The sequence below is a fragment of the Aythya ferina genome (assembly GCF_964211825.1).
Source record: "Aythya ferina genome assembly, chromosome: 6".
Taxonomy (NCBI): Eukaryota; Metazoa; Chordata; class Aves; order Anseriformes; family Anatidae; genus Aythya; species Aythya ferina.
In genome coordinates, this window is record NC_140303.1 from 20,802,185 (window position 1) to 20,924,080 (window position 121,896).

General features: G+C 42.9%; 4 protein-coding genes across 7 annotated transcripts in view; 1 reads left to right on the plus strand and 3 right to left on the minus strand.

Moving 5' to 3' along the window:
* The window catches only part of ITGA6 (integrin subunit alpha 6), a 110,569-nt gene extending 73,163 nt beyond the window's left edge, over positions 1 to 37,406 (minus strand). Inside the window, exon 1 of the mRNA XM_084522851.1 lies at positions 37,351 to 37,406. The gene's annotated coding sequence lies outside the window, so the exon portion shown is untranslated. The remainder of the gene's footprint in view (positions 1 to 37,350) is intronic.
* Positions 37,407 to 58,216: 20,810 nt separating this feature from the next.
* DLX2 (distal-less homeobox 2) lies at positions 58,217 to 60,212 on the plus strand. Of its 2 annotated transcripts, none has more exons than XM_084524421.1 (3): positions 58,217 to 58,667; positions 58,852 to 59,039; positions 59,291 to 60,212. In XM_084524421.1, exons 1-3 carry the CDS (start codon positions 58,328 to 58,330, stop codon positions 59,594 to 59,596), a joined length of 834 nt encoding a protein of 277 aa, XP_084380547.1. In that variant the 5' UTR covers positions 58,217 to 58,327; the 3' UTR covers positions 59,597 to 60,212. The 2 variants fall into 2 exon arrangements, with proteins under 2 accessions (XP_084380547.1, XP_084380548.1); XM_084524422.1 differs by having other exon boundaries at positions 58,855 to 59,039.
* A 4,729-nt stretch (positions 60,213 to 64,941) lies between these two features.
* DLX1 (distal-less homeobox 1) lies at positions 64,942 to 68,392 on the minus strand. The gene is made up of 3 exons (XM_084524454.1): positions 67,773 to 68,392; positions 67,057 to 67,256; positions 64,942 to 66,652 (listed from the first exon to the last, which is right to left on the minus strand). The coding sequence occupies exons 1-3, from the start codon at positions 68,083 to 68,085 to the stop codon at positions 66,398 to 66,400; spliced, it is 768 nt and encodes a 255-aa protein (XP_084380580.1). The 5' UTR covers positions 68,086 to 68,392; the 3' UTR covers positions 64,942 to 66,397.
* A 2,985-nt stretch (positions 68,393 to 71,377) lies between these two features.
* Positions 71,378 to 119,629, minus strand: METAP1D (methionyl aminopeptidase type 1D, mitochondrial). 3 transcript variants are annotated; one of them, XM_084524452.1, is made up of 10 exons: positions 119,550 to 119,629; positions 91,743 to 91,909; positions 89,017 to 89,166; positions 85,457 to 85,605; positions 84,703 to 84,745; positions 80,979 to 81,142; positions 72,851 to 72,948; positions 72,659 to 72,706; positions 71,795 to 71,873; positions 71,378 to 71,671 (listed from the first exon to the last, which is right to left on the minus strand). In XM_084524452.1, exons 4-10 carry the CDS (start codon positions 85,597 to 85,599, stop codon positions 71,593 to 71,595), a joined length of 654 nt encoding a protein of 217 aa, XP_084380578.1. In that variant the 5' UTR covers positions 85,600 to 85,605; positions 89,017 to 89,166; positions 91,743 to 91,909; positions 119,550 to 119,629; the 3' UTR covers positions 71,378 to 71,592. The 3 variants fall into 3 exon arrangements, with proteins under 3 accessions (XP_084380578.1, XP_084380577.1, XP_084380579.1); XM_084524451.1 differs by lacking the exon at positions 119,550 to 119,629 and adding an exon at positions 118,301 to 118,388; XM_084524453.1 differs by lacking the exon at positions 119,550 to 119,629 and adding an exon at positions 107,837 to 107,891.
* Positions 119,630 to 121,896: the final 2,267 nt, after the last annotated feature.

Genomic DNA, 121,896 nt, shown 5'->3' on the forward strand with positions numbered 1-121,896 from the left:
AAGCGAAGATATCTTTAGTAAGGGCAGTGTCCTGAAATAGCTGAGGTACAAACAGCAAGATGCCAAACACAGCTGGTTTTCAATACAGTACAAAACTATTGAAGTGTGCATAAAGCCGCAAAAGATGGATGGATTTCTGGAGAAGCAGCAGAAGCGAAAGAAAAAAAAAATTTCTATTGAGCTGTTTAAAATTAAAGGTGTTGCACATTTGTCTAAGCTGTCTGACTCCACAGGACTTGGTGGTATCAAACCCACTGAAAATCCATCCTGTTGAGTTAGGATACTGATTTTCTATTCTGTATGTCAGCACATGCCATCAGCAAGGATTCATATCTACACAGACCAGATTTTACTGCAACAAACCAAGACCAAGGCTTTGTTGCAATAAAGCTGCATTGCTGTGAGGAACAAGAAGAGTTTAAATTGGTTGCAGATCTTCCATGACATGCGTGCAAGATTGTAATATCAGAAAATGGGAAGAAACTCAGACAAGCACTGGTCATTCCTTGGGGATGTTCTCAAACAAGAGCTAAACTAATAAGCTAAATCTTAATCCCCCTGATAGTCAGTGTTAGAAACATTGCCTGACATTAAGGATTTGGGACCTTGATTTCTTACAACTAGTAGCATCTTGTGTCCAGTAAAATAAAAGCACACACACACTTGATCTTTATTATATAAAGAGCTGTTTTACGGCACTCCAACAGTGTATTCTTCATGTTCATTTACAACATCACAACCTTGAAATAGTGCCCAGACAGAAAAAGCTAGGCCCAACAGTATATGTTTTTACAGTGCATTTTGACAGAGGGGAAAAAACGAAACTCTGCTACTCTCCTCGATTAGATTTCAACTATGCATCTTTCAGAGTCTGCGCTCATTTCTTTGCATGTTAATAATCTTCTCATTTTCAGCTAGCTATGACTTTTCTTTCCCACAGCTATGAACCAGCTGTCTCAACAGTAACAGCCAGCCTTGGATCATCATCAGTCCATTGAAATAAAATTGTTAATTGCATATGCAAATGAAATCTAATGCTAGTAAACATACACCAGACAGACTGAGAAGCCCAACCTGAGCGTACTACATACATCAATACTTCAGCAGCATTGCTCCTGTGCATTTATGTTTTCATTCATTTGCTGAGTTTGTTTTAAAGCTACCAAACTTTTTTTGTACAATACCCACCTTCCCTGATGCACTGAGACCAGTGGAAGAAATACCTTGCAAGGTGGCTTGTAGAAGAAAAGCAAAGCAGGTAACATTCAGCTTAAGAAGGGCACCACATACAGCCCAATACCTTAACTAGCCTAAAACTGCGGGAGTGTCTGGATGCCCATCTGAGTTTTGTGACAGTTCATTTGTCTGAGCACTCACATAATAAAAACAAACAGCAACAACAGTATAAGAAGTCCTCTGAAGTTTGATTGAGTTAATGACATTTTTTCAAGACTGTGCTGCTTTGCCTCTGACAATCATTGGATGGAGGAAGAAAAAAAGAGGGGTGGGGAACAGTTTGAAAAGAACTTGAGTTCCAATTTCACTTCAAAGATGTAGGTCACTGTTTTATCACTTTATCAACTACTCTTTGATTTAACATGCTTAAATATTATTTAATAAGGCCGCTTACCATTTGTCTTTACTGAAGAGCAGGAGTAACTTGTTTCAGTTTGTGCAACAGGCTGTGCTGTGAGCATCCCTGCTATTTTTCTCAAGGTAAGGCTAAACTTCATCACCAAAAACGCTGATCAGCCCATGTTTAGCTGTATATTATTTTCCAGTGTGGTACTGAAAGTTTACTGACAGCAAAGTTTAATGGAGAAGGGCAGAGAAGACAGACAACAAAAAACACTCCACCAGCCAATGAAATCTGGAAAATCATTTGCCTCTCCCCACCTATGCCTTTATTTCTTCAATTGAAGTGTAGAGCAGATAGGGGAAGGGTGAGAAAATATGTTATCTTCCCCCTTGGCTTGGTTTCCAGCTTCAGCTATGAAAAAATACAAGCTCTTTGATATTTATGTAAACATTAAAATATAACTCTAACTCTGAATGAGATTTCAAGTGACAAAATATATGCAAAATGCAATTCTAGAGAAACTTCACAAGTTTGCATCTAAAGCAAGTCTGGGGCCTGCTAAGCCAACAAACGGCTGCTAAAGAGATTTAGGGGCAGAGTCATATAGGAAACAAAGACTGGTTATCAGCCATGCTGGAAGATGACTCAGCTGAGCAGTCAGACATCTAAACAGGAAAAAGAGAAAGCTAAAGCACAGATAAAGTGCTGAGAGTTTTTGCTCTTCTTTGAAAACCCTGGTAATTTGCTGAGCATGTTCGTAAATACTCTTGAAGCAAATACCTTCAAAGTTTTTGTTTACTGAAGGTAGTTCTTACCAATCAAAGGAAAACAAACAAGCAAAAGAGCACCCAAGAACAAAAACCCTCAGACATAATAAGTTCCAGGAAAGAAAGTGGAGTAACACAGAAGTACAGTCTTTAGGAAGACTGTTAACATTGTTCTTAATATTTATTTCTCCTATGGGTTTATTTCTAACCTCATTTTTAAGAGTGCATTTATATCCAATAACATCACATATGGCATTAATAACTTAACTTCCTCCAGCTGGTATAGGATAGCACTGGGTACATCACTGGGATGCAGCATTACTGTCAGGCAATTCTGTCTCCTATCCCAGTTTGTCACAATGTGCCTAATACGCTGAACAGTGCACACTGCATGTAGACAGCCCAGCCTCCCTCTCCAGTGTGAATTCCAGAGAAGAGGTAGCCAGGCAGCATCCTGATGAAGTATCTCAGCCATTTAATAAGCATGCTGGGCACTTAGTTATCACATGAAGGATGTTTCATAGTCAACTCATAGGCTAGGTTAGAGGAAGCCTAAGGAAGAAAGTCAATAAGGTTCAAAGACTTGCTTCACTACTCAGATTACAACCATAGAGGGAAAAAAAGGGAAGGGGGGGGAAAGAATGTGGGAAGCGGGAAGAAAAATCATGGAATTGTTTGGATTGGAAGGGAACTTAAGGATTACCATATTCCAACCCCCATGCCACAGGCAGGGACACCTCCCACTAGACCAAGTGGCTCCAAGCCCCATCCAACCTGGCATTGAACATTTCCAGGGATAGGACATCCACAGCTTCTCCAGGCAACCTGTGACAGTGCCTCACTGCCTTCTCAGTGAAGAATTTCTTCCTGGTATCTAATCTAGATCTACCCTCTTTTAGTTTAAAGCCATTCTCCCTTGTCCTATCACCACACTCCCTGACAAAGTGTCCCTCCTCAGCTTTCCTGCAGCACCCCTTTAGGACTGCAAGGCCGCTGTGAGGTCTTCCCCGAGCCTTCTCTTTTCCAGGCTGAACAACCCCAACTCCCTCAGCCTGTCTTGTAGGAGAGATGCTACTGCTCCTTGATCATCTTTGTGGCCCTCCTCTGGACTTATTAGAACAAGTCCATGTCCTTCTTGTGCTGTGGGCACCAGAGCTGAATGCAGCACTCCAGGTGGGGTCTCACGAGATCAGAGTAGAAGGGGAGGATCCCCTCCCTCACCCTGCTGGTCACACTGCTTTAGATGCAGCCCAGGATACGGTCGGCTTTCTGGGTTGCAGGCACACATTGCCAGCTCACGTTGAGCTTCTTGTCAACCAACACCCCCAGCTGTCAACCAACCCTCAAGGCTGCTCTCAATCCATTCTCTGCCCAGACTGTATTTGTGCTTGGCATTTCACTGGCCCAGATGCTGGACCTGGAAGGACCCAAGTCACAGAAGCAGACTGTTCTTAGCCCTGAGAGAAAGCTTGAGTGCCAAGGAATGTAAAATAGAAAACTGCATAAGAGTGATTTTGTCTAGCATGGTTTCTTGTAAAAAAAAAAAAAAAAATATATATATATATATATATATATATATATATTGCAAATGTTTCAGGCTCCATGCTAAGTACTTCAGCCAACATGTGTCCCCAGAGGGCTGAACAGGAAGACAGGACTTCTGTGAGGTGAAGGGTGCAAGGATACACAGAACTCCAAGGAAAGAGCCAAGGGGGAAGTTGTTTGGGCAACCTCGTAGCTTGCAGCTGGACCACTAGATCTGGTCCTGTAAGCAGTGATTCAGAAAAAACCCTTGAAAGGATGCTCCTCAAACAGAGGAAAAGAAGAGCAGCCCTGAGAAGTCTAGCAGCTTAAAAGAGAGCCCGCAATACACCAACCTGGTATACATCTCTCAAGCAATACTTCATGAGGGCTGTGACCAAAGAGTGCCTCTTAAAACACACAGGTTTTTAAGCCAGCCTTGTGATCTGAAAGCCTGATTCATATATGCTGAGTGCAAGGAATTGGCAATGTTTCATGTATAGGCAACTGAACAAACATGCAAGTTTTGCTGGACTTCTCTACTTTCCTGATGCAAATGATATAAGCATCTAGAAAAAATGAAAAGGACTTGAACTAGAGTCTGATTTTCACAAGCATATAGGAAAACAATAATGAAATACTGTGTTTAATGTTACTTACTGTACAATTTCCTTATACAACACTGATTCATCTTTATGTCCATTTTTAAAAAAATACAGATCAAAGGAAAAAAGAAACTGCAGTCTTACTGTAAAAAAAAAAAAAAAAAAAAAAAAGCTTCTGCTTGCAGAGATCTATTGCTAAGCCCCAATATACAGAAAAAAAAAATATTTTGATCTTATTTTTTATTGCTCCTTTAATGTAAAGAGCAGAATAAGAGATTACTCCTCATTTATTTATTTAAGCTAATGTGGAGCATACAACATATTTCAAAGATAGAAGAGTGTCCTTTTTCTTTCTTTGGGCATATAGATACAAAATTGTGAGGGGGAGAAATGTTCCCTATTGTTATCTATAGAAAGAACTGTGAAAAGGGATTAATAGTTAACAAGGATAAAATTGGAAAAGCAACACCTGCTCAAGAAGAGTCCCTTGAAAAAAAACCTTACTCCTTAAGAAATGTACGATGAGAATAAGTTAAGACAGACAACAGCTAGTCTTGGGATGCATGAAAAAACTGATAGATTACACCTTGTCCCAAACCATTACTTTTCATTACTGACATAAATTGAGGCAAGAAGGCAGTTCAGTAAGTCTTTAAAGACAATAAAAACACCATTGAAAAAAATGGCAGTTAGAGTTAGCATGGAATGTTGTGTCCAGAAATACCAGATGTCTTTATAAAAATAAGGTATGTTTTGCTAAGCAGTGTCTGAAAGTGATTTGCAGCCAAATGAAGCTTGATCTTTATTCAACAGTTGAGCAACAGAGGTCCTTATTATTTAATTAAACACTCATTCCAATCCACATTTATTTAAAAAGTCGAGAACTAAGTGATTTTGCTGCGAGGCAAGTACATGAAATGGAAAGGGTTTATTCATATAAGGCTAGGAGTCATAAATGAAGCAATGATTTTACCATAAAAAGCATTTTCTGCAAAACAAGGAGTTACTGTGGAACATGAAGTCCACACTAGCTAGTTTAACAAAATGGCCTTTTGATTGGAAAACCATTTATGCGCCACACTTACGGACAGACATTTCACTCTTATTTTGATTTGTGGTCATTTGTCCTCATCCCCATGAGCATGGCATCCCTCTATCAGGCATGGCACATCCACCAGTAATTCTTCGGCAACAGATGAAAAACCTAACTTGATTTGCCAAGGCAGCCTTGTGCTTTTCAATTATTCCTTTATTTGCCATCTCTCTCTAAAGTATCCCAGCCTGGCTCTTTCCAACCAGTCACGTACTCTCCAGATAAACACAGAAAAAGTTTTGCAGATAACATGACTAAGAAGCTGCCTTTGAAGCCAACTAGTACGTTTCCTCAAGCATGAACACAATGCCAAGCCAAGCCTCCAACTAAGTGCCTGATTTTACTGAAATCCCTCATGTTGCAGCTAAGCCCATCAGTCTTCTTTACCTCTGTCCCAGAGAGAGATGTACCTACCTTTTGGGCATTCCTTCCCCACATGGAAGCAGAGCCCCACACGACTACAGGTGTGCAGAAACTGGCACAATTTTGGTTTGGGTACAAATCAAACAGAAGCTCCGTGGATCCATACAGAAAAAAATACCAGAAAAAGACATGGTGTTCATTTTGGAGTCTCTAATGAGCATAATATCATTAAGTATGCAAGACCTAATAATCACAAAAAGGAAATAACCAGGCACTGCCACAACAGGAAACATGCCGGAATCCTGCTTAAACTGGAGCTGGCTGGGAAGTACGCTATTGTCACAGCACTGAAAATACTCTGATAGTGCTAGCTACCTTGAGCAAGCTGGTGTACTGGACTGGATGAAAAAAAAAAAAAAAAAAAAACAACAAAAAACACCACAGACTGGTTTGCTTATTTCAAGGGAAGCAGCTTGGAAACAGTCTAAACCCTGAACATGCACATTCTACAATACACTGTTGTTCCACTGAAGCAGACAGAAGTAGTAACAAGTCAAATAAAGCACAGGTTCATTTGCAAATACATATAAATATACAAACACTCCTCTAGATATGCCTGCTTTAAATCTTGCTGGGGGTATACATACCTTGCTGAAGGTGTTGTTAACATAATTCACACAGGCTACATCCTTACCTTCATTTTCACATCTTTTACAGCTTTCTGTTCAACTACTATGTTGCAAAATTAGCAAAAATTTGCTTTCATACTTGTGGGGAATTTTTAAAGGGTGGAGAATGGAACTGGGGATCATTTTACTGTCAGTTTGTATGCTCAGCTACAGTATATAAACCGTACTAACTTGGGCTGGTCCTATCTACAGGTCAATTTAAACTGACTTCTTGTTCATAACTTTCCTTTCCAAATGACGTTAACAATCATCTACATTGGACATGCTCTGTACTAGAAAAGCATTTACCAAAACAGTTCGGCAGTTCCACTCCTGCTAATGTAGGTTTGGTTCCCTGATCCCAGCTGTCCTGCAAACCCATGTGTGTTGAAGCACACAGCTCTATCTGGCTTTGTGCTGAGATCTGTGGGCACCCTGCCCACACCAGTTCCTCCTCCCTCTAGCTCCATGGGAATTGACCCATTCAGTAGGCATGACATGGCCTGGGAAGCCACGAAACTCCCAACTGCAACAAATCTGAGGCCTCCCCTACAGGAAAGGCAGCAAAACATGTTTCTACGCCAAAACACAGGTAGCATAGCACTAATTAGATACTACTAAACATCCCCTATAATTTATCTTGTTATACTGTCTCACAGCTTACTTTTCCTGTTCCGTCTATTCCTCTTTATGCTAGTGAAATATGTTGTTTTATAGTTTGTGCACCATACAAGTAAAAAATTAAATACTAATGCATGCAAATATCTGAGCAATTAAAAAAAAACAGAATCACCAGGATTTCCAAGTATGTGTCACTGTGAATGTAGGAATTTTTTATAGCAATAAAGCAGCAAAACTGAGAGCTGGTGCTGCTCACTGGTAGTCAACAAAAAGGACGTTTTTACCATTTAGAGATCATGCCGGTTCCATCATTTGGCCCTGAAAACTTACTGTGCAGACTATTGGACGTGCAGAGAAATCCAGATGTAGATACTTATTTCCGTCATCTTCCCAGTGTGAAATAGCAAGGCTTGGTGTATTGGAGCTGCATACACAAAGCTCATTAAATAAGTGACAGCTATAATAATAAACTGAATAGAATGATAATATAATTCAAGAAATCTAATTGCTACTATGTAGGAAATTCATTTTCTAACAATACACAGAGAAAGCTGTCTCAGTCACTAAACAAAAATCCACCCCCTTATAATTTTCTTTCATTTCCAATTTCACAAAAACAGCCTCAACTCCTCCTGTAGACATCAGCACTTAACCAGTCAGTCAATCACCAGAATCAATCACCACACCTGCTGTCTCCATTGTTATTCCTTAAACAAAAACATAAGCACAGGAAAACATGTACTGACTAGAATCCACCAGGAGCACATTAAAAAATAAACCAAAAAAAAAAAATGTATTCTTGTGACTAAAATGAAATACCTATTGAAAACTGTCAAGAAAAATGAATCTTTTTCTCTTAAAATAAAAATTCCCAAATTACAAATAAAACGTTAATTCAGTGACAAAAAGCATTTGAATGTGGTATTTATCTGAAAATAAAAACCCACGTCTTAACAGTTCTTTCCATTAATTATACTTATAACACCATGCCCAAGAAAATCGCTGTCATTTTTTTCACTTGAGAAATGCCAAAACCAAACAGATCCCAGTGTCAGAAATCCACAGATCAGTAGAAAAGCTGGGAAAACAACTCAAACCTCTGTCATTCCAATGCAGAGTTTTGATTTTAGGCCTGTTGGAACAACAGAAAACAGATCAAAGACCAATTTCTAAGTATTCTGTAACAAGGACAAAATAATAAACTTGGGAATATAAAGGTTTAAGCATTCTCATCCCTCAAAAGTCAGACAAACAGAAAAAAAAAAAAAAAAAAGACAAGGAAATGAACTACAGGAAGTATAAACACCTTTTCTACCACTGTATGAGTTGTGCACTTTCTGGTTTCCGACCACAAATGAGAAGAATCGTGACAAAACAGCATTTAGCATCTTCCTCTCTCCTGTATGTTTATCACTTCCGTATAGGTCTGTTGCCAAGGAGCAGATTTGACTGAGAAATTAAAGAATTGACATACAAACCCCCCTGACAACATACAGTGGTTCTCTATTTCTTTATGGCAGCACAGACAGTTTTTTTTTTCTGTGCAGATGTACCATTAATTTTCCCAGTGCTTCTGAGTTAAGAACCTACATGCCACAGCAGCTTATCTCCAGATGACTTAAACAGAACTTAGAATATAATGAGGAGGTGCCCTCCAGTATAGATGGAATGAAAGCTAACAGAGGGAAGGTGGCTTCACCTTATTTTGGTTTTGTAGTACAGGTTTGCCAGACAATATCCATCCAGTGCCTTGTTTTAGAGCTCACTGTGCGACCTAACCATGTTAACTAGTTTTTCAGACAGGTATCATTTAGCAGCACAATGATATGTCCAGCCCTGTAACAGAGTGCCAGCCACAGCACCCAGGGCATGAGCATCCCACGCTGCAATGCATGAGCATCACAGGCTCCTGCAGAGACTGTCCTGCAGGTCCCCCAGCAGCTGGGGTTGATGCAGTTGTTACCGGGTGGCACGCAAGTGAGAGCAGCATTTGGCATTTTAACCTCAGTGGGCTGCACAGCACCTGACCTCTGTTTCATGGTCACAGCAGAAGACTGTACATAGAAACAACATACACAGCACTTTCAGTCAATGGCACCTCAGTTCATTAGTCAACGCATGAGTCAACAGGCTCTTCTACAACCTCTTAATTTTGCTTTTCCAAAAAGGAAATCCTTATTGTATAACTCCATAAGGAATCATCTTTTCAAAGTGTACCATGTATTTTTTCCACATCCTGGCAATGAAAAGGGTATTTCCAATTAAATATCCTAACTTCCGTGTTATAAAATTACGAATGCTTTACTGCAAGGCATAGTTACTGGGATGGCAAAAAAAGGGACAACTCCTTCACCACAAGAAAACAAAAACAAAAACATCTGAAAATACCAGAAAACAGCTAGCATCAGCCTCCTAATAGCAATGCATATTGCAAATGAATTTTGGTTCTCTGTACATTTCAATACAATGCAGAAAATTGAGATACACGTAGAAGATTTAAACCTTCCTCATATTTACCTTTAGGACTGAGGGTGGGCCAAAATATCCCAAAAAATCAGTATTTGTGGTGATTTGATACAACTTATGCAGCAAATCTTTTTTAGCCAGTTGTGGAAATCTTAATAAACTAATTTGTATTTTGTCATAAACATCACAAAGACAACACTGCAGGTGCTATCTGGCAGCTGGTAACATGTATTTTGCTACACATGATCCCTTAGAAATAGCGTGCTGTAGCCAGACCCAGCACCAACTGCATTTTGCCACGACTCCTCCCATCACTCACAGTTAGACCCAAGGACTACACACACCAATCAATTAAAAAAGAACCACTTATGGGAATGCATCAGAGTCACCGGAAGATTCACAGAGGCAGTTGGATTTAGATATGTTTCTTTTCATGCTAGTGAAGGCTCTTACTCAAAAAAACAAATCCATGTATCACTTCCTGACAGGGCTGCTGGGCAGGGTATCCTGCTACAGGGTGGAGCATTAAATTGTTTAAGAAAAACACTGGCTGGCAGCCAGTGGAAATTTCATGTTTCATGGATCGGGCTGCTATTCTACCATGATTCATCAGCTTCAGCTCAACTGATGATGTGTATATGCAGCATGTGCCACAGGATGTATTTTCTGCTACAGTAAAATTTGCCAATTAAATATTTTGTCTTCTCTAATGTGTTTAGCCTAGGCTTAGCTAGAGAATACAGAAAGATCTACCAGCAGCATACATTTATCTGAAGAGCAGTTATGAAGACAACAGAGCAAAATTCTTCCCTTAGTAACAAATAGCGTAACATGAAGCAAATTCCAGATAGAAGTTGAGCCTTGTATGAGAGGTGTAGATATTCAGGGGGTGAGGAGGAAGGAAAATCCCCCAAGAAGAGGTTACCCTGGACAACCTGGAAGAGGTAAGCCTCAGACCAGTTACCCAAGGCAAGTGAGATCTCCATCCTTGGAGGTTTTCAGGATGCAGCTATATGGAACTACAGCTGACCCAATGGCAATTTTTCTGCCTCCAGAGGGGTTACTGGACTGCATATCCTTTCCAGCCAACATCTCTATGGCCCCACAATTTTACGTATCCTTAGTGTTTTTGATTAATCTGATTCTTCAGCCTTAATCAGAAAGTATTCCTTACTTGGACTGGGCCCAAAATCCAGGTACATTTAGATATCCGTGAATGCTTGAAAATACTGCAGCGGGCATCCTCAGATTACAATGCACTTGCCAATAAAATAGAAAAAGTCAGTCTCAAGTGTTAACATGCAAAGTTTCCAGAACCTCGAGCCAAATTAATCCAAGATAAATGAGACAATGAAATAAAGATGACACATAACACTTCATTCACCTGACATAATGGAAAAAGACACAGGCTTCTACAAGCATCAGCCTGAATCTGTGGAACGAATTTCCTTTGGAAATAGAAGCCACTCGTCACCTTTTGCTCCAGATTGCAAGGTGGACACTTCTCACCTTCCCTAATAAATATATGCACTTAAAGTGGAGAAATCACCCTCAAAAATGAAACCTTTGTAAATATCCCACTGATAAAGAAGCACAAAAACAGAAAAAGTGTCACTAGTACACAGAAGATACTTGGATATTATAACAACAAATATAATACTAGCATTGGTTTAACACAGGTTCTTATTTTTCTTTACATTTAAAATTTAGATAATCTCCTCTTCTATCATGCATTTGTTCATTCTCTCGGGCTGGATGAGGAGATGAGGTAGGAATCCCAACTAAAATACATGCAGTTCTGCATTTATGCACATATGCAACTTTACGTTCTTTTAATCCCTGTAATCTTTATAACTATGTGCCACTGAACATGCTTTCCCTTGTTGAAAGGAATTTCTTCAAATACAAGAAGACAGGCAGGCACTATGCTGTTCTCACTGAAGTCAACAGGAGTTGCCAATCGATTTAATTTGAAGCCGGATTAGGATTTCCATGAAAAGCTTACATTTAGAGAACCACGTACTGTAAAAACATAATCCTTTATGGAAAAAAAAAAGTCATTTATAAAAATCTGTTTGTGAATAAAGAAAATGAGTGCTATTGACTTGAGTAATCATTTAACAATCCTGACAGCTGAAAGTAAATAATTCTTGTGCAAAGTTTCTAGGATGAAAGGCTTGACCTGCACTTGGATCTAGGAACTGCAAACTGATTGACCTTACCATACCGTGGTTTCATTTCAGGAGTTGCCTTTTTTTTCCCCACCCCCAAGCTTTTTTCTGAATTGCATGAATATTTCATGACTAGCTGTGCATACCATGGCAGACAAAGAGCTAATAGATTAGTAATTTGACCTGCTATTTATTTGAGGTGCCCCAAACATGCAATGAAAGAGACTCTGATTTTTCTTTAGAACAATCAGGAAACTAAATATGGTTGATTCTGGAAACTTTATCTTTCCTTTAGCTGAGCTAATTGCAGCGGGTGGAAGAGGCAAAGGGTATGATAAGAATTCACATCTGGGAGTGAAAGTAAATCAGTGAGCAGTACAGTCAGACATCACAGAGCACTCCATCTTAACCACTGCAATAAAACAGATCTTACGTGCATTACCTAGAAACCCTGCATACACTGCTTCTCCTAAACTTCAGCAATGGATTTAAAAGCAGAAGATAAAAAAAAAAAAAAGTGTGCTGAAACAGTGAATCACATGTCACTTCTATACTGTAAAAATGTAAGAATTATATGACCTTCTTTCCCAGACTACAAATGCTGTTTAAGATTGATTGGGAAATGCTTTAAAGCCAACTTTTAAGTGTTGTTTAAAGTGGTTCTTAGAAATCATCACTAAAGATCAAGTTAGTATTGAAAAGCATTAAGCTGTAAGACTAAGCAAAGTGGTTTTGGTTGACTGGCTGAGGACAAAACAGAGACTTCATTCATCCTTTTCTCTCCTGCCCACAAAACAAGAACCACTAAGAAAGACAAGCATAATAGTAGATTGGCACAGAGGGAAAACATTTTAACTATGAAGCCATTTTTGTGCATTAAGGAGGTACACAAACTCGTTCTCTTCTGTTTCAGAGTGTACATTTAACTGAGCCAAAATTAAAATAAATAAAATAAATCAATGTATTACCCCACTGTGTAGTTTTCATCCAAGTGTAAAAATTCATGAACAAGTTCAGCAGACTAGAAACTGCCATAAGGAGTGGCTGGAAAATGCTACACTGCAACAACTAGAGACCCACTCGTGCATCAGCACAGCTCCAGGATTGATTAGGCACTTTATTGCTTAAGGTACCTATTTTCTGATCAGAGTGACAGGGTATAGGTTATGATAGCTGCACTCCAGACTGTTAGCCTTCTTAACAGCTGGCATGCCCTGATTTATATTACTTCATTTGACATAGGGATGTCAGGAACCCCACATCCAAAATTTACACAGCTGTGGAACAAGTGTATATACAAATTGAAGTTCTGAATTCAACTAATCTAGTCCATACCTATTTTGAGAGAATCTATACAGTTAGTTTTCCAGACATCCAGGAAAGATAAGTACTATTTGTCACCTTCAAATAACCTTTCCACAACACCAGCCATCATTTCACAGTCTGGAAGCAGTCTGTAGTCCACCAGGACAAGTAAGTTGAAGGCTTGTTCCTCCTCCTTCTTCCCTCCTGCTTCTGTCCACATTGAATTTCTTTTGCAAAGGGAATCTAGGATCTTTTTATATTTTCTAAATACACTTTCAGTAACAAAAGTGCTTTTGTTGCACATATCTTCTAGTGCTATGGAAGTAATTGAATTAATTTCTCTGAAGTCCCTTTAAGATTAAAACAGAAGCATAGCTTCCCAGATACTACTATTGAGGAGGTGAACAGGTTAAGAGTAGGAACAAAATCTCCCAGGAAAAGAAGCTGCATCACTAGGCTTTGTTCTCAGGCATCTCTATAAATCTGCACAAGAAAGCAGCCAAGGATATTCAGAAGCAGTCACTGTAAGTGACAATTCTGACACAGTTCAGCTGTTACTTCATCTGTTGCTAAAAAAAAAAAAAAAAAAAAAAAAAAAAAAAAGCAGTTAACTAAAAGGATCTGGGAATCTCAAACTACTCACATCACTATAGGAAAAAACTGAGATCATACACTGCTGAAGGAAGCACCCAGTCTTGAAATTTCCTTCAAAGGTTTACGGCAAAGAAACAGTAAGCAGCAGTGAAGAGCTGTATGAGCAGTGAATGTGCTGACTCTACTGTGCATACTGGGGATTAAGGAGTTTGTTTTTCATCTCTTGCCTGACCTATTTTCTAAACTTCACTTCTTCTCTTTTCCTTCTGTAAAACCAGTATGATGGTACTATCTCTTGTGTATGCCAAAGGTATGGCAGAGTGAAAGCTTAAGGAAAGGAAGCCAAAGAAAGAAAAGTCAGACTGACCCACTCAGCCGTTTTGTAGGATGGGGGAATGTAAAGCCATCTATTCGTCTGCCAGACTGGTGTGATCCTGTGGCTGCAACAGGAGGCAGCCAGCTCACAGGCATTAACATGCTAGGCACCTCACCAAACCCACCTGAAGTGACAACACTGCGGTGATTAGTGAACATCTTCAAACACCATACTAAATAGCTGGGGTTAATAATAAAAAAAAATAATAAAGATTTAGTACCACCCCCACCTCCCAACCCCCCCATTCCCAAACTATCACAAAGACCAAAAAAAGTCTTACTACAAAATACATCTCAGATGAGAAGAGGGGTTGCTTCTCTCTCTTTAGGCATTTGACTCCTTAGTCAAAACAATGCAAGATCTCTTCTACAGCAAACTCCCACCCTGGACAGAGCAAGATCACAGCATTATGAGTCATATTTCGAAAACCCAGAAAGCATCTGTTTCAAAACCATACAAAACACTCCTTTCCCTGGTTAAGGCTACCAGCACAAGACCTCAGCAACTCTTGGTGCACAGCATGTTGTGGGTGGCTCCCATAAATCAAGCAGCTGTTCAGCTTTCATCAGTGCCATTTCACCTTTGCACATCAATCCTTTCCTTCTCGCAAAAGCAACTAACTTCCACAGTTTCAGTAAGGAAACGTCTGAGTAAACAGAAAGTTCCTTCTTAGCCCCAAGGTCTCTCTGAGCCTCTTTTTAGAGTTGGAACGGTTGGCACTTGATCTCAAACACTCTTGCTAACATCTGTTCTGTACCTGCTAGTCTGGTCTTGACTATAGGAACACACCATTAAACTAGACTTATTTTAGCTCTGTTTTGGAAGTGTCCAAGCACATGTATATCCAAACAGAGGACAGTGCTCCTCAAAAACAAAACAGATCAGCTACTCAGATTTAGAGGTCATCACTCCACTAAGTCATCCTCACAAAAATCCATCACAGCAAAGGGCTTGCTCCACAGCAGTCACAAGGAAGTTTCTACATTGTGTCAATAAATCAGCACATTTAAGCAGAAACTCAAATCTCTGTTAACAATAAAAATAGTTAAATAAGTGAACCTACATCAGCTTCTAGCAGCAGTGATAGCAATAAGAGTAACACCATGACAAACAGTAATTAATGAGAACACTCCGGCAATCTCCTTCAGTTGTCAGCCTAAGTATTCCACGGATGAGGGCAAAGATCCCCTTTGCAGGGAGGAAAACTGAGGTGCTGCAGTGAAGCACCATTTCTTCAACAAGGTGCATTTGTAGGTCTTGGACATTTTGCTGTTATTCCCTTTCATATTTTCTCTAATGGGCCATCATACATGCTACAAACAATTTGGAAGTTTGATGGTGCTTCCAATTTTAGTAACTTCAAAGCTTCAAAGAGATTGGTCACATCCCAAAGGGGCATTCAGTAACTCAGACCTCAGGACAGGCTGAAGCACAACTCCTGATGAGAGGACTTTGAAGAGGTTTGTAGTATGTCAGCCATGTATCAAAAGACAGGTCCTACTCTGTGGTTCTCAGCTGCCAAGCAGAAAAATTAAAATGAATATATAATGGTCAAACACCTTGCTTGGGCATGCTTCCAACTCCTGCTCTAAAGAGCCTGGAAAACTGCTAAAAGCAGCTCAAGTAAACAGAGCTGTGTGTCAGAAATGATCCAGCAAAGCAACCCAGATATGTGCTTTCCTTTGATCCCTCTCACTGCCATTGTTCTGCAAATATGATTGCATCAACTTACCTTTTATCTTCTACTATTTAATCTGCACTAATGTGGCTGCAATGTAGCTAAAGCAAAAGTCACAGCCTGCATGTGGATTCTAGATTACCTTGAAACATTGTTCTTAAAGCATTAGGATTTCCAAAAGAACTTGATAGTACAGGCAGACAGCAAACAAACACAGGGGATATTTTCTAAGATCCTAATAACTTTTACAGCTCAGTTGCAGAGCGGAGACTTACTGAAAGGCAGAAATACCCTTAGTCTTTACCCCATTGTCCACCCTCACATCCAAGCACTGGTACTACTCATGCCATTAACTCTACATTTAAGTTGCTTTCTAGAAAAGAAAAGAAAAAAAAAAAAAAAGCTGTCCATGTCTGTGCGCCAGCAGAAGAGGAAGAGAAGGACAGTGCTATAAAGTGCACCAACCTCAAGCTGTCTCTTCTGTTGTATAGACTTGCTGAAAGTTCATCTTTGCTGTGTCTGCTCATTCTGCAGTAGCAAGTGAAGTGGCTAGTATCTGCCATGTGCTCTTCCTCTCTTCTCTTGAAATGAGACAAGTGCCTCAACAGGGGGTATGAGCAAACACTAAAACTTTTCCTGCAGTTGCAGCAGACAACCAGCAGTTCTTCTTTTACTGTATCTGTGCTTTGTGAAGTACACAAGTACTCACCTTCTTTTCCACTATGTGGCTCACATGAGGAAGGGAAAGGATGAGCTGGTAAGGACATATATTAGTGGTAAATTAATACATCCTCAGCAATTATATCAATCTGAAGGGAAGCCGAGCTGCAGTTTGACTAAGGCATGCAAAGAAAGAAGAACTAGTGAAGTTTTTCACCACTGAGATTTCTCTTTGGGGTTGTAGATCATTGTCAAAATAACCTCAGACTGGGCCACTAAGTAGTACCCGGCGTTGCTCCCAAGCTCAAGAACTCAACTGTTTTGCTCTTCTTTTAAAAGCAACAGGATGCAACAGGCTGAGCTGGGCACAAGATTATCTCAAGAATCAGATGGATTGTGAAATGTCACAAACCACACTATCTTTTTGGTCCTGACCTTTCAAAAAAAGGGCACAGCAACATTGTGCAAGAATGAATATATTCACAGTTTAAAAAAACACAACCAAACCAAAAAAAATTTCCTACACGTTTGTCTCATTTCAAGAGAAGAGAGGAAGGGCACATGGCAGACACTAGTCATTTCAATTCATTTACAGGATGAGCATTGCAGGATGAGCAGACACAGCAAGGATGAGCATTCAGCAAGTCTGCAACAGAAGAGACAGCTTGAGCAAGTTGGTGCATTTTATAGCATTCAGAACAGCAACCTCTTACACATGTAATGTTCAACTTTTTCAAGAGCTGATCTGAAATTGTAATAATATTAGAAGCATCATTTCCTTAAATACACATTTTCCCCATTCATTCCCAGAGTTGTGGTCTGAAAATACCAGCCTTTTAAGTAGCATGAGATTTTTTTATTATTATTATTAATACATAGAAAAAAAGGACAAAATTAGTTATATTTCCTGCACACTTACCGTATGGTTATGTATGGTTACAGTCACCTTGAAGAAATGCAGCCGTTAGCATTCAATAGAGGTACCTTAGCACCAAGGAAAAGCACACTCTGAGACGTGCCTTTGTAACTGTCACAACCCTGTTCTTTTAACCAGCAACAGCATCATTATTGACACCCTTTCAGAAGGGCATTCTCAACTCCCTCTGGTAATTTCCTTCATTACATTCAAAATGCGCATTTCCCCCCAAGGACAGTCTGATGGTGAGTTTGGAGGACACCATGGAGACACATTAGAGTTTGGATATTAGTACCTACGCTTGCATCAGCAATTCACACTTCCTTTTAGATGCATGCAATGCTAGTTAAAGCTCTTCACTCCTTTACATGAAAGGTGTACGTGAAATAGACACTTACACTGGAGAACAAAGCACCTCATTAGCTCTCTAAGCACAGTGCACTGCAGTTTGTCGTTATCCAATGCGTTCCTCGCAAGCCCCTGGGTGGAGATACAGCAATCCCTGAGGCTGCATCACGGAGAAATATTATTGACATCCAAGCAACACCAGAAACAGGGTATTGCCCAGAATTATTTGTCTTGGCCATCTCCTTTAATACTAGGGACAGAAGGCAAAAATAAAAAATGCTGAAGTGCAGGAATATTGCCTTTAAGTGCATTTATTAATAAAAGCCACTTATGAGATACCTGTCTCTGCCTCAACTAGGGCCACGACCTAGCAGTTAGTGTATCCTAGGATGTCACACCAACTAGCTGTGATGCAGATTTCTCACTTCTAATAGTAAGTTCAACAAAATAGTAATAGCAAGAGAAAAAATAAAAAAAATTACCATAGTTGTTTATAAAGCATTTTAATATGACTTTTGATCAACTGTGTCTGTTCCAAAATGTTAGCATTATACCTGCTCTAAAGCAGGGTTTTCTGAAATGAGGCACACAATCTTTGGATATAGCTGCAAAGAGCTGCTGATACTGCAGTACAAATCAGCACAGTCCTTGAGGCAATAAAATTTCTTGCAGATGAGCCAAGAGTGGATTTAGGAAATGGGCATTTATGGACTGAAGCTATTAGCCTGACTCCAGAGCTCTACTGCTGTGCATTGCAGACCAATTCTTCCTCTAGCCCTACCTGCTACTGTACCTGGACTGGAATTAAAACTCCCTGCAAGAATTATTCTAAATATGCTATGTCACCCATGGAAACCTGCGGAGCTATTCTTTTATATATCAACTGTTCAGGAGTCAAGCACACAGAAGAATTCACAAGCATTGCAATATGAGATTAATTCTTGCAATATAAGCACTGGAACTGAAGAGACGGACTTCTTGGGTAGCCCTGAACAAGCTTCAATCCCCTGTCCCTCAGCTGTCCATCCAGGGCAGCACATCCTTGACTTGCAGGAGTGCTGAGAGGCCTTAGCGTTCCCAACACTACAATACTGACAGCACCACACGGCTGAGATGGCAGCACAAATATCATGGCACCACCACAGAATGTTCAAGTCCTGTGTACACAGCACAGTACTTACTTGTGAACTACTGTACTTTCAAACACATTATAATTATTTAGCGATCCAGTCTCATTCCTGTCTATTTGTTCTGCCACTTCAGCTATGTTCCAGGGGCTTCTGCATATAATCAAGCTTTCCTTTATTTTTTTCTTTAATATTTGTTTCTTGACTAGCTTTAAACAAAGAAAAATCTCATATATCCACAGACATGGAAACACAAAGAAGCCAGCATTGGCTGTGTTGTTTTTTTTTGTTGTTGTTGTTTGTTTGTTTGTTTTTTAAAAAAAAAGACTGTTCAGTTATCAGATATCGGAAGTAAAATCATTGCAAAAATATACACAAACAGAGATAAGTATCACAAGGCACAGACAAGAAGAAATCATGCTCCTCTGCCACAGAAAACACCCACTTTGGAACAGAATTTTCTACCAACATTTTTCCCTCACACAGATTGTCTGTGAAATCCTCAGGCATCTCTGGAAGTTCTGAATGGTGAATGGGACAGGCAAGCAGGAGCAAGAGCAGTGACCCAGAGATTTGTAAGGCATTACACAGCGGGTCAGGCAGCAACAGCACGACCAAGCCTTGCTTCCCCAAGCAGCAGGAGCCTGGCACGGGGGCCAGCAGCCCAGTATTGGCAGTATGTGAGGCTGAATACAACTATCCCGGCACTGGATGCTACTGGGGTCACAGACCAACAGGCAAACTTGTTGGGACACAGTTCATTCTCCTAAAGCTTGAACTGTTCATGACAGAAGATAAAGTATGATTTCAGGACATTTTAAAGCATCCTACTGCTATTCTGGTTCTTTCTTCTCCATCTGTTTTTGGGCTAATGGAAGGTTACTTCCCCTCCTGGGCACTGAGAGGTAATAGAGTAACTGGTTTGTTGCTGGTTGAAGCTAATATTTTCACATCACCTGTGACTTCTAAATTCCCTCCACCCCTACTCACCCTTAAGGGGACAGGGAGAGGTTGTCTTAGTGGTGAGCCAGAAAACTAGTTACAAACTGAAGCTAAACAGCAAATCAAACTAGTCTCCTTTCTCCTGCCCATATTTTGCCTTTTAATCCTTCTTTAATTCTAATTAGTAAGCACAGCCAAAATAGAGCTTTTCCTTGTTTTAATTTGTTTATTTCTTTGCTTCTCATAGAAGAAATATGTCCTTCCTGCTGGAGGACCAACTCCACTCTGCTATAAATTAAATTCATTTATGTAGATTAGGAAATCTCTCAAAGGACTGTTCAAACAACTAATTTTAAAATTAAGATTGAGATTCGGAAGCAAAGCTTGTCTCAAAGATATTGAAGAGAAAATTGAATTTTTCAATAGAACATTCAGGGAATATGAAGCTACTACTTATTTTATGTGGAGCACAATAGTTGGCAAGCATAGAGCTAAACCTATCAGTAATCTACCAAAGCAAAGAAATTTGCTAAAGTGCACTGTGAGACACTTAGCTAAACATTGTTCTTTCCTAAATAAATGCTTGCATACAAGAATACGTCACCTATTGCTGCTCTGTGTAAGCAAGTTTCAATACTGAAGAGCCTGGTGACTTACAGATGCCTAGGTTACAATCAGAAAGAGCACAGCTGGCTCTTGTCAGCATCAGAATTGTTTGTCAGAAGACCTTAAAAGTCAGGGGAGCTGCTACAGATGAGCTGAATGTACTTTCATACATTTGCATTGTGAACTACAGTTAGGAAGTAGTCCAAATCCATTCACAATCTTCAATTTCACAGAAACATTTAGTACCTTACCATTTTAGTTGTACAGTTTTGTTTTTAAAATTTGGATTTGTATTTCACAGGGAGGGAAAACAAGAATTGTTAATTTACATGAATAACTGTACACTATAAGAGGTACCCTACACACATATCTACTCCTGCTTTTTATGAAGGATTTGATGTGTGGAACGTGACCACCCCAAACTCTGCTGAGAAAAAAAAAAAATATGAGAAGCTAGACAGTTGCAACTGTACATTATCAAAAAAAAAAAAAGAAAAAAGAAAAAAAACAAAACTGTCACATACACGGAATAGGTATTCATAGTGAAACAAAAAGAAAATGAATGTCCCTCAGTATATGGACTGATGATAGGTTTGACGTGATTGTTTTTTCCCCCTGGGAGATTATGTCTCTCAGGAGGTGACATCCACTTACGGGACAATGAACCACTATTTATATAAATGTCCATCAGGAAAACTCTAAACAATTGCAAATATTGACTGGCATACAACAGATTAATTTGGCTTCACTGTCATCAGGATATGTTGTAGACAGCTATTGTGGAATGGCAGATCTTTTACATTCATACTTGACACATCACAATTGAACATGGAATTTCCATCAACAGAAGTGTTTAATAGTCACTTTGCTTCCCTAACAGAGTAATATGCCTTCCTAATAACATAAAGACAAGCATTACTTTTTCTAGCAAATACTAACAGATTTTTTTGTCATAATACTGGAGATTACCTATGTAAATAGTACAATCCTATGTTAACAAAATACATCCCTGTTTTCTCTAGGAGTATCTCCAGTAGATCTGGAAACACAAATCTGTATTCTGCTACAATCATCTAAATGTGATGAAACATCAAGGTCTATAATGTGCAAAAGCATTTTCCTCAGTTATAAGAGCTACTTCTGTGTTTTGTTTGTTTGTTTGTTGTTGTGTTTTATTAGTAGTAGTAGTATTAACATGGCAAATCCTTGAACTCAACTGGAAAGCAATTAGAACTGTCACAAATAAAAGCGAATAAAGTATCCAATGTCAACTGAAACAGGGCAAGACAGGACTGAGAGGATCACATTGCAATACTGCTACTGCCTCGTGAGCTAACAATTGCTTGACCTGTACCTCCACACCTTTGTGGCTTTCCTTATAGAACTACAGCTTTATAATCCTGGGACAAAATTTGTCAGCCTCACTGCAAGACACAATGACTACAGTTCCCATGACACAGGCAGGCCTGTCACATTCCAAATAGGATGCAGCAGAATTAATACCTGGCTTTTGGAAATATTAAGTATCTACAACTTTCTTGACCTCCATATAGTTTTGGATGCTCAACACCTGAAAAATCAGACCATGAGTAGAAGTGAGAAAACAGATGACCACTTTGCCTTCCTCCTGCTTACTCACACCCTAGCAGTTTAGCATCATAGGCTTAATTGGCACCATAGTCATATTCCCATCTGAGACTTAAAGGAAGACCGTGTGTGTACACTAGCATTAAACAGGAGGATGTAGCCGCAGGAAACTGATAATCAAAACATTTTTTTTTTGTAACGCATTTTAGTTTGTCATCAAGACTTGATTTTGAACAAGCTTCAGAAATGTAAATTCTTGTTTTACTCTATTCACTTCACCCTTTCAGCCACTTCAGCAGGAGAGAAGGAAAGTTGTTGTGAAGGAGAACAATTAGGGATTTACTCTGTAATTGTTAAGAGCACGAGCACAAAGGCAAACTAAGGCAAGCTTCCTGAAGCTTTTTTGGCCGTGGGAAGTGGCGTTACCAAGGTAATCACTTTCAAACTGTCCTGCAAGACTGCTGGGGAACTGCACCAAGAGGTACATGTAAGCCAAAGTGCATTTCCTGAAAAAGAGAACACGGGCTTTTACCGACCATTTGTAGCATTTCCATCTTTTGTCTTAAATACGTATTTCTAGCACACTGCAAGTTGGAAAGCAGAGCTCGTTGTGAACGTTTAAGATCTTTCCCTACCACATCCTGAATCTCTCAGTTGATTTGAAAATCAGATGGGAGTAAAGGAAAGTAACTTGAGATTCACTGAGACACTATCCAAAGTAGGTAAAAAGACAGGTTGGGGACAGGCTATATATAATGCTCAGGGGCGAAAGTGCAAGTAACCACACTTTGCAGCACTCCAGTTTTCCCGCATCATCCCCTTGGAGCAGCCCCTTAGGTGCCAGTGCTATTGTGAGCACTGCAGGAACACAGCCATCAATCAGCCACACAGCCAGCCATATGAGGAGGATGCAAGCCTGACAGCCCCTACACTTAACTCTTGAGAACAGCACAGAGGTGGTGTTTTTCATTCTGGAGATCCACAGCAAAGCCTCCACTCCTCACCAAGACACTGTTACACTAATCCAATGCCTTGCTCCGCTGATTGCTGCATCAAGGAGTCACAGTAGAGCCAATCCCTGCCCCACAGGTCTTGCTCTCTAGCCAAGAGTTTATCCTGCTACAGCAAGTGGACAAAAACACAGACATCGTTTACAAATGGAGGGGGGGGATGTGCATGAAAGGAAGGGCAACAGCAACAAAGGGGCAGACGCAGGTTTCCAGAGGGGTGGCAGAAGAAGAGGATTGCAACAGCAGCTCTGTGCTGTAAACATGGCAGCACAGCCCAATTCCTGCCTGCTGGGGCAGGCATCGGGGACACTGAAAGGGGGTGACTGGAGCACAGGAATGGCTATGCTGTTCAGCACCCCAAAGCTGCTTCCTAGGAAGGCACAGCAAGGGTTTTCTGTATGCAGTGGTAATGTGCCCCCTCCTCTGTGTTTCCACTTTCAGATAACTATCATGCTCATTATCCCAGGTTATGAAAACAAACAAAAAACACACAGAGATGCAGTCTCATTTTTCAGATGTTTACATTTGTCCCTTTTACACAAACCAAGCCATGCCACAAAATGATATAGTAGCCACTTAAAAGGTTTTCAGTTCATTGATAGTCAGAGATCCCATTTGCACAGGGCCTATGGATACAGCCATGAAGAGGCAGAAGATTCTCCAACTCTTTTCCCTCCTAATGCCCTGTGTTCAAAGACAGAATTAACTATCTTTTTGAGCTGTACTTCTGCACTCTACAACATTTTTCACAGTACAAGTTTTCTCAAGACTACATATTATAGCCTCAAGTTATCTGTCAACCCTTTACCACACTGCTAGAAAGTATCTAGTGAGAAGCTTTGGGGAATTTTCTCATCATAACCAGACATGAACCCTATAAAAGGGAGGAAGCACATTTTAGAGCTGAGAAACATGTTAAGGACCTCAGCTGCCATAGCCCATCTCTTCCTAAATTTATACAACCATGAAACTGGCACCTCAATCTCAGCTGCCAGTATAGGGGCACTCCTGCACTTCCAGAATTTATTTTTCTTCAGTGCTTCAAAAGTTTATATTAAAAAAAAAATAAGAGATCACTAGAATGTAACCAAGTCCTAACATTACATTTATATATATATATATATTAAGGATTGGGTATTGAATACAGTTCTTTTTCATTCTTAAAGGATCTGACCCTATTAGATTTCAAGCATGTCAGAGACCAGGCAGACTGTAAAATTGTAAACAGTCTTCATTCCTTATTGACATCATTCTTGAAAAATGACAGTCCTTTAACCTTGGAACATTATTTCTCAGGGTGCTGATTAAATGAAAAGTCTGTTTTGGTCAATGATAATTATAGCAGCAGACCTCACTGTAACCTTTAGTTCATACAGTCTGCTGCACACAGTGTGCCAATTAAGTGGCTGAGTATCATTCCTTAGGTTCAGCTAAAATTACATTCTCCTGTAAGATAAAATAATGATGATACAATTTACAATATGAGCAGTGTCTCTTTAAATTCACTCAAATAAAGCTTATTTCTTCCAGGTTAAGAAAGGTTGAAAGAAAAAAAAAAAAAAAAAAGCACCTTACATTGCAAAATAGAAGAAATGAAAGTTTAAGATACAGAGGTTTGGGTTTTGCGTGTCCCCCCATCCCTCCTTCAAAGGTGGATTTTCGGTCTGGGGTTTTGGGTTTTTGTTTGTTTGCTTTTAGGAGTTTTTTGTTTGTTTCCTGTCATTTATCTTCCCTTCCTGTCCCCCCTGTGGAGCTAGCTCTTCCTCCACAGCTGTCATGTTAAGCTAAATCACTCTGAGGTTCAGAAGCATTGATCTTTCAAATACACATGATAAACAGTGTTCCAGCCCATATAGTGTCACTCTACTGTGTCAGCAGTGCTGTTAAGTATATTAATAAGGTTTTAGGAAAACCTAAGTTGCAAACTGAAGAACTCATCCATGCAAAAAAGCTGCTGAAGAGTAGCCCTGGACATCAGCTCATACAGCATCAACTGGCTGAACTCTGCCTTCAACACAGGAAAGCACAGAAAGTTTTTACCTGCTTGCTTTCTCCTTACTAGTTTTACGTCAGTGAAATAGTGGAGGTCAATAAAGCATTTCTATCAACTGTTTCTATTAAGAAACCAAAGTTAGGGCTAGTTTTTCCTCTTTCACTTGACAGTGGTTTGAGTACCAATTTGAGACTTCTCATTGAATGTGCTTGTTCTTTACTATTAAAAATCATGATTCTTCAAAGATGGCACAGATTTTAAGTAGTTTGCAGATAATTTTATTAGGCTCTGCTTCGCTGTTAAAAAAGTTAGTATCTTTAGTATTTCTACTCCATTCCCTACTATGCACAAAGAAATATAATGATTTACAAAAGACAAACCTGTAAGTTGAGACTGGAGTGAGAGCAAAGGGAGCACCACTTCAGAGCAGAACCCATCTCCTCATCACAATCAAGCATTTGCCAGTCTTGCATGGATTTTATGTTGCTCTCAGTTAAAACTTGTTCCTGCTGGCCTAGCTGATATAAAATCGTTTTACATCCCCCTCCAGCAATGCCCCTTGCTTAGATGTTTTTCTGTTATTGTTGCCAATTAGAATAATTACATAGCATGACTTTTGTCAGCTTGGGCCAGTTGCTGTTTAAAGTGTCCTTACCTCTGATCACGATTATGACCTTATGTTTCAAGCATTTTAAGACCTATGAAGTAGCATAAGGTCACATAGCTAATTTGGGGGATCATGACTCAGTAAGTGAGAAATTTATTAACGAAATTTATGGTTGTGGTCAATGACAGCATAAACCTCAAAAAGAAGATTAAAACAGCAGATACGTACGTTCTATATTACAGAATGAGAATAAAGGGCATTTGACTGTGCGATGCTGAATTAGACAAATGTGAGCACAATTGTGAACATGAAACCATTTTTCTATTGTTGAAAGAAGTACTACACCATCTTAAGATTTAACCACGAGAAACCATAACATCAAGCTTAACTTCACTTCCTCCTCCCCTTTCACCTTCTTCCCTCCCCCCCCCCCAAAAAAAAAATAATCTTCAATGCCTTGACACCTTGGCTTAGCTGTAAGACAGGAACCCAGTGCAGAGACAATCGCGTTAGACATACTCCATGCCTTTTGCTCACTTGTCTAGGGAAGGAGCAGACATTCCCTAACAGGGGATATAAGCCTACAATAGCTTATCACTGAATAATGGGAGTGCATTTTCTGTACACTTGTACTGTAGTACAATCCATCAATTCTCATTGATTTCATCTCTTTGCTAAATGAATTTGAAAATTACAATGTAAAGATTCTGCTAAACAAATCATTCTTGCTTTTGCAACATGCTGTTTGTTTTTGTTTTGTTTTGTTTTCCCCCAGTAAAATGTTGGGTAAGCATAGGCAAGCATAGCACTTGGAAATTCAGATTCTTGTTTTCCATCACATGGCATTTTTCAAACATTCTCCAAGCTCCAACTGAGAAAGGTACAGTTGTGTTTCTAGAATGCTATAGGTGTCAAAGATAAAGTCATTCCCCTGTAAAAATACTTGAGCCCCATCATTAACCAGGACATGATAATCCTACCAGTGCTAACCTCCTGCATAAGTTTATATTCTTAAGCTTAAAATCCTTTGTAGTTTGAAATATATCACTGATAGCACATGCATGCAAGCAAGCCATGTCTCACACAGGTTATGTTAATTGATAGTATGTTTAGTCCTCTTCCCACATGTATGAGTTTGTAATTAACATAAACTGTGCCTTCCAACTTCCTAGATAAGAAATTACCATAAAAGAAACTGCATTCATATTTCATGTAACACAAGTTATCTTTATATGGAATCATCAGGTATAAATCTGCAAGCCAGAGTAACCTCTCGATTATAATCACACTTGTTCTAAAGGTATTTGAGGGAACAATATCACATGTACTCGCACAGATACTCCCAAGTCCTTGGCAATAATCTCCTGACACTGCTGATAAAAGGCATCAATGCCATCATTTCACAGATCACACCACCACCAGTGAGACCACAGCAATAAGGATCACTGTCAGCAGCATGACTGTTACGCATCTCCATATGAGAGCAGACTAACAAGCACCATAGCATGGCCAGGAGCCACTGCAGCCTCTGCAGTAGCCACCAGGTTTGCTCCCTCTCTCCAGCAGAGCACAATTCCCAGTTCATCACATACAACAGGGACAGGAACATGCACTAGGCTGATTTTACTAACTGGCATCTTGACACAAATATGGGAACACTACAGGGTGAAAACGCATGCTATGTTAGAGCCCCTGAACCGCAACAGCAGCAGCAGAGGTCGTTTTAGTTATTTTTTCACTTCTGAAGTCTTCAGTTTGATTTCCTCTCAGTTCTCCAAAGAATTTATGGGTTTACTAGAGTTTTCTTTTCCCCTCCGTTCTCTTCATTTGAGACCATCACCAATATACCACCCAATAAAGGCACGTTTACCTGGGTAAATTGAACAAAGAATAAGTACTATGATGCCACGAAGAGTGGTCACACAGAAAAGTTACATCAAGATAATATGGAGCATGCATTTCCTTACAGATGCACATGCCAAATTTCTTACTAGTTTGTTATTTTTGCCAGGCAAGAGCCTCTGAGACTATCTTCAATTTGTGCAGCTGGGGCGTTCATTTTAAGAACAGATTGTTGTTTCATACTTATTCAGTTTACAGGTCTTTTTCACTACCCAACTCACAGATTTGTGAGTCTCTAAGTTATATGAGAAGAAATATATATTTTTTTTAAATTCACCACATCCTAAAATAAAACTGCAGTATCCTGAAAGCTAATGCTTGACACCACGTTAATTATCTCCTTGTTTTACCAGTCTCTGAGGGGGAGGAAGGGACAATGTGTCTAACATGTTTTCAACAGTTTTGCTGCCATGAGAAAGTTATGTATTACAGAGCTGGACAGCTGTGAACTGATTTAAAAGGAAGGAAAAACCAAACAGGGGAAAAAGTATTTATCATTCCAAAAATGACATGGAATGGATAAAGAACAAACTAATTAAGTCTTCCCAATGTTGAAATCCCAGAATATAATAATACATTAGCAAGTTCACATTTACCCACAGGACAAATACTGGCTCTCATTCTGGAGGTTTTTAATGTTGGCATCTATTCAGGCCTTAGGTAATGAGAGATAACATACTTCAGTTTTTCAATGCACAGTCACATCCTTTATTTTTAATTCACATTACTATGAATATCCCAAAGCTCTAACTCAGGGCTATAAAGAAGCATGAGCATTTGGCCAAGCAACCCTGAACATAAAATAAATGACAAAAGAGGAAGGGTCTTTTTTTTCCTCCCCAGATGTGATTATTTACTGAAATAAAAGTGAATCAGCATACATTTAAGTATTACGAAAATAAGATCTTAGAACCCACTAAGAGCATTTAAAAATACTCTCAAACAAACAAACAAACAAAAAAAAAAGTGCTAATGGCAACATTTGCTTCCTTTTTCTTCATTTCCCCATCCTTCCTATGGCAGTGTCTCCACAAAGAGATGGAGACGAATTGGAAGTATTTCATATCACTGCATATCTAGATAAATACCATTTTCTTTGATGAAAGTCAAACGCACATACATCACACATGAATTTGCTGACATCACTGCAATCACTAATCACTAGGACACAGTGACCACTCCTCCTTCAAATGAGAGCAGGAGCTCCAGTGGTACTTTCTAGCAACCTCTCCCATACCATCATGTGGGACCTGACCATGATGTTCTCAAAATGACATGTCCAGAAACCTTGTTTCCTACAGACACATCCTAGGCTTCTCAGCCCTCTTATCCCCTAGCACTTGCCCTACCCTGTTCAATCAGACAAGTGACATCTGGGCAACGATATATCTTCCATGGCTGACCAGCGGGTGTGAGACGTGAGTACTCGCTGACCAGCTGGCTGATGCCTGGCAGAGGTGACTGGTAGACAAGATGTAGTTGCCCTTTCTCAGTGGGAACACTAATCAGGCTGGTTTTCTTCTATTCAGTTGCAGGCTGTTGTTTTTTTTTTTCTACCCAGCTGCTGATTTCCATGAAATTTGTAGGAACTTAAATATATTTGAGACATCTTGCTTTGTGTTAAACTTTGCAGTCAATAGGGTAAAGAGTTACAGGGGACTAAAAGGAAGAAAAAGAAAGAATGATAGACACACAGAACAAGTGCATGCATTTCTTCGCTGCTCAAACCTGACTATATACATGTATATACCACTAGGGCTCACCATGCATCTCTAACTAGTTTTCAGTTTTTATACTTCTGTACTTTTTTCCTTAACTACTCTCTCACAAATGTTAGCCATCCTTACTAAATCCTGACCTACCACTTTTCCCTACCATTAAACCCTCTTCCTCAGTTACCAAAATATTTCTCCTTCCAGTTCAACCAAGCTTGTAAGTAGCAAGTAGGTAGCGGAAACTAATTAAAAACATACCATTAATGGAAATACAGTGATTTATCATAATAATATGTGTGTTTCAGGTAGAGAGAGGGACAAATACCTATTAATCATTGTTCAATTCACAAATTCTCCACCTAATTGCATGTTTGTTATCCTGCCATGTTGACCACTCATATCAATTTGGTATTACCTGCAATTGACAGCAGTAACTCACGAACAGCCTTACAACCAGAAGTCAAGGGTTTCAGGGAGTAGCTGTCAGCATTTCAAGCTCTAAATCTTCCTCAAGATGACAGTCCACCAGTACAGGAAGCTTCTTTTGAGCCTCCATTCTTCAAGGCACAGTTTACAAGTACGGTTAGAAATAAATACCTTAGAGCTTAAGCCCATCATACAAGCCTATAGGAAAAGCAACTCCAGGTTTATGCCTATCACTCAGCAGGTGCTCCCATAACATAAATGTTTCTAATATTCCCACTAGATGCAGTCAAGCATAAATTTCCAGGATTGTATGAATATGAGAGATTCTCTAGAGCTGGTGAAGCTGATCAGGCTCACATCCACTGGCTGAGACATGTAACAGTAGCTCCTTTTGTTATTCAAATATATAGCATAACAGAATGCAATTGCTAGATTGTGTCTAACAGCATGGACAAATACAATAAAAAGAAAAAATGCAGTTTCGTAAACAAAACAGTATGAAGATATATCTGAGATGTCATAGTGATGGCAGATTTGTATGGTATTGTTTTTATTGGAATACCTGAGCAAGTCACTTTGAAAAGACAGCAAAATATCCAGATGGTTGTTTTTAAATTACTAGGTCAACACTCCCTTCAAAATAGGTATGACTAATATCATTACTGTAGAAGAGATCATATTCTCTCACTTCACGAGTCAACTACTACTTCTCAAAAAAGCATGACCTAGGGTTATGATAGGTCCTTGAAAACATTATCTGAGTCCTTGGCTGCCACTAAAAATCAGTTGAGTTATTAAGAACAGAAACTAAATGATATTATTGTTTACTACTGAATGAATCCATGCTTCGTCCAGATCTTTCATGCTGTCCCCGTGTCTGAGCACATGAAGTGTTCAAACAAGACAGCAGGGGTGATCAGAGATGTGGGTCAGCCAGGCAGGTTATGATCCTTCAGCTTGGGAAAGTGACAGCTTCAAGAGAAAGTGGCAAAAAACATGGAAAGCAGGATGGATAGGGTGGAAAATAATGCTTATAGTCTCTTCTGATATTGCAGATAGGGTCCAGCAAATGAAGCCATCAGGAACCAATTCAGAACAAACATGCACAGCAGTTACTCACACAAACTGTTGAGATCTGAGCCAAAACATGCCCTGGAGATGTTTGAGCGTACTCAGGACAGTGTTAGTGAGCAAATGTATGTGGAAAGGAGCTTGCCAAGTACTGCTATACAGAAAATGTACATCAAGGTCACGAATCCCCTGGGCTGAAAACAGTTTGAAGAAGGAAGCTACTGGGGGAGAGCAGGAGAGGTATGAGGAGAAGGCAGTGATATCTATGTTCACCCCCTTGCCTGTAAGTTACAGCCACTGTTTGTCTAGAAAGTCTGCAATAGCTCTTATGGCTTCTCTATGCTCATACTCACAAGCTGGCTTACAGCTCAGGAATAAACTCCCTACCGATGTGTTGTAACTCAGGTCCAGACCTGTTGCTTTCTCTGAAGTTGTTAGAAATTACCATGAATAGAAAATGTTGCTCAAAAACAGTTACCAAGACCTACCCCTAGCAGTATTCTCAGTGCCCACAAAGAAGCATGGCTACAGAGCAAAAAGGTACCAAACAAATTACTGGAAGTCCTAAAAAAATAAAATACATTGTCCAGGCACCATGACAGACCAGTGTGCTGTCAGCTAAAATGACTACCTGCTTCCAAAAGAAAAAAAGTTACGGCAGTTCAAAAAGCACACAAAGCTACCACCAGTGCTAAAAAACTGAGTGCTTGAAGGAAAGACAGAAGCATAGAGAGCGAGCCCTTTCACCATTTCAGTTTTCAGGAAAATGTACCACCACCAGCTCACACTCAGACACCACCCACTAACCTATCAGGCCAGATTCACCACTCAAAGTCAGAGCAGCTCTGCTGTAGTCTTGGAAAGATTGATCATTTTCTATGATAAAGTTGTAGAGACTTTTTTTTAGGCAAAACTATGAAGCCACATTAAGAAAGTTGTCACTACCTTAAATGCAGTGCATAACTGTTCTATGTATATATATGAGATATACTTCCACTGCATCCATGATGCAAAGAAGTCACCAGACACAGCAGGCAAACTCGGAAAAAGCATAAGCCAACAAATCTGTGTTATAAAAACTCATAAACTGAAATTATTTAAGCCTTGACAACCTACAGAGTTCCTTGAGGGAAAGGTGGAGAACGCCAGGTGCTGTCAGTACTTGCAGGGGAGGGTTTTCTGTGCCACCATCTGGGCAAGGCCCACTTTTGCTCCACTTCATTCATTACTCACTGCATGATAGCTATCACAGCAGCTGTGATGTCTGTGCAATGTCCAGACCAGAGTGGGGGTGGGGGTGGGGAAAAACACTGCAATAAGCCATCAGAATGAAAATTTTACTGTCTTTAAAAGAATGTATGTGACTTTCAAAAATGTGTCAGCTGTTCCACTCAAATTCCTCCTACAAGTTACAATGCCAGCTATGCAGCTGACTTCTTTGGAACATACAATAAAATGTCACAATGAAACACTGCATACACAGTGGAAGCAAATTATTGCTGTGTCTTACAGGAATAATTTCAGCTGATAAAGCATGATAGTCTTCTTAGGAAATAAGATTCCGAGTTTGAAATTAGAAGCCAGTTGTGAACATTGACTGTTGAATACAGGAGGTTATTTGACTCAAGACTGATAAGGAAGTTATTTGTATGACAACACAATACAGCAAAATGTTGGATTTCAGACTCCACGGCAGATAAGTGCAAATTCAAAGTGTCTATGAGGGGAAAATAAATAAATAAAAAAATAAAAGCTTTGTGTTCTTCTCAGTATCTCCTAAATCCACAAAAAAAAAAAAAAAAAAAAAAAAAGGTGTTTATAATCCCTAAAGCACCACAAGTATTGCACTCTACCTGCAAGATAAGCACTTGCATTTCCCCTTGCCAGTATCATTTCATTTGGTTGGGCTGCACTATGAGCACCAGCCTTCATGACCTCTACAACTTGCTGCAGTCACATCCCATTTCATAGCCCTTCAAGACAGTGCACTACCTCCCTGCACACTCACAGGATGTTAGAGGACAACTTGTCCATTTGGTCTCGCAAACAAAGGAAGATACAGCCCAAGCCTGCAAAATCAATTTCCTGGCAACAGTCTACAGCTGTATGGTATAAGCTGCTATGTGTCAGGGAAATCAGTCACTCTAATTACCAGAACCCAACACTGATGCTTTTTATGTAGCCACTATTTCTTTTCCTTGCTTCTGCAGCACAAGCAACTACCATGTAAGGCTGACCAGCCTCAAACATTAGTCTGAGACCACAGAAGACAAGAGATATAGCTTGTGTTCAGAGCAACTGAAAAAGGATACAGGAACAAGCCAGTGCTTGTGGGAACACACTGCAAACACACACACAGTGAAAAACACCATACCCAAAAATTTTTGAATACATTTTCATGAAGCTCCACAAGGGACTTCCCCCATGTACACTAACAGCAATTGAAAGAGGAGTTCTGAGCCATTCTGGTAACAGCTCAGCACCCTGTGACAACCAACAGCCCTTACTGTTGGAAATCTGTTAGCCACCTGTCTGGGGATCGCTAAAGTTTAGGGCTAGCACAGATGTCCTAGATGTCTACAAGGCCATTAGCACTGTCTTCGCCACCTGTCAACACTGGAAGCATTCCTGAGTTAGCTGCAACATTCAAACAGAGGATTGCATACTCTATGGATGGTTATAACAGGATCTGTACACCACTCCTAGCCCTGCTGTTTCAAGTAGGTCACGACTTACAAGCAAGTTAAATCACCTCATGCTGGTCTCCCCCGCTGCATTTCACTATAAAAAGAGGTTGCTGGAGGGAGACCACAGAAGTGGCTTAAAACAATTATTCCAGACCCCTCAAGTATTCTCCTCAGTTATGTCTGACATCCAGAGCGACATTTTACCTACTGAAAATTGGGAGTCTGAATCCCCCCTCTTGCTCCACTCATAGGCTTTTAAATCTGTCTAATGGACTTCTGTTACTGGCAGTCATATAAGCTGCTCCCACTGATATTTCATACTACCTTCTGCTGAATCATATTTTCTTGATGGAGGTCTGACTTTGCTCATGGGCAATTTCTTCTACACAAGCAAGCACAACTACAGACCAATGCTAGCACTGCTTTTCCTTTATTCTCAATGAAAATAAACAAGTTTATAAACGAAGATCCAAAAATTCACATGGACTTAAAACCTCCAAGTTGACCCGAAGTCTGAACATTCTTACATCTCAATTCTCCTGTAAGAAGAGAACTTTCCAGGCTCGGAAAAGGGAGAGACAGCAGCAGCGAGGCTGCTACCACTACCACCCCTGGGGCACAGAGGCTTGGGCACCCCAGCCTGCTGCAGGCAAAGCTCTGCAGCCATGGCCTCCTCTGGCACCTGCTGCCTCCAGCTGGAGGCTGGTGAAGAGAAGTTGCAGAGATGTAATGGTTTAATCATTTCTGCTGTAAAGCAGTGGTACCTAGCTGGAAACACAGGATCTACATTCAGATCTTAGGCAGGTACAAGACACTTCTTTGTAACACGTTCATGCTAAGAGAAATCATACCATGACATTCATGAGTTCGAAGTTATTACCATTTTTATTGACATAACTTTAGCATAACAGTTGGAAAGAATGGGTGGTTTAAGTCAACAGATAAATGTAGCCTTTTAACTATAAATCAGTTTCATGTTCTGTTTTAGGCAGAGTAACACCAGAATACACAGGCTACTTTCATTATGGAAGCATAGTATGAAAGTCAGTACAGGACAGCTTACTAGCAATTACGTATTAAACCAACAACATTAAAACTTGCCGGCATGTATTATAAGGAGGAGAGAAATCAATAATATTTCACTGTATCCAGGTAATTGTTTCAAGTTCATATACCAGCAAGGGTTGATTGTATTGCATAGTACAAAGTAACAATGAAAGTTGTTTCTTGTTCATACTTCTATAGCATGCTAAAAAGTAAAAGCAGAGAATAATCATCTATGTTCACTTAGGTTTATTACAACTAATAAAATGACTCATCAACAAGAGTTGGTCAGACTGCAGTTAGGACACACCCAAAGAAAAGCTGTGGGCACAGCCTCACAGGACTCTTTACATACTCATTAGGCTGTAAGTCTCTAATTAAACTGCTGGAACATTGTTACCTCGGTAAATACCGAACACTCAAATACTAAATGAAGAAGCAGTATTATTTTTACCCTTTATATCAAGCATGTGGCTGATGCCTCTATCAATCTCTTCATCCAAAATACTGGACACAGGTTATACAGGGAAATTTAACTCTGCTATTTCCTGAATTTCATCCTTCATTCTACATTTAACATACGTTCTGCTAACTTCTTCACGCATTATTTCCTAATGCAAAAAAAAAAGTTCTAAATTCTAGTACACAAAATTAATTTGAACCATATTCAGAAAAAAAAAAAAAGTTTTCCTAAAATTTACAGACATATTCTCACTCTCAGCATATATCAAACAGAAAATACCAGTCCAAAACACTAAAAATTTGGCAAAGTTAAAAGCACCTGAAGTTATTCTTTACAGAGAAGTGCCAGACAACTTTCAATTCAAGCAATATAATCACCTCTGTCTACAATTAACATTCAAGCAAATCCATTGCATAAAGCACGCCTGTATTTTATACATTTTGAGGACTAATACTGCAGTTCTCATGCCTCACCTTTGAAAAGGTGAACAAAAATAAATGCCCAAAATCAAAGCACATGAAGTAGTCAACACTGGTAAACATGTACCTCTACCATATTTGTTGTTGGGAACAGCACACCTGCAAAATTCTTCAGACATCTTAAGTTCCCTTAATCTTGACCAGAAAGATAGGTATACTCTATTTTACTTTAAATATAATTTATTTAATTGTTATGAAATCATGTCTTATGTTAATCTGTACCCATTATAAAATAAGAATCTGCAAACAAAAACCTGTACCTAGTTCACATTTCACAAAAGGTCATCTACCCATGACCATTTTTCACAAATAGCTTTCATCCCATCTTTCATTCTTGTAATAATGACATTACCTCAGGCTACATGCTAGACATCACTGCAAAGAGAAAAAAAAAAATTCTCTGGGCCAGTGGGGAAAGAAAAAGACATGCCATTATCAATCTTTCAAACACGCTGAGGTTAGTTAAGTGCTAATTAAAATATTTTAAGAGTTGAGTCATCTTAAGATTAAGAAACCATCCAAAATACAAGTAGCTTTCCCAAACTAAACTCTCCCATTTCTTTCCCTCTTCACCCTGTTACATTCAAGCTGAACATGAAGCTTTAGAGAGTCTTATTCATATCCCAAGGTGCAGCTCTGCATGCAGCATTCTGATGCAATAACAAAGCTAGTACCAAGGTGGCTAGTAGTAACTTGTCACAAAGGGAAGACTAAAACACCCTGAGGTTCTGTAAAAGCAACCAAGCCCTCCTAGTCATACAATACATTGAACCAACAGCAAAATGTTGATTTTCTGAAACATTAATTTGCATAAACAGCAAAGCAATTCAGACATAGATTCATGATTTCAGTAACTGATGGAATGACACAAGAATGAGACGAGGAACGTGTTCTTACAGTGCACCACGCCCAAAGAACATTTCTTTCGCAGAACAGCCTCCACCAAGCCTAGGAAACCGTCTGGTAATGACACCAGTGAGTCAGGTGCTTGTTAAAGGCATCATGAGTCACTCCTGGACTCTGGATCCCCTTCAGTATGCACACACAGCACAGGAAAAGCATCGTTATGCCATGAGTAAAGTAAGCACCTTCAGCACGCAGTGAGCCTTACTTTTCATTTATGTCTTTTTTAAAAATAAAAATGTAAGAAAAAGAGAAGAAAGCAAGGCAAAATTGCAAACAAACTCAGCAATTCTGAATCCTCCTCAAAATAGTGCAAGTATGGTGACATCTCATTAAAAACAATGCAGTTGCTCTGCAAGCTGACTAGTCACTGAATGTCACTGTGCTGGCCCGGTGACCCCAGCCTCCAGCTAAGCAGTGCTACTTCATTAGTCTCTAGAAGGCACACTGAAACACTTTCCATTTCTATAGGATTCATTCAAATATGACAGCACAACAGGTGGCCAGGATGAAGGTAAAAGAAATATAAACTAATATCCTATTAATTAATCGTACTATTAAAGTACAAAGCTCCGAACCCTTTGTCAAGGGCTCATAAATTTGACAATAATCACATCCATAGAATTGATGCACCATTTCCATATATTGTACCCTTTCGTAAAGCCCATATTATATCCTTTCTTAAGGCTCACATTATCATATAGTTGTCACATAAAATAGTAATATATTTCAGCTTTGCTAACCAGCAGGGAACTACCTATTCTCCAGGTTTTGGATAATACAAATGCAGCAAACAGAACATTATCCTCATCAACAAATCAAGCTCCCGTTTCACCTCAGAGCATACTCAAACTATCCTGAATTTCTAACACGCCCATACAGCATGACAGCTTCTCACCCTTCACTGCTCCCTTATGCACACTGCTTTAGCCCGCATACCTAACTGCAGGACAAGATGGAGCTCCGACACACAAACCAAAGCACAGAAGCTGTAGACACAGACTTCCTAAACGTGCCACTGGCAGAAACGTAAAGGAAAAGCACAACTCTTACTCACATCAGTGCCAAACTGCAACCCAAACCAGCAAGGACCTGGTTTCTAGACTATTTTCTCCCTTACACCAAGGAAGTCAGTTTTGTATGGATATCCTTAACAGTCTCCTCAGGAACCACCCCAGGTGGTACAGGGCTTGGAGCTGTTAGCACAGCAGGTAGGAATCAGCTGTGTTTGGAAGGGTATGACAGACGGGCAGACTACTGCTGCACAGGCTGTAGCTGTGCCTGGCCACCTCCCTCCAGGGCAGCAGCAAGATGCAACGCTGGACAAGAGCTCCTGCAGAAGAGAGGAACTGGTGGGTGCAGTGCTGCTATTCTCAGAAGAGTGAAAAGGTTGTCATTTAAAAAGAAAAAGAAGAAGTCTGACTCAGAAACTAAATAAAACCAAAGGGAAGTTTGACTGTAGGCAAAGTGCAAATGGGAAGAAAAAGTAGTTTAAGGAAAGATTACTTAAACCAGTCTTGCCACTCGAAAGCTAAGTTTGGCAGTTGTGCTGCAACAACTATTTTGAGTTTGATAATGTTCTTTTCCTCCCTGTAGGATTATTTATAAAGCTGTATATTAATGCCAAATTATGCTATGCCAAGGGTATCAGATTTACTTACTGCATGCCTGCTCCTCCTTCAAGCCATTTGCACTTAGAGCTACCATCCCAGGAGACAGCAGCAGTAGTCCCTCTCTCTCCTCTGTAAAACTTGCCAAATGACTTTCCCTTTCCTAGAGAAGAAGATGCAACTGGCCCTTGTTAACTAATAGCTTTACTGACTAATTAAGGATGGGCTTCCTCCCATTTTTGTCAAGGTACAAGCCTGTCAAGTGTTCTGCATCCTAGCCTGCGGAGAGTAGGCATTGCCTGAGGTTGCCTTCTGAGAATAACCATCTGCTTAGCAAGTTGTGTGCCACTTTCTTCAAGCAAATTATATAATTGAGACTTTCTCTCAGAATATGACCACCACTTCCTTCTTCGGACCACAAAAGAAGTTCAAGTACAAAAGTCACTTAAGCTCAAACTTAAAAAAACAAACAAACAAACAAACAAAAAAACCTCTTATTAAATAAGGGTGCTTGCTCTTCTGGAACTGTGACTGGGAGCTCATGGTACCAAAGCTAAGCTTGCCGTTCTGTTTTTTCAGGAGTAGAAGCAGATGTCTCTGTATTTGAAACATTTTTGTAAATACAGTCCAAAGTATGTGGAAAAAGCCCTGTTCCCATACAACTAGGTACCTAAAGCAATATTCTGTTTCCATGAGTTTTATTAATGAAGGGACTTTAATGGTTAGGATGTAGGTACTGTGTGTCCTTAACAGTCTTCACCCTAACAGGGGACAAACTATGATTCTCCCAGTGGTCTATGGCTGTGAAACAGAAGTAGTGACAGCTGGTATTCTTATGGCTGAGAAAATGTAAGGCATCAGTAGTGCAGGGTATATCCTACACACAGGATGTGGTATCATCCCTAAATGCTTATGGCTCACCAATAAACAGCTGCTCCATGACTACTTTGTGTCAGCTGTCCCTTGATCCTGCATTTCTTGCATCAGAGGAATTTCTGAGCAAAGTCAAATTGATGGTATGCTCTGACAGTTACCTACTATTGCTATATTGTGCACAGAAAGCCAATTTTTGGATGGCATAAGGAGCTGAGGACTGCCTTTCATCAGTCTCTGCCATCACTGCCTGCAGCGTCAGGAGTAGCACTTGTCTCTCCTTTCAAAGATGACCAAGGGACATGATGGCAGTCCGTACAAGAAAAACTGTGTAGGAAATGACCATTTGGTCTCTCATATGATTCAGTTTCACTCACTGCTATCAATTCTGATGAGGTGGCAGACTTTAAACAAACAAAAATGCTTTTTCATGTAAAGAGTATTTACATTTGTAAGCTTTTAAGTTTCCATGGCATCCTGTGTCAACAGTATAAATGGTTTCAAAAAGTGATTAGGCACATTCTTAGAAAGCAAGTCAATCAGTGGCTAGTAAAACTTACAGACCATATGCCACATTTTACCCCGGGATTCCCTTCAGCTGCCTGTTGCTTCAGGCTGGAGAACACTCCAGCCTGTTTTTACCCTCCCTCCTAGAGCTCTGACATGGGTTGTTGCTGAAGGAGGTACCCACATAAGTCTTTTCACCCTGTGGCCATTCCCGTATTAGTGTTCAGCTTTCCTTTCAGCACCCACAGAAATTTATAGCTATTTCTGCCATGTGCTGGGAAAAGCACAGCACCTACACTCTCCAACCACAAAACACTTCACCAGAAACTGCACTGGCCACTTGAGCCATGGGTCAGTTAGGAATGATAAACCAGACTCCAGCCCAAGTAGTAGATGGAATTGACTGCTGGTGGCCTGGATACGCCACATCAGCTGGGGCCTCAAAGCAGGCACCACACTACAGCGCTCACAAGTGGCACCAGGCCACACGTTATAAACATCCAAGACAGAACAAACCAGGGAAAAAAAGGATCCCAAGATAGCATGTGTGGGAAGAGCTATCTTTAACCTCTATAAAGCAGGGTCACACTTACAGACAACAGACACAAGTGAGAGGACATAGAAAAAAAGGAGTGCCAATAAATATCAGTCTGGTGCTCTTCACAATACTGAGCTGACCAAGTAATGGAAACTCTAACACATACAGAAGGCCAGGAATTAAAGCTGAGCTGCCCCAGGAAATGAGAGTGAACGATGGCTTCCTTCAAGCTAGTTCCCATTGCTTTCCTCCAGTCATTATCCTTAACATATCTTCTAGATGGCATCAGATGTAACTGGCTGCAGAAGTCCATCTGTAGCATTGTGTAAGCTGTTTTTACATGACCTCAGGCTCATACTGAAATGGTTTCTTGTTCCCCCCATGAAGCCAAACGTTCTCAGTTGTGCTACAGACCAGGACGATACTCTGACTGATGCCAGACTGTAGCGCTCCCAGTCTGAATATACAAATGGCCAAGCATAAGAAAAAGGAAGCATACGCCACATTAATTTTGAGATTTGAAGCACAGAAAAAGGAATTGCCTTCATTCAGACGATACCAAATAGTTGTCTAACTCAGCTGCAAAATGGGCAATTACGGTTCATCTACACAGATCCCAGAATGGCCACAGAACCAGACTTCTTATATGATAGAGGTTTCTGCCAGTACTTGCGGTGGTTCAGTGGCATGAATCGTATGGTATCTCAACTGAATGTAGTTATACATTGTGCACTTTTTAGTTATTTAAAATAAAATAAAAATAAATTAATATATATATATAAAATCATTATAAATCAAAGGTCTTTCAGTTATGATTCAGAATCTGGATATTGAAAAACGCAATTCATGTAACACTGAAGGCCAGTCGAACACACGTGTTAGAGGCTTTATTTTTTAAGCAAGTGCAGGTAAGTAAGAATCCATTACCTTAAATGGATTCTGTTAGATACCATTGTAAATTGGTTTGAATAAGTTCATACCATATAGAGATTTAGGAAGTATTTTTCTTCCACTTTCCAAACCACTCTCTCCAAGAATATGCAAGCACAAAAGCCAGCTCTTACCCAGCTGGTGGTCTATTGCTATTATTCCTACACCAGTTTCCACCTTAACCCTGTACAGCAGTTTTCTTTTGGTCTCATACCCTGTTTTGTCACTGGTCAGCAATACTGTTCTTTTAATGATTAACTGAATGAATTAGCAAGAGAGTCACTGCTGAAAGCTGCGGAACAAGTCACTACCACAAAGGCTGTATTTTAAACTATGAGAGTAAATAGTTACTCACAGTTTACATGAACACTGTTTGAGATAAGAGTGCACATAGTCCTTTTCCTTAAAAAAATAATCAAAAAGCTTTAATCAGCTTTACCACTTAAAAATCAGTCTTCCAGGGAAGAGGCAGCAAGAGATTAAAGCATACTTAAAAACCCACATAACAACTCTAAGGACAATAATCTGCTAATATACACTCCTTCATCTTAAGGTAAGCTTATTGCTACCATGGAAAGAGGTCCTAAATGAGACCAGACTGCACCAAAAGATGTACCAAACAGCTGTTGAAAACATGATATAGATGGCTATTTAATATGAATACTCTGAAAAACTTTTGCAATAGAAAAAAAAAAAAAAAAAAAAAAAAAAAAAAAAAAAAAACAGTCTACATGGGCAGTGCAGCTTTGCAAATCTGTTAAAGTAACTGTATTCATCACTAATTATTTACTGACACCTCCTAGTGCCTTTCCAGCACCAACACAATGAGACTATAGTCCTTAATTGATTCCTAGGTGTCAGAATAATACTTATAATACTTTTTTTTTTTTTTTTAATAAATGCTTGGAAAGGGAAACAGACTTTTCTTGATAGAGATTTTGTATTTCTGTCTTCAAAACACACAAAATAAAGCCTTTCTGGAAATACCTGAATTTTACCTGCCAGTCACTCACAGACAACACAGTAGTTATCTGAGCCGCATTTGAGCTGCAGCTGCCATACTGCTGTGTTTCACGCCATTCTGCTCATTCTATTTCTCTAATCCAGATCAACATCAGAGTGTGGGTAAAAACTCTCAACTCTAGACAGGGCAAGATAGCCTTGTTCAGCTGGCTGTTGGTCTCACATGTCTGGAGTTGGTACATTTCTGTGCCACTAGCTTGCAGGCTGTTCTGTCTGGGGTATGATGAAGACATTGCTCAGCTGAAGAGCAATTTCTCTTCTTACATTTAAGCATGTCCAACTTGCACATCTTGTCTTTCGTTTCATATTGGTGCAGGGCTGGAAATTAATGTTCAAGCCAGAACTCCATCACTCATTTGAGCTCCAGACACACCTCAGGTGGCCTTCCACAGATGGGTCAGCACTTCAACCTTCCTCCAGCAGCCACCTCCTGACTTTGCGCACAGATGTTTCCCAGCATCAGGTGCTTCCCAGCCTCTCTGGGCTCCAGGCAGGCTGTGCTGGGAGTACACAGCCCTGCAGCCACACACAGCCCCAGTGAGACATTTCAGCAGCTGAAGACGCTAAATGCTAATTTAATACCCTTTTCTCTCCTCCTCATGAGTACTGCCAAGATGGGTCATTTTCTCTCCTTGCCAGTTCTCATGCTGCTGGAGCAAAAAGGTGGCAGCCTCTCTCTGGCTTGATTATCATTATCGCATTCCCAGCTCTACTGTTTGGTATGCTTCACATACCATCCTCAGATCTGGCAACAGTCCTGAGTACAAGACAATTTATACCTTCATTATAATGGCTGTTGTGTCTTTGGCTACTCTGGAATACATTACATGCAGCTGAAACAGAAGTCAAGCAAGCCACTGCCTGCCATCATCTTGTAAAAAGAACAAAAACAGGGGCAAGAAAGAGATCAGATAAATTGTAACATAGATGGTTTTGTTTCCAGGCCTTCCAGAGGCAATGGCAGTCTCCTTACTGGTAAGTACTTCTTTTCTGCATGTGACTGGAAGCAACCTAGGTGTGGGTACAAATATCAGGGACTCAAGAGATGCAGCAGCTCAGTAACAGAAAAAAAAAAAATAAAAAAAATAAAAAAATAAAAAAAAAATCTGTGTATTAAAATGTTTTCCCTCCTTCTAAAGAGCTTGTATGTGCCTTACCAAAAGAAAAATCCATTCAGTTTGTCACTCTAAAGCCACTGGTTCAAAGTGCATAAAGAGTGAGATTTAGCCTTGTGTTGAGATCCTCAGAAAAATACCTTGCAGCTGAAACCTGCATTCCCAAATCACACACACACACACACACAAGCCAATTCTCCCTTGATCCCTGCCTCCTCCTGAAAAATTTTGCAACACATTTCTCAAAGCTGAGTCCTGCGCCTGGGGCCACTTAATTGCCTCACTACTTCTTGGACACACCTTATGGTTTGCGTAAGGCCACATGTGCCAACTGCACAGAAAAATGCAGTCCTTAAGGGCAGCTAGCCTGTCTTTTCACCATATTAAGCCACACTAAGTGAAGGCTCAACTAAAACCAATGGTATGGCAGGAGGGAGAGCAGCGGGGTCCACGGCGCCACCTCTCTCAGCCACAGCACCAGCCTCTGCCCAGCTAAGGCAACCATTAAGCTGAGGTGTGAGTGTGCCAGGGCAAACCGTCCAGGAGAGGAGCAGAAAACAGCTGGATTGTCTAGCATTCTCCCATGATTTGACTTCCTTTAGGGATTTAATAAAGCTCTCCCAGCACACCCTGGAGCCAGTAGCACAGCCCGGGGCATGGGCCAAGGGCAAGCAGCAGCAGTGCTGGGAGGGTTACTGGTCACCCACATTACTCGCTGTGGACACCCATAACCAGGGTCCCCCTGCGTTCCACCACCTCACCTCACCCCACCCCACGCAGGAATGCCCCTGGTTCATTCCTGATTCAAATGATCAGGACGCATTCAGGGTTGCTTGGCCAGGTTTGCCCTTTGTAACACAAGAGCAGTACTGACTTCTGCAGGATCCCAGCCAGTTCTGGGGTATGGGAAAGTGTCTTTACCACTAAGCAGTGGAAAATAAAAAAGGAACAGAGAAACGCCACTCCACTGCTTCCATCCCTGCGACTCCCCACCCACACAGCAGACTAGCTGGGCTCAGTAACACAAGTTCCTCAGTTGTAAGAGCAATGGGCATGTTTCTTCCTGCAGAGGGAACATTTTGCCCACTCTTGGTTGTCAGTGTCCCACCCCACTTTACTTGTTCTGAATGGTACAGACAAGGTGTGCTGCAAGCAGTTTTTACATACTGAGCTCCAAAGAGGACTATGTATAGTACAAATGACTTTCAACAGTATGCAAATGCAAAACCATTTGTGACCAGTAAACAGATCAGATCTCTACCATTTCGGGCTGCACGTGCTTCCCCTGTTCCTGAACAAAACTGGCAATCACTGCAGCAGAGCAGCCAGCTCCTGCAAGAAGTTTGATCCTCCTGGGCTGGCCATTCCTTTCTGCAAACCTGCACAGACTAAACCCCGTGTAGCCAAGGAGAAGTGATAAGCAGCTGTACAGACATACTGCAGTGAGACAAGCCAAATTCATGGGGCCACTGGTTCTTTATGAAATAACCTCAACCTCTTAATGCCATGCTGTCAGGCATTGTTATGTGCCACTTAAGTCACAGTGCTTAAATAACAACTAGACATGAAACAAATAGTTTCACTTTTCAGACACAACACAGCAAAATACAGGATGTAAAATTGACAGCAGTAAGTTACTGATCCAGTTCTTCAAATCCCAAAGGAGGGCTACTATTAATTGAAATGGATTCACTATTACTAAACTCTATTAGAGGTCTATTATAGGTCTACTGCTATCAGGACTGTCAGAGACAACAGGCCCTAGGGTAGGGTATCTGCAATATTCCAGAAAGATTTTCAGTCATTTCCTGGTAGATACTCTGCCTGCTGACCATACAGGAAGATATCCAATCTCAACAGGAAGCCTAGCCATGTTGTCATGCTCCTATTTTAATAATGGAAAAGCACATCATTTCTAATTAGAGAAGTCTTTGGCAGTGATCTCAAAGGAGAAAAAAAAAGGTAAAAAAAAAAAGGAAAAAATATATTTTTTTAATGGCAGCATTTTAAAGTGTCCTCTCATTACAATGTGACTATTCTATTTAACATTCCTATTTCTATTAATGTTTACATTAGTGTCAGGATTCCTTGCAACTATAGTTTATTATCCATTTTGTCTGTTTGTTTTGCTAATTAAGTTATTAAGTGTCAGATAGTGACCAAGGAAGATGATCTAATGGTTCCCTTTGCTTTTTATCTTTAAAAAATAGGAAAAAAAAAAAGTAAGGTCACTGAACGGGCTGAAACTCATTTTGTGACACAGCCCTTCCAGCTTCTGAGACCTTCAAAAGATTTCAGTCTTTTGCTCCACCTTTGTTTACAGCACAGGTATCCTAAGACTACGTAACCCCATGCGAGTCCAGGCACTGGTATGTGGGACAAGACAGAGCCTGCCAGCGGTTAAGACTGAGAGGCAAGAGTGAGCTTGAACAAGTCTGTCTCGGAATCAGCCCCAGCACACTCCCAAACTCTGCCACTGCCGCACACACCATTTCTATCCCCGTGACTCAGTGCTTCCCTGCTGCCCCCGTGGGGCTCTCTGCACAACACAGTGGGGGTAGGGGCATCTGAACTACATACAGATGAGGAGGAGGGTGGGCAACAACTCTTTTCAGAGCACTGTGCACCTTAGTGAGCAAGGATGAAGGCTTCATCTAGCACAGCTCTCCCTGGGGATGCAGCACCAATGGGACATCAGCATTGCATCCAGAGATGGTAGGCACCAGCACAGCTAAATGGTAACCAAAGGCAAATAACTACTTTTGTAACAAGTCAGGCATTTCCATCTAACTAGGAAGGAGGTCACAAGTTAGCAAATACATAAGAGCACAGCCATGGGTATGTGCTCCCTGGCTGGCGCCACTCCACCAACCAGGACAACCCCAAAGACACTGGGTAAACTGCGTTATTGTCAACCTGTACACTGTGCTTCCAAATGCACAGTAATGCATTAAATGTAAATGTTGAGTGATACCACAACAGCCAATAATTTGGCCCATAAAATCAACAGGGAAATGAATCATACATGGCAATCACAAGAAAACACTAACGACACTCTATTACTCATCCAAATACCAAGGGAAAAAGGAATTGTTTCCCCAAAATTAAATAGGGGAACTCTTCTTAAGTAATACATCCAGCATCTCCTGGCCTGACACAGAGAACATACTTCTCTCAGAGATACGAGTAATTTCAAGTGAGTCAAGTCTCCCATTAATCCCTTGTGCAGAACACAACTCTAGTGTTTTTCCAGGCAGAACAGTACTGGGAGATGCAGCAAAGGTGTCCAAGTTTCATTACACTTGTAACAGATCAACCATGCATGCCCAGAGTTTTTGTACTCCCATGTTGCTGCTTCTCCCCAGAGGTTTGCTCTCCAACAACTCTGACTTGAAAAACCGTCCCCTCCTCTCTGCCTAATGTGTTGCAGGGGGGCTCAGATTATCCCTCCCTTATCTTGTCTTGAGGTGCATCTTCCTTTCTCAAAAAAAAAAAAAAAAAAGAAAGAAAGAAAAAAAAAAGCTGTTTAAGCAGAAACAATCAGGCCTTATTCACTTGATAAAGGCTGTTTTGATGAATATACATTGCACAATGCAGACTGTTGCATTCTTGCAACATAAGCCGCTTCTCTGAGTCTTCTACGCTTTATGCATATGTGGGATGCTTAGTACAATGGCATCATTGTATTCACACAACTTTGGGCTTGTGTTGGAAAAAAATGAAGAGAGCTTCCAGAATTGTAGAGAGATCAAAGGTTGAAGCCAGGCACTAATGACCTAATAGGCAAAGGTCTAAAAGTCAGCAAACCCCCTAGCCCTGGAGGAGAGCTCTTAGTATGCTTGCTGCTGGTTTTCGATTACTGCTGCATTTTTGTCTCTTCTCAGCTCTTACCCCACTTTTTTTTTTTTTGTTGTTGTAGCAGATTCACAGATTCTCTTATTTCCTTAAAGTGCAAAAAAACAAGATTGTAGAATTGTATTGCTTTTCTCTCGTTGCTCTTTTGCAGTCATGCAGTAATTTCATCTGAGGCTTGCAGGTTTCTGAAAAACACTGTGAAACTGTGGCATTTCAGCCAACAGCAGCCTGACACCACTACCAGCACCTCAGTAAGCCTTGGAATCAAGCCTGTCAACCACTGAGCACTGCTTGTAAGTGTGAACACCATCAGCAAGAAACAACACACAGCAAAGTCTTAGCGCAATAAATAAATAAATCAATGAATAAATAACGGTTCTCAAATACAGTTTTAACTTAAGAGCACTGGTATAACACAGAACGAAATATATATGCTACCACTATCTGTTTTTACGCTGTTCAGGAAATAGCGATCTACACATATTCTTTTCTGCTGCATAGCTTTTCTGTAATATTAAGGTGTTAATGCTTCTCTGCGTAATATAGAAGGTGTTAATGCTCACAGATAATAAGAACTGTGGGATGGAAGATAACGTTGTCATAGACTCTGCTTGTTCTCATGGTAGTACTGAAGCATTTGAATGACCTCACCTGTAAGCTTCCTGAATGCTGTACCCCATTTTGTAAAACAGACTCTTGGTTTTCCAGAAAAAAAAATGCTATAAGAAAGCATTCTGGAAAAAATACTGTTTAAGTTTTATAGCTGAAGTCATTATTTTATTGTTGACTTTAAGTCAAGCCACTTTTTTGCCTAGAAATACAAATGTGCTGGTTCTATTTTGTATTTGAAGTGAGCGTCACTGATATTCACAATAAAGGGGAAAATACTATAAATCCACATAATACAGAAGAAGCAATATAATTTTGTAAGAGGAACTTTTGGACATTAAAATATCTGTAAAAGCCATCACACTCAAAGCATGATCAAGCACATTTTGAACGTATAAATCCAGGTAATCTATGTGTACCCAATAGCTGGAAGCATCAGGTGAAAAGTATGAGACTTAAGGAATTTGGCAGATGTATCCCAGATAGCTAAGAAAGAACAAGTTTATAAATTTTCTGCTCCATGTTGTGATTGGGGCTTAGTCAAAATTGGCAGTAGCTAAATACAGCAAGTATTGGTGAAAGTACTCAGGCTCAACAGCTAACACAATATTACACCAGGGAAGACAAGGAAGAAGTCAAACAGGCAGACATCCACTCACACACACATCAATCTCAATCTCTTTGATGACTCAGCCAGTACTTAGCACTTCATCTATGATAAGCAGCGTATAATCTTGTTGCACAATGGTGTAGCCTGTTATTTCTATAAGTCTTCCCCTCTCAGAAGTTTTACACTACCATGAAGCAGTGTTGTGGAAAGCATGCTGGCAGCAATACAAAGATCTCACTGATGTGAAAGCCAAAGCCTTTTTTATAAGCCGGGTGGTAAGGCTGCCAAGTAATGCTGTTTGTTAATGCTCTGCATTACTAAACACTGTTCCTCTATGTGTGATGGTTAAAGCTAATACTGTGTTTGACAGAAATATGCAATATAATAGGTAATATCTGAATGAAGCAATCTGTATTTTTTTAACTATACTTTGCTAGCCTGAGAAGGGATTCCACTAAAACATAATTTCCAGTTTACATTCTGTAATTCTAGAGATAGAGAACAAACAGAAGTCTTTGCACCTACCAAATCAAATCAATTTTCAAGTCAGGTGGGGTCCAGATCTTTCCCTGCGAAGCCACCAGTTGGAATCATAGATCAGTGATGGCACATTGCTCTTAGTTTAAGTTTCCCACACCTCAGAGGATGCAGTAACCTTGTGAGGCTATAAAAGATCAACCACTTCCTAGATAATGCAACAGATTTTGCAGGAAACCACCAAGGGGGAAGAAGAGGACAGAAAGCAGGGAAAGCCTGCGCAACCTTTATAATGCAAGGAGGTTTCTTCACCTATGTTCACCCATCCTTTAACGCCCCCATTTGGTCTGCAGGAGTTGCACTGGCTTTCACCACTCATCGCCACAGGCTCAGTGCCCTGCCAGGCAGACACCGGGGTGCAGGGAGCACGATGCAGAGCTCTCTGCTGCTGCCCTTCAGACTCCTGCCCAGCTCATGCGTGCACCCAGGGCTGGCAACAGCACCGCAGGGTGAGCCCCAGCAGGATGGGTGCCAGTCCCCGTGACTGTACCCAGTGCTTACCCCCCTTATCCTAACTCCAGAGCTGGGTTAGAACCAACAAAAGCTTTTGCCCCAGAACTATGTGAAATGTGACACACAGACTGATCAATCAGAGCATTTAAAAACAAAATTTCTATACTCAACATGTTATATAAGAGCTAGTATCAGAAAATCAGGCAGAGGATGTAAGCTGTAGACCTTTATGCTATGTTCAAGAGGACTTTCCAAAGTTTCATTTTCACTAAAGGACTGTTGTCAAAAGTTTGGAAACAGACCAAGAAATTAAGTTTTTCAAGCTCAGATTAAGTACTACTTTAGGAAACAAGAAACAGGAGAGGAAGATTTTAAGGTAACATTTATAAATCTACAGTGCAGCCAAGTGGACACATTTAGAAAGCACTTATCCATTAATCAGATTGCCACAATAGCAGTGTTTGTGCAAGAGAAGTTGCTGTGCTCCAGTTGCAGACAGGAAAACAAACAAATAAACAAACAAAAAAAAAACACACCCATTTGGCAACAACCTCATTCCTCATTTTGAAGTTTCAGTTTCACCAGAAAGAAAACCCAGGCATTGCTCTCCTCTTTGTAAGATAAGAAGAGTTCATTGATGCAAATGGTGAGTTAGACAAGGATGTTTCTCTTCAGTAAATACTCATAAATGCTGAGTGCAGATGCCCAAACACTACCTTCCCTTCAGGCAACTCCTGAAGGGATCACACTATTCCCCCTGCAGGTCCTGGGGAGAAGTGGCTGACTTCTGATACCTGTGAGCACAGTTTAGAGCTGCCTGGCAAAACTGTTAAAATTATTTTTCTGACTTTTTTTGGTTTACAGTGACTCCAATTTCAGGCATCCATTTTCAATAGTTTAAATGAGAGAGAGTAAGAACAGGTGTATAACCAGTGCTGTGGCAAACAAGGTTTTCCTCCCAACTTTCATGAGTACACCGATTTACTTTCACCTTCAAACAAATGCCATCATCAGGGAGAAAATCTAGGTTTCCAGAACCCCCCGCTAAAGCTGTCAATGCAAACCCTACATTTGTGTATGTAAAGGAACTAAATATTGCTATATGTCATTGTGCAGTTAAGCAACAGACATGATTTATATTTGTTTTTAAAACATAATATTATATTTAACTGTTTCCTTAACAACTCCCATGAGTGTGTGGCTCACCCTTGCAGTAAAAGAAAATAACAACAGTAATGTCAAAAAAAAAAAAAAAAAGACAATAAAATGCCAGAGAGACAGCAAGAAAACAGAATACAGCCAGACACGTCACCTGAAAGATGGTCAGATATGTCACCTGAAGAGGAAAGGTCCGATGTATTTGACTTCTTATAGTATGCTTAAACAACTGCTGGGCAGCACATTAGGTAAGCAGGACATAAGTAGGCACAGTAGCTTATTTATTTACCTTCTGCTATCAGTTCATTAAGCAAATCAGCAACGCTAATGTATTTGTTGAAGCTTTGTATTTCTCTGAAGAACTGCTAATTACAACACAAGGTTATTATTAAGTCTCTGCAGTGCTCTAAGAAACTTAACAAGGTCACGCAAGCCATGGATCAACAAAAAAACATTTTCATATTAAAGACAGATACTCTTACAGACTGCTAAATGGTCTCTATGCATCTCTCCCCAGAACACCAAGGACACTTTTACAAAGTTAGCATTCAAAAATGTTTAGTACTTTCTTCACACAAAATAAAACCAAAAATGAAGTTCCATAACAGTAAAGCAAACTCTGGTTCAATTTTATGCTGTTTTTATATATTTATATATATTTTTTATAACTAAACTCAAATATCTGGACTGCAAAACACTTTGATTCCTGTCCCTCCCCACTGCCACTCGAGTGGTGACTGCATTCTCCTTCCCCCTTGCCTCCAGAACCAGACAAGGATCACACTTCACAGTACTCACCACCCACCCCTGAGCTCCCCAACCACCAATGTAAGAACAGAACTTAACATTTACACAAGTGCTAGGTGAGGACCTCCCAGCAGCTACAGTTAGTTACCAGCTGGAGTAATGCTTCCTGTTACACCTATTTTACCTTTCTGGAGTTTGTCCAGGAAAAGTCTGGCTTCATCACTGCATGCAGGAAAGATTGAGTTTTCTTCTTGACCAGGGGAAGCTGGTGCCTCCCTGCCAGCAAAGCTGTGCTGGCTTCCAGCAGGTGGAAGTGTGCCGTCTCATGGGAAGAAGCTTTTTGCTTGACAACACAGCTGTGAAGACACCTTTCTTTCTGTCCCTGCTCTGGGGCATCAAGACTAGACCAACTATCACAGGGGTCAACAACCAGGACAGGGCAATGCTCCCCACTGTGTTTTTCTTTCCTGAGTCAAGCTGGCTAATAACATGGCATACAACTCTTAGGGAGAGAGATGGCAACATCCAAATGCCTTCTCCTGCAGCAAGCTGCGAACTTCACAGCCACAGCAGTGCTGGGTTTCCATGCAATTCACATACATACACACACACACACACAGCCAAAAGAGCCATGACAGAGAAGCTGTGCTGTAGAGGGCCTGAGACCACTTTTCTTCTTGCTACTGAAATGTTTTCTGTCAAAAACATGTTTACATGGTCGGACATACAGAATGGTGTATAATGTAAGAGTTGAGAAACTAGATCTAGGTCTGCATTTGCAGTCTCTGGATGCTAAGAGTCCCATTGTTTTAAACCGTGCAAGCCCACCACCAGCTCCATCACACTACTGTTTCATGCAAAGCCACCTCTAACATCGATGAGCCAGCTGTCTAAGCAGGCAGTGGTGGCAGTGGTGTGAATCAGGTCCTGTGGGAATATTGCATACAGCACCGTGGGTGATAGCATACGCCTCCTTTACAAAAATCCTTTCGCATTGGTCATGAAAACCATAGACACAAAAAAGACAGTCTATAATTTCCACACAAGCCACCCAGAAGAAATAGCTTGTTGAAAAAGAGAAAACATTTGTCTCCCTCTGAGCCCTTTCAATAACAAACTATAAAGAATCACATAGATTTGGGCAGCATGTCCTCATGGACAAGAATAGACTTAGTCTGCATGCTGAGTGCTGTACCCACCCTGAACTTACTTGTAGAGTAGTTCTTCTTAAGAAAGTAAATTCACATTCACCAACTCCCAAGGAAACACCTCTAAATGAAATGCCAGTCATCTGTTGTTTGCAATACAATTATTGTAGTTATTCAGACAGGTTTGATCCACAGAGCTTTTTAAAATAGGATAGAAAATCCAGCTCTGGAAGCTGCCAGGTAAACAAGACTGCAGGTATTTCAGTGTTCAATTCAGTAAGAAAAGGCAAGTATGCCACAGATACAAAAACGTATTTCACAGCTCCTGTACTGCAGAAAAGATGATCAAAAGCATCAAATCTCTCAGGGAAGAAGCATTTCCTCTTCAGTCTTTCCCAGATGGTTGAACAGCCACATGAATGTATAAAAGTATGAATATGGATATATTCTGTGACATCTGATTGTTCAAAGCATACAGAGTCTCACTGCATAGATTTCCAGGCACAACAGGCCACCCAAAATGTTGTGCCTTACACCAAATACTACCTACCTTCAAAACACAGGCCATGATTTTCAGAGGTGCTGAAAAGCTAAAGCAACTGAATATATCTGCTGTAGCTATATAGAATTCCTAAGGAAAACCTGCATATAACAGTGTGGTCTTGGACTTGACAGTGTTTTCACTCACAGCCCCAGCCCTGATGATGAGTTCCTTACGCTGTGTACTGCTCCCTGCATATATCCTTGTGCCACATCAGCCACCATCTGCTCTGTCCCATATGGTGTATACAGCATTTTGGGACACATCTGTTAGTTAGAAGCCAGGGTTTACATTTTATCATTGTAGCTATTCTGTGCACCACCTCCCTGTGTGGACACAGTTTGCAGAATGCCTTCCTTCTGCTTAAATTAAACCACTTCCACAACAGGTTACTCTAACAGCCCCAAAACTTTACTTTTATATTCACACCTTAGTGTATTCCTTGCTACCTGCCTTGTCCAGCCAAGCCATTAGATAAGCGCACCCCTTCACTTTCTTAGTGAACATGTAAACCAACTGTAACAGCCTTCGTAAAAGCAAAAAATTACCCTTCTAAATATCTTTCTCTTTCTAACTGGAGTGACCAAATTGCATTCACACAGAATGAATACACGTTGCCTCAGAAAATCAAGTCTTTTCCATTCCTAGTCTTTGAGAGTTAAAAGAGAGCTCAGACAGAATGCAAGTGAGCCAACCAAAGCATTCTCCTTTTTCCCTTTTCCTATGTACCATATGTTAACTGGTTGGTCTGTCAATTAATAAGCACTGGGAATACAAAAATAAATGTTAAACGTCCAAAAAAGAAAGTATGCTTACCACTTAAGTGTACAGCTTTGTACTACAGGATAAATGTCCCATCAGATGCATTAGCACGGAACAGTGAGGACATCCTGTGGCCACTTATTTTATTTACACTTGAATGTTCCCATTATTAATATTTTCAATCGATTTGTTCAACCAGTTTTGCAAATTATATGCAAAGTCACTTAATAATGTAAGAAGGCCTGAAGACAATAGAGTTTTCTTAGCTAACTTCCCATCTACCACATCATGTAATTCCTTATTGGAAATTGCTGTGCCCTACCTCAGTATTCAATACTTTCCATTCTCTCTCTCATCCTGTGTTATACAGTTTCCCATTAAAATAAAAAAAAATAAATAAATTAGGGAGCTTGAGCTAGTCTAGGTGGCAACACTAACCCCTGACAGCCATGCATACATGTCAAAAGCAACATTGTAATTTCATTTATTTAGATTTATAGCAGTGTTCATAAAAGGCATGTAATTCTCAGATCTAGGCATTCTGCCAACAGAAAATACTATCCAATGAAGTACATGTGTAAAGCACCTGCCAATAGTGTAAGCTAAGAAACCACAAGAAAATGAAAGGCAGAAACACTTGCGAATCCAAACACAGCTCCTTTCATCCCCTTCCCTCCAAAGGAGAAGAATTTTAGGATAGATGTGTGTGCAGAACATGAGATTCAGAGTTTTTCATGGACAACTCACTGCCACAAACCTCCTCTGTTTTCATACTTCCAGCCATACAGCTTGAGGAAAGGTTCCCCCAGCCAGTTCATGGGACGGCTGTGGCTCTGTAAGTCCAGTTCGCCTTGACTTACTCACTGGTGACCATGTTGACTTGGCCACTTTTTAAAACAAAAAGGAAATGAATTTCAAGGACAGTTTTTTTTATTTGTTTTGTTTTGTTTTGTGGTAGTAGGTACATATTTCTCACTACAGGAAAGAAGAAAATTTTTCTTTTAGATTTATATCTTCAAGCAATTCACCAGCTCTACCTAAATGGCCTACAAAGGCTGGGCATAGCCACTGGCAAATCCCAGAACACATGCCCAAGTGTTCCCATAAAGAGCTCTAGAGTCTGCACCACCCACAATTTGGGTCCATTTAGTGTGTTATTCCAAATGGAAGCCTTCATCTAGTATTCATTTCAGGTGTGTTGCAGCTGTATAATCCACTCAGGAGGCATGGTTTTGAACATATCTTCCTTAAAGAACAATGAATATTCTGTTCTTCCAAGCAAGACGTTCGTGTTTTCCAGCAGGGACAGACCTTGCTATTTGCCCGTCAAAGGAGGCATCAGTTCAAGAAACAGGCTGCAGCAGAAACTGCACTCCACACCTCAAATACTCCGCTGGTACTACAAATCAGAATTCATCCGAGCACATTGAGGAGATACAGCATTTCTCAGCTCCAAATAGCATTGTCCACTAAATTGAACCTTAAAATAATCACACAAAGTAAAACCAAAGCAGTCCAGGTTATTTTCCATGTTGAACAGCTTGCTTAAACTGTATTAGACTATAGAGGTAAGGATTGTGCAGATGTTACAATGAAGGCAAAAAAATCTTTTCTCTGCTACCTGTGACAAATGGAGCTCATCATGACACAAATGATCAACTCAGACTAGATCTGTTCCCACAAAACACAGCTCTCTTCTCTCACATTTGTCATCTCCAGCAAAATTAGAAATGACTTAATGATTCATCCTGAGTGTTTTTCCTGCATGATCTTACTAAAGGTTTTTGCCATCTAAATATTCACACACAAAGCATTTTAAATAAAGATTTACTTGTGGATAAACCTGAATTTGCTCAAATCCACTAGGAGGTGGGCTCAGATCCATTTGCTCCAGTGTGTATACATGTCCGCAGACATGGCTACAAAGCCTGAGGCTGGTTACTATTGCTATATAACAGTATAAAAAGTATTTCCTAGCTGTTCTACCAACTCCCTGCTTGTTGAAAAAAATAATATAGCTTTTGTCAGTTCTGCTACTTTGGTACAGTTGGCTATGAAAAAAAATAATCTGGAAAAACAAGAGGTGGTCAGAGCAGCCAGAAAGGCCTCACTTCAGCACTGGGGGGTTAGCCTTAAGAGGCAAGAGCAACTGCCCAAGCATGCTCTGCTTTATTCCCCAAACGTGTGGAGGGCTGATGCTTTAACACCCTCTTGTTCTGCACACACACCTCCCATTCTACCCTCTCCCATCTGTAACAATAAGTAGACCCCTGAATATGCTGGTATTAGACACTCACCCCAATGCATCAGGCTATGCGTTTCCTCAATATAGTACAAGGAAACAAGGGAAGAACGCCTGTGATAAATAACACTGGACTAATCCACTATTAAAAATCCTGGATTGTGCTCCAGTCTGCAAAGGCTTCTACTGAAGAAAGGTGCTGAGCTGCCAGCAAATCTTCACTGAGAAAGAGAAGCTGAGGCCAAGACAGTTTAATAAACAACTCTGAAAGGATTTTACAGAGCCCATGTCTCCTATCACACTTGTGTAAGCTGTTTACATCAAGGAGCTAAGAACTGAAACCTTGGGGAGCCAAGCAAGGGGGCATATTCTTCCCAGAAGAGTTTGTGAGTTTTGGAATGAAGTAATCTGATGCACAGATGGATGAGACAATAAACAGTTTTTGGAGAGGCAAATGGTAACACTGGATTCTGAAACTAAGCACAGCAGGTAGCAAGCTTCCGGATGGGTGTTGAAAAGACTCATGCAGTTTCCTAAAAGCTGATACACTTAATCCCTCAGACATGGAAGACTTAACTGTTACCATTTATTAATACCAGACCCGTTGTACCATAGGTACAATGCTAGCATAAACCCTCCCCACAGCTTCATGTGACACAAGATTTAAATGACCCTTCTATTATGAAGACCAATGCTCAGGACCATGCCAGGCACAGTATCACTATGAATCCACTGGAAAGCACTTCAGAAAGCCATGAAAATAAACTTGTACTTGTTAATGTGCCACTGCAGCAGAGACTACTGTCTAATTAATTTTTTTTAACATTGTCAGAACAAATAGCAAGCCCATTTCCCAAGATTCATCAGATTCCCACTGAAATAAGTGAAATAAATTGTTCAGAGAGGTGTGGGATTATAACGGATAAAATAATAAACACAGCAACAGTGGCTTAAAAACTAATCTTTCTTAATGCTGAGTATGGTTCCCTTCAAGTCAAACTTGAGATAAAACATCATGAGACAACTTGCTGTGCTGATCCCTAAGTTAAATCTACACCAAATATCTAAAGACTGGGGACACCAGGCTTTAATTGTGTTCACATTTATCTCAGATGAGGTCTGTTTTAGGAGAAGAAACACAATAATAATAATTAATAATAATAATAATAAAACATACCAGGCAGGTGTTGCTGTAGACTTTTCTGAGTCGTATACAGTTGCCCTGTAAAAAAATAAAAATAAATAAATAAATAAATAAATACATGTGTACTGATCAGCTGGAGGGAGGGATGATGATTTTGAAGAGTGATGGTACTTTTCTGAGCCTGTACACAGTGTGTTCGGTATATTTGATAAAGAATGCCCACAGCCCTAGCAGCATGTGGATGCTTCTGAAACAGAAGTAAAACAAAGTGAAACACCAACAAAGCCGCTCACCTGTTCTGCAGCCCCCGGCAATGAGAGCTGCACAGTTACGTAAATAAACCTCACAGCCCGGTCTTTGAACACTGACCTCCTCTGCAGCGGAGGGCGAGCGCCCTTCTGCCGTGGGCAACCGAACGAGCAGCCTCCAGGAGGGACTCGGGCCACCCGCTCCCGTTTTCTCCCCTCACTCCCGACTAACACCGAGCAGGCTGCGCGCTGCGAGCACCCGGCGCAGTCCTTAATTGCTTCAAAACCGATTTTTTTGTGTGTTTTTCTTTTTTTTTTTTTCCCCGCAGCACCCAGACGCACACCCACAGCCGCTCCCCGCCGCCCCGGCCCGGCCCCGCTCACCTCAGCGCCCGCCGCCTCAGAAGCGCCCCGGGGGAGCCGCCCGACACCGCCGCCGCCTCACCGTGAGGCGCTGTGAGGGGCTGAGGCGGGCGCGAGCGGGACCGTTGAGGGGCCACGCGCCCTGCGCGAGGGGCGCGAACATGAGGGGGGCACGCGGGGAGCACGCGGGGGGCACGCGGGGAGCACGCGGGGAGCACGCGGGGGGCGCCTGCCCCGTGCAGAAGCAGCGCGGCCCCGGCGCCCCCGCCCCGCTGCGTGCCCCCTCCCACAGGGGGGCGCCACCCGCGGCCGGGGGCTGCCGGCGCCGCCCGGGCGTTGCTGCGGCCCGGCCCGCGCCGCTCCCCCCGCCAGAGGGCGGCCGAGGCCAGGGCCGCCGCCTCGCCCGCCCCGACGGAGCGGCGCCGCCGGCAGCGGGCAGGGGCGGCCGCTGCCGCCGCCGTGCCAGGCTGTGTGGCGGCGGGCACCGGCGGCGAAGGCTGCGCGAAACGCTCGGTGCGCCCCGTCGGGGCGGCCGGACCGCTCCTGGGCCGGCAGGGAGGGACCCCGGGCGGGGATGGGAGCGCCCCGTCGGGGCGCGGGGACCGGCACGGAGACGGGGAGCAGCGGGACGGGACGGGACGGGACGGGACGGGGCTGCCGCGCGTCCCCGCGCGGTGCGCGCCCCCGGTGCCGCACGTCCCCGCGCCCGCGGGGCCGGGGCGCGCGCGGGCGCCCCATTGGCCGTTGCTAGGTGACGTGCGGCGCGGCCACGTGACCGGTGTTAAATGCCGCCCCGGCGGCGCGCGGCGCCGCAGAGCCCGTCCCGCTGGCGGCGGCGGGAGCGCGGCTGCCCGCCCCGGCCCGCCCCGGCCCGGCCCCGCGGGCGCGCAGCGCGGCGCGGCGAGGCGAGGCGAGCATGGTGCCGCGGCCCTGACCTCCGCGCCCCGGTGGGGACGGCCGCGGGGCGGCGGCCCGTGCCCCGTGCCCCGGCGGGAGGGCGGCGGGCGGGCGGGGGCGCGGGATGACCGGCGTCCTGGAGAGCCTGGTGCCGGACATGCACGCCAGCCAGATCTCCGCCGGCGGCTACCAGCAGCAGCAGCAGCAGCAGCACGGCGGCCTGCACAAGCCGCAGGAGTCCCCCACGCTGCCCGTGTCCACCGCCACCGACAGCAGCTACTACACCAACCAGCAGCACGGGGCGGCGGGCGGGCCGCCCTACGGCCCGCTGGGCTCCTACCCCTACGCGGCCGGCGGCGCCGCCCCCTACTCGGCCAAGGCCGGCTACGACCTGGGCTACGCGGGCGCGTACGGCTCCTACGGGCCCTACGGCGCCAGGGCCTCCCCGGCCAGCAACGACCCCGGTACGTCCGAGCCCCGGGGGGGGCCCGCGGGAGCCCGGCGGGGCCGCGCTCGGGGCCCCGGGGAGGGAGCGGGGAGGGCGCTCGTGCCCGGCGGGGCCGCCCCGACGGGGCGGGCGGTGCCGGCGGGCAGGGCCCGGGGCGGCGGGGGCGCCCGTCCTCACCGGGACTGCCGCGTGTGCCGCAGCAGAGAAGGAGGACTGCGAGCCGGAGATCAGGATAGTGAACGGCAAGCCGAAGAAAGTGCGGAAGCCGCGGACCATCTACTCCAGCTTCCAGCTGGCGGCCCTGCAGCGGCGCTTCCAGAAAACCCAGTACCTCGCCCTGCCCGAGAGAGCGGAGCTGGCGGCCTCCCTCGGCCTCACCCAGACGCAGGTAGGGCCCTCCCGCCGCGGGGCCCCGGCACCTCCCGTCCCGACGGGGCCGGGGCGGGCGGGCGGGCGCCGTCGGGGCGCGGGAGGGGGCTCGGCCCGCGGCGCCTCGACGGCCCGGGGCGGGCCGGGGGCCGGGGGTCGGGGGTCGGGGGGTGGCTGTCTCGGGGCCGAGCCAGCGCCGGAGCCCGCGGAGCTGCGGAGCCCGCCCGGCCCCGGCGCGGTGGCGGCCAGCTGACGCGGCTCTCCCCCCAGGTGAAGATCTGGTTCCAGAACCGCCGCTCCAAGTTCAAGAAGATGTGGAAGAGCGGCGAGATCCCGGCGGAGCCCCCCCCGCGCCGCAGCGCCTCGCCGCCGCCCCCCGCCTCGCCCCCGGCCTGGGACTTCGCCGCACACCCGCGCACGCCGGGCGGCCCCGCCAGCCCCAGCCCCGCCGCCGCCTTCCTCGGCACCTACCCCTGGTACCCGACGGCGCCCGGTGGCCCCGCGCACCTGCCGGCGGCCGCCCCCCTCCCGCAGCCGCCGCAGCCCCCGCACCACCACGGCGGCGGCATCTTCTAGGCGCCGCAGAGACTCGAGCCCGCGGGGCCCCGACGTGCAGCACTGGTGCTTTGGAGCAGCCCCGTCCCGTCCCGTCCCGTCGCGGCACCGGACCGAGCTCCCCGAGCTCCCCCCAACGCCCCCCGCAGCCGAAGTGAGCAGTGCGGGACCGGCGCTCCTCTCCCCTCCTTCCTCCCCGTCTTTCTCGTCAAATCACCAGTGCAGAACTTTGCTTAATTTTATTTTTTATTTTTTTAAAGTTGATAGGTGCCTTTGCGGAAGACCTCATTTTGATGTTGGGGACTAAACAAAAAAATAATAATAAAACGATAAAAAAAAAAAGATAAATAATTTTTATATGTAGATTTAAAACGAGAGCCTCCCGTGTTTAAGTTATCCCTTGTAGCCGTGTAGGAAACAGCCCGGCGAGGGGGGTGTCCCGCCCGCACGGTGCTTTCGGGCGGGGGTCGGGCCCCGACGGGGCCCCCCCGGCAGCCCCCGGCCCTGCCCCGGCGCGGTTCGCCGTTCAGACCCGTGAAACGAAACGAAACGAAACGAAACAAAAAAGGGTATTTGGGGTTATTTATTATGGAAAACTTAAACACTCTTTAATGTTTCTTTTACGATAAGCAGAGATTATTTAAATAAATTATTGTTTCCATGGTGCCCGCGCTGAGTTTCTTTGGGGACGGGGGAGGTCGGGGACGGCGGTGCTCACCTGGGGGGAGCCGCCCCTCCTGCTCGCCACCGCGACGTTGCCGCAAGCCGGCAGCCTCCCCCCTTCTCCCCCCCGTCCTTTCCCGTCTACAATAAAGTCTCGCCCCTGCCAGTCTTCGCGGCGAGGCCATGAATCACTCAGCGCTGCCTCCGGCAGCCCAGACCCGGCCCTCCCCCCTGCCTGCTGGCGCCAGGGACATTTCGCCCGGGACTGGCTCCTGCCGTCTCACCGCCTCCCAGACGTGCCGGAGGGGTTTGGGGCACGGCCCCGGAGTAATTTCTCTCTTCTGCCTCCCCGTCGTTTGTACCCAGGCCGGAGGCACCCCCGGCTGTCCCCTTGCAGGGGCTGCCCCCTCCGAGCCGCCCCCCCGGGGGATGCCGAGTCCGCGGAGGTGCCGCTGGGAGCGGAGCGGGGCGAAAGGCGGCTGCTGCCGGCCCCCGTTGCCCCCCGTTGCCCCTCGTTGCCCCTCGTTGCCCCCCGCTCCCCGCCAGGCCGGGTGCTCGCCCGGGACCCTCCGGCAGAAGGGGGGACGGCAGGGGGGAGTCCGGGGGGCGGCTTGTGCCTGAGAGCCTCGGGGAGAGCACGGGGGAAGGGGTGGGGGCAGAAGGCGAAGGAGGAGTGCGGCAAGGAGAAGGAAGGGGGGGAAGGACGGGAGAGGAGGCTGCAGGGGAGGAGGGAGCGGCAGAGACAAAGGCGAAGCCGCCCCGGGGAGCGGCGGGGACACCGGCCCCGGGCGGCGGGGGGCGAAGCGGCGGGGGCCGGGCGCGGAGCGGAGCGGGGCCGGGAGGGGAGGCGGCGGGGGCCGCCTCCGGACACACGGACACGCGTGGCGGGGGGGGACGGGTGCCGGGACACCCCTCCGGCAGGTGACGGGTTTTGCTGACACCCCGCGTCCGAGCTGCGGGAGGAAAGCAGGAGCGCGGGGCAGAGCCGGGCGGGGACCCCCCGCCCCGTCGCTTTTCCAGGCGCTTCTGGTTACCGAAAGAAGTTCCCCGAGACCCCCCCCCCCCCATCCCCTCCCTGCCCCTGCCGACCCCCTCGCCCGGCTGCAGCCCGGTGCGGCGGCGCCGAGCCTGCCTCGGCCCCGTGGGGTCGGGCGCGGTGCCCGCAGCTGCGGGGGGTCCCTGCCCCGGGACTGCCCCTGGCCGGGGCAGAGCGCGGAGCCCTCCGCGCTTTGCTTCTCCTGCTCGGCGCGTTGCTTTTTGCTGATGATCCGGCGGCACTTGGCTGCGGCCCGCAGGGCTCCCCGGGCCGGCTGTGCGGGAGCCGTCGGGACAACCCGCGGCACCCCCGGGCACCCCTAGAGGACAAGGGGACGCCCAGGCGTGCCCACGGCCACCCGCGCCGCAGTGGCATCCCTCCGTCCATCGCACATACACGTCCACGCACACGTGCGGCGTGAGCTTTCTCCCGTGTGCCCGTGCTCCCGGCTGGGGCAGGCTGCACCGCAAACCGGCCGCCCCCCGACGAGGCGGCTACCGGGGGCGGGCAGGGGGGAGCCCGGGGCCGCCCCGCCGAGGAGGGCAGCCCAGGGGGCGAGGAGCGCCCCGGCCCCGGGGAGAGCCCGAGGGGGGGCTCGTCCCGTTCCTCCCCGGCCCCCAGCAGCGATCCCCCCCCGGTTGTCCCCCCCCCGTCGGGCCGGCCCGGGGGGCTCCGTCCGCTCGCCGCGCACGGGCGGGGCCGGCCGCGCTGTGCCGAGGGGAGGCAATTTGCTCGTTTGCCCCGGTGAAAAGAAAAAGCACGAGAAATTCAATTAAAGCGGCTCTGGCAAAAGGAGTTATTTGAGGCATGAATGTCTCCCCTAAAGCTGTAGCAATCATGTGGCATTAGACACTTCCGGAATCCTATAGCCAACTTGAAAAATCCCAGACCCCTTTTTTCCCTAATTTTTGCTCTGATCTGTAATTTTATCCACATTTGCACTAGTTTGAGCATTCTGGCTCTCCCATCTGAAAGCCTGCAATTACTATATAATTCTTCGCAATTTCACATGTCCTAATATGGACTGTAATTTTTGCGCAAGACAATTTCCTGCTATTTCAAGCATCAACATTGTCAAAGTTGTATGTACATAATAAATGGGAATATCAATGCATAGTTTTTAGCATAACATCTTGACTCCTCGATAATTATATCCGTTCGGAGCCTACGCAGAATTAGCCTGAATTGCATGGTAACTGCTGCTGCTTTAAAATTTTTAAAAATTACTCATAATTTTCCCAAAGATTACCAAGATCTCGAGTGCACAATGTCATCAGCGTAATGAAGAGTAAACATTTATGCTAATAATCTGCAATTTTTTTCATCAGCTATAAAGACAGAGGCTATATAGCAGAAAATTTCAGTCATATTCTGCAAGAGCAGAGCTGCAAAAAGGCTCCTGCGCTCAGAGGCATGTACATCTCTGGGGGATCTCAATCCACATTTGCACTCTCAGGATATTATTATTGTGCTTGGCTTCTTTTTTTTTTTTTTTTTCCCCCATTTTTTTTTCCCTCCCCAGCCCTCTCTCCCTGTTTCTCACACTCTCTCGCTCCTGTAACTTTCATAGCCAAAAAGCCGCCTTCGGTCCTTCGCTTTGCCGCACGGAGCCGTGCCCCGGGGCGGAAGGTAAGGGCGGCGGCGCCGGCTCCGCTCCCCCGGGGGTCGAGGTGAGTGCGCGGAGCGCGGCGCGGCCGGGAACCACCGGCGGGGCTCGGCCGATGCCTCTGCCCCGCGGACTCGTGCCCGGGGCCGGCCGGAGCGGGGCCGATGCCGGGCCGGGGGCTGCCGCCGGGCCGGGGGCCGCGGTGCCGCTGGGCTCCGCCGGCGGCCGCGCCGCGCCCGGGCGTGCTCGGAGCGGCGGAGGCCGGAGCGGTGCGAGCGGGAGCCCCACGGCCGGGCCGCCGCTCCGGGAGCCGGGGAGGCGGGGGGCGGGCGGGCCGGCGCGGGGGGGGACTGAACTTTTTCCGTGGCGTGCGAGTTGCGCCGGTGGCAGGAGCGGGGCCGGCGGAAGGCGGCGGGGCGAGCGCGGAGCGCGGCGGCGGGGTCGCTTTTTTTTTTTCCCTCTGTCAGGCGAAGGGAGCGAGCATCGAATGCAAACGGGTTTGGACTCTGATATTTGATTTTTTTTTTCTAGTTTCAGGGGCTGTTCTGTGCTCTGCAATTAGATTGACACATGTACAACATCCCCAGCCATTCAAGGGGGTTCGCAGGGACACTCCAAAGGGATTTTTTTTTTCTTTCTTTCTTTTTGGGTGGAAGATATTAAAGAGGTATCTGTTGTTTGGCAATTTTGCTAAGTCTGTCTTCATTACTTCAACATTGTGCATTTGCTAATTTGGAAGCCCCTTCCTATTGACAGCTCTGCTCCATACACCTGCAAGCAATTTGCAGAGCTCCAATATAGGAGAATTGCAGAGATGGCAGCTCGCACCTATTTTATTTTTTTTTTCTTCGCTTTTCTCAATGCACAGCAAATTTGGCTTTCAGTGCGTTATCTCTTTTGTTAATGCAAAAAGATTCCCTGGGCGAAAAAATTGCTCATAATTACCAGAGAGATGGGGAAACTGCATTAGAATAAATAAACCTGAAATTACTGTAATTATGTTGTGTTTGATGGGCTCGGCTTGTAATCAAGAAGAGAATACAGTGAAATGATGCTGACCCTCTTGGGTTTGCAGCTGTACGCGCACTTTGGGGTCTTTTTTTGCAGAAAAGAGTCATTTTGATCATCATTAAGCTGTGTGTAACCTATTTCAGAAGTGTTTGAAAATGAGGGGCACTTTTTTTTCCCAACAAGGGAAAAAATATATCCCAAAATTACATTTTGCCATTTACAGACTCATCCATAAGGTTGTGTTTGCGGGGTGACAATTGTTAAAGGTATAATATTCGAAATCAGGACTTAATCATTGTAATGAGGTATTGTTTCAATATAAGCACCTTTGGATTATTCATAGTTTAATTAATATCCTCATTATGAAAATCTTCGAATCAGATATTTGATGAACTACTTGTCAGCAACAAGGCAGAATTAATTAGGCCTGTATTGAGATTAACATTTTCAAATGTACAATTATAATAGACTCTAACTCAAGACCGCCTCGCCGAGAGAAAACTAATAATTTCTCTATTTGAACTGTTAGCAAGACGTTATTGAATTACTAGGAGCTAACATATCTTAAAGTGCTCCCCTCTGCTCCACCGCCCCGCTGCTGTCCGGCCAGGGGCGGTTGGGCTCGGGACCTGCGCGCGTCCGCGGCCACTGCGCGCCCGCAGGGCCGCCGCGCTCCCGCTCCCGCTGCGCCCGGGCGCGGAGTCGAGCCTTTAGCCCCGGTTCCCGTTCTGCTCGCCCGACGGCCGCCGGGCAGCCTCGGGGCTGGGCGAACCCGGGAGCAACCGGGACGGCTCCGCCGCCGCGCAGCGGGCGGCCCGGAGCCGCCGGACCGGCCGTCGGGGCCGCCCCGACGGGGCGCGGCGGGGGGACCGCGGCCCCCCCAGCCCTCCTCCGACGGCTGTGGGGCGCGACCGCCGTCCTGCGACCCCCCTCTCGTCCCCCGCGGAGCGCGTCGGGGCCGCGCAGTTTGCGCGCTGCGCGGAGCGGCCGGGGCTGCCCGGGGCCGGGCACGGAGCCCGGCCGCGCTGCGAGACAGGGAGCAGGCGTGTCTCTTTTTCCAAACCATAATTTTACTGTCTCAAAGAAACTTTATAACTTATGTACAAAGATTTGTTGTGGTTTTTTTTTTTTTTTTCCTTTCCTTCCCCAGATACAAAGCAATAAGTTAACATTCTCAATATAAAACTAAACTTTGACATATAGAACACTAAACACAGCTGAGCTCAGTTTATCACATCTTCCGAGTTTCACAAGTAAAATGTCAAGATCTCAGTACACAAAGCATCATGTTTTACAGCCACACGAAACAGAACGGAAATAATCATTAAAAAAAAAAAAAGAACAAAACAAAACAAAAAAAAAAAAAAAACAAAACAAAAGGCTAAATTTGTGCAACATGTTTACAGAACAATAATAATAATAATAATAAAGAATAAAATATGTACAGCGAGTAGCTCCTGCACGTCGGTTTGGGCATCTCTGCTGTGGCCGCCTTTCCGCGGGGAAGCCTCGGCGGGGCTGTGTGGGGCCGTGCGGGGCCGCGGGTCCCCCCCGCCGCCCTCGGGGCTCCCCTTGCGCCCCCGGTGCCTCGCTTCGCCTCCGCAAAGCGGCCGGCAGCTGCCGCCGTCCCCCTTCAGTCTCAAACAATGTGCATCTCTTCCTTTTGTCAGAGAGGTGAAAAACGCAAAGCATTCGGACCAAAGCTTTCCACGCGCCAGCGAAGTAGAAAAGTTATTTGTAAAAGTTAAAAACCGCATCCTTCTTTTGGGGGGATTTTGTATGTTTTTTTTTGTTTGTTTGGTTGTTTTTTTTTCCCCCCGGAGGGGCGGGTTGCGGGGCCGGGGGTTTTGGGTCAAAGTAAACCGTGCGTCCGAACCGTGTGCTCAGCAAACCGGGTCGTCCGTTTGTCTCTAGCACTCTCATAGTGGTAATTTAAGTCAATAAATAAAATCCCTTTCTTCCCCTCCTAACAACAACGAAAAATATACAGATGAATAGTGAGAGTTACAGAAAACGTAGAGGAAAAAAAGCTCTGGAAATTGTACAGCTCGCTCCCCCCCTGCGACCACAGAGCCCGTCAGATCGGGGTGGCAAATAGCTGACCTACATTTCAACAGACACAGACAGACAGACAGGACAGAGGAGAGGGCTCCCCCCCACAAACATATTTTTCTGATTGTCCCACAAAGCCGCGGCCGGCGCTCGCTCTGCTCCCAGGCTGTTGTGCGGTGCTCGGGGCCGCTCCGTCAGCTGTCAGCGGTGGGAACCGGCCCGCATCACATCTGTGCCCTCCTGCACCGAGCTACAGCGCAGCGTGCTAACGGCTCTATGGGCAGAGACCTCCTGTTTGTTTGTTTGCTTCCTTTTTTTTCTCTCTCTTTCTCTTTCCCCCTCTTTTTTATTATTATTTTTTTCCTTTTACTTAATTTCATTTTTTTTTTCCGTGATGATTTTAATTCTTTTGGGGACCGATAGTGCTTGCGGTAGGGGATGGACGGGTGTGAAATCACATCAGCTGAGGCTGCTGCATAGCTTCTTGGTGGGCCGAAGGGTACCACGACGTGTAGCTGGGGATGTAGGTGCCCGGGGTCCCCGACGAGGCCTTACCAGAGGCGGAGGTGGTGTTCCACACCGGGGGCACCGGGGGCGAGCTGCCCGAGAGAGCCCTGCCGTTGGTCAGGGCGCTGCTCTCCAGGGCGGCCCCTCCCTGCTTCATCAGCTTCTTGAATTTGGAGCGCTTGTTCTGGAACCAGATCTTCACCTGCAACGGGAGCAGGGCACGGTTCAGCACGGCTCGCCACGGCTCGGCGTCCCCCGGCACGGCCCCAAGCGGGGCCCCTACAGCCCCCCCCCGCCGCCCGCCCGCCCCGACGGGGCCCCCAAAGGTCCCCTCGCCTCGCCCCCCCCGGGCCCGCAGCTCCCCCGCTCCTCTTCCCCTGCTGCCCCGTGTCCCGGCCGGGCCCCCGTCGCCGTTTCGTGCCGCCGAACCGCCGGGACGCGCCCCCCCCCCGACCCCCTGAACCCCCAGGCCGGGCCGTGCCTCACGGACGGGGCGGGCGGCGCCGGGCCCCGCTGCCCGCGGCTGCGGCCCGGCTGCGGGAATCGTGGCCCGGGGGGAGAGGGGAAGGGGGAGGCCGGGGCGGCGCGAGGCGGCCAGGGCCGTACCTGGGTCTGGGTGAGTCCCAGAGAGGCCGCGAGCTCGGCTCTTTCGGGGAGAGCCAGGTACTGAGTTTGCTGGAACCTCCTGTTCAGAGCCTGCAGCTGCAAACTGGAATAAATAGTCCTGGGTTTGCGGATTTTTTTCCCTTTCCCATTAAAGCGAACTTCCCCTCCTTCTACCACAGTGCTTTTCTCCGATTCGGCCCCTACAACCACAAACGATGCACAATAAATAATAATGATAGCGGCAATAGTAATAATAGCAGTAACAGCAACAGCGACAGCAATAGTAACAATAACAGCAGCGACATCGACAACAACAATCATGAGAAGGAAGAAAAGTGCGGCTCGAGTAACGCTAACAAAGGCTCCGGGCGATTATGGCAGCCCAGGCTTCTTCCCAGAGAAAGTTTGCTATTTTTACAGGCTGCAGTTTAGGTTTAATTACCCTTAATTGCATACATTGTTTATAGCGCTACGCAATAAATAATTACGAAGACTAATACGTGCACATCTGGGTTGATTTCTTTTCCAGCCGGGCATTGTGTGCTCTGTGTTCTGCTCCCCTGTGATCCTCAGCCTCTCCTGACTAACATTTTGTAATTTAATTTTAATCCCCCCCCGATAGATTGCTTTTTTTTTTTTTTTTTTTTTTTTGATCCAAGCATCCTCCCTCCCTCCCTGCCTTCCCTGCCCCCCCGCCCCAAGCCGAGTGCACCTACCTGTCTCCTCTAACCGGGTCTGAGTCAGGCTGGAGCTGTTGGGGTAGGACTGCACTGAACTGATGTAGGGGTTGGTCGAGTGGCTGCTGACCGAGTTGACATAGGGGTAGCCCAGCGGTCGGGAGAAGGACGAAGCTGTGCTGTACGAGCTGTCAGGCTGAGAGTGGCCCGCGGAGTGTAAACAGTGCATGGAATAGTGTCCGTGGGACATGGGAGAAGGAGACATTTGCTGGCTGGGCGGCCCAAACTCCATAAAGACAGCCTTCCCTGAGACGGGGCTATTTAGACTCTCTGGCATGGTAGTCATGGTCATTTCTTGTCGCTTGGTCTGTGTGTGTGTTCTCTCTTCAGCTTGCCTTTTTGGGGTCTGTTGTGTTTCTCAGGACAGGAAAGAACCCAATTTAAGCGGAACAGGGTTTTTCACTTTCCATTCATAAGAAAATGGAGTTTGTCTCTTTGAAAAGTCTAAGCATGATGCTGGAGATCTACACAAACTCGCCTAAAAGCTTTGACTCAGCCAAGCCTATGAATATTCATGAGACGGCGGAGCTGATTGGTCCGCCGTCTTGCATAATCGCTTTGGATTGGTCCGAGCCGCTTGGGGCTCGCCTGGACCCCGGTGAGCGCCGAGAGCCGGACTCGCAGCGCCGCGCGGCCCCGAGCGCCGGCCGCACGCCCCGACGGCCCCGCGGCCCCGCCGCCGCCGCCGCTCCTGGCCCCGCCGGCCGGCCCCGGCGAGCAGCTCCGGCGGATCCCGGGCGAGGCGGGGGCCGTGGCGCCTCCCCCCGCCCTTCTCCGCCCCCCGGCGCGGAGGGGCGCGGGGCCGACCCGGGAGGGGCCGCCGGGGTGCTCCCCCCCCCCGGGCACCGGGCCCCGCGGGCGAAGTGGGGCCGGGGGTCCGGGCAGCGGCTCCGCGCTCCTTGCCGAGGGTCCTCCGGCTCGCCGGGCAGTCATTGTTTGTCTGGGAGGGGGCGAAGGGAGGGGAAAAAAAAGCAAAAAAAAAAGCAAAAGAGCTCCGGGGAAACAAATGCAAGGAAGCAAAGCTCGCCCCGAGCGGCGGCACTGAGCTTGAAATGGAAACTTCCGCGCGCGTGAGCGGTGAATGAGGTGGGACTTGGGAGATCCTCCCCAGAAAGCCCCCGATGAATCCCAAATTACTTTGTTAGATAATTAGAAAGTGTTGATAATTATTTCTTTCATAATTCGGCGGTGTGGCTGTAACAGGAAAATGATCTCGTGAAAGTTCACACGTGCAGATGTATTAGTTACTGATTCATTTGATTAAATGCTAGTCTCAAGTGCTCTGATCCACAGCTGAAGGCGGCCCCATTAGCATAACACTGATGTTTAATTTTCATACGCATAATTAGCCATATATTTAACACTAATAGCAACATGCAGCCTTTCAGCGTTAAACAGCCTGGGATTTGATCTGGCCTGGGCTGAACTTTCCCGGTTACACCTAGGCTGTCTGGGGCGCGCGGTTATCGCGGCACCAAGTCTCTGCAATCGAGCACGTTTTGGCAAAGGGCGAACACCAATAAAAAACAACACTCAAAACAAATCGCCTGGCTGAGGTCGCCGGAGGTGGCAGCGCCGACTTCTCTTCCCCGCCGCCGGCTGCCGCCTGCCGTCGGGGCTCCGGGGCTCCCGGCACGGCGGCACTGGGCACCCCCGGTCCCGGTCCCGGCCCTGCCTCGCGGCAGCCGGCTGCTGGCTGCGCCGAGCTGGCAGGAGCGAGCCCCTCTGTTCCTCTTTTTTTTTTTTTTTTTTCCTTTTTCATTAGTCGCTCTGTCGGTTTTAATTGCCCATTTCCCAACGCCTCTTTTACTCCCCCCCCCCTTTTTTTTTTTCGCTCGCGACGCGTAAAGTTCATTTCCACAAAATAGCTGCGGATTGGTGCGGGAAGGGGCAGGAGCGGTGAAGCCCACACGGACTCCTCCGGCAAGCGGCACTGCCCCCGGCGATGTAAGTGACCGTCCGAGGCGGGGCTGCGCGCTTGGCCGCGGAGGGGACGGGGCGCGACGCCGCCTTCGCCGTCCCCGAGCCCGGGGCCGGGGGTCCCCGCTCCACCGAGCCCCGAGGACGGGCGAGCAGGGCGCAGGCAGCCGTCGGGAGCGGGGCCGCCGCCGCCCAGAGCACCCCTCGCCTCCCGTCCCGTGGAGCGGGGCCGCCGCCGTCCCAGCGGAGGGGGCGCGGAGGCTGCGAGCGAGCCCCGGGGAGCGGGCGGGGGGCGACCTCCCCGTCGGGGCCCCCCTCGGGCTCTCCCGGGAACGCGTCCCGCCTGAGGGGAGGCCGAGCGCTTCTGCTGTTTAGTTTGCAATTAGGGTTACAAAGGGGTGCCGCAAATGCCGGGATTACCCGCGGGAGGCCTCTGCGCACGGCGGCCCCACGGCATCCTCCGCGACGGGACGGGACGGGACCGGACATGGCCAGACGGGACGGGACCGGAGGGGACCGGACGGGACAGGAGAGGACGGAGCCGTGAAGCTGCGGCGGCCACGCGGGGCCGGGGGGAGCCGCTCGGGCTTTCGCTTAGCACCTGCGGTGCCCCCCGGGGGCTGTGCCCGGGCCGCGAGGGGCCCCAAACTGCTCGGGGCGGCCGCCGCTGGGATTTTGGGAAAGCCAACCCGCTTCCCCGGGCAGTGCCGGGCGTCCCTCGCTTTGCCGGCCCGACGGCACGCCGCGTAACCTCTGCGCGTTTGTAAACTTGTTTGATGCATCGTTTATTTTTACAGGTTTTAAGGCCTTCCAAACTAATCTAGGGGATGAGCGAACTGAAAGGCTGCCCTGCGGTATTAGAAACGGCCTGGGGGGGGGTCCTGCTTCCTGAAAAGATGCTGTTAGAAACGATTCGAGCTGACAGCTCGCTGTACGCGGGTGCAAGCAAACAGCGCGGACAAACGGGAAGACGCCGGCTCGGCCCGCTCCAGCCCCGCCAGGCGCGCTCCCGGGCGGCCCCGGGCGGCAGCGGCAGGACCGCGGGCCGGGCGCGCTCCCGAGTGCCGCCTGCTCGTGGCCGAGGCAGGAGCGGGTCCTGCAGCCGGTAAGTGTCACCGCCGGACACGTCCGGCCCGACGGGGCGACGAGGCGGCCACCCCCCGCAGCCCAGAGCCGCCCTCCCGCCCCGTCGGGCCCGCAGCGAGCTCCGGGGCCGGGCGTTCCCCGAGGGCCGCCCCCGCGGGCCCCATCCTTCCTCCGCCGCGCTGCCACACGCCGAAATCGCGCAGTGTCCCCCCCGTTAATCCCCATGCCGGCCAATTCTCCAAGCGGGGCAGCCATCGGGTTGCAGGAAAGCGCGCCCCGCATCTCGCCTCCAATCGCTCCGTGTGCCGCGCCGGGAGAGCAGCCGTGGGCAGGGGGCAGCTGCTGGGGAGAGGCTGCAGCCCCCGGGCCAGCCCCCGGGAAACTTTCCTGTCCATCCGAGCAGAGTTATACAGCCCGGCATGCAGCGCCAGGTAGCGGCAGTGAGGCCAAACTGAGCCACAGCTCAGCTGTGAAGTCCTGTGTATGCCCCGCACGGGACATGGAAGAGGGGGACCCGCTCGCTGCCCTCACCCCAGACAACCCAAGCCCCCGCAGGCTGTGCGTGGCTGCCTCCAGGGTCACAAACATGCCATCAGGCTTTTATTAAATACTCACCAGGTAACACACAGAGAGGACCGTGTCCAGAGCCAGCCCCTCGGGCTGCTTTTTCTGCCCCCTGCAGCAACTTAGGCAGCACCCATTCCCCAAAGAAATTACAAAAATCTTATCTCTGTCCTGGGTGACACTGGCAATTTTGCAAGCACAACGAGTCCCTCCACGCCTTGCTCCATCTTTAGGCTTCTTCCACCACTTTAGAGAGGATTTCTGCTCCCTCTGAGGTAACCACGATGGTATGCTCAAACTGCGCTGACCTGCAGGGCACACGCAGCGGTTATCAGGGGGCAAACGCGCCGTGCCCAGCAAACTCAGGTGGCTTTTGGCTGCCGGTGACCAGCTCGGGGGCTTGGGGAAGATAAAAAACCCAAATCAGGCACCTTTTGTTGTCTACAGAAATCGCGGTCCATTTATCCTCCAGGATCTCAAATTCGGGGGAGCCTTCCATTATTATCGGCTCTGTAACAAGGAAAAAAACAAACAAAACCCTGTTTTTTCAAGTTAGTCACGCTCCCTGTGAGCTGCGGGGTGAGGCAGGGGCCCAGCAGGCAGCTGCCCTTCGGTGGGTCCCGGCCCCGGGCCGGGTCTGAGCTGCCACTGCCACGGGAACCGAGAAGGAAGACGAATCGTTAAGGTAGGGGCTTGCCCACTCCTCTTTTGTAAAAGCAAGGAATTTTAATCAAGCTTTAATTAAGACCCCGTGGATAATAACCAAAGCGCCAACCACGCTTATAAACAGCAGATAGTTTGAAATATCGGAATTTTTTTAAACAGCCTTAAAATGTTCATTAAAGCAGCAAAACAACAATTTTCTGATTTCCCTCTAATTGCCGCGCCATTTAGCCTCGTGGGGAGGAAGAGCGGCTTTTCCCCGGCAGCCCCGTGCCTGGCGCTCGGCGGCTGCGGGGCCGGGCTGTGCCTGGCAGCTCCGCGCTACCCCCGGCCCGGCAGCGGCTGCGGCAGGCGAGAGGCAGCCGACAGACACCCCCGGGGTCGAGCTCTTCACCAAGATTCACGCCAAGGGCTTTTTCCCTTTCCCAAATCTCGGTGCTTGGAAGTCGTCTCAGCCCAGCGCTTCCTTATGGCATTTTAAGAGTAAAGTTTTAATCTGTTGCCTGAGGGGTCAGTGCTGCCTGCACCCCCACGTCCGACTGGACATTTCTATATTCAAATAAAGAAATAGCTCGCAGCTGGGTCGTTGTGTGCGTGCTCATTACAGACAAACACAGAATACATTTACTAACCTATTGTGAATGCCATTCCCTCTTCCATTAACAAGTCACTGTCATTGGCTAGAAAAGAAAATAAAAACGCATTTATACACACACACAGAGATATATACTGGCAAGAACAGCCAGCTCACCTCAGAGCCCATCTGGGTGTGCAGGTGCCGTGCTGCCCACAGCCAGCCCCACAAAGCGCCAGGGCCTCCTTACCGTGGTGCCACACCTCGGGGTGCCCATGGAAGTACGACCCGATGCCATGGCCGACGAAGAAGGGGCAGACCTGGAAGCCACCACGCTGTGCCACCAAGCTGTGGGGGCAAAAGAGACACTGTGAGGGAGCACGCCCCGGCTCTTGACAGCGCACCAGTGCCAGAGCGTCATATTGGTGTGGGGTTGACATTTCGTGCTCACTCTGAAAGAGTGGTCATCAGCGCTAGCGGCAGTGAGCCATCGTTAGGTTTCAGAGTTAACACACCCATGGGCTGAGCAGGGCAGCAGCACAGCCTCCACTGAGACCTCCCTGCCCGCAGAGCCCCCACTGGGACATGTGCCTGCGGCATGCACTGGGTTGTGAGGGCAAGGAGGGTCCTGCTGCTGGTGGGGTTGGTAGAAGGCAAACCTATTCCATTGCCAAATACTAAAAACACTCAATGCCGAAACATATTGCAACTGCAGATCTGTTCACTTCAATTCACAACGTATTTCTAACGAACCCACCACGACAGTACCGAAAGCAAATTATAACAGATACGGCATTTGAGTTCTGCCTGGGAGCTCTGCCCTCTCCTCATGGCCTGTGAGTAAGGAACATCTCCGAGCAAGATATTCTTGCCTGCAGGAACAGGGCCCAGCACTGCACCTTGCCCTTGCTGGGAAAGCAAAATCCTATCCTAATCCCTAAAAGCTGGAGGACCTGGAGACAAGTGGGGTGTCCTCTGGCTGAGGGGCTGCCCGATGCTTGCAGGCCTCTTGCCAGGGCCCTGCTTGGTGCTGACTGGAGGCTACTCAGGAAGCAGGGCCAGCCGGGTCCAAAATGGAAACACACGGAGATCTGGGGGGCCGGGAGACGGATTAGAAGTGACAAGGAAGCTGCTCCTGCATATCATCCCCACATTGTTTCTAAAAGCAAACTGGATCACAGGAGCAAGGCAGGAATACACTCAGTCTGAAAAGATTTTGTCTGTGAGATCAAAAGCCTCATTTGTTCATTTTAAATCAAGGCAGGTAGTTAACACTTCTGGTTTGGCTATAGCTGTGGCTGAGCAAATGCTCCTCAGAGTGTGACTACAGGCTGACGAAGAGCGGGAAAGATGAGAAAAAAGAATAAAGGTGCCAGCTGTCTCCTCACGTAGCCATTGCCCTGCGCACAAGGCCATGCAGCCTCCACAGCGCTCGTGCCGGCACCCGCCTGTCACTGTCCCTGGAAGCAGCTGCCACTGCTGAAGGACATGGAGCGCCTCCACCGTGGTGCAGGAGTGAGAGAGGGGAGACAGGTCAACAGTTGACAGTGCTGCCATGTCCAGGCCTTAAGAGCATGTTTTAACAGGATTTGTGTAGTAGCTTTTACCTACCCATCACCCCGATACAAGGACTCACCACATTTCTTTCATTACTTCTGGAGAAGAATGGGAAATTCAGGTTTAGTTGTTATTAGTAACGCTAGAAATTGGGCTTCATTTAGTTATATTCAAGGTCCAGAGTTTCATCTTCTACACAATTTACATGGAAAAAAAATCATGAAGGCTTATGCAGTGAAAAGTCCTACTAGTGATGGAAAAGTCTTTCTGCTGTGCCTCTGTCATGCCAGCCTGGTCTGGGTCAGAGACCTGGACTGTTTAGGACGATGCTGAAGGCCAAGGAAGAACAGGGAGGAATTAGAAAGTCAGATTACTCAGAAACATACACAAAATGAAATGGAAGATCTCCGGTGACCAAGCCCAGAGCAATGCAGATAATGGTTCCCATACGGGGGAAGCGATTCTCTGAAGAGACGGGAGAAGCCGTATATGCACCGCAGGGTAACCTTTTCCTTTGCCTCCTTCTGTGAGTCTTTTTGCAAGAGCTAAATGATGCCAGCAGCTGTTCAGCTCCGCCAATGCCTGCCCAGGGCACCCCTGACTGCTGCTGGGCCCCACACCCACCCCCAGCTGCTGAGTGGCAGCAGGGGCAGCTGCTCACAGGGCACCCAGGCATGAGAGGCACTGCTACAACCACGTCCCCTCCTCTTGTGGTGAAATAAGTGGTTCTTGCGCGTTTTAGTGTTGAATTCTGCCACTTTCTTGCCAAAGAGCTTGAAAACAACTCGGCTGGTATCAGTACTCGGGTGGTTACCTTCTGTGACACCAGCACTGCCAGCCATATGCGCTCCTCCGCCTCCCCACTTAAACGTGTCTACATACAGAGCCTGGGCCTTCTTTATATAAATTTTAACATGACCAACGAACTTGGAGTGACACACAGAAAACCTGTGGAGAAAATAAGCTGCAGGCATGAAACTCAGCCATGTTCAATCTGGTTTTAATATCTGCATGTGCTTCGGAAGCACTGCATGGGGAATTTCAAAGCTCTCCGCAACTACTAGCTTCACTTTGGAGTATTTAAAAAATCCTAGTGAGCTGTCACATCCGTGTGGAGGTACAGTGAAACACATGCAGCTTCCATAAAAGAAGGTTGCTAATGCCAGCTGCGACTTGCAAGGGTAATTCTGTAAGCACAAACGTTCATGTAGACCATAGATACTTGCAGGGAGGACGTTGAAAGACAGGTCTGGGAAGTGTGAACTGAACTGCTGATCTTGATCATTCCTCTGGCCACTGGAGCTCCCAGGCTGTGGAATCTGGTTAAAAAGCCTGGATGTCACAGAGTGGAGCAGTTTTGCCTAAGTTGGCCATTTGCTGCCAACAATAGCTCAATGTTTTGGTCTTGCTGCCTCACTGCCTGGCTCGGGATCTGTCAGCAGTGGCCTTTCTCTCCAGCTTTCCCCAGAAGGCAGCTTCATAAGATTACATTTCCTGCTCTGTGAAAACAGGGTACCAGAGGAGTCCTGGCTGCAAGTGGGAAAGAAGCGAAGGAGGGTGGCAGGAGCTGGTCAGGCTGAGTGGGGCTGAGGAACCGGGCTGCAGGGCTTCTCATCTGTGGGTACATCCCAGTCCCACCACTGCCTGCGGTGCCAGCTGGGCAGCAGAGCCACACTGCACTGACAGCATAAAGGGAGGACAAGGATTCTTCAGTACAATCGTTGTTAAAAATATCCGCTGATAACATTTACCATCACACATTTTATTCTTCGAGCCATGTTGCGTTGCTTGGGCAGAGGTGAATTGGGCAGGATTAAAAGCATAATCATTTAATGAGCTCAGTACTTGATTTCATGTTTTGCTGCCATGTGTTACAGCCCAGCGGCTGCAGAGTCAAGAGTCCCTGCAGCACTGCTCCTCTTCTGCAGGCGGCAAAGTGCATAGTGTCGGGATGAATTGGCTGTGGCCAAGCTGGTAAAGGAAAGTCACTGAGGGCAGGTGTCTGCCTAAAACCCATGGGCAGAGCCTCCCAGGTGGTGCCTTCATGCTTCTGAGAGTGGACAGCGGAGCTGGGTGTCAGTTCCTTCCCAACTGCTGCCAGACAACAGCTAATTCCCTGCGAAAGGAGGGATGAGCATGGAGACACTTGGCTTTCCTGCCAGCAGCCCAACGGGGAAATTCCAACAAAGCAGCAATAGGCAGGACTGCTCCTCTACAAAGCTCTCCTCGATGTTCTGGAGCATCCATTGAGAGTTTTTGAGTGAATGGGATAAATCCCTCTTGCTGAAAAGGAGCTTGAAAAAATTTCCATGGGGGGCTGGCCCTGTGCCTCCCCAGAGAGCCTCAGATAACCTCTGGGAGCACCCAGGGGACAAGGGGCATCCCAGCTCCAGAGGAAAACACCATACACTCAGTCTCATGACTGGGACTCCCATTCTGGGACAAAAAATAAACAAACAACAACCCAAAGCTACACTTTATTTTCTATTTATCAGATTCTGTTGCTTTTTCCTCAAGGCAGGTCGGGCCCAATAATCTAAGCCCTCACTGAAGAAACAAAATAAACCAAATCCTGCTTTCAGCCTGGAGCAATACCTCCCTGTGCCCTCTGGTGCCAGAGTGGAAGAGTTGGCTGATCAGCTAGGGCGGCACAGACTTGGGCTGAACATCCTGGGGAACTGATTCCCAGCTACAGCTGCTTCCCACTCACTGCCTGCGTCTCTCCCCAGAGACCAAACTTTTACACCGATGCTCTGCTGCACGACACCAGAGGCCAAAGCTCCCAAACAAATCTGCCCTACACCACTGGGCAGGGGGCACACTTGGGAAACACTGGAAGAGAGAACAGATCTGTAATAATTGTTTTCTTGTTCAGGGACCTGTATGAATGCATCTTTTTTATTTAAATTAAAAGTATTAATGCTTTTCTTAAATATATTGTTAACAAAATGACCATTGAATAGCATTTTTTTTAACATTCTTGAAAATGGCATCAGCCTGAACTAGATTTGCTTATGATAAAAATATTTATTTTCAACAGCACTATATTAACTAATTTGAGAAATTACAAATGTATATGGGGAAAATATTAAAGTATTTTTCTCTCTAATAGTAATGCTAGACTGAGGGAATGCACAAGTTCAGGGATTCCCTATAATGACAATAAATGTTGAGGTATAATTAGTAATATTTTTGAAAGCCAACAATTGTTTTTTGAAAGAAAGGTACATTTTAGTTTCAAACTGGAACACAAATTACTGTATTTTTCTTACAATAGTGCTGAACTTTTATTTGAGGTTCTCTGTTTCTGAAAGCAGACATGATGGATTGAAATAAAAGATAATTTATTGCAATGCTTACTTTCAAGTGCAGAGAGAAGCAGTGTAATTGTAATTTACAGTAGCTGTCAAGGAAAATCTATCACAGATGACATTAAAATGACTTATTTTGCCTGAGCCACTTATTGTTTAAATGTGCATAATCTGATAGAAACAGATTTTTTTTTAAATTCTGCTTTATATTGTTCTAAATTAATATCAAAACATATACTTACGAGTTAAACATTTTAAACCATTTATTAATACTTTCCTCACTACTATTTTTTCCTAGGACTTGGAAACTGGTTTATTTAACAATATCACGTTTATGTTTTTTAGCTCTATACACTCACAACACTTGCACATATCTAAACTCAATGGCTAAAAAGTAGATTGCAAACCAGATTTATTTCTGTCTGAAAGAGAAATGTCATTAGTGTTAGAAGGAAATGGGAACACAGGGCCCAATTCTGTTCCCAGTGGAGTTGATAGACAGTTTTGCCACCATCTTCAGTAGGAACAGGTTAGCAAAGATTCACATTTCTCTAAGCAGAGTTACTCATGAATCCATGTAATCTTTTATTTGCAACTTCTAGCCAATGTAAGAAGGAACCGCTGCCCATGAAATACTTGCTTTCAGCTATCGAGCTTCAGTAACAAAGAGTATGTTACAATACTGAATGCAAGCTTACCTCTGTGATATAATTATTCCCAAGCCATTTACAGAAAGCAAATACTCTGATTATTGTGTCTAAGATATGTTCTGCATACCACTTGAGCACGTTTATAGAAAATACTAATGAAAGATACCTAGACAGATCTCCATTCTGATGGGCCTAAATGTTCTCAGGTATTTATGATCTCTAAGTCTCCTGAAATGGAAGATTTCTACGTATTTTTGTATGTATGTATGCAGATGCAGAAAGATAAATAACCAGAAACATACAACTTCACTCAACCAAGGCGATCTTTCAGCAGAGGCAGTGTTGAAGTAGTTCTAAACACATCAGCACATTTAAATTGTCTACACGATAAAATCTTGAAAAATAAAGTTAATGACCTGCTATTTCATATGTAGTTTTGGACATCTACTAGCTTTGATTAATCTGCTTTTCAAAGGGGGTGCTGACTATATATTTACACTTTGCAAGTAAACTGACCTCCGTAGCAACACAGCAAAAATCCAATGTCAGATTCAATTCTGTTCTTTTACTTCTTCCTTTTTTTTTTTTTTTTTTTTTTTTTTTTTTTTTTAATACAGCTAGAATTAATGTAGTGAATCTGTAATGAAATGCATTATCCTGCATGGAGATTTATCAGATTTTCCAATTGAATGCCATGCTTTGCTAGCACTAGCTGGAGTTCACCTGCATGTTGGTGTGGCGTGTGGCTCTTTTTTGTAAAGAGTTAAGTTGAACACAAAAAAAGGGAACAAAGGTCAGCACCCAGCCGCCACTTGAATGTGAGATTTTTCTTTTTATTCCCCTTGATGTATACTAGGCTCTGTGTTATTAGTCTTAATGATGGAAAATTGTAGTGTTGATACAAATCTTTTTTTCAAAGTAGTAGGCGGGAGCTCCATTTGTTAGTAAGTTTTTTTGTGACTAAAAGCCATGGACAGTACATTTATGTAGCAGTAAAAGGCCTAGATGCTCTTTCCATAGCAGAGCTAATTATTCCTACTGTGACCTTACTGATCTACCCTGTTCCTAGTACATCTCATCTGCACGCCTGTTCCTCTGTGTAGATGGTGTCAGAGAATATGAAAAACCCTATAATGAAACCATTTTCATGATGGAGAAAGGCTACTGGAGTTGCACTTGCTACAAAGAGGCTCAATTATATGAGTAATTGTGATAATTTTCTACATTCATAGCCTTCAATGGGGAAAAAAGAATGAGAGCCACAAAGGAAAATTACTTTAACAAGAAAGTACAGAGAGTAAAAATGGAAGAAGAGACAAAAAGGGGGAAAAAATAACCAGAAAAAAAGTTTAAAAAATAGATCTGGAGGGAGGAATAGCAAGACAGGGAGAACAACAGAAATGCTCAAAAAGCCTATGTGCAGCTGTGTTGCACAATTAAATTGAATTTTTTTTCTGCAGTTGATGAATGTGACTACTGCAAATGTGCCTCTGTAGTTAGCTATCATTTGTTGTTCCGTGACAGGAAAAGGATAATTACCTCTCAGAGAGAATCAAAGGCTGACATGCCCTTTAGACACAGCCATGAATGCAGAGCTCGATAGAATGCTTGAATAAGAATCTAGTGTTCTGTGCCCCCTTCTACTCAAGAATAAATTTTGTTAAAATGCAAGAGCACCACCAGTAAATTTGTTGAACCCTAGGTGTTCAAAAATATGAGGTGCATCTATCGACTCATCCCATTTGCAAAAATAAAACTACATTTTGAATTCACTTCTATTATATTCATGGACAGTAAGATAGTGAGATATGCATTAAATTTCTTTTCCCAGTAGGGGTCTGATTCAACATTTCCTATGAAAGAACAGAAAGACACTATCCTTTTTCTCCAGGCTAGTTAGCCTATAATTTAAAACTGTCAAAAACACAATTTTATACAAAGTCTTCAATAAAAGCTTCTCAGATATAACCCAAAGAGGTTTTACTAAAGTTTGATTCAGACTCTGTTACAATATTTTTAAAGCTATAAATACATCTAACTGATATTTTGCCGCTCTCTTTTTTCCTTAAAGTATTTGAAGATTTACAAAGAAAAAAAGCAGCATCCTTTCAAGGTGACTAAGCCTTGCAGCTTTTAAGTAATCGCAACGTATTCAATAGTATGTTGGGACCATTAACAGTCCACTGAAGTATTGCTTAATGAAATGTATACAATATATGTCTTTTTTTTTTCAAACATTTAGAAATAATCTATAAGTACCTTCAAAAAATTAAGCCATATTTTTATTCAAAACTGCCAGAAGAAAAGTCATGACTGCATTTATGTAACAGCTAGAACAGATGCAAAATAGGGAAAAATCTCTTAATGTGAGCTCTTTCTTCCCTCTGACGTTAGTCTTTGTAAGATAAGAAGCTCTCGAGTTAAATATTTTTGTACTTTTTAAACAAAGAGACTTATTTATGTTGACTAATTCCTTTGTAACAATCATTATTGCTATACAATGAAAACAATGGTTTCTAACCTTCTTGCATTGTTAGACAGATGTGATATAGTTTCACACACAAATAGAAAGAAAAAAAAAAAACTCACCACAAATTACATCTGTTAATATAAATCTACCTTATGAATATCTTTGACTCTTTCCACAGTTATCTTTGCTGACCCTGGTGTAATTCACTTTAAAAAAAAAAAAAATCTCTCTTACCCAAGGAACAACATTATAGCTTGGCAGTTCACATACTGATATCAGACTGAAATGATGGTTTTGAATCATAAAACATGTCATCAGCTTTATACCAAACCACCAATAACCTTTGTCCCACTTGCCAGCCCTCCCTTTACTTGTCAATATAAGGCTTACCTGATTGTGTTTCCAATTACAGAGAAGGGAGCCCCTGGTCTGCAAGCTGCAATTGCTTCATCTCTACATTTCCTGGCAACCTCCACTAACTTTTGACCAGATTTATCCACATTGCCCACCAAAAAGGTTTCAGAAGTGTCACCATGGTAGCCATTGTAATACACCTAAACACATGCAGAAATATAAAGACATTTTCTCATTTTGCATCTAGAAACAGATTACCTCCTGCATTAAATCTGTTATTTCTAGGAATGAGCTATGTGTTGCAACAGATAGGTCACTGGTAGGCTGCATTTGTGAGAATGAGACCAGAAAAGTGAAACATTGGAAAAACAAAAAACAAAAAACACATGAAAGACTGCAAGGTGCGTAAGGGTTGCCAATTAAAAACTCAACAAATGAAAAAGTTGTGCATTGCTGCCTAGCAGAGCACCAGGAGGTGACACAGGCAACATTGCTCAGCTACGGGCCATGATGCCAGCGGGGCCGTGAGCAAGAAGATGTTTTCGTGCCATGTGTGGGCTGTAGGGGGGCTTGGGGGACACCCAGAGTCCTGAGGGGTCCCTGGTGTTGGTCTCCCATCGGTGTCCTGCAGGGGTGAGGTGCTGAGCTTTATGCTGGCCGCAGGAGACCCACCACCATCTGGCTGGGAGACCCGTCCCTCTGTGGGGAATGTCCCCCGAGGGGCTTGGGGGTTATGCTTAGGTGGCAAATGTAGCACCCTGTTGAATTAATGACAGGCTTTTTTGTTTCGTTTTGCTTTGTTTTTGACATTTCATAGGCTTCAAGCCTTAGCTCTCCTGAAGTTCCCTCTGGGGCACGGGAAAGCCATGCAGGGCTCTGCAGCGCTGCACAGAAACGCGTTTTACAGCTCTGCAGTACGGCAGGCAGGCACACAACTGTGAGAGCAAGCCAAATTTCCCTACCAAAAGACAAATTATAATGGTGCACAGTTTTGATCTTCTAAAACATTTTTTTTTCCCCAAACAGTGGGCAACTATCCTCCCAGGACTAATGATTCACAAAGCTTGAAGCACTGAACTTTTGCCACTTGAGAGCAATTTCTGAAAGACACAGACTCACATTCCTTTTGGTCAATTCCAAACTGAAAAAAAAAAAAAAAATTAAAAAATGGCTACAGACAGTTTATTCCAAGGCCAGGTTTGTGTTGGGGGAGAGATTTAAAGAAATGCAAGCAGTTCCCAGTGAACAGCATTGTACAGGAAGATGAATGTCAGCGAGGATCCAACTTTGCCGTTTCCCCGTTGTACACCTCCCTCTGTCAGCTGAGGCTATCGCTAAATCTGCTTTTACAATTTAATGCCTGATGGGCAGATTTTATGCTAGCCAGTTCATATTTAAGCTGAACTAGTTCATTTTTAGCTCTAGCAAGTACGGCACTTAAACAAACAAACAAAAACATTACACATCATCATCCTGGAAAAACAAATACAGATTTAAAACACAGTAGAGCTTAAAATTAATAGTATTTACTGCAGGCTATCAACCACAATGATGTATTTTTGACATTAATAAACTACAACTACAGCACTAATTCTTTAAAAGTCAATGAAAGATTCAAGGTGTAAGAAATGTTACCTGGTAATGGCTGGCTGAAAATTGCACTGTGCTGTAGATTCTCTGATGCATAATGCTTCTGTTTCTACACTTAAATACATCCTAAAGGCTACTTGAATCAAGCCAATAAAATCTGTGTTTCATCTATGAAATTCTACCATTTTAATTGTGCAAAAATAGATTTTTTCTTCAAATAATTTATACATTGTGTGAAGTGTTTATAGTTAATAACCAGAATATTATTTAATCATTTTATAGAACCTGTACACAGTTATAAACAATTTGTTGTGGCACATTTACTTTGATTTTTACTCTCTTCCCCTGAGAAACATGCCAATTTTGCTCATTAAAATAAACTAAAAGATCAATTAACTAAACTGTAAAGTAATATTTCTTTCTTAGATAGTTTGGAACTGAACAGTTATCAAACACAACACAGTTCAGTTTCAAATGTTAAAAAAGTCTTTACAAAGATAATCAGCAATTCCTACCCTTGTAGGAATCTTCACATTTACAGAAACTTCGAGATTTAGTTTATTTTTTGAGGGTAAGCAGAAAACAAATAAAATATATTTTCAAAAAGACAACTAACCTTTAGTCATACATAATTTGTAAACCAGGGTGAACAAGATGTGCAGACCACATTAATATAAAAATGTCTCACTTAGAATATCAGGGAGAGGATCTGTGATGTGAATTTACACTCTTTTTTTTTTTTTTTATTTAATCTAAGGAGTTATTATTCTGACAGATTAAGCTAAAAAAGAAAAAAACAAAAACAAAAACAAAAAACAAACTTAAAAGTACCTTAATGAGTTATAAAGAAATCAGATGTCAAATCCTTAGCTGTGACAAGCTGATTTAGTCTAGCAAATTAAGTAAAACTACATCAATTCACCACAGTGAAAAAATGAGGCCCAAAATATACTTTAAAAATGGTAGATCACTCTGTGTAAAACTGGCAGTCATAATTCTACAATTAGAAAGTATGGAGATGGGAAAGAAATTAGTAGAATTAAAAAAAAAAAAAAGAAACAAAAAAAGAAACACAGTTCTGGATCAGATGCGAGTATACCATGGAAAAAGGTCACTGACCCTAATGTTCATAGAAAAAATATTTTAAAAAGCTTGAATCCCATGCTCAGAGGTAAGTCCACTTGAGATTTCTTTGCTTTTGCCAGTATGAAATTTGGGCCCATGGAAAATAGTATCAAATTACCAAGAATTTTTTAATGATTAAAAAATCTTGTTCCTATGTTACTCCCATATTGTAAAATAATGGTAGAATTCAAAAGACATCTGCACCCATATTAGAAATAAATTCACATTGGGAAAATAAAAACATCTATAATAAAAAAGAAAAAAAAAGCTTCTGCAAAACATGAATGCTTTTTGCTTTCTAAATGAAACAGAATTAGGTTCCCAGTTTCAGTATTTTCTTGCTCCTACAAAAATCCAGCCAGTGTTTATTTAAGTAGCTATAATTGGCCATTCTCTGGAAATATTAAGTCACGGTTATATCACACTATTTCTGTTTCTGCGCAAAAGGTTCAGGGCTTTTATACCAGAAATGGAACACAACACTACCTTCGGGGATTTTAATAAATGTAGGGAACACTGCTAGCAAAAGAGTTGCTGTCCAAATAGACTGACATACACAGGCCAATGTAGCCTCTAATGACAGAGTAAGATAATGACAGGCCCCACTCAAAATCAGCAGGAAGAGGAAGATCAATCTTGGCAGAGTGAAGGAAAAATGCTGGCTTTCTTCATGTTAGCTCATCTCATACATATCTATCTTCAGCTGCTGCCCAGTACTGCGGTGCTCTGCATTAACTACACAGTGGATCAATAACAATTACACCTTCTCAAAAACATGACACATAGCAGGATTGGGTTGACATTTCACTTAGGCCAACATTGATCTCAGTGCATCTGATTCCAGTCCTAAATTCAAGTCAGGCCTGGGTCTAGCTGGAATAAACACACAGTTAAAAACAAAAAAGGAAACCAGCTGCTTGTGCCTTGCCTTAGAAGTAAACAGCACATCCATCTGTGCGTTCCCCATCTCCGATCCACTATTCTTCCTGTTGCTACCAGGGACTCTAAAGTTGATCAAAGACTATTTTTTATATGAATTACTCACCGTGACATCAATGTTGATAATATCTCCATCCTGAAGAGGTCGACTGAAACATAAACAGAAAAGAAAAAAATAATGGTGACAGACAGTTCCCAACAAAGGGAATATAAGAATAAACACCTAATGACACATACATAAAAATCAGGGGGTAGGTATTTTGTGACGGAGGAAGGCAGAGGCAAACAGAATAACCATTTTTAATGTTCAGCTCTCACTATGTAGAGAACAAGTGTAGCTGAATATAAAATAATGAGAAACAACTGGCAGAAAAACATATCAACATCTGAAAAATCTACCATTATATTTATTCTTTTTCTCTCACTAGGGTTCGTATTTTACTTTGTGAGTAGCTGAATGTATTGCAAATAATAATAAAAAAAAAAACACAACATAAATTCAAATATATTTATTCCCTACCCTATACTTATTTTGCTGGAGAAAAAATAAATCAGAATTATTCTTGGTTCTATTTTTTCCCACACACTAAACTCTAAAGGCATTATGTGCTTTTTTGTTGTTGTTTTCTGTTGTTTTTTTTTGAAGTACTTGGACAAGCAGGATAATATTATTGTTGTTCTACTTCACATACATTTCTATAACATCTATCAGCATTGTGTGGTAACATAATATGCATCTGCAATACATTTACATATGACATGTAGTTAGGCTGAAATATGTTCAATATTAAACACAATTTATTAATTTCATTTTAACATTTTCATCCCCGGCGGTAAAATGTATATTATTGGGGAAATACCTGTCAGGAATACCATGACATACCACGTTGTTTACAGAAGTACAAACAGACTTTGGAAAACCTCCATAGCCCAGAGGTGAAGGATAGGCATTCTGTCTGATTATTTCATGATGAACAATGGAATCTATTTCTTCAGTTGTCATGCCAACCTAAAATATCAAACATAACATTCTGTTAAAAAAGCAAAGATAGTTTCTCATATTTACTGAATGTGATTGCAGCCAAACGTTTCGATGAAACCTTGGATGTTTCAAATTCACTGCTTTGATACAAAACACTAAACTGTCTGATATACTTTATTGATATATTGGACCACTTTTTTTTTCTTCCTTTAAGAGAAAAAGGTTTTAAATCAAGCATGCAGTAGAAATAAGCATTCTAAGGTTCCTAGAAAACCTAAAATACGATCTACTTCCTTTCCATCCGTTTTTCCACATTTGCTTTCTCAAAGACACCAATTTTCCATGGCATCTTGTTTCAGTAGCTGCTGTAGAAATGTCTGGTTTTAATGCTTCCAGTCCTATAAAACACATTACTTTCCTCTTTTATTTGTAAAATAAAGGATATTCATTCTTCTAACTCTGCAGTACATATATCATTATGCACTTGTGCATTTTATGAAATTGTTTTCCAATTATTCTTTAATTTTGTAAAAGATTTAAATATTTGGGTTCATATCTTGAAGATATTTTACTTCAAGTTTCCACAGCCTAGGCAATCGTAGTGAATCTACAGGCACTTATTCATCATTTTTAGGAATGTTCACTTCTATGTTTGACATTTTTTAGATTCATCTTTTTCTTGTGTTTTTATATATTTAAAAAACTCGTAAATCATTCAGCCATTTTCTGAGTATCTGTAGAGTGGAAAACGCACATGTTTAAAATAACATTCTTGCAGCTTTTCTTTTGGATAGACTGTCTCCAAAACGGTTAGAGCTGGGATTTGAAATTTGGTAGGGAAACCTCCCTCATTGAGAAGAAGTGCCTTTGAGGGTTCCTGTGCAAATTGATTTTGATTTGAATGAGTTTTGAGCCTTTGAAAATCATACTTTGTACACACACGCTATGGCAGCTATGATTTTTGAGGGCTTTTTCACAACACGTGGAATATAGGTAGGCTGTGGTGCAGAAGGCATACATAACCATATGTTGAAATATTCAGCGATCATGTACAGTGAATACAACAGAGTGCACTTGTGTCGTGCACTGAGGATAAAACCAGGTCTATTTGCTCAGCTTGCACCTTGTTCAGCACAAAAGCATATGAGGAGTTACAACCCCACCCAAGACACAATTTGGGGTTTCTGTGCAGCTCCCCTGCTTTGCAGCAGATGTGGTGGCTGGGATGGCAGCCACAGCCCTGCGCGCTGTCTGTATTGGATGCTGCAGCCACTGGTTCTGGATAAACACAGGTCTGTTGCTCCTGCCTTCGCTCACCCATCTATCACCTTCAGCATGTAGGCAGACTGAAGCATTACGTAGCACACTGGGTGCTGCCACTGCCCAGGGAATTCAGTGTGGCTTTTGGATGCTCAGTGGACAGCTCTGTGTTCTCTGTGGGGGAGGGGCTTATGTCCTACAAATAAATCTTGTTTTAGTGGTACCTGTTTTGCTTTTAAATGATCTTTTGTTAGCTTCGCAATTTTGGGGAGACACCTACTGCACACCTCATCCCTTACATGGGGCAGGGCAATGTGATGGTATCCAACAAAATACTTCCATGTCATAGATTTTGCTATTTTTTCCCAAATCTTTTCCCCAAGCCTATGAAGTGCTATCATATATAATACCATATGGTGGTTTTAAGTCCAACAGGCAATATATGCCAACAGTAAAAACATATGCCTGGCCCAAACATTGTTCTTCTGCATCTAGATGTTATAATGCCACCTTTGTCATACTGGGGGATGTTACTGCTGTTAGATAAAGCACAGACATGAGCTTTTTTCAAGGGCTGAGTGCAAGGTAGGCTTAGCAGGACCACAGGAACAAGTGGAGGGATGGGGCTCTTCAGATAAAATAGGAATACAGAGCCTACCTTACAAGGATAGCCTAAAAGAGCTTGGTTTATTTCGCCTGGCACCCTGAAAGCTGTAATAGCTCTATTACTGCGTGAAGGGGATAGGCTCAAGGAAAGGCAGGAAGCGGTTTAAATTAAAGAGTAGGGTTGGCAGAAGAATAAACTTGTTGCACGTAGAAAACGCTCCCTGTTGATAATAGAAGGCCTTGCAACATCCCTCCATTCAGAGCAGCCATAGCCAAAAACTAGTGCAGAATGGAGCTCCCACATCTCTGAAATGGGCTGGGGCTGGCCTGGGCAGTGGTCTCAGCTCTCTGTGCCAGCTCCCTTCCTCCCAGCCCCACTGCCCCAGCTCCTGGTGACCACTTTGCTTACACAATTTCCTTCTCTACAACAATTGTTAAAATATATAGCCTTTTGCTATTATGTACTATATGGCACATACTACCAACTGCATCATAAGCTACACTGTGCTGCATACAGATGCATTTTCTGCATAATAACAACTAAAGAGTTTTAGTGAAAAACTGCTCTCGTTCATAATCCACACCACACTCTTGAGGTAAGGTCCTGGTTCTTCAGAAACAGGTATGCGTCCGTAACTTAACACAACTAAGTTTCACTGTACTGGGAAATAATTGCACATAAGTTAAACACTCATGAGCATATGTAAGATTAAAAGCCTCAGGCATTTTTGCTATTGGCCACCCCAGCTCCAGAATTAAACCTCTGTGACAGCATGATGAGAACTGAAAGAAAAATGTATGGTAAACCGATAATTTTTTCCCCTTCTATGTCAATGGCGTTGACTTACAGCTCCCATCTATCTCTGCATCTCATAGCTACTCAACTCATTTTACCTTATTCAGTATGCTATTACATGAAATACCAAGGCAAGGTAAAAAAGCACTCCTTCATCTGCAAAAACTTGTAGTAGGCTCCTCCCGGTACATTTTTACTTGGGTGGTATCCCAAAAACCATACTGTAGAAACATTACTGGAAACCATGAGGCTTTATTAGCAATGCACTCTGGAAAATTGTATGGAGCCTGGCAGCTGTTTTTTCCAACAGCAGTTTGAAGATTTGTGTTGCGCTGACCCCATGGGACAGCGAGGAGCTGAAGGATGGACGGTAACAGAGGCAGCAGCCCAGCCCCTGGGCCTTGCACACATGCAGAGCCAAAAAGCAGAATGTATAGAAAGATGGGCCATGAAATTACAGGAAAAAATGTATCATGGGCCTTATGAGAAACTCATTTGATTTGGCACATCCAAACAGCAGGAGATTACAGACACACATGTGCCAGCAGCTCTAAGTACCACATGGGTCTAAAATACTGAAATAATTAAGCAGGTATACCATGGATGGGATCAAAAGTTAATAAATCCTTCTTTTATCAGAATCTAACTTCAGGTTGGATGCATATTAAGGTCAGTAAACAAATAAACAAACAAAAAGTAGGAAAAAAAAAACAAACAACAAGAATGTGAAAGCATAAAAGACATCCAAGCTGTTTTGGGACTTACGCAATCATTACCTTTAAGCCCTTTCCAGCCAGAAGCAGGACACGACGGGCCAATTGACAAGCTTGACGAAGCCCTTGAATCTGATCTTCATTCTTAATTTCTATGTCGTCTCCCCAGTCTGGTACAATGCCTGTCGTCACATAGTCTGGCTTCTTTATGTGCTTGGCGAAAAAGGATTGAAAATGAAGATCAGAAAACTGAGCATGACAATGGGATCATTTTCTCAGATACTGCCTCCTGCTTCATGGCAGCTTGCCCTTTCTGTCGTAGTATCGACCTTCCTAAGCCATCAGGGCAAACCCTCAAGGCTGCCTCAGTATTTCTTCCACTGCCCTTTTGAACTTAACATTGCCTGTTACTACTGACTTATACAGTCTGTTAAACTCCCTGTACTGAAGTCCCGGATACTGCATCCCACTTTCAGCACAGTCTCAAGTTCTAAAACTGTGAAAGACTTAAAAACTTTTTATTTTCCTTTGCAATGAGTGACACATCTTATACAGAAGGCATCTAAACACCACAACTGACTGGAAAACAGACAGAATTAGACTCAATAACAAAATTGTTCAATTCCTCAGTTTCTTGCTCAGAAAAAACTCCTATTAACTTTCACAAGATTGTGTTTTGACTAAGAATCTTAGGATTTAACTTATTTTAATTTAGAGGTTTTACTTATTAATCCAGTTTTCATGTTTATGTGCAAACCTATCCATCTATAATAGTACGTGAGGGTATCCCAATTTGCTGTGACAAGGAAAGTGTAATAAACTTTATTTTCTGTTCCTGCAGAAAATTCACAGACTTTACATAGAGGTGAAATTTCATTTCTCATTTTTTTAAGAAAATCCACAATAATTTCATGATGAGTACATAAACACAGAAAACTAGTAACAATGGTAACATCTTGCACTGTGAGGGAACTGTGCTTTGTCTCAGTGGGTGCTGGGCTGTTTCACCTGTGGGGTGCGAGAGTCGCTTCACCCACCACAGCTGGGCTTTGCACTGATTCACAAAATACAGAATCAAGCTGGCAGGGCAGAAAGTAAAGTGGCCAGTTAGGCTGTATACAACAAGACCATACAACATCCCAGTGTAGGAGCGAAGAAGAGTGGTGTAGCCTATTAACTCCAGTGGGACTTCCAATAGGGAGACTATTGTTACTCCCACTGGTATTTTGTCGTTTCTACTCTGAGAGAGTGCAACTGGATCCTTAATGAACTCACATCAACAGAATTTCACATTTCCATTCCATTCCAAATAATAGAATATCAGCCCTTACAGCATTTGCAATAGTCTGGGACTTAATTTAGAAGAAATTTAGAATTAATTTAATTTAGAAGAAAGAACAAAAAAACACATTTGCTGGATTACCAACTCCATACACTACAGCACCCCCACCATCCCCTTGGAGGGCACTGATCTTGTAAACTGCTGAGACCTGACCCTGCTGACCTGTGAGATCTGTTAAGGAAAAAGCCCAAAGCAGTGGATGTACAAGTATCTATGTATACAGTTTCACACCAAGATTTTGGGAAAAAACAAAACAAAACAAAACAAAACACCATGTTATTTTAATATGATTTCTGGCACACTCTGTATAAAGTGATAACCTTGTCCTCAAGTTTTCAGAATTGAAAAATTGGACTGATTTTTGACAGTCTAAGCACAGTAATCTGTGAACTCTACTTTTCAGTATGATAATGTATTTGTTCCTCTTTATCCTAAAAGAAGTATCTAAATACAGAAAAAAAAAAAAAAAAGTTCTATAATTTTTAAACCTTTGAAAACATATAAAGCACAAAACTTTATACTTCAAAGCTTTCTTTCCCTGCACACCAAGCTTCCACGGTCTTTAGGAGACCTGATGTAACTGCCCTACTACATTCAGCATCATTACCTGCTTTCATATACAACATGGTTTTTGTACTTTAGGCCCATGGAAGTATTCCGTATTTTGCATAAGAAATCTATAATCACGTGTAAAGTAAGATGAAATATAAATACTAATAATCATCCTGAAAAGCATGGTTTAGAAAGGGTAATTTTTTGGCTAAAGGAAAGATACTAAACAGTTGAACTGTATGTTGTAAATAACAACAACAAAAAAGGAAACCATCAGTGGAAAACATGTTTAAATTACATGAGAAAAAAAAAGTTATTTTGGCTGTAATGTAAATAAAAACAAAAATATACGTTGGAAGAAAAAAAAATACTCAGTGACAGTAAAAAATAGTTTAAAAGGAGCAGTGGGGCTATGCGGCAGCTACCAGCAGGTATTGTATGCTCTTATCTTAAATCTGATGTAACCAATTAACAAAACATTCAGGAAGAAATAAATATTTTTGTAATTAGCTTGTGAGAGATTTATACAGAAAAGGATTCAGATGATCACAAATGATTCCTAATGATTTCTGGTAGGGCTGTCTATACTTGCCCAAAAGGAGAACCTGGACCCAGAAGCGTTAAGTGTTGACAGATGATTATAATATTCCATGTTTATACTACAGTAACTTAACAAGCCCCAGGTTTAAACTCCCTAATAACTAGATATGTCACTCTGTTTTACATGGTAGGGAGCTGAAAACTTCTCTCACCAGTGCTCCTATTTTAAATACCTGATCATACCACAGGACTGTATCCAAACCCCCAGCTGTTGGACAACGAATGCACTTGAACACGTGTGCAGCCAACCCCTGTATTGACTGAAAAACTGATTAGATAATAGAAATTGCAGTACCTTGGGAACTGGGTGAGCCGGAGAAACTGTGGCTGGCAAAACTATACTATAAGCAGTATTTCTTTGTCCCTGAAAAAAGAAGCATCTTCGTTGTTGATTGCTTGACTGCCTGTGCAGGTAGACACGATTGCACGAAGAAAAAATTCTGTGGCAGCCAGTCACAGAACCTGTTAACAGATAAGTTAAAATTGGTTAACATTTTTTTACTATGGTATAAAATGTAAGTATGAAAGAAGAAAGACACCATGTAATAGAAATTGCAAAACACATGCAGCAGCCAAAGGTAGTTCAGGAAGTTGTTCAAATCTTGTACCATTAGGGCATTAACACCAAGAAGCAATGAGAACAAAAAACCTCCCAAAGCAATACATCACAGCTTTACAAAGCACTATATCTAATTTGGTTTGATGCATTAAAAAGCAGTGTGGATAAGTTCCCCAAACCAGTACTGACACCCCAACCTGTCTGTAGCAATTTGCATGGCTGGAAGGGGCACTGCACAAGGCTTGGGGAAAGGGTAAATAAGGCACAACAGCAAGTAATCAGGAGAGAAAAAAATAATTTTGTGTTGATTTCAGACATTTTGATCTGTATTCTTGATGAATTGGTGACATATTTGAGCATAAGCACATTAACATTGCTCTCGTCATTTGCATGAAGATTCAAAAAACGGGGTTCAATCTGGAGTCACCTCCCGCCTGGCAGGGAACAAAACAAACGTCGAGAGATTTTTAAACTTGGCCAAGGGCAATTGAGGGAATTGAAGTTTGTAATTGACTTGGAATATTTGAATCAGATTTCTACCTAATTCATATGGGAATTTGGAATGATAGTTCCTCAGAGTATTCATTGCCCAAACAAGCATCAAAACAGGGAAGTACGCTAAATTTGAGAGGATTCTTTACACTGCCCAGCTAAACACTGATAAAACATAGCACATTTTTTCCAATGCACAAAAATTCTATAATGTAAATTTGTTTATTTATTTATTTTAATTACCTTAGAATAAATTCCACATAATAGTTAAGCTACTTTTGAAAAAGATAATATGTAGACAAATACATGAGCAATCTTCCCTGGCAAGTAACCAATATTAATAATTACTCTTTAGTAAAATGAAAGTGGTTTTGTTTAGATGGAAGTAAATAAACTTTTCATCACAGAATTTAAGAAATTCATCTACTGCATATTTTTAACTATTTAAAGATGATTTCTAAAAGAGTTTCTTCCATAATTTGTACCTTTTTATTTTACTGTAAACTTCCTTCCTTTCTTTGGATGCATTTATCATGTCCAGACGCAAATAATATCCTTCCACACGCATGCTGGGCTTACAGATGTCCCTTTTACAACATCCCATGATATACAGATTTGAACTACAAAATTCTTTTGGAGCCCCAAGAAACTGAATGCAGTTGTTGAGTGAGGTTTGTTTCAGAAGGGTTTGTGACTGTCTCTTTGCACACCGAGTGGCGGTAAGTTTGGCTAACAGAATCTTAATTTGTGTAACACCTGAGAGGTTGTAGAGACTTTTAGTCAATGCAAGCAGATTTTTACTGTTGTTTTAAATTGTTTATAAGTAATGAGGTGGAGTTGGTGGGAGAGGGTCTGATCTAGCTCCCAGTATAACCTGGGTACCTATGGAAAGTTGCCTACTTCCAGAGGGAAGAGAGTGCCTTCGTGGAGCTGGAGCTGTGCCCTTAACAGGGGGCTAGATTGGTTTGAGGCTGTGTAAATAACCACCTCAATCATTAGCCTCCTCACATAAGACTTTCCTAGGGTCATCTTCACAAGAAAAGATTCTTGTCCAGTTTAAAAAAATAAACTCTAGGCCATCTACCATACAGAGCATAGACACTCATCCACAGAGCCTGAAGCATCTTGCAAACTCGCCAGCCGGTTTGCACACATTTCTGGAAGCTAGAAACACAGAATCTGCAGAGGCAGCAACTTCTGGCTCCTCAGAAGTAGCGCTCTACTTTTACAAAGAGCAGCAGAAGTACCTGGCTCTTACCGCGGCTGAACGTATTTACACTCAGCTCCATATGGCTGCGATAAACGCACTGAAACCCCACAGTCAGGGACACGGTCAGCTGAAGTCCACACAGACATCACTACGTGACCGTGTGTTTCAAACGCTCTCCCTGATGATCGGCACGGCACGCTGCCGCTGCACCTGTCCTACCGCTGCGATTTTAATTGGTGGAAAAAAAGGTGCAAGTGCGCCTGTCAATTACTCTACAATAGAACTTCAAATGTCCCAAATACGTGATCTCAGATGCATCAAACCTATTTAGATCCGTGTGTGCGCGCCTATCGACTATCCCGCATTCAGAAGGGATGCCTTTTTATTTAGAATAAAATTTTTACCTCTGTTCCCCCAAAGACACACTGTAAGTGTTGTCACAAGATAACAGGATAATAAGGTAGTGTAGCCTAACTACTCATTATAAACCAGACACACACAAAATATCTCCTACTCGAGCAGGTGAAATGCGACAACCAAATAAATATCACTATAGTATAATCTGACTCCTATAGCACATCGTAAGAATTACAAACACAGGACAACTAAATCTTTATTTGAAATATAAAAAAAAAATATATAAGAGAAAACATTCTCCTTCAAAGTAAAAATAAAATGGCATTAAAACATAATGAAGTTACTGTTTTATAATGAAAATCTGGACTCCATCCACACACTTCCTTCCTTAAGAAGGCCTTCCTAATGTCTCCACAGCTTCTTCTATTTTTTAAGCTCCCATATTCACAGCTAATTTGATATAGCAACATCATCAATCACCGGAGACAGGAACAACTGGCTGTAAGCTCCAAGTCTTGCTCAGATTGCTGGGGCTTGCTCCCCAGCCCTTCCAGCCAGCACAGCTTTTGTCAGCATCCGATTCACTTCCACAACACCGACGCTCAAGCGCATCCTTTTTGTTACGCTTTCTGTGTATATTAATTACGACGAGATGGCTCATAAAGGCAGGATTTATGCGGCTTCCAGTGGAATTGCAGCCATCAGAGAGCCGGGTAGCCCCGTTACACACACCAGTGCAGGCAGGATGCAAAGCTGCCCATCTGCGCCTTTCTTCTCTCCCTCAACAGCAAGGCCTTGCCACTTGCCATGAATAACAGAATATTTACTAGCAACCGCAATAATGAAAATTATTATCGGTGTTACTGAAATTACATCAGCAGATACGATGCTCCGAGCGCAGAAAATTACAGACAACTGCTCCCCTGACTCCATGGTGAATCATCCTGTGCAGTCTGCATGCACGCGCCTTCTGCTGGAGCTGCTGGATTCCTCAGCACACCTTCTATGCTTTAATTTGTATTAATAATATAAATATGCACTGCAAGCTTTTGTGAATTGCCAGATGGATTTATCTTTTGTGGAAATTACATTTTCTTTTCCTTTTAAATGAGCCAGCCAAAGGGGCTGAATACAGAATTTGAGTATGATGATGGGTGGGAGCATTTTAAGTGACTGATTTTGCAGCACAAATGTGCCCTATATTTATTAGCCTTTTACTCTAGGTCTATTTTAATTGTTATCTGTTCATGCATGCTACACTATATAATGAAATGCTCCCATTTCACTCTCAGAGCAGAGAGTTTTTTATGTGTATCTCTATTAATGACCCTTAATTAAGTTGATTTTAGTCATTTAACTGTGATTTTCCTCTGGTCAAGAAGTATTTTTAAAGAGAGATGTTGGAAATGAACTCTCATTTAAGCACTTTTCTTAATGCTTTTTGTTCAACAGTTACAGCAATTTACCAGCTATGTTTTCAATGAGGTACGAGGTGGCCATGCAAAAAACTGTTCATCTACGTGAATCATCAAATGTGATTGTTAGCAAACAATTTTTTGGTATTTATTTATGATGGACTTCAAATTTACAAACAATTAGCAAAAACGTTACCACAGGCTAAAGTTCATGACAGTTCTAAGCCACAACAAACATGAGTACATGGTAAAACAGACAAAAAAATAAAATTAGGATATTTTAAAACAATCTACATCACAAAATCCATCAAAGTGTCTACAAAAGCACAGTAGTGACATTATTTAGGATTACAAGAATTAATACCTAATTGATTTAGTAAATAAAACTAACTTGCTCTCATTAAAGTGTATCTTACTTAATATATATGAACAATTAACTCAATAACATCAAAAGCATTGTTCAGATAACTAATTTTTAAAAATGTAATTTTATCTATTTTATAAACTGTAAAATAATGACCAAGGAGATGTTCTTAGTATATGGATATTTGAGGATAAAGAGGATAAAATACTAGAGATCCTTAATTTGGCTTGTCGGGCCATCTTATTATCATATCATAATTTTGCATCTTGTGAATTTTCCTTTTTTTTTTTTTTTCCTGAAACTTCAGAGCAATGAAGTTTACAGTAAGGAACTAAAAACACAATAGGCAATAATATATGGAATCCAACCAATGCAATTAGGTAAGATTTTAGACAGTTTTTTACTGTTAATTACTTAACGCTCACATTTTTCAATCTGAAACAATGGTTGTGGTTTTGTAGATCTTTATTTGTTACTGTAATTACAGCTGTCTTAATAAAACACTGACTTTGTAATCCCAGTGTTTCAGGGGTATATATAAGCTTCAAAAATAGAATGGGAAAGATTAAAGGTTCTCTCCAACTCTGTGTAACCTGTGTAACAGAAGAGTAGCTCACATTTCACAAGCAATAACCTGTGCATTTAAAAAAAAAAAAAAAAAGAAGAAGAAGAAGAAGAAGAAAAAGAACAACATAGGGAAATGCCTCAGGCAGAAGTTGAAACTGATTGGGCAAAGTAGAAGGACAAGAGCCCTTGAAATTAAACAAAAGCAAATTCATTCTGTTGACAGATGTTGATTACATCAAAGCCGCGAAAGAACTTTTTTCTTTTTCTTTTTTCCCCTTTTTTGCAACTAATACCTCTGCATTCTCTATACATTAAGGATATAACATATCTTAATCAACACAACCCAACATGTAATAATTTTTAAATTTGGTCAAAGTATATTGTAACAAGGTCTTAACGACAGGCTTCTCTAAACAAGAGTGTATTCACATGGTCATGTCTGCATACCCGTGCTGGTCACGCCATCATCAGCCCCTTACTTCCAGGGGTTAACTGCTCTGGCAGCCAAATAAAATACAGAGAGAGCTGTGTAATTATGGAGACAGTCAAAGGGCAGACTCTATTTTGAAATCTATTTGCACAGACAAGGTCTTCCAATTTCGCTTACAGGAAACAAGCTGGTAAAGGGGGTCTCCTCCTCTCCAGATGCTTTCCACACTTTTTTCCCACATCAGGAAATCATGGACATGGACACCATGCAGCACTGTTTCCTGGATTACAGGACTATGTCATTACAGGGAGAAGAGCAAGCCCATGCTCTTGAGAAATATTTCCTCCTAATTGCCCATATTAGGGGAAACTAAAACCCACAAGGACTACTGAAAATGCGACTAGCAGCAATTTGTAAACAGGACACAGCCACAGTCGTCACGATGGTACTGGAAAAGAGAAAACAGAAATGAAAGGGTAAAAACACTCTGTTTTTAATAGCATGATTGGGGAAATGAAATATTCATCTGGGTAGATGTGACTTCAGTTATAACAGCAACACATTGGTGAAAACCTCGACAGCAATATGATTATGACTGTACCCTGACCAACCAAAATCAAGACCAGTATATTGCAAGCATTATATTCAGGTTGTCATTGTTCTATTCAATTACTGAAATTAGCTAGATATTGATGGTAGAAGTTGTTTAGTTAATAAAGGAAGTGAAGGGATTGCTGTCCTTATTACCTCCCAAGAGCCGGTAAAGCAAGCCAATGGCCAAATGCTGACCGGCTCCAGTGCAGCAGCATGAGCCCTGGTGCCACTGCCACTGGGATTCCCCTGCGATGCTGAACAAAGGCGAGCTGGGCCCTCAGGACCAGTGACGCTCCCTGCTAATTAAAATTTTGCCCTTACTTCACGGAGAGTGGAGACAGGCAATTTATTTGCTGTGCACTAATACAAACGAGTGTTTTAATTGGTTGTAAATTTATAAACTGTATGGAAATGCATTCTTGTTTGGCTTTTTGTTGTTATTACTTGCTCTAGACTGGCACACTAAAATGATGAATCGGAGCCTTCTGAATAATACAGTTCTTCTAATTCATTATTCAATCAAACTTATGGCCAACAAAATAGCTGTTCTGCAAGTTGGTAAACTGGGAAATCACAGAGAATCAGAAACTCTTCTATTTACAGGAAGGATGACAGCCTAAGGGTACTTCATCCCAATAATAACAACATTCAAGTAATAGTGCCCAGGTCACGACAAGCCATGACCCTCCCCATAGCTCCGTCAGGAAGTTGGCTTGGTGCCACCTTTTATCAGCAGCAACTGAGTGCAACTTCAACAAACAAGAAGAAAAGGAAAAATTAATGTTATAGTCTCAAAACCCCCTTCAACCACTTCCCTGAGTTCCTGTGTATATATATGTATATATATACACACATAGTCACACCAAGCCAGTGACTGAGCAAAATTCTGGTGTCATTAAACAGCACGTTGTCATTTTATTACAGGATTTAAAAAAATAGAGAGTACCATCTAGCTATATCTAAATTATATTGATTCATATACCAAGGGAAATTAATTGTCTGCTACACAAAATGTGATTGGGCTGTAACACTTAACTTTGGAAACAGAGCACTGTAGCTCTCCACTTCAGTTTTCCATCCCAGTGCAATTTCTACTAAATCTCTCTCCAACAGCATAACACAAGTAGAAAACAAAAAGAAAGTGTTGCCTAAAGCAGTATCACAGCAAAACGAAACAAGTCAGATACAAAAGCCGGACAAAGCAATATTAAGAGTTTCACACACAGTTAGGGGAATTTAGGCTCCAAATCACAGCATCTGGCAAATTTCAACTTCTGTGACTAGCAGAAGAAACATTCCTCTTATGTTACTACATTGCTATATTGAGTAAATTAATTTATCATGAAGTCAATAAATTAGAATGAGAAAGATATCTGCTCAGGTCTGCGTATTTAAATACACCTTTCAAACACCTTCTGTCTATCTTAAGGTTTTGTAAAACATCAGAGGAATTACTTATGCTTGACAGGTTAGTTATTGTACTCACTATTTTCATTTTGTAGGGAAGTAACAACTGTTGGAACAAGTTCGTCAGTTTAAAAAATAGCAGTTGTTTCAGATTAAAATAAAAAAGCTATTCAAATAGTCCTCACACATGCACAATACAGGATCTTGTTGTTAATATGCACCCACCCACAGCTTTAACATTCACCGAATCCTACTGGGATAAAATCTTTTCAGGTGCTCTGTGAAACAACTGTTTTTCAACTGCCATGTTTATGTCTTATGTGCATACCTGATAGAGTACTAAACGTTACTGGTGGCATGTTAAAAATAATCTTACTTTAATAACTTAAATTACCAGCTGAAATGGGAAAAATATGTCTGAATCACCACAAAAAATGTTTTCAACAAATCCTTTCAGTGGATGAGCAAGGCTGCTGAAATAAGAGTAACATTTGCACAGAAAATGTAGGGGCTTCTGAACATTGTATCAGGATTTTCTCCATAGCTTGATATACGGGAAGAGTACTGCCAGTTAGCAGTCTTTTCCCCATGCAAAACTCAAGACCCCTTACAATAAACACCTGCATCCAAATCTCTAAGGATAAAAGATGATTCCTGAATCATAACACAGTCTTACCTCTAAATGAAAAAAAAAGTGTACATCGCTAGCAATTTTTGGATGAACATCTTAATAAAATGCTTACATTACTTCTCATTTGGTAAAAAAGACAGCTAGCAGCATTTCTTGCTTTGTAGTGAATTTTGTTAATTACTTGTATTATCCTGTTTCCACTTGAAAATGCAAGTTTTATTAGGACAGTGAGTCTTTTAGTGAGAAAAGATGTATGTGTCCTCTGCTGGAGTGGACTGTAAGTTTGAGGCCCTATATCCTGTACACTGGACTTCAAAATATATTAGCAGATAGGTGTAAGAGTTTACAGCTGTTTCTACTATACTGTTGTGGTGTTGGAAACAATCTATGATTTTTATTTTTTTTTTCAAGAAGATGCTTTGCACAAGGAAGATGCTCCAGTCAAGAGCTTGCTGCAGATAACTTCTAGTATCCTTGATAAAGCATTTACTTTTAAACCTGACAATCATCAGAATGTGCTTTTAATGCATAGCTTGGAAGCTTATTCATAAATATGTGACACTGGGTCACTGAATGAATTATAATGATAGGATTATGGATTGAATTTGGAAGAGTACGGTATAATGTTTGGGGGCTGTTTAAAACATTTTTTAAAATACTTTTCATTTATCTCCTTGCTTAACATTTACAAAGACCTCTTTCTTATCATAAAAGTCCCTGTTTATCAAACACTGATACAGGAAGAAGTTGTTTACATTTTCAGAAGTACCAACATACATCACTTATGACAAAAAAAAACAAGCACTCCATAAGAAATGCTCAATCACTGTCAATCATATGCACTAAAATATACATAAACCAAAGCATGTGGTGTGAACTATATTGGATTCAAACTGAACACAGAATTACAACTATAACAAACAAAAAACAAATAATTACAAGTGACTCATAGGCCTATTTACACATCTCACAAAACCGCTGGAAAGGTAGGTAACCATAGAAACCTGACAGCCTAAATTCAGTATTTTAAAATTTGTATTTAGTTTAAAATGCTGAAAATGATGTTTATATTAGATGAAATTCATATTTTAAAGGCTTCAGTTTTTGCTTTGATACTTAAATAAATGCTTAAAATTATTTCATCTCTCCGTTATTAACAATTTGCCTTTTAGATTTGATTTTATTCAAGTAAAGATTACAATTTATCCTTTGTTATAAAATGTCACAAATGAGGTATTTTAATACCACAAATTAATATTTCTAGCACCTCTTTAATGATCAAAATTAAATAATTATATCAAACAAACATTGCTGAACTTATTATTAAATGTTTTACATACGGACTTTCCTGAGCTGCACAGCAGAAAAAAAAAAAAAATTACTCAAATTAACTGTTAAAGCTGAAATGCTAATAGCCTTTTCTACTTATAATTCTTTTTCACTGACAATTACAATTTGCATGGCTTAAAAATTAATACTATGATTAGTACTAATGTCCTATATTTTACTTCATAATCTAAATGAGTAAAATATTATTTTTGTAGTTCACTGGCTCTTATACTTAGGTTGTAATGTTCAGTGTGTATTTCATTATGCAGATGAGCAATGGATGTCGTATAACGTGATTTAAATGGGTCAACAGTATTTTCCTATTCACATTAATCATCCAGACAGCCACAAAAAAAAATATTATTTTTTTTGAAAACTAACCCAGGGAATCTCTCTCTCTGCCCCTGATCCTTCCCACCAGCCCACCGCCACGAGCCGCAGCCACGGGGCTGCGGGAGCTGGGCTGGGTGCTGGACTCCTGCTGGGGCAGGTGCTAGGCCCTGGCGGGCGCAGCCAGGCCAGCTCTGCTCCTCCCTGTGCCAAGAATGATTCTCCTCATGGAGCTCAGCAGGAGCCACGTGTTGACAAACTGAGCCGATCTGGATCGGCAAAATTCGCTCTTGGCACAGGGACAGGCGGCCGCGCTGCATGCCCAGGCGGCCTGCCCGCAGACGTGGCGCTGGCAGCGAGGCGCCTCCTGCCTCATGCACTTGTCAGGGATCTCCCGCTGAAGGCAGAGGAGACAGGATCAGGCCACTTGTTGCCAGTTGTTTATAGAGCACATCCAAAGCACAGGCTCTGCTCTCAAGCCACATAACCATCACCAAAGGCCTTTTTTTATCATATATGGCACCTTGCAAATAGAGTGGCTATTTATAAATAATATAGCGCTTCTGCAGGAAGGCAAGCCATGCTCACGCATGCTAAAGGGAAAGCACACAAGTGCAAGAGGCCAGAGGCAACACGTGTGGCGGGGCTGGCAGTGCTGGCCTAGGTTCACCCCAAGGCGCAGGCCCCACAGGATGACCCATGGGCCACCCCAGCTGCCCAGGGCTGCCAGTGGCCCCTCACTGGGCCCCACGCCTCAGCGCTTCTGCGCAGCGAGGCCAGCTGCAAGGCTGGGCAGGCGGCAAAGTTGGGGGGGGCTGAGGGAGCGAGCTCCATGGAAGAATCAAAAAAGCAGCCTGAGCTGGGGAGAAGCTTTGGGTTGCATCCCCTGCTGCCTCGGTAGTTCCTCCAATGGATACAGTCAAACCTCAAAAAGGGCAGAAATTCGGGATGTGCTGACACCGTGCTCTCAGCAGCCTGGGGGAGGTGTCCATCCTGAGTCAGGATGGCAACTGCCTCCCCCACAGACGCTGAGCTTTAATAAGCCTTCATGAATGTCAGACACAAAAAGGGGCTTTATTCTGTGGTAGAGAAAGGGTAATAAGGTGTTTTGCATTTTCCATGCAGTGGTTTTGAAGCGCATTTTCTGGCTCCAGACACAACACCAGCCCTTCCCCACAGCACCGCCACATCCAGGAATCTCCCTCCTGAAGGCACCAGCCACCCTTTCCAGCACGGTGCCCCCCTTGCTCTTTGCACAAATGCTGGGATGTGCCAGCTTTTTTCTGTCAGGAGCAGGAGGGAAATGGTTCAAGGAAGCATCTGGAAAAACTTCCCCTGGGTTTGCACAGAGCACGGGGCTGGGGGAGAGGGCTGCATTGCCCTGGGCACACAGGCGGTGTGCCCCCCTGCCTACCCTGCTGGAGACCCCAGGGGCTTTTGAGCCACCACTCTCCTCACTTCACAACCACCACCTTTCCTCTTCTAGTTCATGAACATAGATGAAAAGGAGTAGGACCTGAGCTTCAGCTTTTAAAGTGAACTAATCAACATATGGCACAATATGAGGTTTACAACTATTTGGATCTCACCAGATTATATTTGCAGTGCTTGTGTCCCTGGACAAATGTTTCACCAGTATCTAATAAACAGCTGGCTACAACAGGCACCTTAACTGGGAAAGAGCTAAGGCATCTGTGGGCACCAGCTTTGTGGTTGATATACAGTAAATTAAACAATAATCACCACAACAATGACTACAGGTTCAGTTTTGACCACGACCTTCCCTAGGTATCAGGAACATGAAGGAATTCAGCATATTTCATTGGAGTGACAACCTATATGCAGGTCAGGATCTGACACACTTGTTTCCCCTGTGCCCATCTCATGTAATACACATCAGGAGGAGTTGAGCCAGATGGCATGCAACATCTATGAATTTCCGATGCATGTCTTCAGGATGGGCTCCAGCCCTGCCTATCTGCCCCGCCACTCTCCAATGAGCAAACTACACATTCAGATCCCAAAAACTAGGTGGTAAGGAAGGACCTCTGGGTTTCCTCACTACTCCATATCCTGCCATCAACACTCCAGCTACTATTACAAGAGATTTCCTGGAGGAACTACAAGCAGTACTTGTTGAAACAGACAATATAACACAAACTACAGCACCTGGTTATTCCCTCAAGACTGGATCAAGTCCAGTTGCACTTTAGGAAATGCTTTCTTACCCCCCAAACCTAGACCTTGCTCCCTGTCACTTCTCCTCCTGCACATGTTACAGGTGTAAGTTACCCAAACAAAACCACGCTGTCCTATCAGGTGCTTTAAAGATGGATACAGCAATGCCAACAACTGCTATTTCCCATAAAATGGGACTTTAAATAAATAAATAAGCAAACAAATAATTAAGTTCTAAACTATCTTCATCAGTCTATTCCCTCACTGTGTACATTTTATTGGGCTATTCCACCATCTGAATTTCTAAAACACATCAAGTAAGCAATGGGTTTCTCAAGAGAGGAGATCTACAAATCCTTTTCCTGAACTGAAAAGGATTTGAGCATTTTTTTTTTTTTCTGCACAGATAGTGAATCGATAAGCATCAGTAAATGTTTTGCTTTCCCTGTGATGAAGATAATCTAACTTGCCAGCTAAATATGACAGGCATTTCTTCAGAGCATGCTTAGCTACCTTGTCTGCAAAGCTGGGCAGCAATCCATGAAATTCTCCATGGGGACATCCCACTTAGCCAATTACTAATTCACATATTCAACACAGAATGCTTAGATTTTCTTGCATGATTTGTCAAACATCCACTCTAGTGCTCTTGTTCTTGTTGCTACAGGTTTGTGGTTTAAATATACAGCTTTACAACAGTATTGCCCACTGGAGATACAGACCAATGGCAGCAATTTGAGCCCACAGCTGGATCTCCCAGTTGCTCTGACTGGACTTGTCTGCTTGTAATTGAGGAGAAGTTTCAGCTAGAACCCAGCTCACTTTTGAACTTATTTATTCAGAACTTTGTTTAGATAGAAGGAGCTCTGGAGGCAGATCTGACAGAACAGACATAATTTGTGGAGATACTAATTGCATGAAAAGAACTATTTTGCAAAAGACTTCCCATTCAAATTGACACACCAAAAAAAGGCATTTTTACCTTTTTACTTAAAGGCAGAGGCATATATAACCTTAACATGACTGGAAGCTGTATAGCCATCTCCTTGTGAGCTGTCTCTCACACGTGAGACATGGGCACATACTGCATTGCATGATGCTCATGGGAAAGACTGAAGAAATAAAAAACAGGCTACCAGTAAAGCCATGCATATGGCAAATTATACAGACTGGTGCCATCAAGGAAGGTCAGTGATCCCGGCAGCCCCTGGTAAATCCAATGACAGTGCACACCCATCTTGAGAGTACTATACTAGAACCGCAGATCTGCATGTAGAAATTTTGGTGTCTTAATTTCAATAGTGCCATTGCAGCTGAAACCATCATCTTTATAATTTAAAATGCAGGCTAGTAAAGCTCTTCTTTAGACAATAACAATTAGCATGTTATTGCTCCATCCAGATGTGTTTCATGATGCACTATAAATTATTCTGACAATTATAAAACAGAGCTAGCTGGACAGAGAGAGTACAAAAGCTTCATCTGGAGAATGAGCACTGGTATTCCTGCAGCTTTCTGCAGCAGTCCAGCCACAGAACCAGACACGTTCCACGTTCAACCTGTCTTTGGTCTGGATCTTGGCAGACTTTGTCCCAACACCTTTTTTTTTGGGTGAGGAAGTTGGGTGCTAAAATATACAAAGGATGTGACAACAGACGTTATGTGTATTGACAGAATCATACCTGAGATATGTACCGGAGAAGGTATCAATTCATTTCGACTCTAAAATCATCCCCAGATCAGCAAATTCAGTGAATTATGTTCTAGAAGCCCTGCTGTACACTTAAATCATGGACAATGCGAATTCCGTTTCAAATTACCTGCATGGCCTATTGCAAAATAACATGATCATGAATTTTGATTTTATGATTCTGACCACAACTTTATTAACATCAGGGGTCCTGAATCCTACTCAGTGAACAAAACAACTACAGTGAAGTCAACTCTGACTTGTTTGCTACCACTGCAGTGGTACAGTCAGCAGAAGCAGCATGCCCATGCCCCAGCTATGGCTGCTCACAGTGCAGTGTATCATCACCTGTAGCGCCAGAGGTGACAGGAGAGAATGTGTGCCTTTACCTCAGCCACACCGGCAGATTACTTTCAGCTGGCTGAACTTCCAGTCACAACTTCCAAACAACCTGTTTGCAGCCTCCAACAAGGAACATGGTCCCAGAGGTGAGGATACTGCTGCAGCAAAAGCCACCCAAATTTGTCAAGCAGTTATATTATTCTATACCTGACTCACATAACTGGAAAAAGAAAAATGATTTCAATTACTCAGTGAAGTTAACATGAAAGTCTATCAAAATTTACTTTAGCCTGCTTCCCTCAGGTGATTACAGCGGGAGTCAGTATCACCAACTTAGATGCAGAGAGTTAGGTTGACTGAATTCCACCTTTATTGACTTGGATAGTCTCTTCAGGAAAGCTGAGATATACCTTATATTTCACTGAAGAACCAAGACTGATTTTATGCAACAGTTCTCACAAAAAGAGTTATTCGGATAAAAGAGACCGAAATAAACAAAAGCAAGATTGTCTTTATCAAGCAGGTTTTAGAAACAGCTGCCATATACTCCTTCTGCACTTTTGCAATTTTGGGTTGCTCTGCAATTAAAATTTTGCCAAAAAACATGTAGTAGTTAAGGAGAGTTCTCTGCAATGCTAAACTCTTAGATAATTTAACTACACCACCTAGAAAACAGCTGGGACAGAAACATACCAGCAAAGTAATTCTGGCTGGTACAACTTGATCTTTCTGAGGAACTATTTAAGATTTCCCAGAAGAGAAATCTTCTCATGACTTGAGCTTCTATTGAATTAGTAGGGTCTGCTAGAGCATTAACAAATCTTTAAATAATAAACCTAGACAAGTCCCACTACTTGATACATTTCTTTTAAGAACACCCATTTCATTTAGGTCTCTGTCTTGAGCCATAAAGAAGTATGTCAATAATAATCAGTACACAACAACTAGAAACAACTCTCAGAAATGAGACTTGCCTAGTCACCTCACAGGTGTTAATTCAGAAAGCACAGGGCAATGAAATTAAACCTTGTCACCACCCACAATTTCACCCATAACGCAAGAGCGTAATTCAATTCTCAGACCTGCACAAATCAATGCAGACAACATCTCATCTTGGTGTCAAACTAGGATGGCTTTGCAAGATGACTGTCCGCTTGGTTATTAGAGTAGAAGATCAACTCGTCTAGATGAGTTTACAAGCACATTCAAGAGCTACGAACTGAAGCAACATACAAGCAGACCTGGAGTGACTGCATCATGTATTAAATAAAGTTCCTTATTTTTATGACTTGTGGTATGAGGTCAGGAGCTCACTGTTATTTTTTTCCAACTCCAATCAGAAGATCTGGGACCAAACGGCTGGATTTCTGTGAGAAAAATAATTTCTTTGTCATTTTCTTTAAGTGTTATACCATGTGTGTTGACGTTCATAATTCTGAAAAATACACAATGCAGGACCTAAATTTAAGTTCATGTACATCTCAACATGAATCAGTTAATCTGAGAACATCTGATATGCCCTAGGTGTTAATGTATAAATATAGATCATGTTCATTACTGCAGTAGCCCTTCATGGTTCAAAATAAGCTTGATCTAAAATCGAAACATCCTTTTAACAGGTATTTTAAGTATAAATACATGAAAGTAAACATCCTTAAGATGTGAAAGTTGGAGACTACACAGCTGCTTAGAGTGGCTGGTTATTTATCTTCTAAACTAGAGAGACTACAATATGACCTTCAAAAACCCTCACAAAAGTTTTCTCAGGCTGCACTCTATAGAATAAGTCTGCCAAAAGACTTCTGAGGAGCACTGAAGAGTCCTTTATTACCATTTTCTAAGACTTCCATGTAGCATAGCAGTTTATTGAACACTTGTTTTCCAACATTTTCCTCTTTGTTTAGAAATTAGGGCATACAGGGAAAGACATCTACTGATTTGGAAAGGATAACAACTCTAAAAGGAAAACTCCCCAGGGAATCAGTCATTTAACAAAACAAACAAATGAACTTTCCATACTTTGTTTCTATGTCATAAAACATTTCCAGATTGTTTTCCATTCAAATAATATGTTTTTAATACGCACTATGTTAAAGGAACTTAAAAACTAATTTCAAACTTCCTCTGTCCAAGAATCTCTGTAGTATCATATGTTATCATATGGATAAAGCCCTTTGCCAACAAACAGTTCCATTTGTAAACATTACCTTAGATGTTTTCTCTTATACCCTTTCCATATTTCCTTTTCCTATGCCCATTTACAAGGACTGAAAAGACTTTATTTAAGTAAAAAAAAAAAAAAAAGTTTATTATCAATGTGTTCTGCTTCTCTACACAGGAAGAGAAAAGTTACAGCTGTTTAGACAGAAGTGTAAGAAGGGACAAAAGGAGCATTTGCCAAAAGAGAAGAAGGAAGAAGATCTACATGTTTGACAAACAAAACCCAAGACATACAGACACCATGAGATATGACTGAATCAGAAGAAACCCTTACCATATAATGACCTGACTTCAGATGTTCTGACATGTTTCCTTTAAAAAAATCTTCTGTAATCTTTGTATCACTACAGAACACAGCCATCCAATGGTGTGACTTGAACTGCTGAACACAAAGTATGAGTAACTTTTCTTAAACAGAAACTAGAGCTTGACTTCATACAGTGCCTTTCATACTTAGTGCGTTACAAATTGCTTTAAATACTGGCAGGCAAACAGCCATTATACACTCAAGAGCTCATACATAATAATACTTAGCATTTTTATAGAGCTTTTCATCTTCAAAGTGCTTTACAAACAACTCATTACTCTCAACCAACGCACCTGCAAAGTAGATAAATATCTGTACTGTGGGTGGAGAAAGAGACAGGAAGTTCACTGGCTTATCCAAGGCCATGCACCACCAGCCTTGAAGCCCCTAGCTCCTGGATTCTAGTCCTACAAATAACTTCAACACAGTCTTGTGTTGAGACTGTAACTCTTCTTCAACCATACAGCTGCAGGAGGACTTGCCTCACTAACAAGAGGATGCCAGCAGATGAGCCTACCATTCCTGATGCTGGCAAGCTCCTCAGGGCTGTTTTCTCCCACCAGAACCATCAACCCAGGAACGTGTGAAGCCCAGACACCAAGGTGAGACTCATGATGTACACTCTGAAGCTGATTCGCCACCAAACAGCAAGCTGGCAAATCTTCTACTTCAGCAAAAGCCTTGGTGTCTCCCTTACTTCTCAAACTGCCACACATTTTCTGTGGCAGGGGACTCGTACAATACAGACCAACAGAAAACTTAAGTTTGTGGACTCCAGGTACAGCCACAATACAAGAAAACAACTTCAGCTTCCTGCCTCAGGCAATCTAATGATTCAAAACTTTGAATGAACTTTGTCTGGTAAGGGCAGTAACTCTCTCCCTTGCTGGTGAATGGAAAAATAATCTTAATGGGATTTTACCACATGATTATACTTCTACTTTTTGATGCATAAAAATATCAAGTATGATTTTTTTTCATGCCTTTTTTAAACCTCAGAAACACCAAGAATGTCAAACCTGGAACAGAAAAGAAGCCTGGGAGATGTAAACTGTAATACAATACATGTAATGTACTACAGCAGACTTTCTATTCCCTAACCACAGGAACAGAATCACTGATTTTTTAGTAAAGGCATCTTTATTTTAGATGCTTGTTTGTCACTAGATTTAAATGAATAAATCTGAGAATCCTTATCTGTTCATTTTTCACATTTATGATGCCAGAGCTTTACATGTTCTCCAGTCACTGTAGTTCCTCCCACAGAAAACAGCTCATGCTCAGAAAAGTAAGTTTCAGACAAACTGCTAGAACAACAGAAAAACAATAAATTGTTGAAGGCCAATTTTTCCACATTTTTTCTTAGGATATCAGGGGAAAAAAATCTTTCTACAAGTAATGATGTATATATAAAGTTAGGTAGGTAAATGTGAGCAGTAAGAGACAAATGAACGATGGCAGAAGTGTATGTAGATAGAATAATAACTAACATGTTCTGCATGCATGTCCAATCAACCTGGTCATAAAAGCTAGAATAGGAACAACACAGCAGCTGTTAATTACTCTTCTCATATCTTAACTTTCTAAATTTTACAAAAACAAACCAACCAAACAAAACAAAACACAAGGTCACACAATTCAAAACAATGAGGAAACAACTCTTGACCATTGAGCAGAAATTATGAGTTCCCCACATTTAGAAGAATTTTAAGATATATATTTTTTTTAAATGACAAAAATACATTTTCTCATGAACATAAAGGCATATATATAAGAGCAAGCTAAAAATAAAACATACAGGAAATGCAATTAAATTTAATTAGATTGACCATTAACTCTCTCTCTGCACTCAAAAAAAAAAAAGTTAAAACATTTTCTAAATACAAAAATGCAGCATGATAAAGTTCTGCTGCTAAAATTATATGCAATGTTTGTGTAATGCAGCTTTTCTCACAGAATGAAACAGATTAAAGGAGAGACATGTAAGAAAAAAAAATCAACATGCACTAAACTCTGAAAACATAGAAATGACAATATCATAAAAAAAACAACACATCAGAGTAACACTAATACTGCAACATTTTTTGTTATTTTGTTTAATAACTTGTTGCTTTATTTGTAAGCAGCAATCAAGAGATGCAAAAAGAATTTCTTTTGTTGCCTGTACTTTTAGCTGCTCCTATTTTCATTCTATTTTAAAAAGAATCTTTTCTCCTAATCATCAACAAAGTAAAACCAGATTTTACTAGTGGTGAAGTACATTATCCATCAGCATAAGGTGATACTACACAAAAAACAACACAGAAAATAAGAGGAGTCAATGCTTGAACACAGCTTTCCTTCAATTCCCTTGGGAATCCTGGTACTACAGGTCTTGGATTCCCAAGCAGAGGGGATCATGTTCATCATGATCTACAGCTCATCTGGGACTAAATCCAGGTAGACTGCTTGATGAAATATAGGCGCCATCAGGTAACAGGAGTGGTCATGGAGACTACAGAAATGTGTAACTAAAAACTACAAAATGAAATTAAAACACTGCTGTAGCCAAACAGCCCCCTTCTACTGGATGCAGTAACTAAGTCAGAGAACACACAAAGCACAGACCACGCCCTATTTACTTTCTCTTCCTTTTTCACCTATGTAATACGAAAGTTAGACTAAGCACACAAGTATGTTTTAACAAACATTTCTGATTTTAATACAAATACTTAGGAAAGGAACCACTGTGACAAATGCACACAGCTTGAAAAGACAAAGCATAAATAAATAAATAAATAAATAAATTTTACATATCCTACTCCTCCTCCCACTTCATTACTTCAAAATATTTTCAAATTAAAATTTATTGCTAATAAATATAGCAAGATCAACAGCACTGGGGTGTGGTGGTCAGAAGCACTGCAAGCCATCCAGCAGTGGCACCTCACCACCCCAAACTGTCACAGAGAAGAAAAGAGAGCAAGTGTTTCGCCACATGTGAGTTTCCAAGGGCTATGGGACTGTGCTTGTTCAGGAGTGGGAGGAGAAAAGGATTAGAAAGAGGAAAAGATATACAATCCCAAATGGCAACTGAGGAGTTCATTGTAATGAGGAATCCTACAGGCAGTTTTAGCACAGAGAAGGCCTTGTACAGACTGTATACATGATCAGTCTCTATATTAAAATTACAGTTTGCAATGAAACTGCAAATTTATCTCTGAACATTGTTAAAAATTCCTAAGCTTTCACTTAAATTTGCTCATGGATCACAACTGGCAAAACCACAGCATCATATCTCATATGTACAAATATAATGGAAAGAAAAAACAGCTTAGATTTCACAACATCAATCTCCACTGCAGCTTTAGCTGCAAATCCAAAAACAGAAGGAGCCTATCTTCAATTTGACTTCAGCAGAAACCCAAACTTCAGAATAAGAAATGAAAATACCACAGCACTATGTTAGGGCAATTGACTGAAACAGACTTTTTTTTGGAGGGTAGCCTCAAACTTATCCTCTAATTATAGCTGTACGTAAAAAAAACACACAAGAAATAATTGGTGTTGTATCAGAACAGAATAGTTCAGTTTCCAATGCAGAACTGTTAACCACCTGTAACACAAAATTTCAGATCTTTATAGCTATGTGGGATGTCACTTTTGTGTACATCTTTAATACAGCTTCTGGTCTGCTTAGGGAAATTCAGCTTTATTACTTTATCAGAATCTGGAAAGCCACTTCATATACATCCACTTTTAAACTATGTGTTAACCTGGCAGCTTAGAAATAGCAGGCATTAGCGCAGGCTTCAGACTCCATTTAATTCTCCTGATGACACTCTTACACAAGACCCTCCGCAAATTACTCCCTTGGCACTACAGTTTCTCCATCCATCAACTGCTGTTAACAATTTCAGTCCCTTTTGTCTGCTGTAGATACCTGGGCTGTGAGCTCTCTGAGGCAGAACCTGTTACACTATATGCTCACGTGGCATCTCATCCTGTTACTTCAGTTAGAGAAGCTATCTGCTCTAAAATACAGTATCACTCACAATTTGAGATCCAGAATTTCCTCAGCAATGTTTCAGTCCTTCATCCTTTCCCTTCAAATGCTACATATTGCAGTAAACAAGCTCAGAGACCACCAGAGACCTGTCATATACTATACTACTGTTCCTGATGTTTTAGTAAAAGAACGTGCAAGAACGAAAAACCAGACTTCACTTGCAGTTTAACTCTGCAAAAAGGCTTGTCAGGGTGATCTTCTGATGCAGACTTTAAAGGCCTGGATCTTTTTTCTTAAATTGAATCCTTAGATCTTGTGAAGCAGTATCTGTTATATCACTGATACACTATATCCATACAGAGAAGCCTGAATCAGTCATTTAGGTCTCTGCAGAGCAACACTAAGGCTCACATGCTAACACCACTTCTGTTCTGAGTATAGATTTCAGCCTGAAGAGACTGACTGCTTTAGAAAGAGATGAAGCAAAAGAGTTCAGAACAAGTATGCCTGTCCCAAGACAACACTGAAATACAAACCATAGACATGACTTTGTTTCAGACTTTGCTTCTACTACACAGTATTATTTTAAGCCTTTGCTTATATACCTGAAGCCAGGTAAGGAAATGTCACGCAAGGAAAGCAAAGTGGAAGTGGTGCATGCAAACAGGGAGTGCTCATCACTGATGGGTATCCTAACGTCTAACTCTGAAGATTGAGTACTGTAAAACTGTGTAGAACACAGCTGAAAGCCGACTTCCTGTAACGGGCCACATCAATTTCTTAGTAAAGGACTTCTCAGAACATCTGGGCATTTTCCTTCAGGGTCAGTAGCCCACAAACACAGCTGAGCACCAGCCCTCATAGCGAATCACTGCACTAGGGCACTGAGTTGCTGCAGGCTGTAAAAGTTTCAGAGCTCTGTGATGGAAATAGATAGAAAAAAGCTCCCTTCCATCTAGGAAAAGGTCCAGCTGAATGTTAAGAAGAGAGACTCTGTAAAATGGAAAAGGATACATGTAACACATATTTCCCAAACAGTTCAATTTTGCCAGGATTACAGCTTGGCTTACTATACTACTTCCAGTATCTAAAAATGTACCTATCCAATACATTTACTACAGACTAAATACTGGCTGATATAAGATACTGTCTGGGACCTGGTCACCCAAGGCACAAGGCATACAGAGCAGAAAAAGCTTTCATAAAGCTGGTGGAACAACGCAGTCTTCAGGGATACGTTATGAATTTTGTCTCCGTGTGGATATTAGTTACAGCCACAGTGGTGGCAATCTGGCACAAGGCCAATGTGTACCCTTCCACAGAGAAGATGACCAAAACTGGGGCAAGTGGCTGCATGAGGGGGCACAAATCAGCAGAGCTGATTGTAGCAGAAAACTCCAAGTTTCTGCTGCTGGGTGAGCCGGCTGCTGCATGGCGACAGCAGCCTTCTTCCCCCTCCCAGCCATGTCTGCAGCTGTGGGCCAACAGGCCTGGGGAGCTGGCCAAGGCCGCATGGCCTCCACTGCAGCAGCCGGTCTACGGAGAGGTGGACAAGGTGATCCAATTCTCAGCCACGGCTGGACACCTGCAGAGGACAGTCCTCCCTTTGAATATCATCTTGGCTGATGCCGATTGAGAAAAAGAATCTAACAGGAAAACCGCACCCTACCAATACACCCCCAGTTAGAAGTGATGTATCTTGTCAGAACAAAGGCTCTGTGTGCTGCCAACAACACATTACCTCTCAGCTGAAAGAAGAGAACAATTAAACACTTTATTGAAAGGGGAATATTTTTTCTCTCATGCCTCAAACCATGAAAGTATATGTCTCCCTGAGAGTTACTCATTGCTGCACTGTTGAAATGGGAATAATTCCTTGTCTGCCTGCTTATTTGCAAGACAGGGATGGAAATACCTCAGGATGATTTGAAAATGTTAAAAGTGTACTACGATCAAATGGTTTGAACTTCCACCGTGCATCATTTGCAGCTGATAATGCTAATGTTAAATCCTGGAGACATGAGTCTGTCTACAAATTAATGGAAAATGTGAATTAACATTTGCTTCCAGATAATTGCCCAGCTCATATATTGCACAGTGCAGCCAAGCATCATTTGATCTTGAAAACTCTCTGACAAAAGTTTTCAATCACTTTTTCTCATCTACCAAAAAACCTTCAGACTTATAGGACATATTTCATTATCAGTCTGGAATACTAGGCAATGTTTAGTCAAGTCCCCCAAAGACTGATATGTGTTTATTGTACAGTTATTTTTTTTTTTAAGTGAATTAGATAGCTTTAAAGTATTAGAAGTTACCATAGATGAGGACTAAATATTTGTAAATTTTTGCACTGTACATTTCTAAGTTTAACAGTGATGAAGATATGGGTGAAAAGATGTTTTTTGTATTTGAATATCAACAGTGCTGAGAATTTTTTTATGATTCATTCTTAATATGAGAATAATCTCATATATGCTAAAGTTTATTGGTACACTTATGAAAAGGTAGGCTGCTTTTAAAATTTTACTCCTATTCCAAATCTCATTACCAAAAAGATGGAAACAGACTGATTCAGTAGCATATTCAAAAACCTGGCATTCATGTTTCAACTTGACAGAGAAGGAAAATGTTTTTTTTCAGAGCTCTGAAAAACATTCTCCCTTTGCAGGTAGTTGAAACTAAAGAGGTTTTGGATATATATTACTCAGTGAAGCTACAGATTTGACCTTGACTGTGCTCCTAAAATCAAAAACCCATGAAATGGGTTATTTCCAGCAGGTACTTTATTAAGCTATTTATTGAACCACCTCTAAGATGTTAACTCTATAGAATGTTTCTGTATGCTAGCATGTAGAGTTCACCATAAAATGATACTTTGAAAATTGACTGTCTGTTTTACCATATTAAATAGCAAAGCCATATCTGATCACACAGAAAAACACTATGTGAAATTAAATATATATGCTTTAACTAGAGGAAGTAAACTAATTGCTTCATAGTGCCTCAGTTACTTGTCTGCATCATTTCCTATTACTCCACTCTCTGCAGGGTCTGAGCTAACATTTCTGATTTCTGTGATGCTTCAGAATAGCTTGATTATTTTCTTAAAATTACCTTATTGGAGAAGAGGTTGTTACTCCTTTGAAATACTCAATTTTGCCTAGAGTAGCTCTGAAGGATAGACAACATTCAATCATCGCATCATTGACTAGACTCGCAAACTGAACAGATCTATACAGCCCAAATAAAATGCATTGCAATATTGAAAATGATACTAATTAAAAAAAGACCTCTAATGAGATTCAGCACTTCTAGGCAAACTTGGATTAACACGGTTTTTAAGCCACAATGCAACAAAATCATACCCCAGCTATGCCCCTCCGTTTGTTTTTTTTTTTTTTTTGGGGGGGGGAAGATTTAAAAGCATATATTTATGTATCTCCTCTTCATGTTACTAAGGAAGGTGAAAAAAATAAAATTCTCAGAAAAAAAAACTAACATTTTGAAATAGCTATGCATCCAAAGAATAATAATATCTCACAATAACTCTGGTGCTGGACATAAAAACAGCCCAAAGAAGAAATCTACTGCTTCTACACATGAGCAGGGGTGAAGTCTTATCGGCACCTGTTTAGGATGCTTGCACAATTTTCCAGTTGTGCAAATATGCAGACTAGGTAAAGCACAAGCAAACATACAGCCTGTGCACACAGACTACATATCTGAGAGATGTATCACACACCTCCAATCTACAATAACTTAACCTTAAAAGTCTGGCAATAACATGCAGCATAGATGGACCACTCATTCATCGGTAGATAGGGAAGCAAGATAAGAAATCAGTTCTATCAGTATTTAACACAGTAAGTGACTTGTTTTACATGATATGTCTTCTCATCAATTATTTTCCCATGGCTCCAAGTCCTGAAACTTCATTACAAGCAATTAGGGGCTTCTACTCTACAATAATTTACTTGCCTAAAATTAATAGATCAATGAAAGATTATTATGCCTTAAATCATAGAAACTGTATTTGGAGACATGCAGTTCTTTGACGTCTTCCACTTTATTTTATTACCAATGAACATCACAGATGCAATTATTGTAATACTTGAAACTATCGTAGTATTCAAGTAGACCGTTTACAAGCCCATAAAACACCATATAATCACTATCATTTATAAGTACAAACCCTGACAGGTCAACATACCATTCGATGTGTTTGTATTCTGTCTTAGTTTTCTTTTACAAATGGTAAATGCAATTGGCGCTCTTATGCACCCTCACACTCTTATCAAGTTGTGTACCTTCTCCTTAGGTTGACAGTATTGCAATTCTGACAGTAGCAAGACAGGGACTGTTCAAATAAATTGTCTGATATGCCTAACAAAAAATCACAGACTGTCTTTTTAACTTTCTGCAAGCACAATCATTCAACTTTTCTTTTTCAAACATATTAAAGACTTTTTTATGATAGCCTAATTCCTTCTGATATGTGGAGGAAGTCTTTAAACAGTATACAAACTTCCAAGATCTCTGCTTTTCAAGTGTGCTAGAAACAGTTCCATAATTATGAAAATTTTCTTTTCATCATTTGCAGAAATATTACATCAGATGTATGAAGAGATATTACATAAGGGGCTATCAAAAAGTAATTTTCATTCTATTTAGGTAGAATAGACTCCCTTCGGTGAGCAGAAATCTAATTTAAATTACTTCTGTCTTTCAATATTTGCAAATTAAATTATACTGAACTGTCCAAATCAGGGAAAATTGGATTTAGCTTAATCAGTCTTGTCTGAACTATGACAGTTTTGCTTTTTCAACTTCTGGAAATATGCATCCACTAGGGGAACTGAAGAAGTTTTGATGTCTGGAGGGAGGGATGAAAGCTTAACAAATTTAAATGGCTTGGGTCTATTAACTGGATGATAGACACAGAGTTTCCAGGTGTGGATGCAGCTGGAGGCAGTTGTACTGGTCACACATGACCACAACAATATCCAGAACAAAGTCTGCAGATGAAGAAATGCTGAAGCAAGAAATCAAGAATAGTATGAATTTGTACAATAAATTTCAATTCGAGATTCAAAACAAACCAACAACAACAGACATTCTATGGTACTACATACTACAGATGTGATTCAGTTTCTAACCGGCACATGTGCTAGTGTAAAGGTTTTGACCAGTGTCAGAAATAAAAAAGAGACTCTGAAGGCCAAATGCCCCAGCTCTTCCCAGTGTTCAGCTGAAGCTCAGATTCTAAGATTCCAGTCAAACTGAAATTTCCTTATGAATATGAGCCTTCATCAATGAAAAATTTGACACGGCTCTTGTGCCCTGCAAAACTCAGGATCAACTGTGAAGAAAAGGCTGCTATATTCTCAAAAGTTTGAAAAGACTTGAACAGAACAAAAAATAGAAGTACAGCAGAAGATCATTACCAACAACATGAGAAAACGGATTGAAATTTTATGTCAGCTGCATAGCATTGCAATATTGTGCTTTGGCTGAAAGATGAAGAATTTACAGTCTTAAAAAAAAAAAAAAAAAAAAGACTCATACAAGTCTTTCACTGAGACCATTGTAAGGTGTTTCTTTCTATTCACACATTTAAGATTTTACAACAGGAGCCAAAAAGAAACACTCACTTAACTGTATGCCCCAAAGAGCCTCCAGTCTTATTTAATCTGAGAGACAAGGTAACACAGAGGGGAAGGAATGAGAGGTAAATAACATAACACCAATACGAAAACACGTTTATCAGTGAGGTACAGAACCGTGTACAATTGCTCTGATGTGTCACCAAGGCAGCAAAACACACGGGACTGAATCGTTTCTGCTGGGCTGTGGTAGAAAAGGCACTTTCAGGAAGACCGCGCTGTGAGGAACGGCAGGAGCTGAAGAGCCTCTACATGCACGCAAAAGTTACGCGACTCAGTGGGATCGGACAGTAAACATACTTATTTCAGTCACATTTTATTCATTTTTTAACAGAAAACTAAATTTCTGACAGGAACAGCACAGTAACACACCCCCGCGGCCGCCAGCAGCGCTCAGGGCCAGCTCCCGGCACGGCGCACACCGGGGCCGAGCGCTCCTCACCCCCTGCCCCTCCGCACGGCGCCGAGCCCCCCGCTCCCGATGCCACCGGCCCGGCCCGGCCGGGCTGTCCCGCCGCCACCCTGCCGGGTGCTCCCACCGCCCGCGGGGCGAGGCCCTTCGCGCCCCGTGCGCTGAGGCAGGCGGACACGGCGCTCCGGTGGCTTCTCCCGCCGGCATCAGCCACCAACGTCCCCGCCGGGCAGCGAGACAGTAGCAGCGGCGGCGGCGGGCTGTCGCGCGCAGCTCCGTTTAACGGGCGGCGCCTGCTGCCCGCCCCTCTCCTCTCCTTCCCTCCTCCCTTCCCTTCCCTCCCCGCCCCGCGGCGGCGCGCTCACCTCCGCCCCGCAGCACGTTGACAGCTCTGGGCGCCGCCATCTTGGCCGCGTGAGGCGGGATCACGTGGACGCGACAGGCGGGGCGCGGCGGGAGCCGTCCTGCCTCGCGCCGCGGCCGTTGCGCGCGCGCTGCGTGAGGCGAGTGCCGCCCGCGGCCGTTAGGGCAGGGCCGGGCCGGGCCGGGCCTCCGCGACCGTCAGCCCCGGCGGGGCGCCTCGGGACGGGCCCTGGCGGCGGGGCGGCAGCGCCCCCGCCGCGGGGTCTGTGAAGGGCGCACGGCTGCTCGCCCCTGCGCCGTGTTGTATGTGGTGAGGCTGAGGCGTAACGCCCCGCGGTCTGTCAGCTTCCCGGCAGCGAGACGGCGCTTCCCAAGGGGGCCGGCGGTCCCAGCGGGGCTGCAACCGTGTCACTCCCCAAGGGCTAAAGCCGCCTCAATGTTTTATTCGAGTTCTTTTTAAAGTTTTTCTTTCCCCCTGTACTTTTTTATTCCGTTGTAGCAAAGTAGCTTTTCTGAGGAAAAGAATGAACTACGCAGTCCAGAATGCTGAAGTAAGTTTTTGCTGTTAAGTTTGCTGTAGAGGCATATGCAGAATATGAAAACTTGAACCATAAAAGTAGAAACGGCAATTAACAAGAATAGACTCAAAGCCCAAGGCAGATAGGAATGGTGATGTTATTTACCCCTGTTATTTACTCCGAAAAAAAAGCTTGAAAAATATATGAACTTAAAAGTTACACTATAAGAATTTTTGCCTTTAAGGAGCAAATTCCAAGAGTTCTCTGATCACAAAAAAAAAGGTGCTGCAGTCATCTCAGTGGTCCTGCATGGACATCACTAGCACAAGTGCATCGGCTGATTAGCTGCCACGGCACGATAGGCGGCCTATCATGTAACTTATATCCAGACCACATAGCAGTTTAAAAGATCAATACAATATCTTGCACTGCCTCCAAAAATGAAACAACTCGCTTTGTACAGCCACATTCCGCACCAACTGACACGTTTCATGATAGTTACTCAGTGAGGGCACTATGATAGGATTTTAACAGAAGAAAAATAGAGCTAGAAATAAGTCAAGAAACAGCTTTCCTAAGCTGCCTAGTTACACCTTATGAGCATCATTACCAGCTACTCCCTGGTGAGAGGTATGTACACATCTAATTCGCAGAGCAAGTCTTTTCCTTGTTGCTAGTTCAACAACACAGTATGGTCTTTCAGGAGTTTGAATTTCATCAGGCACCAGCTTACCTTATTTTTCCTCCTGGCAAGGCTTTAGGAATGCAGATACCCAACCACTGGTTCTATGACAATGATGTACAGCATAAAGCAGTCACACGTTATGGCTGCTTCGCATACGTAACTACATGTCTGCTGGAGTGGGAGTGCTTATATGTGCCTGTAGAGAACAGCGTACTTCAGATAAAAGTAGCCATGGATGATGAGTAATTCACTATCATCTTTTCCTGAACTGTCACTGAAGGAGAGAAACAAAATGCCCCAAGTTAACCTAGTCTCACCTATCTTACGTGAGTCATATATTTCCTACTTGGGGGAATCAAAGGCCACTGTGAGAGAAAATAATGCAAACATTTGGCTTTTGTCTGTTGCTATAAGGCTGTAATTCCATATTGTAACAGCCTGAAAATGGGTTGATGGCATAAGAAAATGCAAGAATTGGATACAATGCTAGAATCGTGGTGCTGCCACCCTTGTAATTACCGTGTCCTTTAGCATTATGTTGTTTCACAAATACTTGCAGATATCTGTTAGTGGTTAGGCTGGACCAGTTCCTTTTGTAGATCAGACAACAGTCATTATTTGGTAGTCTTTAATTTGTACTTAGATTTGGATTTTCTCCTTTTACTAAGGAATACAAATAACAGATTTAGGTTTGTTAGGAAGTTTATACAAATAAAACAAGAATGAATATCTCAGAAAAAGGAGAGACACTCTATATCCTAACACAGTAAACCCAAAGAATCATACTCTGCTGTTTTCAAGTCCTGTTACCAAAATAAAATGTCACTTTTTCCTCATGTATATAACTATCTTTTGTTCACATTTGGAAAATCCTCTGAAATGTTTGAGGTGACCAGTGGTGCCTTGACTTGTCCTGAGCTTTATGTTGGAAAGCAACTTCAGAGAAATCACTTTTCAGCTGGTCTCCAAAACAAAGCAAAAGACACGCTAAGGAAGCCATAACATTCATTATGCTTTTAATCGGAAGGGTGAAAGCAGCCTGTAACAGTCTATAAAACATCAGAGGTATGGTTCATTAATACATGAAACCTTATCTAGAGCAATATAGAAATATGCTTCTAGTTAAAGTATAGCAACTGGATACTTTGGGTTTAGGCTCAAACTCCTTAGACTTCCCTATTTGAGATTTTCTTAAGAGATGATTTTGTTTACAGCATTTTTTGCTGGTCAGGCTGGTACTGTTTGGGTCCTGGTCTAGTCACAAGTAGGCGTCCTTTTTTCAGCACTTGTGTTTATCTGGTCCATGGTGAGATAGCTTGAAGACACAACAATAAAAAAAAAACACAAATCACTAGCTCTACAGGGGGAAAATAGTAATAATAGTTTTGTGCTAGTTTAATTCAGTGGAACAGTTTATGGTGAGACCAAATGAATGCCAATGCTGATACCCAAGAAAGTGGAAGCGCACTTATGTGTGGCTGGGAGACTGCAGTGTGGCCACTCTGATTTAGGGTGGCTTTATGTGCTGTGGAGAACTGAATTCTTAACCACTTGCTCACTAATCCAGCAAATTCAGTGATTCTTATTTCCCTTTATGATCCTGGATCCTGGCTTATTGATCCCGTGTACTTGTGTGCTGGTCCTGGAATGCATCTGGTATCTCAGTGAGACAGCCCAGCATCCTAAAGCCAGTTAGTTTTTTTGTTTGTTTTAATCAAAGGCAAAGGAAGTGGAGGAGCATGTAACTAGGAGTAGGGGCCACTTCTTGCAACAGGAGCTAAGTTATGAGGTTGCCTCAGGTAGTCTTGCTGAAACATGTCCTTAGACAAAAACAGGAGAGTGTGTAGCTTAGGTCCCATCTGTATGATTATGCCTTCTAGTGATACCTGAAGTTCTGAAACTTTGATATATATTGTCATTTGTCAGTGAGCAGCACGCATTTAGAAGCTGCTCCTACATCAGTGATACAAAATATATACAATCAGGCAAAGCTACACCAAACTGTTACAGCTCTAAGGAAAGCAAAGGCATGCTCACAGTCACTATCATATTAAACTTACTCTAGGGAAAAAATGTATCATCTTTTCCATGAAACTATGAAAGTCTCAAAAATATGAAAACTCCATACAATTTTGAGGAAGGCTTCACTGGAAGAAAAGCATCTAAAAATAGCAGATATTGAACATGGAACACCTCCCTTATTGTCACACCATTTAGAAACAACAACAACAAAAACCAACCTGGAAGTCAAGCTCTTCCCATTGATATAGATTTCCTTTATGGTTGATCTCTTCTGCTCAAACTGTAAAACAACCTTAAATGGAGCACATACCCCCTACCTGAGGAATGCTTACAGCATTATGTGTTCTTTATTTGCCGAAGAAAGAAGCTAGTG

Coding starts and splice junctions, on each gene's coding strand:
- DLX2 (XM_084524421.1), top strand. CDS start 58,328: ATGACCGGCGTCCTGGAGAGCCTGGTGCCGGACATGCACGCCAGCCAG. Junction 58,668..58,851: donor CCCGGCCAGCAACGACCCCG/GTACGTCCGAGC, acceptor CGTGTGCCGCAG/CAGAGAAGGAGGACTGCGAG. Junction 59,040..59,290: donor TCGGCCTCACCCAGACGCAG/GTAGGGCCCTCC, acceptor CTCTCCCCCCAG/GTGAAGATCTGGTTCCAGAA.
- DLX1 (XM_084524454.1), bottom strand. CDS start 68,085: ATGACCATGACTACCATGCCAGAGAGTCTAAATAGCCCCGTCTCAGGG. Junction 67,257..67,772: donor GACCCGGTTAGAGGAGACAG/GTAGGTGCACTC, acceptor TTGTGGTTGTAG/GGGCCGAATCGGAGAAAAGC. Junction 66,653..67,056: donor TGGGACTCACCCAGACCCAG/GTACGGCCCTGG, acceptor CTCCCGTTGCAG/GTGAAGATCTGGTTCCAGAA.
- METAP1D (XM_084524451.1), bottom strand. CDS start 118,340: ATGGCGGCGCCCAGAGCTGTCAACGTGCTGCGGGGCGGAG. Junction 72,707..72,850: donor CCCCGAGGTGTGGCACCACG/GTAAGGAGGCCC, acceptor TTTCTTTTCTAG/CCAATGACAGTGACTTGTTA. Junction 71,672..71,794: donor ATTTCTGTAGACAACAAAAG/GTGCCTGATTTG, acceptor TGTGCCCTGCAG/GTCAGCGCAGTTTGAGCATA.